Genomic DNA, 113,696 nt, shown 5'->3' with positions numbered 1-113,696 from the left:
AATAGTTGTTTAAGTGGGAAGGAATGCGTATAATAAAGCGGAACTATTAGTTGACTTCCTAACTAAAATAAATAAATCAACTATCGGTTATCAAGTCCATTCCTTAATCATTAAAAAAAATTATTTGTCGTGATCACCCCAATAATCAATGTGATGCTTCAAAGTTAGATTTATTCGTATCGATCAAATTTAGGGTGTCACAAAATTAATAGTAGATTTATCTATTTCATATAATATAATAGAGTAATTGTGTATCATTGAACTTAAAAAAATTTAATCATGGATTTTAATCATCGATACCTACTTAAACTTCGGGCTTTTAGAGATCATCATCACTTCGAATCACAAATTATTGAAACTCAAATCGATTTCAATTAACTTTTCAATCAAATCAATTTTTTACGCCCCTAAATGTAGTGAGGTTCCATATAAATTCATATGGGTCTCTCCATTCCATCTTATACAGGTAGTGTCGAGTTAGGGCATGGGTTGTCATGCTTACTTATACGAATAGAAGCAAAACGATGAATATAATAAATGTTTCGATTTTTCGATTTTTCAATTTTTCAAATACTTATATTAATTGTGTCCAATATTTATTCAGATGTTTATATTAAACATGTATTCATTTTTTTATTAATCTGATGTGAGTATAAAGTAATATTTATTCCTGATTCAATTTGATATTGAACATTTATACTCCTGGCACATGTATTAATTTTTTACCCCTACACTTAAGTTTGAGTAACATATCAACCTAATTGAAATGATATCAATAGTTTGAGAATTCAATTAAAATAAGTTATAAACCCTTCTATGTTACTCAAATTTAAGTGTAGGGGTAAAAAATGAATACATGTTTAATATAAATATCAATAGTTTAAATATTTTAAATTCGAGTCGAACGATATGAGATCAACATATTTAAAACATATATTATAAAAAGAATGTTGTTTTCTCTAGAGATTCTGAGTTTGAGCAATTACGTTTGCAGGATGTGCGTCATTGTCAATACTTTAAGAAAATTTTGATTAAATAGATACTACCTTGTAATCATCACCGACTATTAAAAAAACAACTATCAATTGCATGATAATTTGATTTTTTGTAATAAAAAATAAAATAATTTTATCAAATTTTAATGACACAATCTATTCTTTAACATGTTAGATTAAAATAAAACTTGTAATATGTAAATATTAATTGAGAATTTGATTCATGCATTTGAATAAGTTGTATGACAGATTTAAACCGACATTTACAGGTCAAACAAACAAGTAGTTAGATTGACGTACGAATTTGATTAAAACGATATTGACATTTAAAGGACTCATTTGAAATGCTTTGAAGTATGAAGACCAATATGAAGTCTACGCATAGTTTGGGGACAACTGGCGAAATTAACTCTTTTATCCCTTAAATTACTTATTATACTTTCAATCCCTCAACTAATAAACTCGAATTTTGAATCAGTTGGCAATGTAACTCTAAAACTGTCGAACCGTTATTCACACTTGTTGCGCTGCGGTTTTGCTGAAGCAATAACATACCGGAAGTGTTGGGTTTGGATTAATTTAGGGAATAAATCATATTTAATATAGATATTTCGTACGAATCAACGACTTTAACGATTAAGGGAATTATTGTTATTTCTTGAGATCTCGGATTTGAGTATTATATATGCAGGGTATGAATGTTTATTGTGAGAAAGTTGAGAGACTTTGAACAAATACTACATTGGATTCACCCCATATTTATAAAAAAAAATTATATTTCAGCACGAACCAAACAATCTTAATGATTAAGTGATTTGTTGTTATTTCTTAAGGTACCAAGTTCGAGCAGCGTATGCAAGGATATGAGCGTTCATTGTCAAATTATTGAGAGTCTTTGAACATATATTACCATGTATTCACCTCAAATTTATAAAAAAAAAACGATATTTCAATTTTCTATGTTTCGGTTTAGATTGAATTATTTAATTTTAGATATTATTTTTATGATATAAAATTATAGATTTAATATAAATTAAATAAAAACTTTTTATTTGAATGGTCTGAATAATTCATATTTGACTGGTCTGAATAATTCAAAAAATTTAATATGTAAATTAATAATCTGAATTTAATAAAAATAAATATTACAATCCAAATTCATTTCGTATATTTGTTTGAGCAGCACCTTCAACTATGCTCAAAAGTGAATAAAATATGAGATAAAATAGATTAAAAATCACTCAATTATATTAAAAATAATTTTTTGATTAATGGATTTTTTAAATATTATTAAAATTAAATTTTTTAAATAATTATAAAATAATTATTAATTTTATAAAATAATCATCAAAATAAAAGCTAATTGCATCACATGTCCTCCAAGTATTACTCTCATTTTAAATTGGTACCTAAACTTTTAAATATTTCAATTTCATCCCTAAACTATGACTATAATTCTAAATTAGTCCTCAAACTTTTTAACATTTCAATTTATTCCTCAAACTATGCCTTTATTCTAAATTGATCCCCAAAATTTTTAAACATTTCAATTTTTTCTCAAACTATACATATATACTAATCACGTCTCTCGTTAATAAAATCATTAGACCGAGTTATATTATTATATGTTTGAAAAAAATTAGGTTAAATTATGGTTGCAACTAATTACATATTAGGATGAATTTGATGATGGAATTGGAAGATTCAAAAGTCTGGGGACCAACTTAAAAGAAGGTCATAGTTTAGGGATGAAACTAGATTGTTTAAAAGTTTAAGGACTAATTTAGAATGAGAGTCACAGTGATGAAATTAAAATATTATAAAATTTAATGACTAATTTAAAATGACATTTATAGTTTAGAAACATATGATGTAATTAACTCTTAAAATTATCAAAAAAATGTTATTATTCATAATGTTGTAGACATGGATGAACTGGCGGAACTGGTCCATTAAAATTAAAATGATCATATATATATATATATATATATATATTATTTTATATTTTCTATTGAAAATCTTTTTTTTCTTTGAAAATTATACGAACGTCCCTAATCGTAGAGGAGTTATTTTGTAACAATAAAAATTAAACTATTTAGGTCGGGATTTGTTAATCTTGCACTACTTCTTGTTTAATTCACCGAAGATGAAACCTAAACCCAACTAAAACTAAACAACAGAACCAATCGAACTTAAAAACATTAAACCTTACACTTTTGCACGTCTCTTCCCAACGTGCTCCCAACAAACTAACGATTTTTCTTACGTACAAATTTGCACCCACTCCCCACCACCACCATCTACTAGCATGTCCAAACCACCCCCACCACCACCTTTGCCACCTCCGTGTTAGTGTTTTTCAGATTAACAATGGGAGGAGATCATCGTAGGAGGCCATCATTAATGCCTCTAAATAATTGTATCTCCTCCCTTTCTTTGCTCTTCATTTCCCTTTACCTTCTCACATCAAACCATGCTTATGCTGTTTCAGCCCCTTCTTCATCACCATCTGCTTCGTATGAGCCGTTTGATAATTATCTTATCGATTGTGGGTCTTCCATGGAAACAAAGCTGGATGATGGACGGGTGTTCATGTCGGATTCTGAATCCACCACTTACTTATCCACTAAACAAGATATCCTAGCGTCGGTTGATTCCATTCGCAGCAGTGTCTTCCCCGATCCCACCTTTTCTTCAATGGCGGATTTATACAAAACCGCGAGGGTTTTCAATGGTGTCTCAAAATATACGTTTTCCATCTCGAAACCAGGCAAACATTGGGTTCGTCTTTACTTTTACCCTCTTCATCACCCTCTCTACGATCTTAAAACCGCGGTTTTCACTGTCCATACCCAGAAGTTCGTCCTTTTACATGATTTCTCTGTAGGTGATGATTCTAAGGTGGCTTTCAAGGAGTATCTCGTTAACGCTACACAACATTTCTCCCTCGTTTTCGAGCCGAAAAAGGGTTCATGCGCGTTTGTTAACGCCATCGAGATCGCGGCTGTTCCCGATGAAGTTTTCTCTGATTCTGCACTGATGGTTCCGCAAGGTGGCACTGTGAATGGCTTGTGGAATTATGTTTTGGAAGTTTCGTATCGGTTGAATATGGGAGGACCAACGTTGAGTCCAAAAAACGATACATTGGCGAGGACATGGCTGCCTGATGAGCCATACAATGTGTTTCCACAAGGAGCTCAAGCTGTGAAAGTTTCTTATATCAGGCTTGATAAACGGATTACTCGGTTCATTGCTCCTGATTTAGTTTACGAAACCGCGAAAAGGATGACACCCGAGGCGTATGCTCAGACGATGGAGCCGAATTTCAATCTCACTTGGACAGTGAAAGTCGATGCAGGATACTCGTATCTCATAAGGATGCACTTTTGCGACATTGTAAGCAAGTCCCCCAATGACTTGTACTTCAATGTGTATATAAACAGCTTTATGGTGGTTTCGAGTCTCGATCTCACTGCAGCAGCTGGTGGCTTGGCCACTCCGTATTACATGGATTTCGTGCTCAATGCGTCGGTCATCACGAACAATTCTATCCTGGTTCAAGTCGGTCCATCCTCGAATGGTGGCCTACCTGATGCAATCCTCAATGGCTTGGAGATCATGAAGCTGAGCAACTTTGCTGGTAGTTTGGATGGTTTGTATGCTGTTGATGGTTCATACAAGGGGAAACCTATGAAACTCAAAGTGGTTGCAATTTCAGGGCTCTGTATGGCCTTCTTCGCCATGTTCTTCCTCGGAATTGTTTGTATCCGGTGGAGAAAACGGCCTTGCAATTGGCAAAAACAGAAGAGCTTCTCGTCGTGGCTTTTACCGGTCCATGGAGGCAGTTCGAATTTCTTGAGCATATCCCGGAAAACGAGCATGTTTGGCTCAAGGAAAAGTAAGAGTGGACACTCAAGTTTGTACTCTACTCAGGGTCTTGGCAGGTCCTTCACTTTAGCTGAGCTACGAACCGCGACACATAATTTTGATGAAAAGACGGTGGTTGGTGTCGGTGGGTTCGGGAAAGTGTTCCTTGGGACCCTAGAAGACGGAACCAAGGTCGCAATAAAACGAGGAAACCAGGGATCCGAACAAGGCATAGACGAATTCAATACCGAAATACAAATGCTTTCAAAGCTTAGGCATCGCCATCTCGTGTCACTTATAGGATTTTGTGACGAGGAATCGGAGATGATCCTGGTTTACGAGTACATGGCCAATGGTCCGTTCCGCGACCATCTCTATGGTTCGAATGACAAACCGACTCTGTCCTGGAAACAAAGGCTCGATATCTGCATTGGTGCAGCGCGAGGATTGCATTATCTCCACACCGGTGCAGCACAAGGGATCATCCACCGCGACGTAAAGACAACAAATATTCTTCTAGATGATAACTTTGTAGCCAAAGTATCTGATTTCGGGCTCTCAAAAGCTGCTGCAATGGAGCAAGGCTATGTCAGCACTGCAGTGAAGGGTAGCTTCGGGTACCTCGATCCAGAATACTTCAGAAGACAACAACTAACAGATAAATCAGACGTTTACTCGTTTGGTGTGGTGCTTTTCGAGGTTTTATCGGCAAGGCCAGTGATATGCCCCGGGCTTCCGAGGGACCAAGTTAGTTTAGCCGAATGGGCAATGCAGTGGCATAGAAAAGGGATGATTGAGAACATCGTGGACCCCAAGATTACAGGGAGTATCAATGAAGAATCATTGAAAAAGTTTGCAGAAGCTGCAGAGAAATGCTTGGCTGAATATGGAGCTGACAGGCCAAGCATGGGGGATGTGTTGTGGAACTTGGAATCTTCATTGCAACTTCAAGAAGCTTCTTCAAAGATTGATGAATCATTAGAAAGAAAACGAGGTATAGATCCCGACGCCATTGCCAACCTTCTTTCTGGAATTGATGATGATTCTGAGGTGAATGTTGCCTCTCACTTGAATTTTCCAAATGTGGGAAATATCCAAGCAAGGTAAATCATGGGGTTTCTTCTTCCTTTTTGTGCGCTCATTCACCTGTATTGCTTTGTAAAATGTTACAGCCTTGTTTCATGGTTAATGAAAAAAACACTGTACTGCTTATGTTTCTGTAATTTCATGAAAATTGTTAAATAATTAAGATAGAATTTTCGACTGTCTTACAGAGTTTACATATATTTACAAGTCTAGTCTACTATAAAGAAATTTCATGGCAACCAATGCTTTTCGTTTCATTGATAAAAGTACCATAGGGTTACATTCTTCGTTTCATTGAGTATCGTCTTCAGGAGAAGAATCCCTCGATACCTGCTTATAGTCTTCTTTCTCGTCATAGTAATCGACACAAGAAGGTTCGCCGTTAAGATCAACAGTTACACCATTTGGTTTCCTCACAAACTGTCCCCTCAAGCGCGGCCTCCTTTCGGCTAGCTTTTTTCTGTTTACGTATCGAATCTTCTTATCGAAACAGCGCTCTTTCCTTTTCTGCCGAAATTTGATTAATGCTGCCTCTCTTCTGTCAACCTTACTTGGTTTCACTTCACCGGGAGATGAATTTCCAACAGATGGCCATGAATGACCTGTCAGCATTGGACCAGGTTGCATGCACATGTTAACAGGGTAGTACGGAAACGATGCCATACCACTAACATGCGAATGGGAATGACAATGTTGAAGGTGATTATATTGAGGTACCACACCGGAACTAGCATGGTTTTGGAGTTCAAGGAGGTTGTTCTGAAACAACATGGCCGATGGCGGCATCATAACTTGATTCATAGCTCCCGACATATAGTATGAAAATGCACTTTGTGTTGGTAAACCAGATACATCATGTCGAGGTTTGTTTCTTGGCGGCACAAGTTCCTGAAGGAACTTGTCTTCCCCAAAATTCTTATGTTGTGAGAACTCCATCGACGCAGGAGCAGAAGACCTTTCTAACGAAAGTGAATCCGGTACACTACTGCTGCTTGGAAAGTCGTCGCCTTGAGAACAGTTTTCCCACGCTTCACCGTTCTCATGTACTTGGGTATCATTAACCACTTGTTGACCGTATTGCGGAAGATTCTCTTCAAGGATCTTAATTTGGGCAGCATTTTCGTCATTAGGGGTCGACGCTTGAGCGCTGCTTTTTACCGTTGGTGATTTTACGTAAGCAAAAAAGGCAGATGACTCGCCAATCTTTAGTTCACTCTTCTTTGGACCACATGCAAGTTGCCCTGCTCAAAATATCACCAACATTAGGACATGTACTGAATAAGAGAATCAGTTAATGCAAAAGTTCGGAAACCAGAAAAAGAATCACAGCCATGGTTTCTCGGTATTCCAGTGTTATCGCATGATAACTAATGCTTGCATTATAATGAATAATAGATGAAGAAAAGATAACTGATTTTGAAACATCGTCTGACTCGTTTAATAGTACAACAAAGCAATATCCCATGCAATAAAAAATGAAACATTATACTGAAGACTAATGTTTTCCAAAGAATCCGAAAATAGAAGGCAAAATTATATCACTCTATTCCTTAAAATATCCCATGCATTAATAGAAAATAATCTCAAATATGATATCCAATATTTTCTAGGCAAGGAACAGTATAAGAGCAGTCCACCTGTTCTCCGGTCACTTATTCCTGGAACACGAGGACGACATTCAACTGAATCATTCTGAGGAGGCTGCACAGTAGCAGCAGCGAACTGAAAGAAAAAAAAACACATATATGAACACAACCATAAATTTCACTCTTTACGCCATTGATTTTCCATATATTCATAAAACCAAGTAAAGATCATGAAATTACAGCATGCATCCACAGCTGCAGATTATTCTCATTCATAGACAACTTTCGTAACATGCCTAAAGTGCATATTTATAACCTATCCTATACAACATCACAATGGCTGCAAACTAACTGGATAATTGGTTCCGCAGATAACAGATTCCTGTTCAGGAGTCTATAAATACCTACTATAAAATCTCATCACAGGAAGCAACACAGATCAACTTCAACCATATAAACAGGAAGACAATAACAATAGATAAATACACTTAAATCGCATATATTATGACCAGGAGTCATTTCATAAAGTAAAAGTTAATGATCTCATTATCCACATTCGAACATGGTTTTCCCCTAATTTTAAATGTACACAAATACGTATTTGGTTATCTGAGTTCAATACTCACTTCGTCTTCCAGATGGATTGGAGCTCGCATCTCTGGATTGGTGGCCTTCCGGGACTTGTCCGCTGTGTCATCCGAGAACAAAGTAGTACTGTTTGTATTAGCATCACCAGGGTCTGATGCCACCAGATCAAAGTCATAGTTCAAGATGTTCCTTTCTGCCAGACCAAGCTGCCAGAGAAAGAAACAAACTTAATATCACAGGTAGTTCTCATTAAACATCCATTCATGCATACATATCAACTCTCAAAGGAATGTCGGTTAATGGGTTTCTCGGTTCTTTCTATCTAATTTTTTACCCTAATTATACTCTTACAAGTATAAACCGCAATGGAACTGTTTTTACAGTAGGGAGGAAATCAAAGACAGACAGAGGGGGGAAAACCCTACAAAAAGTACATCTGAAAGTAACCGATAAAAGGAAAACTGCTAAAAAAACAAACCTCACGCCGCCTTCTCCACATATGTGTCCACAAGTTCAACAATTCATTGGTTCGTAAAGGCTTGACAAGATAATCAGCAGCACCAAGCCTCAAACACTTAACAACAATAGAGACCTCATCCCGGGCCGACATCACTTATCATTGAAAGGAAAGAAAAATATAATAATCAGACCACAAACACCAAAAAGGAAAAATCGCAATAAAAAAAATCAGACAGCCAAAGAAAAGAAGGTTAAAGGAAAACTCACTAATAACAGGAATCCGACGCAGTTCCTTATTCCGCATAATATACTTCAACAACTTCATTCCTTTTGACATCGGGAGGTCAACTTCTGCGAGTATGATATCAATTTCAGCTCCCTCGGCATTCAGTGCATCAATAACTCGTCTAGCGGAGCTCACTGAAGTCACTGTGAATAAAATGTAACACAAAATCATGAAGCTGATATCTCTTCTAGAAGTATATGGAAAGAGTCATCGGTCATGAAACTATAGGACACTCTCCTAATTGGAACATATAATGATAGAAGTAATACAAAATGTTGAGTTCCTACAAAAAGTAGAAGCAGCCTAAATAAGTGGCACAATGAACATACTCTAAAATGTAATACAACTCTCAATTCAAAAGGTCAACCATCACTATGTTATACATATTGAAACACACATAAGCCCTGATGGTGGAGGTAAGGGAGGATCGCAGCATTTTAAGTCAGGGGTCAACTTATAAAATTCTAGGTGGTCGAAAATGAATTATCAATAGAAGATACAAAGAAAATATCTAAAATGTATGAAAATTTTAAATTTTCAGGGCGGCTTCGGTCCATCCCTGGCGGAGGGGAAAGTCTAAACAGCAAAGAGAATTGAAAAAGGATGATAACTAATTGAATTACATAGAATTCATAATATAACTCTCAGTAATAGAAGAATGAAAAAGAAAAATTAACAGAAAGAGAAGCATACCCTGGTAAGAACATCTCACAAGTAGTGAAAAAACTTCTTCACAACTCTTGGTATCATTATCACATAGCAAAATCCTCACTTTGCTCCTATCTGTAAACCCACCTCCTCCTACTCCTGCTTTACAATCTTTATTAAAATTCAGCTCTTTGGTCTCCATATTCCTCCCCCACACTCCAAAAAGCAAAGATAAAACCTTGCTTCTAAAAACTATCTTAAAAAATGCTCTCTTTTTTTATAAATCAAAAGGAGGATACTAAAGGAAGCCCATAAAAGTATTCATCTTTCCCAACAATCTAAACAAGATACAAAATTGGGATCAGGGTTTCTAACCATCCTGAACCTACTCTCCCCGTCCGTACACACCGCCTAATAAAGGACCGAGCTTGATTCTTCATCAAAGTTATCATGTCTTTTTCCATTTGGTTTAAAAAATGAATTAGACTTTCCATAAATGGCACAGAAATGCACAAGTGGACCCAATCGAGGATGTATGGTTGGATGAACCATGAACGGCCCAGATTTCAGCTCCACAAGGAACCCGTAAACAAAACGACCAAAGTGGAGATTACCTCATTCTGAATTCTGATAAGAGAAAATCGCCTCAGTAATCAAAAATGCCTTATAATATACGATTTTAACCAACTTTTTTTGGATTTGCCAAAATGACCAACAAAATCGCAACGCGAAATAAAAATCGCAACGCGATCCCCAGAATCGCAAATCAGTTTCCAAAATCGCAACGCGATTCTTGAAAATCGCAATGCGATAGTACAAATTCGCATTGCGATTTTACAGAATCGCAACGCGAATATGAAAATCGCAACGCGAACACATAAATCGCAACGCGTATCCGTAAATCGCAACGTGTATCCGTAAATCGCAACGCGTATCCGTAAATCGCAATGCGTATCCGTAAATCGCAACGAGAATCTGTAAATCGCAACGATAATCCGTAAATCGCAACGAGAATCTGTAAATCACAACACTGAAATTTTGGGTATATAACTACGCAACAGCAGCAAATCATAAACTAAATCCCTAAATCGCAACTCATTCCATCTCCATCTATCACTCTCTCCGGCGACATCCGTTCCTATATCCAACGACATCCTTCCCAATCCGGCAACAGGTTTTAGTTTCGCAGCTCGTCTGTTTAGTAAATTAATTTACAACCATGAAATCATCTAATGTTGATCATGTTTGGATAGATTTGTGTTTTGGAGGGTCATGGGATAATGTTCATGGTGTTTTACAATATATGCCTTTACCCATGAATCTTCAACTAAAATTGTCTTTACAAAAGTTAACTTATGAAACTCTAATGCTACGTGTTTCAAATAAATTGAATTTAGAGCCCCTAAGTGGATTTAGGCTATCTTATCAGAGAAATGGTAAAGTTTATTTGTTAACCGACAATGAAGATGTTGAACGATTCATTGCTTACATTAGTGTTTCACAAGATGATGTTACATTGTATGTTGTTGAACCTAGAAGTAGTATAGCGGGTAGTAATCAACTAAGTTTTTCTCAAAACCCACAACCTTTCTCTAATCCAAATCCCAATCAACTTTCAGCACCAAATTCCGGTTTTCGTATTGACCAGTTAGACGATGATGAGCCAACAGAAAAAATTGTGAGTACTAGTCAGTATTCGAAATTTGGTCTTGGTCAATATGTAACATCCTCAATACCGGGTTAGTGATCAAATTGTAAAGTTTCATAATTTGATGACTAAAATAGAAGAATGAAATAGCTCTATGATTATTAGATGCATATGATGAAGGTTATTTTGTAATTGTTAAAGGAAATAAAGGGTAAAATGGTCATTTGATCATTTAAGGAAATATACACGTGGGAAGAGAGCTATCTGGAAGCTTTTTCTTCTTGCTTCTCTTCTTCACGTGGGGCTAGCTTCAAAAGGTAAGTTCTTTGTTTGTAAATGAATTGTTGATTTTAAGGTTGGGTTTTGATTATTAGATGATAACTAAGCTTAAGGAAAGCTTAAATCATCTTAAAAACAAATGATGGAGAGGTTAAGAGAGATTAAAGATTTGGAGTTTTTATATGAAATTTTGGAAAGGAATTGATAAGTAGAATTTGAAGTTAAATTTGACTTGTCAATGGTTAAATTAAGAGATTTGGAGTGTTAGAATTGGAATTAGAACACATTGAAAATTGGTATGATTTTTGAATCTCATATGGAAGATAGGATTTTGAGGTTTAAGATGAAATAAATGAATATAGACTTGGTTTTAAGTATGTATACTAGAGTTAAGAATGAAAAGGGATGATATATGAAGGGTTTGAGTGGAAATGAAGTAATTTTCGGGTTGAAAATATGATTTCTGGGCAAGGGGAATCGGTACCCATTCAAGGGGAACCGATACCCCTTCAAACGACAGAATTCCAGAATGTCTCCCCCTAAAGAAAAATGTTAATATTGGTTTAATAAGTTCGTTTAAGTTGCTAGTATTCAATTACAAGGTGTAGGTATCTAATGATTACCTCGAAATGTACATTTATGTAGATTTACGCATAAAGAATTCCGGAACGTTTGGCAAGTAAGATCGATCAAGGGAAAGATAAGAGATGGAATTGACTAGTGAGGCCAGGTGAGTGCATATAATTAGTTTATGGTGCTAAATGGAAACAAGACTTGCGACAAGTCTATTTCCTCTGTTAGAATGTATGAATATATGATTACGTATATGAATGACATGAATTGTATGCATGCTATATGTGTTAACATGCTTTTGAATGTAATGTTATGAGAAGTATGTGCTTGTAATGTATATATATGAACATATGTGAAACTGAACTATGTGACTGCTGATAAAGATATGAGCCATATGACATGATATATGTGAACATGAGAAAACAAAGTTAAGATATGAACTATGTGATCCTATGAGGAATATGAAAAGAAGCTATGTGACTACAAGTATATGTTATGAGATAAGATCTATGTGATTGCATGCAAATATGATATTAGATATGTTTACACATACATGTAGTATGTGACAGAAAAGAAGGAACATGTGGTTATGAGATCAATGATTACACGTACATGTGATACGTGACTGAAAAGAAAAGATATGTGGTTATAAGAGAAAGAATATGAATAAGTAATGTGAACTGTTATAAATGAATGCCCATGTTATGTGATATGAGAGCTAGGGGTATAGTTGGCATGCCAAGGGTCGAGGGTACCTATGTTCTTCGGAACATATGGACTGTTTACCTATGTTCTTCGGAACATATGGACTGTTTACCTATGTTCTTCGGAATATATGGGACTGTTTACCTATGTCCTTCGGGACATATGGACTGATTACCTAGGTTCTTCGGAATCTATGGACTGGTCCTTCGGGACATTGATCGAGCTGTGGTGACAGCATATGTGTGCACAACTCAATGTACTCATACCTTAAGTTCTCACTAGTGTACATGGGCTAATAAAGTGATTAAACAAGCATACTGAATGTGATATGTATACGATGGGGTTATAAGTGGTTTGAAATGTGTTACGTGAACCATATGATGTTGTGTGTGTATAGTGTTTGATTGAAAAGGTTAACAATAAAAGTATGTGATTACATGATAAAATGTTAATGATGAATTATGTGTCTGTATGTATTTATGTAATTAATCTGATATGATTTATATGATACGAAGAATGCATGGAATTGCTATAACAGATAGAAAAGAACTGCATGTATCGATATATGTTTTAAAGTGCATTAAGTCGTTATGCCTCACTAAGTCTTCGACTTAGCGTGTGATTGTTTCACGCGTAGGTTTCGAGAAGAGTAAAGAGTAATGCGGAGCAAGACAGGTCAGTTTTCCTTACCAAATGTCAGAGAAATGTATGTACTGTTACAGAGTGTAGTGGCATGTAGTCTAAAGATATAAATGGTATGAACTCTGATATGTTGTAAACGCTTTGAAATAAATTAAATGTTATCAAAGTTTTAAATTACCCACTATTTTATACGAATGAATGTTTAAAAAGTCAATGTGACACTTCGGACTCGTATCCGGGTCGGATACGGGTTGGGGTGTTACATTTAATGGTATCAGAGCCAAGGTTTAGCCGATTCTCGGCATAACCGAAGTCCAAAGTGTCATAAAAGGTGTACATGCCAACATAGATTGAAAAATTTCTGATCTGATTGTGTAAGGATATGTTGTGTTGCTAATAGAATAAGAATAGTTTAATACAGTAGAAATCCGATCGTAATAATTTCAAAGTAAGTGAAAGGTGATATTCCTGATTGTGATAGCTATTCACTTGCCCTGGCCAGCAGGATGAAGAGCGTACACCTCAGGAAATGCCTAGTAAGATCAAAAGTTGATTTCAGAAAGCTGAAATCATATCTGAATAATGATAGAAAGTTTTCATCGTTTGAAATCGGAAAAACGATATAGAGTATTATGTGGATAAGATAGAATATGGTGAACGGGTGTCACCATAAGAATGTTAAAAGATCTAAGGACGTGATGAGTACGTATAGAAGAACTTAAGGATAGTGCATCAGTGACAAGGTATAAGATGTATAAGTCAGAGTATAAGTTCAAAGTGAAGGAATAACATTGTGTATAAGCAAGAGCGTTTATATGATAAGGGTTTGCAGTTAAGACGGAAAAGTTAGCGTTAGCTAACGAGAATGCGATGGGAATGTACTGGAATTATAAGATTATAAGATATTGTCAGGATATGAGAACCAAATCCGTAATGGATCTGGATACAGTTGCATATTTGGATCATAGTAATGTGGTATAGTAAAGGAAAAGGAAGTAAGAATTTGTATATTTAAGTAAAGCTGAGGATTGATAAGAAGAGTTTGAGAATATGTATATCGATGATCAGATTATAGGACACGGAGTCAGAATGTTGAGTTTGAGTAAAAGAAATTTCAGGACGTATGAGAATAGAAGTGAAATGATAAGTTGAGTAAGCGAATGTTAAGATAATTTAGATTGGAAAGAATGTATATGATTGGTATAAGAGGGCTTGTGCCCTAGACTGAACCAAAGTATTATCTAGCTGTCAGAGTAAAGGTGCTAGAGTTATAAGATTGGAGGAAAGATAAAGTGAGTTAATTGATTATGATATGAATTTGAATATAATTGATATTCTGAGCAGATAGCTATGATGTAGAACAGAGATAAGTATTTGCATGGAACCTTCAGGAAGGAAATACAAGTATAAGAAATGAAAGGGATTGATTTAAAAGAATCAGATACGATAAATGGAAGTACAGAGGACAGTTTTGATATAGAGTGATGAGATGAATGTTATTGTCAACGTGATGAGTGACATTATATGGAATTTTAGAAAGATCAAAGGAAAAATGCATAATCGAATGAGAGAAAGAAAAGACACAATGGATTGGTATTACTGGTTATTGCTTATGATAAACAACAGAAGATGAAGGTATAAACGAAAAAGATAGTCGAAAAACTAAGGGATTGAAAAGTAAGTTTCTGATGATGACAAGAAAGAATAAGTCAGGGAAGAACAAGAACATTAGAAGATATGTTCCTATTAAGATGTGCAGTGAAAATTCGAGGACGAATTTCTTATAAGGAGGGGATTTGTAACATCCTCAATACCGGGTTAGGATCAAATTGTAAGTTTCATAATTTGATGACTAAAATAGAAGAATGAAATAGCTCTATGATTATTAGATGCATATGATGAAGGTTATTTTGTAATGTTAAAGGAAATAAAGGGTAAAATGGTCATTTGATCATTTAAGGAATTATATACACGTGGGAAGAGAGCTATCTGGAAGCTTTCTTCTTCTTGCCTCTCTTCTTCACGTGGGGCTAGCTTCAAAAGGTAAGTTCTTTGTTTGTAAATGAATTGTTGATTTTAAGGTTGGGTTTTGATTATTAGATGATAACTAAGCTTAAGGAAAGCTTAAATCATCTTAAAAACAAATGATGGAGAGGTTAAGAGAGATTAAAGATTGGAGTTTTATATGAAATTTTGGAAAGGAATTGATAAGTAGAATTTGAAGTTAAATTTGACTTGTCATGGTTAAATTAAGAGATTTGGAGTGTTAGAATTGGAATTAGAACACATTGAAAATTTGGTATGATTTTGAATCTCATATGGAAGATAGGATTTTGAGGTTTAAGATGAAATAAATGAATATAGATTGATTTAAGTATGTATACTAGAGTTAAGAATGAAAAGGGGATGATATATGAAGGTTTGAGTGGAAATGAAGTAATTTCGGGTTGAATAATAATAGTTGGGTGACTAAACTGAACTTAAATGATAGTTAGATGATTATATGTAATTTACCCTAACATTAATAATAAATGATTCCAAACTTAAAAAGAATAGTTGTTTAAGTGGGAAGGAATGCGTATAATAAAGCGGAACTATTAGTTGACTTCCTAACTATAAATAAATAAATCAACTATCGGTTATCAGTCCATTCCTTAATCATTAAAAAAAATTATTTGTTCGTGATCACCCCATAATCAATGTGATGCTCAAAGTTAGATTTATTCGTATCGATCAAATTTAGGGTGTCACAAAATTAATAGTAGATTTATCTATTTCATATAAATAATAGAGTAATTGTGTATCATTGAACTTAAAAAATTTAATCATGGATTTTAATCATCGATACCTACTTAAACTTCGGGCTTTTAGAGATCATCGTCACTTCGAATCACAAATTATTGAAACTCAAATCGATTTCAATTAATTTTTCAATCAAATCAATTTTTTACGCCCCTAAATGTAGTGAGGTTCCATATAAATTCATATGGGTCTCTCCATTCCATCTTATACAGGTATTGTCGAGTTAGGGCATGGGTTGTCATGCTTACTTATACGAATAGAAGCAAACGATGAATATAATAAATGTTTCGATTTTTCGATTTTTTCAATTTTTCAAATACTTATATTAATTGTGTCAAATATATTCAGATGTTTATATTAAACATGTATTCATTTTTTATTAATCTGAGGTGAGTATAAGTAATATTTGTTCCCTGATTCAATTTGATATTGAACATTTATACTCCTGGACATGTATTATTTTTTACCCCTACACTTAAGTTTGAGTAACATATCAACCTAATTGAATGATATCAATAGTTTGAGAATTCAATTAAAATAGTATAAACCCTTCTATGTTACTCAAATTTAGTGTAGGGTAAAAAATGAATACATGTTAATAAATATCAATAGTTTAAATATTTAAATTCAAGTCGAACGATATGAGATCAACATTTAAACATATATATAAAAAGGAATGTTGTTTTCTCTAGAGATTCTGAGTTTGAGCAATTACTTTGCAGGATGTCGTCATTGTCAATACTTTAAGAAAATTTTGATTAAATAGATACTACATGTAATCATCACCGACTATTAAAAAAACAACTATCAATTGCATGATAATTTGATTTTTTTGTAATAAAAAATAAAATAATTTTATCAAATTTTAATGACACAATCTATTCTTAAAATGTTAGATTAAAATAAAACTTGTAATATGTAAATATAATGAGAATTTGATTCATGCATTTGAATAAGTTGTATGACAGATTTAAACCGACATTTACAGGTCAAACAAACAAGTAGTTAGATTGACGTACGAATTTGATTAAAACGATATTGACATTTAAAGGACTCATTTGAAATGCTTTGAAGTATGAAGACCATATGAAGTCTACGATAGTTTGGGGACACACTGGCGAATTAACTCTTTTATCCCTTAAATTACTTATTATACTTTCAATCCCTCAACTAATAAACTCGAATTTTGAATCAGTTGGCAATGTAACTCTAAAACTGTCGAACCGTTATTCACACTTATTGCGCTGCGGTTTGCTGAAGCAATAACATACCGGAAGTGTTGGTTTGGATTAATTTAGGGAATAAATCATATTAATATAGATATTTCGTACGAATCAACGACTTTAACGATTAAGGGAATTATTGTTTTCTTGAGATCGGGTTTGAGTATTATATCAGGGTATGAACGTTATGTGAGAAAGTTGAGAGACTTGAACAAATACTATTGGATTCACCCCTATTTATAAAAAAAAATTATATTTCAGCACGAACCAAACAATCTTAATGATTAAGTGATTTGTTGTTATTTCTTAAGGTACCAAGTTCGAGCAGCGTATGCAAGGATGAGCGTTCATTGTCAAATTATTGAGAGTCTTTGAACATATATTACCATGTATTCACCTCAATTTATAAAAAAAAAACGATATTTCAATTTTCTATGTTTCGGTTTAGATTGAATTATTTAATTTTAGATATTATTTATGATATAAATTATAGATTTAATATAAATTAAATAAAAACTTTTTTATTTGAATGGTCTGAATAATTCATATTTGACTGGTCTGAATAATTCAAAAATTTAATATGTAATTAATAATCTGAATTTAATAAAAATCAAATATTACAATCCAAATTCATTTCGTATATTTGTTTGAGCAGCACCTTCAACTATGCTCAAAAGTGAATAAAATATGAGATAAAATAGATTAAAAAATCACTCAATTATATTAAAAATAATTTTTGATTAATGGATTTTTTAAATATTATTAAAATTAAATTTTTTAAATAATTATAAAATAATTATTAATTTTATAAAATAATGATCAAAATAAAAGCTAATTGCATCACATGTCCTCCAAGTATTACTCTCATTTTAAATTGGTACCTAAACTTTTAATATTTCAATTTCATCCCTAAACTATGACTATAATTCTAAATTAGTCCTCAAACTTTTAACATTTCAATTTATTCCTCAAACTATGCCTTTATTCTAAATTGATCCCAAATTTTAAACATTTCAATTTTTTCTCAAACTATACTATATACTAATCACGTCTCTTGTTAATAAAATCATTAGACCGAGTTATATATATATGTTTGAAAAAAATTAGGTTAAATTATGGTTGCAACTAATTACATATTAGGATGAATTTGATGATGGAATTGGAAGATTCAAAAGTCTCGGGACTAACTTAAAAAGAAGGTCATAGTTTAGGGATGAAACTAGATTGTTTAAAGTTTAAGGACTAATTAATAGAATGAGAGTCACAGTGATGAAATTAAATATTATAAAATTTAATGACTAATTTAAAATGACATTTATAGTTTAAACATATATGATGTAATTAACTCTTAAAATTATCAAAAAAATGTTATTATTCATAATGTTGTAGACATGGATGAACTGGCGGAACTGGTCCATGAAAAATTAAAATGATCATATATATATATATATATTTAATATATTTTCTATTGAAAATCTTTTTTTTCTTTGAAAATTATACGAACGTCCCTAATCGTAGATGAGTTATTTTGTAACAAAAAAATTAAACTATTTAGGTCGGGATTTGTTAATCTTGCACTACTTCTTGTTAATTCACCGAAGATGAAACCTAAACCCAACTAAACTAAACAACAGAACCAATCGAAAAAAACATTAAACTTACACTTTTGCACGTCTCTCCCAACGTGCTCCCAACAAACTAACGATTTTTCTTACGTACAAATTTGTACCCACTCCCCACCACACCATCTACTAGCATGTCCAAACCACCCCACCACCACCTTTGCCACCTCCGTGTTAGTGTTTTTCAGATTAACAATGGGAGGAGATCATCGTAGGAGGCCATCATTAATGCCTCTAAATAATTGTATCTCCTCCCTTTCTTTGCTCTTCATTTCCCTTTACCTTCTCACATCAAACCATGCTTATGCTGTTTCAGCCCTTCTTCATCACCATCTGCTTCGTATGAGCCGTTTGATAATATCTTATCGATTGTGGGTCTTCCATGGAAACAAAGCTGGATGATGGACGGGTGTTCATGTCGGATTCTGAATCCACCACTTACTTATCCACTAAACAAGATATCCTAGCGTCGGTTGATTCCATTCGCAGCAGTGTCTTCCCGATCCCACCTTTTCTTCAATGGCGGATTTATACAAAACCGCGAGGGTTTTCAATGGTGTCTCAAAATATACGTTTCCATCTCGAAACCAGGCAAACATTGGGTTCGTCTTTACTTTTACCCTCTTCATCACCCTCTCTACGATCTTAAAACCGCGGTTTTCACTGTCCATACCCAGAAGTTCGTCCTTTTACATGATTTCTCTGTAGGTGATGATTCTAAGGTGGAAAAGGGTTCATGCGCGTTTGTTAACGCCATCGAGATCGCGGCTGTTCCCGATGAAGTTTTCTCTGATTCTGCACTGATGGTTCCGCAAGGTGGCACTGTGAATGGCTTGTGGAATTATGTTTGGAAGTTTCGTATCGGTTGAATATGGGGACCAACGTTGAGTCCAAAAACGATACATTGGCGAGGACATGGCTGCCTGATGAGCCATACAATGTGTTTCCACAAGGAGCTCAAGCTGTGAAAGTTTCTTATATCAGGCTTGATAAACGGATTACTCGGTTCATTGCTCCTGATTTAGTTTACGAAACCGCGAAAAGGATGACACCCGAGGCGTATCAGACGATGGAGCCGAATTTCAATCTCACTTGGACAGTGAAAGTCGATGCAGGATACTCGTATCTCATAAGGATGCACTTTGTGACATTGTAAGCAAGTCCCCCAATGACTTGTACTTCATGTGTATATAAACAGCTTTATGGTGGTTTCGAGTCTCGATCTCACTGCCGCAGCTGGTGGCTTGGCCACTCCGTATTACATGGATTTCGTGCTCAAGCGTCGGTCATCACGAACAATTCCATCCTGGTTCAAGTCGGTCCATCCTCGAATGGTGGCCTACCTGATGCAATCCTCAATGGCTTGGAGATCATGAAGCTGAGCAACTTTGCTGGTAGTTGGATGGTTTGTATGCTGTTGATGGCTCATACAAGGGGAAACCTATGAAACTCAAAGTGGTTGCAATTTCAGGGCTCTGTATGGCCTTCTTCGCCATGTTCTTCCTCGGAATTGTTTGTATCCGGTGGAGAAAACGGCCTTGCAATTGGCAAAAACAGAAGAGCTTCTCGTCGTGGCTTTTACCGGTCCATGGAGGGAGTTCGAATTTCTTGAGCATATCCCGGAAAACGAGCATCTTTGGCTCAAGGAAAAGTAAGAGTGGACACTCAAGTTTGTACTCTACTCAGGGTCTTGGCAGGTCCTTCACTTTAGCTGAGCTACGAACCGCGACACATAATTTGATGAAAAGACGGTGGTTGGTGTCGGTGGTTCGGGAAAGTGTCCTTGGACCCTAGAAGACGGAACCAAGGTCGCAATAAAACGAGGAAACCAGGGATCCGAACAAGGCATAGACGAATTCAATACCGAAATACAAATGCTTTCAAAGCTTAGGCATCGCCATCTCGTGTCACTTATAGGATTTTGTGACGAGGAATCGGAGATGATCCTGGTTTACGAGTACATGGCCAATGGTCCGCTCCGCGACCATCTCTATGGTTCGAATGACAAACCGACTCTGTCCTGGAAACAAAGGCTCGATATCTGCATTGGTGCAGCGCGAGGATTGCATTATCTCCACACGGTGCAGCACAAGGGATCATCCACCGCGACGTAAAGACAACAAATATTCTTCTAGATAACTTTGTAGCCAAAGTATCTGATTCGGGCTCTCAAAGCTGCTGCAATGGAGCAAGGCTATGTCAGCACTGCAGTGAAGGGTAGCTTCGGGTACCTCGATCCAGAATACTTCAGAAGACAACAACTAACAGATAAATCAGACGTTTACTCGTTGGTGTGGTGCTTTTCGAGGTTTTATCGGCAAGGCCAGTGATATGCCCCGGGCTTCCGAGGGACCAAGTTAGTTTAGCCGAATGGGCAATGCAGTGGCATAGAAAAGGGATGATTGAGAACATCGTGGACCCCAAGATTGCAGGGAGTATCAATGAAGAATCATTGAAAAAGTTGCAGAAGCTGCAGAGAAATGCTTGGCTGAATAGGAGCTGACAGGCCAAGCATGGGGGATGTGTTGTGGAACTTGGAATCTTCATTGCAACTTCAAGAAGCTTCTTCAAAGATGATGAATCATTAGAAAGAAAACGAGGTATAGATCCCGACGCCATTGCCAACCTTCTTTCTGGAATTGATGATGATTCTGAGGTGAATGTTGCCTCTCACTTGAATTTTCCAAATGTGGGAAATATCCAAGCAAGGTAAATCATGGGGTTTCTTCTTCCTTTTTGTGCGCATTCATTCACCTGTATTGCTTTGTAAAATGTTACAGCCTTGTTTCATGGTTAATGAAAAAAAACACTGTACTGCTTATGTTTCTGTAATTCATGAAAATTGTTAAATAATTAAGATAGAATTTTCGACTGTCTTACAGAGTTTACATATATTTACAAGTCTAGTCTACTATAAAGAAATTTCATGGCACCCAATGCTTTTCGTTTCATTGATAAAAGTACCATAGGGTTACATTCTTCGTTCATTGAGTATCGTCTTCAGGAGAAGAATCCCTCGATACCTGCTTATAGTCTTCTTTCTCGTCATAGTAATCGACACAAGAAGGTTCGCCGTTTAAGATCAACAGTTACACCATTTGGTTTCCTCACAAACTGTCCCCTCAAGCGCGGCCTCCTTTCGGCTAGCTTTTTCTGTTTAGTATAGAATCTTCTTATCGAAACAGCGCTCTTTCCTTTTCTGCCGAAATTTGATTAATGCTGCCTCTCTTCTGTCAACCTTACTTGGTTTCACTTCACCGGGAGATGAATTTCCAACAGATGGCCATGAATGACCTGTCAGCATTGGACCAGGTTGCATGCACATGTTAACAGGGTAGTACGGAAACGATGCCATACCACTAACATGCGAATGGGAATGACAATGTTGAAGGTGATTATATTGAGGTACCACACCGGAACTAGCATGGTTTTGGAGTTCAAGGAGGTTGTTCTGAAACAACATGGCCGATGGCGGCATCATAACTTGATTCATAGCTCCCGACATATAGTATGAAAATGCACTTTGTGTTGGTAAACCAGATACATCATGTCGAGGTTTGTTTCTTGGCGGCACAAGTTCCTGAAGGAACTTGTCTTCCCCAAAATTCTTATGTTGTGAGAACTCCATCGACGCAGGAGCAGAAGACCTTTCTAACGAAAGTGAATCCGGTACACTACTGCTGCTTGGAAAGTCGTCGCCTTGAGAACAGTTTTCCCACTTCACCGTTCTCATGTACTTGGGTATCATTAACCACTTGATGACGTATTGCGGAAGATTCTCTTCAAGGATCTTAATTTGTGCAGCATTTTCGTCATTAGGGGTCGACGCTGGAGCGCTGCTTTTACGTTGGTGATTTTACGTAAGTAAAAAAGGCAGATGACACCAATCTTTAGTTCACTCTTCTTTGGACCATGCAAGTAGCCTGCTCAAAATATCACCAACATTAGGACATGTACTGATAAGAGAATCAGTTAATGCAAAAGTTCGGAAACCAGAAAAAGAATCACAGCCATGGTTTCTCGGTATTCCAGTGTTAGCATGATAACTAATGCTTGCATTATAATGAATAATAGATGAAGAAAGATACTGATTTTGACACATCGTCTGACTCGTTTAATAGTACAACAAAGCAATATCCCATGCAATAAAAAATGAAACTTATACTGAAGACTAATGTTTTCCAAAGAATCCGAAAATAGAAGGCAAAATTATATCACTCTATTCCTTAAATATCCCATGCATTAATAGAAAATAATCTCAAATGATATCCAATATTTTCTAGGCAAGGAACAGTATAAGAGCAGTCCACCTGTTCTCCGGTCACTTATTCCTGGAACACGAGGACGACATTCAACTGAATCATTCTGAGGAGGCTGCACAGTAGCAGCAGCGAACTGAAAGAAAAAAAACACATATATGAACACAACCATAAATTTCACTCTTTACGCCATTGATTTTCCATATATTCATAAAACCAAGTAAAGATCATGAAATTACAGCATGCATCCACAGCTGCAGATTATTCTCATTCATAGACAACTTTCGTAACATGCCTAAAGTGCATATTTATAACCTATCCTATACAACATCACAATGGCTGCAAAACTAACTGGATAATTGGTTCCGCAGATAACAGATTCCTGTTCAGGAGTCTATAAATACCTACTATAAAATCTCATCACAGGAAGCAACACAAATCAACTTCAACCATATAAACAGGAAGACAATAACAATAGATAAATACACTTAAATCGCATATATTATGACCAGGAGTCATTTCATAAAGTAAAAGTTAATGATCTCATTATCCACATTCGAACATGGTTTTCCCTAATTTTAAATGTACACAAATACGTATTTGGTTATCTGAGTTCAATACTCACTTCATCTTCCAGATGGATTGGAGCTCGCATCTCTGGATTGGTGGCCTTCCGGGACTTGTCCGCTGTGTCATCCGAGAACAAAGTAGTACTGTTTGTATTAGCATCACCAGGGTCTGATGCCAGAACAAAGTAGTCCTGTTTGTATTAGCATCACCAGGGTCTGATGTTAGTCCAGGTAGCTTTCCATATATCGAACCCCACGGAAATAGATTCCATGCATTCAGGTCCTCTACCAATATTATTAGCTCCCGAGGAATAGGTTGTCTGGCCTCTCTGCCTAAAAAGCCGGCATACACAAGTAGTAGAAGGCATACTCGGACAACATCGACGTCATCCATCCGAGTGAAACCAGCTTTCTTATTAAACAATTTCTTCAGGTCGTCGACGTGTAGGTTCGGCTTCTCCATTGACTCATCCGGAAAAACCCGGGTAACCATGATGGGCGGGCGATATGACGAGTGTACGGCCTACATCATCGTGTCCGAATCGTAGACCAGTGATTAAGCAGAACTCCTTCCGCCCAAAACAAGTATACGCTGGTGGAAAATGAAACCATATCTCTTCTCACCACGTTGTATACTGTCGGGTAGATTTGATGTCATGGTCTGAAGCCACAAATGGGTCAAATTAGCATCTCCACCCGGATGTTGTACTCTCAGCCATGGCCCGAAGCAGGTTTCCTCAAACAATTGTCTTTGTGCAGGTGAAAGCTTCGAAGCAATTGTAGTGGCTAGGCTAACTTTATTCCTTAATGTCAATGAAGCCGAAAAAAATTTCTACAAAAACAATAAACATACCAAGTTAGATATACCAAAAACTACACTGTGAAGATATACCAAAAATAATAAACATAAAAAGTAGTAGTTTATTCTTGAAACTAAAATTTGCAACACTGTTTGTCTTTTGGTTGAAATGAAAATCGCAACGAGAGAATGACTGTCGCAACGAGAGAAATGAAAATCGCAACGAGAGAATCGCAACGCGAAATGAAAATCGCAACGAGAGAATCGCAACGCGAAACCAAAATCGCAATATTTTCATTTTTCTCGTTGCAGATAGTCATTTTCACGTTGCGATTTTCATTTATCTCGTTGCGACTCTTCTGCAAATTGAAACTTGAATGGATTGCATTACTTCAACCAAAAGACAGAACAAAGACAAAGACAATACTAACTTGAAAATCGCAACGAGAGAATAGCAACGCGAAATGAAAATCGCAACAAGAGAATCGTAACGCGAAATGAAATCTAAGTGAAATGGTTAATCTATTATTGAAATGACCAGTAAACTTATCATCAGTTTCAATATGAAAAACCTACAATAATGCAAAAATTTCAAAATAAAAATAATTAAAAAAACTAACCCTCGGAGGTTGATTTTCCATTTCTGAATATTGTGAGGGATTTCTGACCGTGAATGGTTGTGAGGGATTTCGCCGGAGATGGGGACGGAAATCTTCGGAGATGGGGACAGATTTCGCCGTAGAGAGTGAGAGATGGAGATGGGACTGAGTTGTGATTTTAGGTTTTAGGTTATGAGTTGCGATTACGGGATTTTGTCTTAATATTCGTTTTTGTAATTTGAAAATAAAATACGCGTAGCGATTATAATGGCGCTTTAAAAATCGCGTTGCGATTTACGGATACGCGTTGCGATTTTACGTATTGTCGTTGCGATTTACGGATACGCGTTGCGATATACGGATACGCATTGCGATTTACGGATACGCGTTGCGATTTACGGATACACGTTGCGATTTACGGATACGCGTTGCGATTTATGTGTTCGCGTTGCGATTCTGTAAAATCGCAATGCGAATTTGTACTATCGCATTGCGATTTTCAAGAATCGCGTTGTGATTTTGGAAACTGATTTGCGATTCTGGGGATCGCGTTGCGATTTTTATTTCGCGTTGCGATTTTGTTGGTCATTTTGGCAAATCCAAAAAAAGTTGGTTAAAATCGTATATTATAAGGCATTTTTGGTCACTAAGGCGATTTTCTCTTCTGATAAAAGGAAAGTGTTGTTTTCTCCTGATAAAGTAAATGTTTAATATTTAAATTATTATTTTTATTTTGTTTTCGTATTTACATTTATATTTTATAGGTTATACTTAATATTTATTTTATGTCTCATTTTAATATCGTCATTAAAAGTTAAAAAAAAATCTGTTGACATAGTATTTTTTTATTTTCTAATGAGATATAGTATTTATTTTAGGTATTTTTCTCGAAAAATCATCGGTGATCGGTATATTTATCGATCTAACACCGGTCAGATTATATTTTTTGATCTAACACTCGTAGCAATAAAGCGCACCCCCTGACCCGCGTTATATGCTGATTTTGCGCCACGTGGGGTATAGCGTGCCCCATGTACCGCGCTATACGCTGACATGGGTTACACGTGTGTATAGCGCGCCCCTGATCCGCGCTATACGCCATGTAAGAGTATAGCGCGAATCAGGGGCCGCGCTATACCGAAATTATATTTAACGCGATCTCTGGTCCGCACTATATCTTTTATGAATAATTACATATAGTGTGGTGCATGTACCGCGCCTTATATGGTTATAAATACACTCCTACGTCGATTAAGTTTCTAACATCTCCTCGCATCTCTCCTCTTAACTTATAAATTAATACAATAATTCTGTCAACAAGCAATAATTCAGGCAATCTTCTCATATTTGATTTAGAAGTTCATGCGATTTTTCGTTATAAGATAATTTTGTTATAATTTTTTAATTATACTTATTGTTTATTATCATTATTTGAAAAATTATTATACTAATTATTTTCAATTAATTTTTATGTTTGTGAAATTGAAAAGCGGGAGCATACGTTGAAATAGTTTTGCGGTGCAGGTAATAATATAATATTATATTATTTAAATTATTTACGTTGATGTGTAAAAAAATTATTGTGTTATATTTTCGTTCATATATAATTTATTTAATCAAGTTTGTTTCAGTTATTTTTTTTGCAGATATAATATTGCTGCACTTTTAAACTCAAAGAATGACGCGACTTTCAGCTATTGTTTATTATGATGGTGAAATTCGAGAAGATGAAACCGGCGTTGTTTTCGTATCAAATGAGCGAGTTAAAATATCATTCAAGAGAAAACATAACTCTTGAGGAGCTGATAACGAAGATTTCGAGGAAGATTCATGTTGGAAGTAGTAGAAGAATGTCGTCGTTGCAGTACAGATTTCCAACATCATTGTTGCCATTAACTTATACAGTGTTCGAACTTTCGAACAATGATGATGTTCAAATGATGGTTGAAACTCAAAGTAATTATTCAGACGCTGCTATTGAGATGTATGCATATTTTGTTCAAGTGCGTGCTGTTCGGGGTCAATCACTAAGCTCTCACTATGGGCTGGCTGAACAAGTTGACAGCCCGACTACAGTAATGTGTAATGATTTTAATGCCATAATGGGGATACATTCATCCGCAACTCCTTACGATATGTATCGAGGTGGGTCCATGAACAATCCGTATGGCAATACCGCGTACAGTTCAAGGGGAAGACATTCATCTGCAAATTTCTTTGACCTTAATATGGAGATGTCATCGACCAACAATCTATGTAGTTTACATTTGACACGATGGCTTCAAGCTCCAGGGGGAGACATTCGACTGCGAGCTTTTTCGATATCAATGTCGATATGCCTTCTAGTTCAAGGGGAAGACATGCAAGTAGTAGGTTTTTCGACCTAAATGTGGAGCGCATGGAGGAACCATCATCTCCACCAGAAGAACCGCTTCGTGAGCCTGGTACGGATGGTGTTGAGACTGGACTATTCATTAACCCAGAATCACCGCAATTCAACTCCGATGATGATGATGTAGATGAAGTTCCAGGAAATGTGACACAAACTGACCCTCCTGCACACATGTATGAAGCTGATTATGGTGCAATGTACGGGCCAGAATTTGCGGATATGCCTCATCTCGGTGACTATGGATATTACTCATCAATAAATAATGGTGAGTTATCTTTAGGCATGGAGTTTTCAAGCAAAGAAGAAGCGATGATGGCTATAAAAATTTACAATATCCATAATTCTGTTCAGTCCAGAGTCAACCGATTGATGACCGAAAAATATATATGCTATTGTACCCGATGCGAAAACGGATGCAATTGAATGGTTTGCATATCGAAAATGAAGAGGAAAAACAACATATGTGAACTAACAGTATACAACGGTCCTCACACATGTTGTGCTGGAGGGGTCAACCAAGATCATCCCAACTTGGACTCTGAAATGATATGCCAAGCCATCATGCCCATGGTAAAAGCAAGCTCTCATATAGATGTTGCAGTGTTGATTTCAGCTATACACTCGCAGTATGGGTACACTGTCTCATATAAAAAAGCTTTATTGGCAAAACAAAATGCTATTATCAAACTTCATGGCGAATGGGATGCATCTTACAACGAACTTCCAGGTTGGTTTAGTATGGTGCGGACGTTGAATCCTGGGACAATTGTGGACTTCGAAACCTCCTATGCATACTATAATGATCGAGTTCTTCGCGATCGAAGCCAATTCTACCAGGTTTTTTGGAGTTACCCACAGTGCGTTAATGCTGCCAAATACTGCAAGCCTATGGTCTAGATCGACGGGACTTTCTTGTATGGAAAATACAAACAAGTTTTATTATTGACAGTTGTCCAAGATGACAATCGCAACATTCTTCCAGTTGCTTTGCTCTTGTCGAATGAGAAGATACAGATTCTTATGCTTTTTTCCTCCGAAATTTACGTGCACATGTTATCACGAGGAAAAACATATGTGCCATTTCAGATCGCAGAGCTGGGATCAAAGCAACAATGGAGTCTTTAGGTCCAATGTGGCAACCACCCTTTGTCCAACATAGGTATTGTCTCCGACACATTACTGCGAACTATTATGAAAGGTACAAGAAGAATGATGAGCGTCAATTAATTGTGCGCATGGGTAAGTGAAAGCAAGTTAGTAAGTTATACATTTTTTGATCAGGTTACGAACTACTTCCTCGAACGTTTGAATCAATGCTTCAAGATTTACGGGCGAAGAACGAGGAATGATACGATTACATCAGCCTCATCGATAAAGAAATGTGGACGAACGCATATGATGGTGGATATCGATATGGACACATGACGACCAGCTTGGCTGAGGCAATCAATTCAACCTTAAATGGTGCACTTCACTTACCTGTAGCGACTTTGGTAAAAACTACATATTTTCGTTTGGGGGCGCTTTTTACGAAGCTCGGGGGACAAGCTCAAACCTGGATGCAAGGCGGTCATGTCTATCACCCTAGATTAGTTGTAGATCTACAAAAAAAAAGTTGCCGCATCAAATGGAATGTTTGTAACAAGCTTCTCTAGAAGGCATGAAATGTTTCGTGTCACAGAGTTGCCACGACCTCTTCAAGGGATTGAAGCTGTGTCGTTAAGAGTAAATCTAAGGGACAGAACGTACGACTACGGGTTTTTTCAAGCTCTGAAGTATCCATGCTCTCATGTGATAGCAGCTTGCTGGCACACACGTCAATACTATAACCAGTTTGTGGATCCCGTATACCTACTATCTGAAGTTTTTAAGGTATATGAATTTGAGTTTCCCCCATAGGTAATGACAAAGACCCTGATGAGGTTTAAGATTGGCTTCCGATTGTATCAAATCTGAATTTATTGAGGAAGCGTGGTCGTCCAAAATCCAATCAAATTCATTGCGATATGGATATTCGAGAAAGATCTAGACAAGACAGAAGATGTGGGCATTGTAGAAACCTAGGACACACGAGAAAAATATGTCCACTTCTGTTGTCATCAAGTAACAATTGATGAGGAAATGATGTATTTGTTTATCAAATAATAATTCTTGTACTTTAATTTGCATTTACTTCAAGTTAATGATAACCAAATTGGTATTTGAATATACTTTTAAATACAACAAACTTACAATAAGTATTAAATGATAACCAAATTAGAATAACTGATATTAAATGGTAATAAACAAAATTAACTGAAATACATTAAAAAAGTCCAACAAATTTAACAAAATAAAGTAAGTATTAAATGAGAAATAATAAAAAATTACAATTTTAAAAAATAAAGTAAATACAAATATAATAAAAAAAATCTATCGATGCCTACGACGCGAATGTGTTCCGCAGGGCGGTGGCTGTCGGTCTCGAGGAGGATTTCTTCGTATCACTGGTTCTGACTCCTCACTGTCATCATCATCACCGTCGTCGTCGTCGTCCTGAGCAGATACATTAGGTTGATGAGGAGTTGATGACGATGAAGCACCTCCATAGAATAAGGACCCTGGAGGTATATGACTGACTATCCCACCGGCCTGCGAAAACTGGGAAACTCCAGACATCGCTGAGTGTGAAAACTGTACAGAAGGTGTCTGTACTGCGGCCATAGGTGATGAGGTTGAACCCATCAAATATCCAGCATATGAACCCTAAGTCGAATCTGTAAACATAGACCTATAATAGCCTCCAGGAGGGGTCATCTATGACGGTGACGGCGGCGGGGTCATAAAACCATGTGAAGGCGGCGACAGTGGCATCTGGTAATGGAAAGACGATGACGGCATCATATATGGCTGCTGTGAAGGTCATGCTGGTACAACTAAGGATGAACCGGAAGCACCTGCTCTCTGTCAACGAGTCGGGGGACGATGGTGCTGTGGCGGATCACGTCTCTATTGACGTCGCGGAAAGGTATGCCCTCTTGCATCCTCGGGAAGCAAAAACGGTTTCCCGTTACTGTTGAACCACTCATAATAACCGTCAGCATACATCAAGAGGTCATCAAAAATAGGCTCTCTACGGGGAAGGCGCCGATGTCGATCCTCCCACAACACGACCCACTCATGATGCCTCACCAGCCAATCTGTATCTGTCTTGCCGCGTCTATCTAAGCTATGCAACTCGTCCATATTGCGAGGTGCTTCCAGAATTGGTTGAAAACAACCAAACTTCCGGAGCACGCGATCAGTAGAGTGTCACTCGACGGTCGCATAACAAATCAGAGGACCATCTCTATCCAAACATCTGATGGACCCCTCAACTCAGGTGGGATCACCGCCCTCACATCATCAGTACAATATGGCACCTATTCAAACTAAAACAAATATTATATAATTTTTTATCAAAATAATAATCTATTTATATAACTATAATCTAAAATCAATTTTTAAACATTAAAATTCATACTTGTGTGCCAGCATGCTGATCGATGAGCACCCTAATTTTTTCTAAATCATCAGGTAGCTCCTGATGATTTTTCCTATCAATAGACCACCTATTCAATGAAAAAAATTTATACGCTGTATAAAATTATTAATATACAAAATCAGTTTTATAATTACCTCAGAAGTAGTGGAAATACGAATGAGTTCTTCACAACGGGACATAAAAAGGGCAATCGATACCATGCCCAAGACTACAGTAGCAGGAGACATCCGTCAATAGCATTACGCCTGTAGTCAGTGGCTCCACACATCTCCCTGTACAGTAAAGCCAAAACTATCGAGCCCCAACTGAATAATCTGGCGAGACGAAAGTCGCTAAGATGTTGCAACCACATGCTGTGAACTAGGTTGCGCGATTTGTCCGGCATCAACAACCCTCCTATCAAATGCAATATACATGCTCGTGCATACATCTTAACCTCATCCTTAGAGGCGTCTGCGCTCAACTCCCAAAAATTGGCATCTAACCAATTTAACGGTATCCTACCTCCGATAAAACTTTCCGGGACACGTCCTAGATTTTCCCGGCACAAAGTAGTCCAAGAACCGGAAGCTATCCTTGATATCACATCTCCATCCACCGGAAGCCCCAGGTGCATAGAAACATCCTCAAGCGTGATCGTGCACTCTCCGCACGGAAGATGGAATGTGTGGGTCTCCGGCCTCCACCGCTTTACTAAGGCAGAAATAAGGTCTGGTTCTATTTTACAATGACCTTGATATCTACCTATGTAACCAAATCCAGCCTCTACTAAATACGTCAAGACACAACTAGGTATCACTAACTTAAGATTCCTAATAAAAGGATCTAATACATGGTTCTTCTCCTAAAAATTAATTCTTAATCTAATAATCATGCATTAAATAAATCAACTAATTATTACTAATAATTTAAATTAAATTAAAACGTTAAAATGTTATCGTATCAGTAAAGTGTCGAGATATATGATTTCATCCAAGCGAAGTAGACTGTCTTCCATTATATATCTACAAAAAAATTATATTAGTAAAATATTAAATAAAGTAAAATACTTAAATAAATTAAATACATAATATTAAAAATATTATAAAATATACCTTAAAAAAGAGAGTATTTAAGAGAAATTGAGAAAATTTGAGAGAATTTGGTGTGATGAAAGTGATTGAGGATGGAGGTATTTATAGGGAGGATTGGGGTGTGAACGAGTAGGTAATTAAAGGTATAGCGCGCCCTCTATACCGCACTATACCCCACATGTTGCCAAATCTGCATATAGCGCAGGACAGGGGGCGCGCTTTATTGGTACGGATGTTAGATCAGGAAATATAATATGATCGGTATTATATCGATAAATATACCAATCACCAGTGATTTTTCAAAAAAAACATATTTTTTTATGTGTCATTTTAATATCGTCATTAAAAGTTTAAAAAAAATCTGTTGACATAGTATTTTTTTATTTTCAGTGTAAATGAGGAGAGTGGATGTGACTAACGTGCTGGATGGAAGGAGAAAGGAGGTGTGTAAGGCGCGCACGAGAGTAGCATAGAGAGATGGATGAGGTGGCAAAAAAGGAAGGTACAAGTGGAGGAGAAAACAAAAAAGCGAAGTGTTTTGGATAGTTTGGTAGAGAGAGAGAAACAACCCCACGTCTCCCTTTCATATCTTTACTAATTTAATCATTTAATAATAATAATAAGGGTAAATTACATGTTTAGTAATTAAATTATTATTTTAATTATATTTTAATACTTAAACTTTATTTTTTAAAAATTATACTTAACATTTAGTTAAATTTTATTTTGGTACCCATCGTTCAAAACATAATGGTGATATTGATATTGAAGTGTCACCATAAGATAATATCATGTCATCATTGAAAAAAATAAAATTAAATGACATTTTAACAGTAGAGTCATCTTAGACATTTTCGGGGCTTTGAGCAAAACTAAAAAATCGGTTCTTATAGAACAAAAGTATATTCTATTATTTTGAATAATTAATTTAATATTACATTAATAAATTTTAGAAAAATGATTAAGTTAGGGGCCTAAATTATAAAAGTAAAAAAGTTGGATTATAAAAATTGGGAGCTTCAATTATAAAGCTAAAAAGTGAGATTAAAAATTAGGGGCTTGAATTATAAAGGTAGAAAATGAGATTGAAAAAATTAGGGACCTTACTTATAAAGGTAAAAAGTGAGATTAAAAAAATTTAAGGGGCCCAATTATAAATATAAAAGATGAGATTAAAAAAATTAGGGACTTCAATTATAAAGATAAAAGGTGGAATTGTAAAAAATTAAGACATCAATTATAAAAGTAAAAAGTGAGATTAAAAAAATTAGGGACTTCAATTATAAAGATAGAAAGTGAGATTGAAAAAATTATGAACCTTAATTATAAAGGTAAAAAATAAGATTAAAAAAATTAAAGGCTTCAATTATAAAGTTAGAAAGTGAGATTGAAAAAAATTAGGGGCCTCAATTATAAAAGTAAACAGTTGGATTAGAAAAACTAGTGATCTCAATTATAAAGTTAAAAAGTGAGAATAAAAAAAATTAGGGGCTTCGATTATAAAGGTAAAAACTTAGATTGAAAAAATTAAGGGTCTCAATTGTAAAGGTAAATAGTGAGATTATAAAAATTAAGGGCCTTAATTATGAAAAGAAAAATTAAAATTAAAAAATTAAAAATCTTAATTATAAAAATAAAAAGCATTGTTGAAAAAATAGGGATCTTATAAAAATATGGGGCCTAAGTAATCGCTCACCCTGTACCCCTTAATAACTAATTCTGGTCAACAGTTCTGTTAAATTTTTAATAACGGGTATCAAACAGAAATCTATTTGATAAAAATAAAATTTGAATATTAAAATAAAACAAAAATAATAATTTAAATACTTTTCGATATATTATAATATGAGTGAATCACTCTATCATTCTTAAATTTATTTTTGTCCCTTAATTATGATGTTTTTAAAATTTTCACTAATATTTTAAATTTTTCTATTTTACTCCCAATCTTTAAATTCATTGATTTGTAATTTTCAGATAAATAATTTTGTTTTTTTTAGTTTGCGAAATTTAATATAAATAAAATTAATAAACTGATAAATAACAGTGAAAGTTTAAAAAATAACCTAATTTAAAATTAAAAATGACGGAAATTTACGTGATAAAAAAGTGATTAAAAACATAACACTTTAAATTAGACGTAATCTAAAATATTAATTTTATATAATATTTTTGTTATAATCTAAAATATTACAAAAAAATAACATTTTCAATTGTTAAACAAAAAATACTATAAAAATTAACATTTTATATTCGACAAAAAATATAATATTTTAAATTACATTCAATTTAAAATATTATAATTTTTTTAATATTCTCAATAGTTCATTTCCACCGTAGATATCATTTTAAGATTTCTAATGTCGGTTCTTCTCTTTTTTCCTACCACAGTTTAAGAATTTAAACGAAAATTCACCGAAAATCTATTGCAGAAAATATCTTTCATTTATCTAATTATCTGAGACGGATTTGATGTGATAACTCTTTTTATCTGCCCTGAATTGCGATATCAGATCCACACCTTTTTGTTGGTCCCTCCAGGCGGAACATACCCGGTCATGGATGTTGTTGACACCGTTCCTCGCTTCATTGCAGGAGCCATTTCTGGAGCTCTCACAGGGTTTTTGCTTTTGGTGATGACAGCCCATTTCATTTCATTTTCTTTTCTTTTTTTTCTTTTTATTATATTTATTTTTTTAATTCAATGATTTTTGTTATATTTTTCTGGAAGTTTTGACAGTTGAATCGTTATTTTACGTCCGAAAAGAGAATATACATGTGTGTGTGTTTGTATGCGTGTATAATTCATATGGGTTTAATTCACTGTTCTTTCTTTTGAAAATGAAAACAAGATAGTAATACTAATACATCAAGCATGAGTTTTTGATGCATGTGAAACACCCGTACTAGATGTTTTATACCAATATTTGCTCAATCGAAATTAGCTTTATGTTTTGGCAAATGATTGTCGATTTCAAACTTGACGATGTAATGAGGTTTGAATATTTGCAGCTGGAGCTTTTACCGGAGCTGCTATCGGTGCTTTGGCCGGTAGGGCTTCGGATAGCGGCCTCCTTCGCGGGGCTGGATTAGGTGCTATAGCAGGGGCTGTAATGTCTATTGAGGTTTTGGAGGCTTCTCGTGCTTACTGGTGCTTGGAACAAACTGGTTCAAGGGGTTCATCATCTATGGTTAGCAGCAACTAAGCTTGATTCTTATGCTCTATGTTGCTTGGATTTGGTTTTTTTGGGTGGGTTGGGGGGGGGGAGCGTTTGATATGGATATATAAGGGTATATCTCTGACACGGATATGCTCCACTTTTTATAAGTCCGAATGTGTTATATACGGGAAAAATAAAGAGTCGGAGCAACATAGCATATGCATACTACACAATTCTTCTTGAAGTTTTGTGCTAACCATAAGAGCTATTTTTTTCTACCTTTGGCTATAGACTAATTATATATGTTTTGGGTCCAGGCAGATTTCATAGAGGAGCTTCTCCGGGAAAGATTGGTCGACGAGTTAACCCCAGCTATGTTAACTACCTACCATTGGCAGGTCTTGTATTCATTCTTTTTGTATTTTGTTTGAGAACACTGGATTGGTTGTATTATGTTGGAAATTTAGCATATATCTACATGATTGATCTCTAATAAAGAAAAGCGTCATTTCCTTTGTGAGGAATCATGGATGAGATTGGTGAAGAACATTAGTTTTCCAGTGATCCTTTAAAAGGATCCAAAAGAAGCTGCATGGTATTTTGTGCATGGTTTTTCCTGACGGTTAGGTCCAGTACTTGCTCATAAAGGTGTCGATCACCGTGATGTATTTTGTTCAGTCTTCCTTGTTTCGCACGTAACTCACAGAAAGAAGTAACCTTTTATCTCTCAAATCTCTCTCTTTGCTTTAAGTAGTGTAGATGAGGTGCAAAGAATCTGAAAGAGAATGGAAAATATTAGCACCGTCTTATTTTACCTAATCTTCCTCGCTCTTCTAGTTATTTCTTTTATTTGATTTTGCTTCATAGATCGGTTTTGTTACTTAAAACTTCTGTGTGCTTGCTTTTCGAACTTTGTTTCTCGAATGAAGTTTATAGATACTCAAGATATCTGTTTCTGCAAAATGTACACTTGTTTACTATACTGCTTGTACAAGTTAATGTAAGTGAGTAGAATATGTTGCTGTTATAGTTTATTTCAACAAGCAGCATGCATATAGTTATTATCTCCTTCAACTTAGAATTACCGGGTCAGGATCGTCTTGAAGTTTTTATTCATAACATATAGATTCAGTACTTGTTCATAAAGGCGTCGATCACAAGATGTATTTTGTTCATATCTTCCTTGTTTTGCATGTAACTCGCAGAAAGAAGTAACTTTTTATCTCGCAAACCTCCCTCTCTCTCGTGTATGGTGCAGGTAAGCCTTGCTAATATAAACTATGATGAGATCCATGGTATCTATGACAAAGTTGTATCGAGGGGATTGTCGGGAGATTCACTGCTTAGACTACCATGTCATGTTATGCTAAACGAAACCAAGGCACCTCAAAGCATTGTAAATTGCACGATATGTTTGCAGTTACTACTTTGCAACCACATTCATTTCTTTTACCCCTGTGATCGTATCAATAACAATCTCAATCCCAGTTTGCTAATAATAAGTTAATAACCATAACAAATACAATGCTATTAACAGTAATAATAACAATAGATATTGTCATTGGCAGGATATTAAACTAGGGGAAATGGCGAGGAGTTTGCCCGAATGCCAGCATTCGTTTCACCTGGTATGTGTAGATAAGTGGCTTATACGGCAGGGTTCATGCCCTGTATGTAGACGGTGTCTGTGAATGTATTAGAATCAAGTTATAGTGTACATTATGAGACCCAAACCTATACGAGTGAAAAATCAAAATAACCGAGTCGAATTGATTTGGTTTTTAATTTAAAAAATCTGATCGATGCTTGTCTCCGAAATGAATGTAAACCAAACCTTATGACTGAATCAAGATATGGAAACTGAAATGAATTGAAACTTGCATGATACAAAGTGCTCGACATAAACACGAGTCGTCTAATCCAAAAAAGCACATCTTATTTACCTCACTCTCCGTATCCCTTATGTGTCAATCATTTGAAATCCGACAAGGTAGCAATATTGTGCTTCTGGTGGTAGCGATATTTTGCTTCTTAAACGATCATATAGTGCATATTATCTGCAAAAAGAGGAAGACGTTCATACTAAATTATACAACAAAACTCATAAAAACTTGTTGCAGTGTATGATCAATCACTATGAAGTTTTAGGGTACCCTAAATGGAAATGGAGATAGATACAGATCATTAGTCACACGACTGCTCCCGGCCTTTTGCTGGTTTTGATTCCTCTAATGGCTGTTAAATTGTTCAAGCCACAAAAATTCATTAAAATCCTTTCCATTAAATACATGGAAAATATTAAATGGTTCCTCCCATCCATACCTTGGGCGTAATCTTTGGCTCCAAACACAGCTGAACCAGCAACTAAAGCGTTCGCTCCAGCCTCAATAACCTGTCAGCAATGGATGCCATTTCAATTTATATTCCATAACTTAAACAAAATCTTCGAAGCTCGCATCAGAAACAAAAGTCTGGCACACGCTAACCCTTTCCCACTATAAAGAACCTTTTGCCGTCAAGATCTGCACCTCCAACAAGTATAAAAATGATTGATCACTGCGAAAACTTGATTCGGACACCACTTGCTGTGGAATCATCAATGGTAAAGCAACCATAGGCCTATCTCTCGACAAATGATAACTCATACAAACTACATTTGGTGTGACTCTTCATTCTTCTTAAACATACCTTGCTGGACATATCGTTTCCAATGCTCACATTCAAGTTCGAGTAACATAGGAAAACCACATGATTCTAATGTGGTACCTTGTATGCATTTTGAGGACCAACTCCGCCATCCACTTCAATCCATGGTTTACTCCCTGCACCGGAAAAATATAAGATAAATTGTCACCATATTTTAAAGCATAAAAAAGGTTAGATGACACCTACAGAGATGGCACCTGTGTATATCTTCTCTGCACACATTCTTCTCAAGTCCGAGATTCTCTTCACTCGACTCTCGATAAAGCTCTGCCCACCAAACCCAGGGTTGACCGACATGATCACGACAAGATTAACCACTGTCCGAATGCAAATGAGAGATTATCATGTCAATTTCCTTCAATTTAGTCCAACGAACTCGTAAAATCTTTAGGTGATGAGTTACAAAAATGCAGTGAGGGATCCACATAGTAGATTAAACTTGGATATTCTTGGAATATTGTTTTAACCATATTTCAGGCTATGTTCCGACTCTTCGTTTTGTGAAGGCATCTATGTCTGATGTATATCCAGATATGTAGCGATATTCTAAAATAAATTCCGATTACAAAATCCACATGAAACTGTGCATAAGAAAACAATGCATACTGCTATAGTCTATACGACCTTATTGTTATGAATGCAATCGAGTTTGGGCTTTACTTGATTTGAGGCGACCCCTCATTTTTATCATGGAATGTACGGAAAGGCTCAGAGAAAGAAAAATCTCACTTGATTAACTATACGATGCAAATGGATGGTTGAAGATTGTTGCAATGAAAACTGACGATGGTTGCTCCAGCCTTGATAAAATCTGGAACTCGTTGCTCAGGTTCCACAATCATCTGCAGTGCATCTATAAGGGATTAGAAAATGTTTAATATTGGCTGATTAATTATAAGGTATGCAAAAAGAGAAGCATACCAAAAACCAAATACTGGTCGTAAAGCATCAACTACGAGAGGTCCAATTGTAATGTTAGGAACAAATCGGCCATCCATTACATCATGGATCCAATCACAGCCTGCCACTTCTACTGCTTTCACCTAGAAAATTCTGGACAACCTTCAGAAGCAAGCTCCAAACCGAGTTAAAAATATCATGGAGGTAAAACAAGCGAAGAGCCGCTAACATGTTTGCTATTGACATTGGCATAAATTAAAATACCAAACAGTAATGCAGATTATAGTCCAATTTTCTGTGTTCCGGAAACATGTTGCATATCTGAAAGTTATAATTTACAAGAACATTCATGGTAAAAGATTAACAATAACGAAACTGCTCCCCCAACTTCGCGAAATTAGCAGAGAGAATAGATGGAAAAACAATGATATCGCTTTTCGAGAATTTATCGACTCGAGCCGTTGCCTTCACTACTGTAGAAATTCTCCTCCTAACATTTTCAGAGGAAAATATAATAAAAGCATACTAAAACATTGTAAGAGACCTGGAAAGAGAAAAAATCAAATCTGTACGAAGACAAACAATCATGTTCGAAAAATGTGCTAAAACTTTCGATGTAATTTGTGAATGCAATGTCATAATGCATAACTTGTGCTGAAGATCACAGTCGAAACCAAACCCCTAGCTTCAACTTAACATCAACATGCAAGAAGAAAGCGAAAACTTGAATATAAATACACAATTCTGCTCCTAAGTAAACACCAGCCATCCAAATTGCATATTCAGATTTCTTATATCAAATATTACGAAATTAAAAATGTAATTGTAAATTAATTCAATGAACTTCAGCTACCTTATATTCTTGATTTATGTTTTTAACGGAAAACAATCCTTCACTTTCAATAGAAACCGCCTTATTTTGTGTCTAAAACATTACAAAAGAATGAAACTTCCGGTTATAGGGGGAAAATTATCAAATTTGAAACAAGTTTACAAGAACATTTCAACATTTCTGAACTGGGTTTCAACGCCAACACCCATAAAGTTGCTTCTTTTGCCATGAAAAAGAAAAATCTAGAAAAAAACAACGAAGAATAAAACCTTGTGAAAGTAAGTGTGTTGGGTTGAGAGACATGAGTTCTTAGAACCCCAAGTCCTCCTCCGAAGCCATTAATCTGAGTTGAAGAACACAATGAGGAAGCTGTCAACATCTGTTGCTTGTCTTCTTTTTTTTATTATATCTTGTGTGTTGTAATCGAGAAAGGAGGTGGGTTTTTTTTGGGAGGTTGCCGGTTAAATACGATTAAAATATGTGATTGGTTAAATAAGTGACTAATTAAAATTATTACCGAAATTATGATATGTTTTTATTTATGTTATTTGTGTTGATAATAATAATAATTGTAATAATTAAAAATTTTATCGTGGTCTGTAAAATGGGTCAAAAAATTATTTACTTTAATAATTTAGGTTAATTACTGAAAATAATATTAACTGTAATTACATAATAAGTTGCATTTAAAATATTATAAACGGTAAAAAAATAAGTTAATTATTTATTTTGTTATTAATATTATTAATATATTAGGTAATTCTTAAAATATTATTAAAATTTAAGTTGATGCAAATTTAAAAAACTCACGACAACAAAATAAGTTAATTACTTATTTTTTTATAAATATTATTAACATATTAAGTTACGCCTAAAATGTTAATGAAAGTTTAAATTGAAGGGACCTTTTAAATCCCACTTATAAATACTTGTTTTGTTATAAATAAATATTAACATGTTAGGTTGCGTCCCATAATATTATTGAGAATAAAGAAGTAGGTTGTGATATGAAATGTTAAAATTGTGTTTAATGAAATTTGTAGCGATTTAATATGTAATTGTATATTTGGATAAAAATTATTTTAAAATAAATATCGATACTACTATGATATGATGATCGATACTTTAACAAATATCGATAATGTTTCTATGATGTTCGATATTTTAGCATTTTAGAAACTTGTTAATTTGAAGAAAAAAATTGAAATGTTAAAATCGAAAGTTACTTATTTAAAATTTTTCATTAAAATATCTTTGTAAAAATATCGATACTTACAGAAAATATCAATATTTTAGTTTCTTCTACTTTCTTATAAGTAACCGTTATTGTTTTAACTAAGGTAACTAATAAAAAAAAGACAAAATTGGATTAAAAGTATCAAAACTCTTATACTTAATATCGATACTTAGTGTAGATGTATGGAAATTATTAATACCGATACTTGGTGTATATGTATCAATATGTATTCAGAAAAATTATTAATACCCGATATCAATACTTTAGAGTTTTAGATTTTTGAGACTTTAACATTTGAAAAAAATTATGAATGTTAAAATATCGATAATTGATATTTGTTGTATCGAGATTTTTGAAAAAATTGATGAACTCCCCTCATCAACCTACAAGTATCGATACTTTCGAATTTAAAAAAATATTTCAAATTATTAAGTTGTAAATATTTTACCGTTTACATTATTATTATACCTTCAAACTAACCGGTAGCTAGTTTAACGTAATATGTTGCGTTTATTTTATTTTCCTGGTTAAGTGGTAAATATTTTACCATTTAAATTATTATTATACCTTTAAACAAACCATTAGCTAATTTAATGTTATAGATTGCGTCTATTTTATTTTAACCAGTTAAGTTGTAAATATTTTGTCGTTTATATTATTATTATACCTTTAAACAAACCGGTAGTTAATTTAACGTAATAAATTGCACACATTTTATTTTATCGTTTACATTATTATTATATATTTAAACAAACCAGTGGCTAGTTTAACGTAATAAGTTGCGTTTATTTTATTTTAATAGGGTAAGTTGTAATTAGTTTATTGTTTACATTATTATTATATATTTAAACAAATCGGTAATAGGTTGCACATATTTTATTTTAACCATTTAAGTTGTAATTATTATTACACTATCAATATTTTTACAACGATGTTTTAATGAAAATTTTCAAATAAGTAACTTTCGATCTTAACTTGAACATTTTTTTTCAAATTAACAAGTATCAATATTTTAATTTCCATCAACTTTATCAAATGTTTAAGTATCGAACATAATAAAAAAAGTATTGATATTTTACCATACATTAAATGTTAAAATATTAACCATCAGATCATAGTATTGATATTTATTTAAAATCAAGTTTGCAGCATTCTCATTTTCTATATATATTTTTTATTCAAAAGTATTGATATTTGTGAAAAAATATTAAAATTTTGTAGCCTTCTCATTTTTCATGTTTCTTTAAAATTTGAAAGCAACGATATTTATAAAAATGTATTGATACTTTGCATCATTCTTATTTTTTATTTTTTTAATTCGATAATATCTATACTTTTGAAAAAAATATTAATACTTACTGATGAGATAAATTTGTCGGTTACGTCATTATAATTAATATTAGGTATAAGTCAACATTTTTAGTCGGGTTAAACTAATTTTGTTAATGTTTTTTTTTAATTTTCGATTGCATTATTTTTTAATCTTATATTAATCCATCTTTCCGTTTTTTATTGTTTGGCAGTGAGAGCTTTTATTTGTTTGTTAAAATCTCACCACCAACACCAGCATGGCAGCAGCAAAGACTTGGAGCCCGCACAAAGACAGATGATGGAAAAAAAATTAGGAACGAGTTCATGTAAGGTTGATTGGTGGGTTAAAATTTTAATTCTTGATTGATTTAATTTGATTCAACAACAACAATTACTCAAGTTAGCCATAAAGAACCCTTCCTCTTTGGGATTTTTTTTCTTTAGGTTCTCTAGATTTTCGAACTAATGCGAATTAATTTATGTTGCATATTTAGTTCTGATAGATAAGTTTTTCAGTAAGAATTTTATGCATACATAATATTCTGAATTTAATAATTACTTAAATAATATCATGTTGTTTACCACTTAAATTAACCCATTAGTTTAGGATAACAAATATGCATTATTTGTTGATTCTAACTCTTGAAGGTCTAATCCACCTTCTGGCTTAGAATAGCATATGATTTTCAGTTAACATGTGCTCCTTTAACTGTTGCATCACTATTTCCAAAAATGTAGTGGAGGATCCATAGAAGGCTAAGGATAAGTATGTGTTATCTATTTTACCGTTAGTGTCTAGTTTAAAATTTTATCTGTGTTAATTTTATTTAAAATTTTTGTGTTGTTAACGTATATGTGTCTATCTTAAAAAATATTTATGGATCTAACACTCCATAGTTGATTCATCGGTTGCAGAATAATTTTGAGTAAAGTATATAAATGATCCTCCGACTATAGGTTATTATTTTATTGAACTTCTCAACTATTTAAAGTTATAAAATAATCTCTGATTATAAGGCATTATTTTATTGAATCTTTCAACTATTAAAAGTTATAAAATAGTCATATTATTATTCATATGTTTTAAACTCGTCTTTCTTCGTTAAAAAATTAATGAAAGTCTGAGCTGGACGTTAACCTGCTCAATATGATATGATAAAAATATGATTTCAGAACTGTTTGAGATGTATTTCGTGGATTGAGTCTTTATATATATTATATCATTGAGCCAGTGCATTAAACATTTTATCATCGAGCCAATACTTAAAAGCAACGACAATACTGATAGACATCATTAAAATATAATTTTATCATATCCGAATCAACATGTTAACGTCCAGCTCTGACGATCGTCAATTTTTAATAGAAAAAGACGAGATTGAAATATATAAATAGTCGAGTGACAATTTTATAACTTTTAATAGTCGGAAACTCAACAAAATATTGCCATATAGTTGACCCAATAGTTGAGTGATGATTTTATAACTTTTAATAGTCGGAAGATTCAATAAAATAATACCCTATAACTGAGACACTACTTTATCTAAATAAATTTTTAAAGAAGTAAATGCCCACTCCAAAAAAATTTAAAGATTAAAGGTTAATGCTTGAATAAAGACTTGACTGAACTGTTCAATCTTTGCTGAATATCTATCTTCATTCTTCAAAATATCTAAGAGAGAGTGAATCTTGTTGTGCTATTAACATGTTATCTATAATATTCCTTATCTTGATGAAAGTATTTTGACAACTGATTATTCTTTTAATAATAATTTTAATTATGCACTTATAAACAACATTATGTCTGAATTATTTCATTGAGGAAGGATTGGATATTTTGAGAACAACTACTAAAGAGTAGTACTTGAACCTTTATATACTTCAACTTTTAATCTTTAACATGATGACCATGACGATTGATCCATTGCCGCAAATTAATTAAAAAACTAAGGTGTCAGTCGATCACTCACTTAGATTTAGGTGAAAAAAAGGTAAAGTACACAAATGATCCCCTAATTATAGGGTATTATTTTTGTTGAGTTATCTTACTACTAAAAATTATAAAATGATCCACCGATTATAGGGAGTTGCATTGTTAAGTTTCTCGATTATTAAAAGTTATAAAATGGTCATTCGGTTATTCATTATGTTTCAAACTCATCTTTTTTCGTTAAAAATTAACGGTCATATGGTCTAGACATTAACATGCTGACTGTGATATCATAGTTGTTTGAGATTAGATTTTATTATATCTCTGTCAGAAAGTTAACTCCAAACTTAGACTGTCGTTAATTCTTTAATAGAAAAGGACAAGTTTGAAACATAATAAATAATCATGTGATTATTTTATAACTTTTAATAGTTAAGGAACTCAACAAAGCAACTTCCTATAATTTGGGATCTTTTTGTAATTTTTAATAATCAAGGGAATTAACATAGTAATATCCCATAGTCGGGGGCCATTTGTGTACTTTACCCAAACAAAAAACACCACTCGATCATCTCATGCGACACTCCACATTAATCTATACCCCACCGCACCCTATCCCCACCCCGAGCCTCCTCCCCTCTTCAACTTAGTTGCTCTGCTCTTTCTTCTGCTGACTTACTATGACTTTGGGTTGATAACAACATGAAGCGGTTAAGGAGAAACCGGGATGGGAATGACCCGGAAACCAACCCGGATCCTGACAGAGAAGGCTCGTTTTTGAAAGATCAGCAAGAAAGGAAATGTGGATTGGGTTCAACGAGGTCGATGGGTTTCGTTGTGGTGGCGTTAATGCTCGTTTCAGTTGTATTTTCAGTTTCAGTAGTGCTTCAAGACCCACCCAGTGATGGGGTTTTGGACTCTGCTAAAGATGTTAGATTTGCTGATGTTATGGAATCAATTAAGGAGCAACGAGTTCTTGAAGTCAAACCCCAGAAAGGTAACTCCATTTTTCATTTCTCTCTCTATGATTGGAAAAAAAGGGGTTCGTTTCTGGCTTAAAGTCAGGATTTTTATTTATTCTGAATGAAACCCTTTCAGATTGTTTAAAGCTAATTGAACTGAATGATTGACTTGCTTGAAGTTGCTTAATCTCATTATAATTTATAGCTGTTGGATCTGTGTCGCTACCGTTAATGAGTCTGAAATTTTAGATCCAATTTGAACTCATGTTTAAATCATGTATTATATCGTTTTTAATATGCCTTATGGATTTACTTTTCCTGCCATTGTCACCGCGTTGTATTCACCATTGCAAAGCAATGTACCAAGCTCAAGTCCCTCCCCATGTTAGTTTGTCTCATACGAGATGGCCGATTGTTGTGCTAAATCGCCGAGATATCGTGTTTGTAGCGAGACCACTTGTAGTTTGTTTGACATTTGTTATTTTCATGCTTTGATCTATCTTTTATTCATGAATCCGTTGTTAGATGCCATCATTGTGGTTTGAAATCTTCATATTTCACCTCACTTTTCAAGGTTTCAGTTCAAACTTGAAAACACAACAGCAGTTTGTTCTTTTGCTGCTTTAATTTTGCGTGCACAGCGGGAGTTGTAGGGTCTGAACCTTGGTTCTCTCGATTTCCTTACTTTCTCAACCCAGTCGATTCTCTATCCCTCATAAAATGCCTTCAAATGTGTAGCATATTTTCCTTCATGTATTGCAGGTCTTTTAATTGCCTTGGACGGAACGGTATTGTATTGGTTGTCTAGATTATAGTTCTTGGTCCTTCAATGTAAAGTCTACTTTGTAATTTGTGTTGGATGCCGAAGTTACCCCAATGCCAACTGGTTTGTTAGCTAATTTTTGGCTTGAGAATCGATGCATTGCCATTGCTTCCATATGAACCATAGTCCTCCCCGGTTCTCATCCATTTGTTTTACGCGATAATGACATTATCTGCTCAAATTTCAATGCCTGTTTTCTCAAATGAATTTGGAATAATCTTTGTTTTCCCCCTTTTTAGTCTTAGGTCCAGTAGACGATCATGCCCCGCCTGTTGAGGAGCGTAAAGATAAACTGCAAGGTGGGCTTCTTGTAGCCGGATTTGATGAAACTTCTTGTATCAGCAGGTATCAGTCAATCTTATACCGCAAAGAATCACTACATAAAGCTTCACCTTATCTGATCTCGAGGTTACAGAGTTATGAAGCTCTCCATAAACGATGTGGGCCATATACGGAATCATATAACAAAACCTTGGAAAAGCTCAAGACTGGGGATCACCTTGAATCTACAGATTGTAATTATTTAGTATGGATTTCCTTTAGTGGATTGGGAAATAGGATACTGACCCTAGCCTCGGCATTTCTCTATGCACTTCTTACAAATCGTGTCCTACTCGTTGACCCTGGAGACGATATGGTTGATCTTTTTTGTGAACCATTTCCGGAGCTCTCCTGGTTTCTCCCTCTGGATTTCCCCCTTACAAGTCAATTCAGCAGCTTTGATCAGAAATCTCCTCATTGTTTCGGAAAAATGCTAAAGAACAACACTTTTGCTAATTCAAGCAGGTCTATATCATCATCTTTCGTATATCTCCATCTGGTTCATGATTATGATGATCAAGATAAGCTCTTTTTCTGTGATGAAGACCAAACTTCTCTTCGGGAAGTGCCGTGGTTGATCATGAAATCAGATAACTACTTTGTACCGTCTCTCTTCTTGATCCCCTCTTTTGAGCAGGAACTCGGTAATCTCTTCCCGAGAAAAGAGACGGTTTTCCACTTCTTGGGTCGCTATCTCCTCCACCCTACAAATCAGGTTTGGGGACTTATTACCCGGTATTATCAAGCTTATTTAGCTAAAGCAGATGAAAGGATAGGCATCCAGATTAGAGTATTCGACACCGCGACTGGTCCATTCAAGCATGTTTTTGATCAGATTCTTGCTTGTGCTTTGAAGGAGAATCTGCTGCCTGAGATCAGCTCAGAAAAATCTATAACCAATCAATCTCTGAAGTCTAAAGCTGTGCTGGTTACATCTTTGAGTGCAGGTTACTTTGAGAGATTAAGGGACATGTACTGGGAACATCCGACTGTGACAGGGGAGATCATTGGTTTTTACCAACCGAGCCACGAAGAGTATCAGCAAACAGAGAAGCGATTTCACAACCGGAAAGCATGGGCTGAAATGTATTTACTGAGCTTGATGGATGTGCTTGTAACGAGCTCATGGTCAACTTTTGGTTATGTTGCTCAAAGCCTGGGAGGATTGAAGCCATGGATACTGTACAAACCCGAGAACCGGACGGTCCCAGATCCACCTTGTCGCCGAGTCATGTCGATGGAGCCATGTTTCCATGCACCACCCTTTTATGATTGTAAAGCCAAGAGAGGCATTGACACAGGTGCAGTAGTTCCTCATGTAAGGCACTGTGAAGATATGAGTTGGGGTCTTAAACTTGTCGACAATAAAAGTGAGTTATAGGCATAGTTTTACTCAGACTATTGTAGAAAGTAATATTAAATCATGTGTCCGTTAAGTTTGAACATTTAACAACATTTTTGTTGGCAAATTCGTTCAATGGTTGGATTAATGTAACATTTACATTTTAGATAAGTATTTCAAAAAATTTGAGGCATTTTGTCTAGATGTTTATTGAACGAGTTGATCATGAGTTGAATAGTACTAGGCTACTAGCCTCGTACTAGTTAAAAAAATGAATTGTTCTACTCGAATCGTTTCTCGTTAAGTTTAATAAAATTTTGTTCGACTTGTGTTCGTCAAAATAACTTATTGTTCAATTTGACTCATTGTTCACTAAACTTATTAGAATTTTTATCTTGTTTTTTAACTATATATAAGATCTAGTAATTTAATAATTAATAATTTAGTATCTTTCTTATTGTTTATTAAAAATTTAATAAAGTAGTAGTAATTATTAATTATTAATTTAACAAATTTCTTATTATCTATTAGCAAATTAATAATTAATAATTAGACTTTTTTTATATAGAATAAATTTTTAAGGTAACTATTAGAAAATTATAAAAAAAAATCAACGAACTGTTCGGAAACTTATCGAATCGAGTTGTATCCCACTCATTAATGTCTCAAGTCAAACTCGAATCAACCTGAGTCAAACATTGATCAAATTTTGACCAAATCGAATTCGTACAACTCACAAACTACTCAACTCATTAAGCGCTTCTAATCTTTTTATAGTAAAAATTTAGATTCGAGTTTAATATGAATTTTTTCCATTAAAACTCGAAAAATAATATAAGTATCCCTTATATATTTAAGTTATAATTATATCATTCTCTGTATTTATTTATTTTAACTAGGTCTTTATTTACCTAACAAAAATACATCCTTTTATGTATGTTTATATCAAGTTGAATCGGGTCGAGTGCGGATTTTTATGCCGGTCGAATAACTTTCAAAACATCATAACTGAGACCATCAAAACATAATATATGAAATGGGATCAAATATTCAACAGATAACACTCGGGCAATATTTCGAGCACTATCCAGTTTTAAATCCGAAAAATCATTGGTTCAAATGACAAACTTAGCACACTTCATGTCTAGACAAATTTTTGTATGTATAACATAAAGCTTATATTCACTGCCTGAGTGTATCTCCGCTCGCTTCCTTCAATTCTTTCTTCCTTCACACAAGATGATATGGTATCCGTGACTGCAAAACAACGATAAAAATAACCGAATAATTGTCGGAGTTCGAAAATTTTGACAGTCTGAATGTGAATTGAAGGCAAAATACATACGTTGATTTGAAGGGTGCACTGGTAGCTCCAACGACTGTGTTAAAGGCAACCTCCTGAAACGGACCAGCCATCTTACCCCTTGGAAACCATCCTAAATCTCCACCTTTCTTCCCAGAGGGGCATTCGGAATATTCTTGAGCTATCTGGAAAAAGGGACGGAACGTAGAAATGAGTAGTTGGGTAAAACAATTCTCATCGGTGCATAGCAAGGATGAAAATTACTACATAAAAGTACATGACCATGAAAACATTCAAGTTACAGTACACCCCCATCGAAAATATGCATTCGTACGAGTGTGTGTGCATAAGCACTTACATATGGAATTAGGGTTTCAAGTCGCGGTCGCGGTTTCGGTTATTTCGGATTTACCGTGATTGCGGCCGTCGCGGGTAACTCGGACAGCGGCGAAACCGCTATATCGCGGCCGAAATCGCGGTCGCGGACCAGTTTTTAAAACCCTTTATGGAATTATGTAGGTTCAGCCGGTACATAACCCAACTGAAAAATCAACTATAAAGTTGCACACCTACTAACGCTTTTTCAATGATTTTCAATTAAAATTCGAGGGCTTGATCTATTAAGTAAACAGTAGGATAATGTGATTAGATGATAAAAATTCTATGCAACTAATAACCACCCCGATACGCAAATTGGTGGCATGCCAATGTTACGGGCATAAGTCACAATCAAAAGATGAAATGTGTATATGAACTCACCTTTGCAAATTCAGCCGGTGGGACTTTATCACCATTGCTAAGCCAGCCATCTTGCAGCTTCTTGTACGCTTCATTTATCTTCCCTTGCTTCTCACACAAGATGTGCCTCGCTGAACAAAAAAAGAAGACAACTGCGTAAAAGATATGTGATGAAATGCAATAAACTAATAACACTTCCATGGAAAGGATAACACTTCCATGGAAAGGGTAACAGTAAAAAGAGACCTTTAACATAAGTGCAAGTGCCAAGGCCATCTCCCTTCCCAGCTTTCCCTTTACCCTTTGAAGCACTCTCATCGCTTCCACCTCCAGCTTGTTTGCCTTTTCCCTTAGCTTCCTTCGATTTAGAGTCCTTCCCCATCTCTCAAAAACCTTATCGTAGGAGTACAAATTAGTGTAATAATTAGTGAGAACAACTTCAACTGCATCTAAAAAGGATGTCAATGGGTAAAGATTGATGAATTGACACCCAATCACAATCTAGAGAAATCCGTGGACCACAAAATTCACAATTCAAAAGAAAATAATAAATGCATTCTAAACCAGAGAAGAATGAATTTCTTTATCTCTAAGGCACCTGTGTGTGGCACATACTCAGACTTAAGTGTCGGGTTACACGGTAGTTAACTTTTTTTGGCAATGAAGTACATAAATTATATAATCAAAGCTAAAGTCACTGCCTTTGAATAAGAAGCTCAAATCTTTTGCCCAAGAAGTGGAAGTATTACTTCCCTTGAAATCAAATTATCCCCTTTAAATGATTATTTGGTCTTCAAAGATCTAATCATGCCTGGTTTCCATAGTTTTTAGCACCTAATGGAATTAATAACTTCACACATTGTATCTAAGCAGCTAAATACTTCGAGACCTAAATTGTAGTATCAAACTTCGATATGATGTTGGTAAGGAAAAAGACAATAGTATGATGCAAAATCGAGGTGGTACGTAAAACCCTCACTTGTCATATCTCACATGTCATATTTCAGCAGCTCAATACTTCGAGAACTAAATTGTAGCATCAAACTTCGATATGATGCATGGTAAGGAAAGAGATAATGGTATGACGCAAAATTGAGGTGGTACGTAAAACCCTCACTCAATAGTTTTGTTTGATTGTTTTTGGTCCTGGCCACATTTTGGATATTCACATCCATATTTACGAAGCTATGTTACCTAGACTCGGTGAGAGTTGTATGCCTATATGTGCTCAGAGGAAACAGACTTCGGATAACTCGGTCCAAAGTGGGAGATTCAGTGTAAAGGATGATTGTTTCCTATAATTCATCCTACATGATAAGTTCCTTAATCTACACTCTAATGTTATGCCAACCATGAAATTTTACACACTTGATTTCCAGTAAAACTCATCCTTAATTCACTCTTAAGATTCCTTTCAGACGCCCAATAATCCAAATTCCTTAGTCAATATATTTATTTACTTCTACTCCAATAATATTGTAAATACTATACTCACTAACCTAATTCCAGGGATTTAAATAGCGGTCTTCTATCAGAATAACAGCCACTATATAGCAGTAAAGGTGCAATCCAAAACCATTATTTCATGATCGCGATACCCGCAATCACCGCAATAGAACCCGCTATGTCCGCAGCTGTAAACGCAATTTAAATATCTGCCTAATTCATCAAAAGAGCAGTTGATTGAACAGCGATGTTAAACAGTATGCAAACATATCTGTAAAGTAAACACTAATATGAAAAACCCACAAATAAAAAAAACCTAAAGATAACGAATGGAATTAAAAACAAAAAGTGAAGTTAATGAAAACAAAAGCTCCGGGGCTAAGCAACTCGAATTAGGCGAGAGGAGAGGAACCCCCACATACTCACGAAGAAAAAGGGAGTGATCTGGGTGTTTGATGTGTTTTTACCTTGAGTACACTGTAAACACAATCGACGACCAAAACAAAAGACGATGATGTTTCAAGATCGGTGTCTGCGAGACCAGGTTTTAATGAAAACGGGAAGACACAAGTTCGGAGTTTTGAGGTTTGGGCCACTGGTTTTTCTACTTAATTGACGTTATTGCCCTCACCTAACATGGGCCTTTGCCAATTAGAACGAAATGAGGAATCGAGTTATAATGCCCATGTTAATTGTATTTATTAATAAAAATATTTTAAATGATTTAATTTTCTTATAATAAAAAAAATATTATGAATTCTTAACTTTGTAGTTGTGTTCATATACATCGAACGTGGAAACAAAAATGTTTCGGATTTTAAATAAGGATTAATACAAAATAAATTTTTAAACAATACTTTAAAAATGTTTTGGTGTTTAATTTTTTTTGTTAAAAATAGGTGTCTAACGTTTTCTCAGTTATAGTTTTAGGTGCATATCGTTATATTTTTTTTAAAATTTTTAATAATAAAAAAATTATTTTAAAAAAACTTAATTTATTTATAAAAAATCCAAACTCTTAATAAAATTATAAAAAAACTCTAAAAAGCTAAAATATTTCATTTCAACCCCTATTACCAATTGTCACTGGCCATTTTCGGCCACCATTATCGTTGAACACTTGGGTTTTGATCGAAATTGCACGGTGGGTCGAATGGTGGTGACGGTATAGCTTGTGGACGTCAGAATCGGTCGAAATCGACGAAAAATAATAACGGTGGCTTAAAATCTTACGAACATTTGAACGCTTCTCTAGACAAATTGTGGTACTTTACGATGAAAGACTGACGGTGGTTTAGTCGGAGGTCAATGCTGGAGTCGATGAAGGTAACAATCACAAATGACCGACCGACGACCATGGAAAAGGGGAAAGGGAAGGGAAAAAGTGGAAAAGGAGGGGTTGACGCACATGGGCTGTGGTTTTTTTTAATAATTTTTTTTAAAATTTTTTAAATAAATTCTCAACAAATGTAACACGTGTCAATTAATAATCAAATTTAGCGGTTGTTACGGTCCAGACACCTAAAAATATCTGATGAAAATGTTAAACACTTAATTTTAGTAAAAATTTCTCTAGACACTAAAATATTTTTCGAGACAAAATTTAGACACTTATTTTTTATCAAGTCTTTCTACTTAATATTTGTATTTTATTTATCTTTTTCTTTTAGTTTTTTATAAATCTACTCAAAATCGATGAAAAATCTTTTAAATATTTGATGTATTTGTGCTTTATATCCTTTGACGATCGTTCGATGAGATTAATTTCAAGGTTATTAATCATATTCTCAAAAGAATATTTTTTATCGTCCTTATTTTTTGAACAAATACTTCAAACTCCTCAAAATTCATGAAAGTCCTTAAACTTCCCAAAAATAATGGATTTTTTTGTTTTAATTTCACGAGTTTTATAGAAATTTTATAAAAATCTAAAACGATGAAGTGAAAAAAGACGATAAGATAAGTTTATTAGTATCTAGAATGACGCAAAAGACGTTTAAAAAGATTATTTTTCAATGACAACAGGAAAATGAATAAAAAATTCTCAACTTTGATAAAAAAAATGATATATTCTTTTGACTTCCACATCAGCATATATCAACACCATGTTAGCAGTAAACTGTGATGTCATCCAAATATTAATGATTTAGCAGTCCAATACATTAATTGAACTCAAAACTATGGACGTCTAAATTGAAGTATTTTAAAGTTCATTGATAAAATCTATAAATAATTTAGAGTTTAGTGATATTTGATATATTTCATTATATTAAAATATTATTTGATAAAAATAACGTTTTTTAATTGAAAAAAAACCCCATGGTGGTTGGATATGCTTTCATCTGAAAATAGCTTGAAAATTATACATCATTCTTCATATTCTTTAATAGTTTTGATTTACATATAATAATAATAATAATAATAATAATATAATAATAATAATAATAATAATAATAATGTCTATAATTTGAAGGGGGGGGGAAATCTCGACAACTGCTGATGTTTTCATAGTTTCAGCAACGCCAGAAACAATCTTTGTTGAATACTTGAGCGGAGATTACAGTGTTGTCAATGTCTGTGGTTAAACCTGTTTCTCGTTTGATGTTGGATCCATGGTTGTGGACCAAAGCCCTTAGCGCTGGTCGGTTCTGGATTAAAAGGGAACCAGGGAACGAGAAGAAAGGGTTTGGGGATGGGATTCGTGGGAAAATGTTTGAGATATTACAAGGAACTGGGAGAAGAACATTGTTGAAATGATCAACAATCGTGTCTTGTTTGTTTGTCTGGAAATCGATAGGATTGGAGAAGCAGGGCACGTTAGGTTTTGGTTCTGAAAATGGTCTGCTTTTGCCATTATCTGATGAAGTTTCCGCTATCGAAGAAGGACCTGAAAAATGGGGTTTTCCCCCCACAGCTCTTTTGGAAGACCCTGCAAATCACCCATTCATTCTGAAAACAAAACAAAACCATTAGAAACAAAAGGATTCGACCCTGCAATTGTGATAAATGTGACGTAATAAAAACACTACAATTGCAATTTAAATTTCTGATACATGCTCAAAATAACTGGTCTAATTATTGTTTTAATCCCTGTACTACGCTGAAACTTTAATTTATTATATAATTTGATCCTCTACTTTTTAGGTTCAAATTAATAATACCATTAATCATTGCCCTTAAATTGATATTCAACCAAATCATATTTAATCAATAATAAGTAAAAGATCAACCGATTGTTTAACACTATTTCAAATAAAAACTACATATTATCACTCTAATAGGGACTAAACTCACAAATAGACCACAAAGTTTTTTTTTGTTTTTTTGAGTTAACTGCACTGTATGTCCTCAAACTATAGCTTTTATTCTAAATTGATCCTCAAACTTTTGAATATTCTAATTTCATTCATAAACTATGACTCTCATTCTTAAATTGATCCCTAAACTTTTGAGCATTACAATTTCATCTCCAAACTATGACTCTCATTCTATATTAGTTCCTAAACTTTTGAATGTTTTAATTTTAACCCCAAACTTTTTAGTGATTTAAGAGATGTTTTTGGGATGGGAAAGAAAAAAATGATACCTTGGCAGTTTTAGGGAGATTTTGAACAGAAAATTCGCCGTCCAATCTGTATTCATGCATGATCCAATTGGTTTTTTCACCTTTTGGGGCTCTCCCTTTGTAAAAAAAACAGAGTTTTCTTCATCCCAACCAATGATTTGCCTCTGAAAATCTCTCTGTCTTTGCCGGTTGCTTTCCAGTAGCCTGACACGGTGGCCCTATTTGTTCTCATACCAGTTGGGTATTTTCTGTCTCTCATGCAGAAGAAGTACCATTCTTTCTCACCCATTTTCGCTTTCCCTGCATCCAAACAAACACAAGAAAATTAATCCAAATTCTGAATTTGGAGGCAGATAAATAACAACTTACATGGCAAATCCCAGGGCTCGGATTTGTTCAAGTCAACCTCTCCAATGGCTTTAGCAGTGAAACTGAGATCAACAACTTTCTTGTATAAGTAGTGAGAAATGAGTTCTTCATCAGTTGGATGAAATCTGAAACCTGGAGGCAATTCCATTTGATTTTGATAATCTTCTTCACCAAGATTTGACATCCTATACGACATATGATGTTGTTATAGTCCTAACCAAACATAATTAACCGAAAAGATTTCAAAATAAGTGGGTGCAGCAAAGAAACCAAGAACGAAGTTTATATAAGAAAGCCATGGAACTGAAAGGTTGGAGAAGTGTGAAGAAAGACAGCATGAAAAACAGAAGTCCCCCTAAATAATGGTTTGTGCTCGTGTCTGAAGGGGAAGAAACGTGGTATTTAAGACAGCGTTGGCCGGATGTTTTAGCCTTCTCTCCCTCTGAATAAATATTAATTCCATTTTATGTAATAAATAGTTATGATCTGTTTCCCCCTAAGTTTCTGACTAGACACAGTTAATCTCCAAATTCATGCACGTAACTTTATTCCGAAGTTCACGTCTCCCTCTCTACTCTTCCCCTCCTATCTTTATTAATTATTTGTTTGTTTTCGGTCTTGTTTTCAACCACAATATCTGATACTGATATTGATTTATTGGAGTTTGTCGTTAAACCTGTTGGCACTAGTTCCCTAGTCATATTATATATAGACATGATATTTTAATCATTATAATTTGTATGTTTTTATATATATTGAAATACCAACGATAATTATAAATCAGAAATGAATGTAGTAAGAAAACTATTTCCGAATGCAAATAGAATAACAAAATCTAGTTTGAGGGTCCAAAACAGATAATATCAATATGATAAAAGCCATATTGATTAGTCGAAATGACATAAAATCTAACCATGAAAAAATTAAAGAAAAGAACAATTAAACAACAGATAAAGGAGATCGAATACGTGCCAAAAGGCAGAAGAGAGCATATAAAAAATGCAGAGTTATTAGAAATTTAAAAAAAAAGGAAAAAACAAAGATGCAATATAAGAAAATAGAGAAAAATAAGAAATATCAACGATCAACGACAAACACTATAATTGATGTCTCCGCCCACCGACAAAGATGAAAAAAGAAAAAAGGGCAACGGCACAAACTTAGAAAAATAACGTAAGGTAAAGAAGCTTGGAAGCTTTTATGAAATGTCACCAAAGTGTATGCATACATTTATACTAGAATACAAGACAAATAAAGCCTTTCTATCATTGTGTTTAGCGTTTCGTTTTAACCTAAATCATTCATTTGCAAGTTACCAATTAAAATCTAAGAAATCTTCTTCTGTTTCTTGTCCTTCCATTCCTTGATTTCAGCTTCGATCTTAGCCTTCACGCGTGCTTGAAACCCTGGATACGGTTCATATCCGAAGACCAATTGAAGTACCTGCACCCGAATCAAACGCAAATCACTCGAAACTCTAACGATTTCGGGAAATTTCTTTTCTGATTTTGTATGAAAGGATCTAAATTACTGCCCTGTACCTCGAGCAAAACGAAGAATGGAGCCATCAGAAAAGCTTGAACAAGATTGTCTAACAGAGCCGGTGCACGTTTCTGCAAAGAATAATTCAACCGTTGGTGTTTTAAGAACGAGTGGGAATGCAATGGAGGTTAAGATGTTCGAACAAATTATAAAATTACTCACCTCGAAGACTCCATGGCCTATAAACTGTCCGGTCCAACAGAACAACTGAGCAGCCAGCACAACCTGAATAGAGAATACGGAGTTACAGACCATGTTTGACAAAGGCACACAACAGAATATATGAACTAACTCATCATGCAGAGAATTCATATATGATTGCTCCGATTTCAATATTATACCGTATCAAGTTTATACTAAACGAATTGTTATATCGATATCTATCGTTCAAAGGCATATTACACAATATTGTTTGATGTAACATTTTCTGGTAGAAGAGCTTTATTATTCTTTTCATTCTGGTGCAAACTATCATTAGACATCAACTCAACCGAGCCAACTTCATAGACACCACCGGACCTGCAACGAATATGAACCTAGAGGACCCTTAATTTTCACTATTCACAGTCGAGCCAATGACAATTAAACAGTGTAATAAAGTCTGTAAATATTGTGCTACGAACACACACCCAAGAATTAAACTCTACCTCTCTATCCATTCATCATGACCTTTTGATTTATTAACATGATTTACACAGAAATATCACATATCCGAAAAAATTGCTTAATAAAATGCAGTCAGAAATCTATTCTGATGGGATTATTTAAGAACACACTGTCTTAATTTCGACATCCATAAGCATCATTTCAAAGCTTAAATATGATAAAAGAAAGGGGCAATACTAGAACTAGGACTCTCTCCATATTGGCTCATAGATTTTTCAAAACACATGGATATTGACTTTTGAAAAGTAAAAGAGTTGAATTTGTTGCCAAAGAAGACCTAGTCCTAGATTGTTTCACATTCATACATCATGTTAGTCTGAAGAGGAACCTTAACATGCAAAATCCTCAATACCATACAAGAAAGACAAAGTTCAAGCAAAAGCATGAATTTAACAATCAAAATGAAAAAGATATAAGGCCAATAAGCTAAAAACATAAAAGAAAATGATAAGATAATCAGAAAAAGGATATTTTCTCCAATTTTCTTCAATATTACATACCTTCCAAGCCAGAGAATATCCAAGGTTTGCAGCAAGAAAACTAGCCCCAACCCAACAAGCTAAACAAAGCAAAGCAGCCAAGGAACCAGCTTTCTTATCCAAAATCACATAAAATAGTCCATAGAAGAGAGCGAAAAGAAACCCGTAATTGAAAACCAAAACATGATTAAACCCAGAGGGGAAAATCCCAGATTGAGAAAGATCAAAGATGGTAGGTGTAAAGTAGAAAAGAACAAGACCGGTGAAAAATATTGGCCAAACAAACAAAGTATGTATCAAAATGTTGATTGGGTTACTGTGATAAGCTCCATAGAATGCAAAGTGATTCTCAAGATCAAACAATCCTGCCTTCCCCATCTGAAAAAACAGTTTCTTTTTCGTTTTGTTTGTGAGGAAGAAAGTATAAATCAGTTGGGTTTGCTTAGGCTTTTCTGCCTTTGGTTTTCCAATATCAACGATGTTTCAGTTGAAATTTAATATCAACGCGCTAGCTTTTGCTTGTGGTGCACCGTTTAAATGATCTCAGTATGTTTTCATAAATTTAAGTAAAAATTCGAACGTATCTTTTATCTTTAAATAACCTAATACTATTTTTTTGAATTCATAAAAAATTATGAAATGATGTTTTAATTATAACGTATTACTTTGTTAAATCTTATAACTATAAAAAGTAATAAAATAATTATTCGATTATTCTTATATTTAAAATGCATTATTTTCGTTAAAAATTTGGCAGTAATCTGAACTGGATGGTAATATGTTGATTGAGATATGATAAAATCTGATCCTAAAAACGATTAAGTTATAATTTTTTGATCGACTATTCGTTTACATTATGTCTTCCAGTCAGTACTTAAAACATTATATCATTGAACCAGTATTTGAAAGCAACGACATGCCAGTAGACATCTTTAAAAATTTATTATATCTCGATCAAAATGTTAATGTTTAGCTAAGACGATAATTATTTATTAACAAAAAAAAGATGAGCTTGAAATATATGAATCATCAAGAGACTATTGTATAAATTTTAATAATCAGAGTACTAAACTAACAATTAATATACTTTATCCAATCATCTGTATAGCAACACTTTATAACCATGAGATAATTTGTATACTTTATTCAATAATCTATGTATCAACTCTTATTAACAATAATATTTATTAAATATTTAAATCTATAAAAAATCAAGATTAAAATTTAAATACAAAAATTTTAAATTAGCCAAAAGTCTTTACAAATTGGAGAAAGGGGAGGGGGACAACGCGTGAGGTGGATGTTGGGAATTTGTTTTCTTATTTTTAAAGAATGTTCTTAAAATATTCTTTTTAAAACTAAAATATATAAACATAACTCATGTCCTATAATAATATTTTTAATAATTTTTATAAAATAGATACTTAAAAAATAATATTGAAAACATAACTCATATCAAATAATAATTTTTTAAATAATTATTATAATACAAATATTTTAAAAAACTAATGTTGAAAACATTGAATATCTAAAAATTCAAAAAAAAATACACACTTTTTATATTAAATATAAATATATTTGTGATCATATTAAATAATAATATATAATTTTAAATAAAAAATGATTTTAAAGTTCTTAATCAACATTATTCAAACATAAAAATATTAAAACTTCAATACAAACCGACTTCATTTACAGACTTATCCATAGATAATTAATATTCAAATCTTTAATACAAATTATATTACCGATTCTTGAAAGTATCGGAACCAATGTTATCCTCATAGGCCATTCATTATAATAACTACATGATGAACTTCAGAAAAAGAGTAGATATCAATGCTGCTTAACTACACCCGTGATCCCGTGGATGAACTTTTTACGAAAGAGAATAGCTAATTTGTATGGACTCACAATACACAATTAAACCAAATTTAATTACACGAACCAAACAACTTCAGATTAAGAGATTATTGTTATCTTTTGGGATTTCAGGTTCAAACACGTCTACAAAAATATATAAATATTCATTATCAAATGATTAAAATATTTTTAAAAATAATTATATTGTGTTTAACTTATACTAATAAAAAAAATCAAATTCAATTAGAAATTTGTATGGTCTGTCTTAGTTAGTGGTAGTGACAATTATCAGATTTCATCATTGCTAGATCTGATAATACGAGCATTAGATCCATCATAGACAAACCAAATGCTTTCAAGTTAGAGAGACCATTAGCATACATCAAATAATACATTATCTCATATCTACATAATAAATTTAGTATGCTTTTGTGCATCAGAGAGATTCCCATTGATAGACAACTCATCATCCTCCCAAGGCTACTGATGTCCCTGTCTGTTTCATCGTCATTTGCACAAATTTATATGAAATATAAACCAGATTTTAACAGGAAATCAATATCAAACCAAGATTTTGAAATCCAAGGAGCTCAGTGATGCGTACTTTAATCTTTAAATAACAGTTCACCATGAGAATAATTATATACACGCATTAGACTTTTAATCGCAATAAACACAGAACAAACAAAAATACAACAGCAACCCCGATTTCAGACAGTGGCAACAATGAAAAACACAGAATCATAACAACATACAGAGAGAATATTTTCATATGCATAAACAAGCTTAAATTTGAGACGTCAGAAGGAAATTCATGTAAAATGCAGATTACTTCTTTAAAGAAGATGCAAAGTAATAAACTAATTACATATGAGCACTCAAACATATAAGCAGATTCAAAAACAAGTTCCAAGGTCGCATCAAACGCATAAAATAAATCTTTCTTTGCCTCAGATTTGAGTTTTTTTCAAAGAGAAAAACATCTCTCAAAGTATATTTAATACCATCACAGGCAGAACGACAAGGCATAAAAAAAGAAGGAAACATACAAGCTAAAAGTATCCATTAAAATTTTGCGAGAGGAACAAGAAAGATTATAACTTTACATCAGAAACAAAGGAAAAATTAAATAATGAGAACAACTCAAATCAGGGTTTTATAAGATTAAAAGAAGGGGATGGAAGTAGGGATGAGCATGGGACCCGAATCCGACAGGTTTCGATCGGGTTGGAGTTTTTTTTTATAAAAAAATTCAAGTTCGGATAGGGTCAGTCGAATTTTTTAAAAGTGATGTTCGGATCAGGTCGGGTTCGGGTTTAGGGTGAAAAATATCCGATCCGAACCGACCCGAAAATATAATTTTATCTTATATATTTAAGAATAATTACAATAATACCCCTCTATATATTATTTTTTCAATTAAATTATTATTTTTATTGAATAAAAATAATATTTTTATTATTTCTGGTCGAGTCGGATTTTATCTCAAAAAGTCGAGTCGGGTGGAAGTATATATTTTTTGGGTCGGATCGAGTCGAGCGAATGATGTAAAATTTTCAGGTCGAGTCGGGTTGGCCGAAACCCGACCCATGCCCATCCCTAGATGAAAGGCTCGGAGGCGCGAGATTATATCTAGAGTTTATCTCATGGGATGGATTTAAAAAGAGCTAGGGTTTGTGGGTTATTTATATACAACGAGAAGGTACTGAAACGTCTAGGGCATGCTTAAGGAGCAGTGGGCTGTATAATTGGCATTGTAACACCCCAATCCGTACTCAACCCGGATACGAGTTCGAGATGTCAAATTGAATTTTTAAAACAGTATTCTTATAAAATATCAAAACATTTGAACTCATATTAAGAAAATACTATCATATATTATTGAATTATGTTCGTTAAAACCAATTTGAAAAAAATATGTTTTTATGAACAATAAAATATGATATGAACAGTACCCTGAACAGTTAAAATTTTCGAATATTAATTGTGTATCGGTGCACTGCTACAGTAACTTTCGTAAAAATACGTATACACTCGTAAAAATCTAAGCTTTCATCCGTATAAAATTTATCAATTACATATACGCATTTAAAACATTACAAAACTCAATCGTATGACTTTTCAAAACCGATTAGAATATATATCGGATTTAATCCTTTATTTACATGCCAACTACTTTCCTTATTACAACAAACATACTATACATTTCTTTTCTGATCTGATCTTTGGAAAGGAGGAACTGATATGTCTTGCATAACTTTTATCAATCTTTCTCTTCTCGAAACCTACGCGTGAAACAATCACACGCTAAGTCTATGACCTAGTGAGACATATAAAACATATAATAAAAATAAGAGAAAATAACTTCAATGACCGAAAATGTCTTATAATATATGATTTTAACCAACTTTTTTTGGATTTGCGAAAATGACCAACAAATTCGCAACGCGAATTACAATTTCGCAACACAGAAGTTAAATTCGCAACGCGATTTCCAAATTCGCAACACTGAATTTCAAATTCACAACTCGATTTCTGAATTCGAAACTCGATTTTCGAATTCGCATCACGAAATTTAATTTTGCAACAGGTTTTATTTTCGCAACACAAATGTTTTGGGTATATAACTACACAGCAGCAACACTCATAACCTAAATCCCTAAATCGCAACTCATTCCATCTCCATCTATCATTCTCTCCGGCGACATCCGTTCCTATATCCAACGACATCCTTCCCAATCTCTAATTTTTTTTACATAATTTTATTTCTATATAATTTTCAATGATTTCTCTCCCAAATTATCAACTATCAACTTAATAAAGGTCTGATTTTCTCTAAGGTAGTGATGATATGTAGTTTATAGCTCGTTTGTTTAGTAAATTAATTTACAATTGTAGAATGAAATTATCTAATGTTGATCATGTTTGGATAGATTTGTGTTTTGGAGGAACATGAGAGAATGTTCATGGTGTTTTACAATATATGCCTTTACCCAAGAATCTTCAACTAAAACTGTCATTAAAAAGTTAACTTATGAAACTCTAATGTTACGTGTTGCAAAGAAATTAAATTTAGAGCCTCTAAGTAGATTTAGGCTATCTTATCAGAGAAAAAATAAAGTTTATTTGTTAACCGACAATGAAGATGTTGAATGATTCATTGCTTACATTAGTGTTTCGCAAGAAGATGATGTTACATTGTATGTTGTTGAACCTATAAGTAGTGAAGTTGGGTCAGTAGCAGGTCGTAATCAACTAAGTTCTTCAACCCCAGTTTATGATGCTCATAATGTACAACGTTGTTATCAACCTCAAAATTTAATGGTTCCACCACAATTTCATCACCAAGAAAATTTTGTTTCACCACATTTCCAATAACAAACACAATATCAAAACCCACAACATTTTCCTAATCCAAATCCTAATCAACTTTCAGCACACAATTCCAGTTTTCGTATTGACCAGTTAGACGATTATGAGCCAACAGAAAAAATTGTGAGTACTAGTCAGTATTCGAAATTTGATCTTGGTCAATACCCGGACTTTGATCTTGGTCAATACTCAGATTTTGATGATGTTTCAGAAGAAGAAACAAACCCTGCGTGTAATGATTTTGATATTGGTCAATACCCGAATTTTGATGATGAAACAGCCGCTGCCGAGGAAGATGTTGTTGATAATAATGAGGAGGAAGTTACGACTGTGAATGAACATGTTGAACATCCATTCTGTAATTCATATAAACCTGAAGAAGAAGAAGAAGAAGTCCCTGAAGAAAAGAAAAAAAAGAAAATGCCACGGGAGTATAACTGGAATATGCCAGAATTACTTCAGATACTGGAAGAAGAGTTGGTAAAGATAGCAGTTGATTGTTACACAAAAGTTATTCGTATCAAGAAAGATGATTGTTTTGATACAAAGGAACACTTGAAGATAGCATTGTATACGAAATGTGTGGAAGATTGCTATAAACTAAAAGTTAACAAATCAAGCAAAGATCTTTTCGAAACAAAGTTATGATTGACAAAAACTGTACGTAGCGTATGATTGCAAAGAGGATAAAAGATTGCGAAATATTTCAAGTTAGGACTTTTATTGATAAACATACATGTTCAAGAACCCAAGTTTTTCCTCACCATAGACAGGCAAACAAAAAGGTGTTGGGTGGTTTTCTGGCTGAGTTAATGTTTTTGAATGGCAGGGTATATCGGGGACATGAAATTAGGACTGACATGAATGCTCGGTTCAAGATTAGTATCTCATATTCTCAAGCTTGGAGAGCCAAATGTTATGCCTTGGAATTGTTGAGGCGATCTCCAGAAGCATCGTTTGCCCAACTGCAGGCTTATTGTCACAATTTAAAGTTAAAAAATCCTGGGTTGGTAACTCATATCAAAACAGATAGAGATGGATGCTTTGAGTTGCTGTTTATCACCATTGGTGCTGCGGTTAGTAAATCAATATAATTTTGTTGACTCATTTTTGTTAGTTACATGCATTTCACATTTAAATGATTATATTTCTTGTGTATATTATTTTGTAGATTCGTTAGTTTATTACTTGCATGTGCCCAATTATTATAGTTGACGGAGCACATTTGAAAGGTCGATACCTTAGAGTAAACTTATTAGCAGTAACCATGTATGCTAACAATGGGATACTGCCAATAGCTTACGGGTTTGGCAAATCTGAAACCTCTGATTCATGGACATGGTTTATAGGGCATCTTAGGGATTGCATAGGTCCTATTAGCAATCTGACAATCATATCCGATAGGGCAAACTCAATTGATAACGCTGTTAGAATGTGTTTCCAAAATATTTTTCATGGACTTTGTGGTGTTCATTTGTACATAAATCTAAAATCAAGGTCTGTTGGTATAAAAACTCACAAATGGACATATTGAAATACTGTAAAAGCTTATCGGGAAGTGGATTTTAATAAGCATATAAATTGTTTAAGACATGTTTTGCCTCATTGTGCTCAAACACTAGAAGATGTCGGGTTTGAAAGATGGTCAAGAGTACATCAACTTGGAGGAAGATATGGTTTCATGACGTCTAATAGTGCATAATCAATCAATGCTCTAAGTCATCATTTCCGAAAATTACTCATTACTATGTTAATGGAGTTTTTTGAGCCTCTATTCAACAGTGATACTACAAGAAAAGAAATCATGCATGTATTATTTCTTTAAATTCGTAACTTATCATATTTATATATTTTACTAAGTATTATTTATTTAAATTTACAGGAACATTGGAACGTCATGTTACACCATGGACTGAAAAAAGATAATGAAACGTGTTGTGAAGTCAACATCATGGAGAGTTGAACCACGTTCAAAAACTTTGTTTGAAGTATTGGATAATAACTTAAATGGGCTTGTCGATATAAATGCAAAGACGTGTAGTTGTATGAAATGATAAACATCTAGTTATTTGTGTGGCCATGTTATAAAAGTTGCTCTTCATCTAAACCAATATGATTCAAGCGCATACGCTATGGATTGCTACACTACAGAAGCATATCGACAGACTTATGCCGATATTGTCTACCATATTCCACATCCTTCTGAGTGGGACATACCAGATGACTTACAAACAGTTTTGCCACCAGTCATGGACAGCATGCTACCTGGCCGACCAAAAAATCACGATCGTATACCGTCTAAGGGTGAAGAGAAGAGGATATCGACATATAGTCGGTGTAAGGAAAGTGGTCATACAAGGTTGACCTGTGGATCACCAATGCCATCACAATCATATTTTCCTCTACCAAAATATGGATCCTCATCAAAATCCAAAGCTCATATGATGCCAAGCAAAAGGAAATCAAAATCAAAATCAAAATCAAAATCCCAATCAAAACCAGCTTCACCTTTTGGGACATATTAACTTAGGTGATTTTTAAATGCAAATGTTGTATTATGTGTATTTTATGTGTGAATGCATACATTTTCAGTTAGACATGCATTAGTAACTTGAGTTTGAACATTGCTATGATCTGTTCAGTTGTTATCACTTACCATATTGTTGTCTGTTATATTTTTGAAGGTGTTTTCATTGAATTCGCAACGCAAAAGTCAAATTCACGTTGCGATTGTTGCGAAAGTCAAATTCGCGTTGCGAAAGTGTACCTTCAACAGGTCTTTTTTGCCTTCAACATAATGCAGATTAAAATTTTCTTAAACAATAAATCAACTTTTACAAATCAATTAAACAAGCAAAAAATAATTCTTATTTATGCATCTAAAAAAACAAATCAATAGCACATTGATACAATTAGCCCCAGATAGCAAATTTCACGCAGCTCACTTCAGGATTAACCTGCATAAACTAAACATTTGCTCAAACAACACTTTCTACACATCTAAAACCAACAAACAACAAATTATTGAATTCTAGGTACTTAACGAAACATTTTCAAACCAACAAATAGTATATATGTTAACAACACTTGCTCAAACTTAGCAATAACAAATGGTTGTTTATGCACACTTTCAGCACGCGGATGCAGGTAGGAAACGTCTCAAATATATCGATCTAGCCATAAAATGTCGAAACCATAACCCTACTGCACCTCTATCTCTATATGTGGGAGGTAGAAATTGTTTACATTCTGTCGTCAAACGTTCCAAACACATGCATACAAGAGGACCACAATCCTCTCTGGCTCCCGCCGTTTGTTGTGTCGATGTCTCGTCTCTCATCATTGTAACTTTGAACTTTTTTGGCTTCTTGTTTCCAAAATTAGTTCAATAATCAATCGCATCCAAGTATTTAGCCAAATGAGCGCTACATCCCTTACAAATAATATCTTTCAAATCAGACAATGGTATGTAATTCAACATGCTGTCATATACTATCGTCTTCAAGGATGGGAGCTGAAGCTCGACGAGAAGCCAATGACGATGTTCCATAATAGGGATAAACACCTGCAATCATAAATATTAATTCAATTGCGCACATCAAATAAAATTTATGAACACCTTTAAAATATTCAAAAATAAATACTAACCTTATCGACCTCCCACCACGCAGGATAAAACTTAGCTTTTCCATTACCCAACGCATATGAAGCGTTTCTCTGATCCTTCAAGTGAGCTACGTGAAAAAAAGAAGGCATAATAGTCTATCACTTTTTTTTTTATTTTCTTCAATTTCCTTATAATCTGAAGACGTGACACCCATGCATCAATATGTTGTGTATAAAAAATACATATATTAGTGAATTTAATAAATTTTAAAAAATAATCAAAAATGCAATATAAGAAGAATATGAGATCCCCCATTCAAAATAGTCATTCTCTTCAACCCCTAATAAAACACCCCACCAAGACCGATTAAGAAAGAAATGCATACTATCGTCAATTTTGCATATGTCAGCGTAACACCCCTGACTCTACTCATATAGATAAAAATCAACTGCGGTCTTAGCCCAAAGGATATTATCCATAATTGTGGTCGGTAGTGTTCTCCTCTCCTACCGAGGAATGGTACTGGCCGGTAACTCATACGAAAGCCAACTCTCATCCATCATATCGAGCACGTGAGGGGGTTTATCCATATGTCGACATAGTATGCCATGTGAATCGGGCTCTTGAATGGTGGGAGGGACTTCTTGAACGATGACAGGGGCCTCTTGAATGGTGGGAGGGGCCTCTTGAACGATGATAGGTGAACCAGGCTTCTTCTTACGGAGTCTTGGCACTATTGAGGTGAAATGAGACGTAATGGCACGTGCACGACGTCTGATGCGTGAACCCCATCATGCAAGAAAAACCTAACGTAAAACATCTACCTTATCGGGCTACTAAAAATAAATTAATACATAAATCATTAAATAAATAAAAAATAATGCCGAAAAAATTTAATTGCATTTTTAGTATAGTATTAAACAAACTTACCTCATTGCGTAGAGTATGAACATCATTCTGCAACGATAAAACAATCTCACGTAGAGCGGCTACCTCATCACGTAAAGTAGATACCTCACCACGTAAAGCACCATTGTCATCGCGAAAAACATTTACCTCACCACGTAAAGACCGTACCTCATCACGCCATGCACATTGTCGTCACGTAAAGTACCGACCTCATCACGCAAAGCACTTACCTCATCACGTAACTCCCTTAACTCATCCCATTGAGGTAGAGAACGGGGAGATAAATGTCGTGGTATCTTTTCCGGTCGCCTATCATGAGGTGATGGTGGAGAAGAGGCTCGATGATGTGATGGAATAGGTGATGGCTCTCGGTGTGGAGGTGTATAATCAGCTCGATCAGGTGATGGCTCTCGAAGTGGGGGGTGCTCATCATCCGTCCCATCAAAAAAACGCTTACTAACTTGCCACCAATCATTGGCAAGCTCAGCCTCTGTGGGTGTCAGCCTCTGTAATGGATAGTTTGCCTCATAACAATATAAAAGATCAAACAAAGTCAAACGTCTACTAGTAATAACTTATTTATATATGGTAGTATTTGTGTTAACTTACTTCATTCATCGTCGTATATGGTAGTAAATCTTCCCAATCCAGCAGCCGGATCCTCTTCCAGGTAATAGCCCTAGGAATATCATTTGAATTTTTTCTTGCACATGTCCGCATGCTGGGAAAAGCCTCAAATATCCAAATCTATAAACAATATAATACACAAACATTATTAATTATTAAATAATTAATTATAATTTTGGAAACATTATATAGAAATTCTTACCTTAAAGGCCCAAATAAAGCCTACCAAAGTGTATTTGGAACCATCGCCACGCAAACTACGACGGTCCTCAAAGGTAGACGACAACTTTTTCCAGGTAGCTTTCCATAGATATGAACCCCAGGGAAACACGTTCCATTCATTTAGGTCCTCTACCAATAATATTAGGTCCTCAGAAATAAGTTGTCTGACCTCTTTGCCTAAAAAGTCGGCATTCAAAAGTAATAAAAGGCATACTCGGACAACATCAAGGTAATCAATCCGAGTAAAACCATCTTTAAGAAGTAATATTTTCAAGTCGTCGACGTGTAAACTGGACTTCGCCTTTGCCATCTCAGGAAAAACCCGAGATAACCATGATGGGAGGGTGATATGACTAGTGTACCGACCTACTTCATCGTGTCCGAAACGTAGACCAGTGATTAAGCAAAACTCCTCCCGCCCAAAACAAGTATATGTCGGTGAAAAATGAAACCATATCTCTTCATCACCACGTTGTATCCTCTCGGGTAGATCGTTAGTCATGGTCTGAAGAAACAAATGGGTCAACATAGCATCTCCACCTGGATGTTGTACTTTCAGCCACGGCCTGAAGCAAGTATCCTCAAACAATTTTCTTTGTACAGGTGTAAGTGTCGACGCTATTGTAGTGGCTAGGCTTAATTTATTCCTTAGAGTCAATGAAGTCGAAAAAAATTTCTAACAAAAACTATAAACATACCAAGTTAGATATACCAAAACTACAAATTATACACTATAAACAGACATGATATTAAATAGTAAAAACAAAGCCAAATATGCTTCAAACTAGCACGATATTCACCCAAGTCATTATTCTATCATAGTTTTTTGGTTGAAGTAATGCAATTCATTCAAGTTTCAATTTGCAGAAGAAGAGTAGTTTCTGAAACTTAAATTCGCAACGTGAAAATGAAAATCGCAACGCGAAACTAAAATCGCGTTGCGATTTTCGTGTTCGAATTTAAGTTTCAAAATTCTTCTGCAAATTGAAACTTGAATGAATTGCATTACTTCAACCAAAAGACAAAACAAAGACAAATACTAACTTCACAGGGTTAAAGACTAAACAATTTAGCAGTATTGGCAGCAACCGAATGAATTTACTAAGCAATCTAAGTGAAATGGTTAATCTATATATTAAAATTACCAGTAAATTTATCATCAATTTAAATATGAAAAATCTAATAATAATACAAAAAATTCAAAATAAAAATAATTAAAAAAACTAACCATTGGTGGTTGATTTTCCATTTGTGGTCGTGAATGGTTGTGAGGGTGGCTCTAAGAGATGGAGATATACGGATTTCGCTGGAGATGGGGACGGATTTCACCGGAGATGGGGACGGATGTCGTCGTAGAGAGTGAGAGATGGATATGAGACTAAGTTGTGATTTTGGGTTTTAGGTTATGAGTTGCGATTATACTGTTTACATTTGTGTTACAAAATTAATATTGTGTTTCGAATTCGAAAATAAAATCCGCGTTGCGAAAATAAACGTGCTTTGCGAATTTGACTTATGTGTTGCGAATTACAAATTCGCGTTGCGAATTTGGAAACTGTGTTGCTAAATTGGAGTTCACGTTGCGAATTTGTTGGTCATTTTTGCAAATCCAAAAAAAGTTGGTTAAAATCGTATATTATAAGACATTTTCGGTCACTAAAGTTATTTTCTCTAAAAATAATGCATTTCATATCTATATGGACATATCATCTACTCATTCAATCATGTCATATATGATTCCATGTAAATAATAATAGCATGATAACATGTAATAATGCAAACACTTTTATACCTTTTTGTAAGCCCATTTACATTACTGAGAACTCAAGATATTCGAGTACATTAAGGTTGTGCACTATGCTGTCACTACAGCTCGTATGGGGTCCCACTAGGGGCTATGAAATTTTGTCCCGAAGGACCTATGTACTGTATTTGTCCCGAAGAACCACTCCTTAAGAACCATATACATATTCCAATGGATCAAATATATCTCAAAAGACTCTATAAATGTTCCAAATGATACATATACGTCCCGAAGGACCACGTAGAACCCTCGACTCTTGGCATGCCAACTATACCTATAGCTCTCGTATTATATACCATGGGCATTATTCCTCTGTTTCATATGTTCATATACTCATGTCATTTATCTTGATATCACATATACCTTTTTTTCTGTCACATACCACATGTATGTGTAAACATTTATGTCATTTCATATAACATGTAATACATATTGCATATTTATGTAATCATGTAGATCATGTAACATTTTCATATAGTCACATATCTTATCTCATTTCACATTGGTCATGTCTCATAGCATATATCACATATGCATATAATCATGTAACATATATAATAACCTATGTCCATTTCATGTATTCATGCACATATGAGAATCACAAATCAAATAACATTCTAGGAGTCACTTCTTACCATAGTAACTCCATCACTGGCTCATCGCAAGCCAATGTTCGTTCAATACCATAAGTACAATTAAAATTTGCACTCACCTTAGCCTTGCTTTGATTCGATCCTAACTCTTTGATTGTTCCAGAATTTGTTTAGGCTCAATTTCTACATAAACATAATTTTCGAGACAATTATCAAAAGCCTAAATCTTATAACTTGGTATTGATAACATAGGCTAATCTAATGAACCAAAATTCCATTTTTCCTTTAGGGGTGTATCGATGCACTATGGGTGCATCGGTATACAAAATAGCTTCGAAATTCTCATGCATCGATGCACATTAAAAAATTATCTTAGTGCACCAATACATACTCATAGTGCATCGATGCACTTGCCCATAATAGGCTACTTCATCCGAAAATCATCAACACTTCACCCAAATTTTCATGTATAAAATCCTTATCATACTACTAAACTCATCTATAACAACTTTAACTAATTTCTATTATTTCAACACTTTATAATCTCCCATATTTCATCCAAATTCTTAAGGCTAAGAATCATACCCAATTTTCCATATTATCCAAACTTAATTCTAACACTTCTAACTTCTTATTCTCATAGATGACAAGTCAAATTCATCCTCCAAATTCATTTAAACCTTCTTATTCAAAATTTCACTTAAAACCCCATTTTCTTTAATCTTTCCTAACTCCTTTATCTTTTGATTTTAAGACAAATTAAGCTTTTCTTAAGCTTAATTATCATCTAAGGATCAAAACCCAACCTTTAAATCAACAAATAATCAAAAACAAAGAAACTCTTACCTTTGTCTAGCTTCCACGGTTGGAGAAGAAGAAAGGAAGAAGAAGATGATGATGAAATGTTTTCATCTTACCCTCCCCACGTATATATCTCTTATTAAAGGGGAGAAAAATATATTTCCTTATCAATTGACCATTTTGCCCTTTAATTCATTGAATAATTACTAACAACTTTGTGAAATATTCCCAAATAAATCATTGAACTATTGAACTATTCTACTTTAATCACTAAATTCTAAAATTTTACAATTTAGCCACTAACCCAATATTGAGGATGTTACAGGCATAATACCAAAATTAAACACCATTTTTTTTATTAAAATGTTCATTTTTGTTATTGTTTTCTTTTTTTAAGTATTTTGACCCAATATTTAAAAAAAGTCTCTTCATAAATGAAATCATTAATTAACAAACGATTAACATTCTAAAATAAGAGATTTTATCCTAAAATAAAATGTTAGGAGCCAAAGTACTTTAGAATAAAAGAATAATAATCAAAGTGATTATTTAATTATACATTAGACGTTGAGAGTCAAAATATTAAAAAAAAACAAACCAAAATATATACGTTAAAGGCTAATTTTGACATTCTGCATATAAAATTATATACTCAAATAAACAAGTCCATATAGATCAATTGCACTAAAATTATTATGGATGTATTGATTATATTTATATATTTTATAATTAAAAGTATTATATAAAAATATGAATGATTATTTTATATATTAGTAATAAAAATAGTATTTCACAAACAATATTGTATAGTTATTATATACCTTTTTTAGCCATTTTTATTTAAGAGAAAGAAAATGAAATTTTACTTTTAATGGATATTGGACCTTCAATTTAAAGGAAAGATGATATATCAATAGAAGGTTTAACTATCTATCTATTTTAAATATTGTTGATATTAATTAAAAATTATTAATATTATATGTCTTTTAAATATATAAAAATTAAAAATTAAAACATTAATACTAATATAATTTCAGTTAAGTAATCATTCACATAAAAATAATAATTCATGACATTAAATTAAATATTAATCGACAAAGAATTTTATATTAAGGCAATAAATTTTTAAAATTTTAAGATGAGATGAGTTTATGAAATTTTAATAAAATATAAATAATGTTTTAATAAAAATATCTAATTTTTTTAAATATATATAATAATTTTAAATTTTTAAGTCACTTTTGGCGCCACATACATCTCTGTCTATCCCTGTTAATCGGGAAATGGCCATTAAATCTGTTAGAAAAAAAAAGATTTATGGTTGTATATGACGTAAACCCCTCGAACAAAAGAGACACGACATTAAAGACAATCATTTGTTTGTTTGTTTTAAATGTGTATTGAACATTTCACCGCTGATTTGCTTGGGCACCGTCTACCTCTCCCCGAAGAAACGAAATTGTTTTCTGGCTGGTCCCCTTCTTTTTATCCACCGAAATCACAGCTTGCCTTCTCCTTCTTTGTAAGCTTTTTCTATTTCTATTTCCTTTTTAATTTTATTTTCTTCCTTTTATTCTCTTTGCCCTTTAACTTCACTGTAAGGATTTGTTCCTTTTATCTCTCTTATTCAAATCATTACTATTTTTATTCATTTCTTTTCATCAATGCTTTTCTTATCTGTGTTTACTTCGTTTCTGTAACTGGGTTTTCTTTTTAATTAATAAATTATGTCTTTTCTTTTTGGCCAGTTAAAGGCTTCTCCTTTTCTTTTCTTTATTTGTAATGCTGTTGTTATTTCCTTTCTGGGTTTTTCAAGTTTGATCATAGTGACAAAAAAAGCATTTTTGTTTGATAAGATGTGGTGTTTATGTGGTAAAGGGAACGTGATCATGGGTTCAAACCAATGCTATTTCTTTTTTATGTTTCGTCCTTTTTTTATATTTAAGTTTTTTTTTCGAATATCTGTATTTAAAATTCTATTGAAGATCATATTGTTATTTAATGGTGGTGCCTGGAATGGGAGCTTCAGTTACATAACTTTATTTTCTGTTCTTGATTAAACTGAGTAAATGTTGAGATTTCTGAACTTAGAATGAAACACTGGGTTAAGAAATGACCTCGGATTTCTTGAGAATTTGCAGGATGGGAAGGGTTAAACTAAAGATAAAAAGGTTAGAGAGCTATAGCAACAGGCAAGTTACATATTCGAAACGCAGGACCGGAATCTTGAAGAAAGCGAAGGAATTATCGATATTATGTGACATTCATATCATCCTTCTCATGTTTCTCCAACCGGAAAGCCTACGTTATTCCATGGAGAGCGCAGGTATTGTAAGAATGGAAACGTTCTTTCATTTTCTTGGATGGCCTAATTTATGCTTCACAAGATGTTTATTCTTCATTTTGCCGTAGAAGCTATAGTGGTAATTTGGGTATGCTTTATACTAACCGCAGATAAAAGATACACAAATTTGCAGGTGTTCCCTCACATTTTTATCATTAGGCAACTTTCATATAAATCCGGCTAGTTAGTAAGCTTGGTGGACTAGGATTTTAATGACATACCTGTTGCCGTTGTGATCTCTGGACTCGTACCATATTTGTTTTTTCTTTCTAGTTAGAAGTATACAACTATGTATCAGAATCAGTTATGGTGATTCTTTATTTACCTAGTAACACATAGTTTCAGGTGCATATCAAGTACTTTAAAATAGTCCTGGGTATATGACTGTCCAAATAATCATATTTCTGTGTTTAATTATCAATGTTTGAAGAAGTAGAGTAAGGTAACAAACGAGGCTCACTTTGCTTGTTTGCCTTTTCCAGCAATATTGAAGAGGTTATTGCAAAGTTCGCACTGTTAACTCCACAAGAAAGGGCAAAAAGGTGAGCAATCTGACATTTGAACGTCTTTAATTAATTAGTCTGTTCATATTGAAATGACATTATAGCTATCTGATTTTTGTTGGTCTGCAACAGGAAGTTGGAGAGCCTCGAAGTAAGCCTCCTTTCAACTCTCTTCAATATGTTATGCTTCCTTACCACAAAGTGATGATTAAAGTTTTATTACCCTTTCATCATGTTAATTTTTGGGTTTTGTGATTGTGAATATAGGCTCTAAAGAAAACCTTCATGAAGTTGGATCATGATCTAAACATACAGGACTTTCTAGGTGCAACGTATGTCGCCTTTAGTTTTCAATTTCTTCCAGATAAGTGTTTCTGTTTGAGTAAGATATAAGGAAGAAACTAAACTTTTTTCTTTCTTTCTTTATTTTTTTGCCCCTTGCAGCAGTCGGTCTGTTGAGGTATAAAGTTTTCTGAAATTACATGTATCCATTTAGATCATCGATTTTGAAGTTATTGTTAATTTTGTTATGTCTGGAACATGCTATTTTTCAGGAAATGACAAATGAAGTTTCAAGGTTTCGAGCTCAGCTTGCTGAAGTACATAAGAGACTGAGGTGCACCTTTGGAACTTTTGGTTGTTAAAGCTTTGATTTTTCCTTTCTGGTATTGTTTGTAAAAGGCTAGCATGAGATGAGAATCACATCTTACTATTTTTTTTGTTACCCAGTTATTGGTTATTTCACTTCTTAAGTAGCTTCTCCTCATCTTTTAACTCTCCATCCTTTGGACCTCAAGTATAATGATTAGATCAGGAAATACAAAATCCATAGTTGAACCATTGTGAAGTTTCAACACTAATGCTACACTAGGGCAATAAGTGGCAAGGTTCTTGTTAATTTGAGTGGAGTTAAGATATAGCCGGAATGAACTAGATTCATATGTTAAATTTTATGATATATATTATCTTTGGGAATTATAATGGGGAAATTATAGTCTTAAGAAATTTCCTTGGTTAAGGCTAGGTCATCCTGAAATAGAATAGACCATTTTTTTTGTATGTGCCTCTTTTCTTGTGGATTTTCGTAATTAATGTTTATTTGCTTGTAAATTATCTGCTTTCTAAAAATGTCCTTTGTTTTTGCCTGTTTCCTTCATAACTGTTTGTATTGACCTACATAATCTGGGTATTTGCATGTGTGCATTAACAAAAATGCATATTATAAATAGAAATAATATGCTTTTTTTGCTTCTATGGAGCAACTCTGCTGATATCATGCAATGATTTCAGTTACTGGAGTAATCCAGATAAAATTGACAGCGTAGAACATCTTAGGCAGATGGAAGATTCACTAAGAGAATCCATTGAACGTGTTAGGATACACAAGGTATGCTTTTGTATACCATCTTTCAAAGTCAAAGAGAACAATAAATATACATGATTAACCCACCTGATTTGATATATTGTATATGATCAAGGTATTGCATGTTTGTACTTGGTTTGAAACATACTGTTGTTTAACTGCATCAAATGTTAATTCACTCTGACTGCTTGATTCATCAGACGCTTGATAGAAGAAACCTGTAGTGTCAATTGATTTATTGTACCAATAAATTGCTTATGCATGCTACTTTCTTTGCAGGAAAATTTTGGAAAGCACCATCTTGTGTCACTTGAATGTACTGACCAGGTAGCAAGAATAAGTACTCTCATCCATCCATCCATCCATCCATCCATCCATTCATTGCAGTATCTTATAATTTATTATGGCTCACAGTTTCAGATTAGGATACCTTCGCCTGTAATGATCAGCGAGGTGCAAGAAGCTCAACCTGTGATGTGGCTTCCCAGCAATGAAAATCAACATATGTTAATGCATAATGTACCAAACTTTCTATCTCATCGGTAAGATATATATTTCAAATACGATTCCCATTATCTTTTTGAGATATTCAGTTTTACCAAAACAAGTTTGTACTTGAAAATAACCTAGACTCTCGTGCCTATCTGTGGCAACATGGTTGTTTTTAGCTTCAATTATTTATTTAAAAGTAGCATATAAATGCCTTGTGATTTTTGTGTTTTCCTTGATACCATTGGCTGACTAGTTTGTTTTGCTCTAGAGACGCAGAGTGCTCTACAGATTGCTCCCTTGCTGGTTATTCCGGTTTCTTTGGCTCTGGTAAGCAAACAGAGATTAGCAGTTCGGGACAAGTTGATAATGTCATACATGAATGTAATGGCCTGAATGAGTTGGGGAACAATGCTTTCTTAAATTTAGAAGCTGGTGAGCAATATTTCTACCAGCAGTTTAGCGCTTCAAATTTCCAAGATGATGAGAAGTTGAAGAATGATATTGAGGTGAACCTACAAGGAAATCCCACGGTTAACCAAGTTATTAGCAACTTTGAAATCTCTAGACCTATGTGTAACGATGGTCATCAAGCTTGGGTATCTTCTTCTGGCCCTTGTGGCATTGCAATGTTTGATGGGGATTCTTACCATCAGGTGAGGAGTTTCTTTTGTTCTGTTCTATCCTTCATTGTAGGATATATGTTCATGGAAAAGTTTACATTTTATGCATGTAGTAGTGTGTCTGTTACTCGGATTTGGGTGAGTGTTGGATGCGGGTATGTGTCTGACACGGGTGTGTTTGATTTAATTCCCTATGTTTATCCATGCCAAATCCATTTAGGTTCTCCTGTCGTATGTGTTGAATCTTGCTGTATGATATTCACATTTTGATTCTCTTTCAATAAAATTATCACTCATATCATGACAGCAAAAATAAATAAATGGCTCGAGCAAATTTTGTTTATATTATGCTTCTATGGCATCAAATAGCATATGCTCGACTTGTTTTCTCAAATGTCACTTTTAGTTAAATGCGTCTAAGAAATTGAATCTTCCAGCAAAGTTGTTGATTGCGATCACCATTAAATCTCAGCAAACTAAATCGACTTTCATGAATCAGACACCTTCATCCGGCCAATGCCATGATTTATAGCTGAAGGACTCACAGATATGCATTGGAATCCCACGAAACATGCAGCAGACAAAAGGTGGACTATCATCGCCCGGTCAGTTTTTGCTGCCGGACATGTTTCTTGTATATTTAGTGTATCTTTTTATAACACACACATGGTTAAATCTTTTGTATACCAACTCTTTTTCTTTTCTTTTATCTTTTTAGTAGTCTAAACACAGTTTTCGTTTTCGTGGGGGGGGGGGTTTAAGAATACTTCCCAGTTCCTCAAGATGTATAGTACAAGAAAACATGACCTTTTACTGTAATTAGTTTTCTGAGATGCCTAATTTGTCATTTGTATTAAATGTGCAGTGTAAATTAATATAAGCAATAATAAAAATATAGCTACATATAGATGCAATCTGAAGTTCCACTGTACATTGAAAGTTTCTTGTTTTACATTTAATATGCCTTAAATTTCACTTAAGTTATGCAAAAACCAAGGGACATTGATCTACAACTCCAACCTCAAATCCATTTCTTAGTAACCCCTGATTGTGTTGATGATGGTGTTGTGCCATGGATCTGAGAGATGCTGCAACAGGTTCTCAAATGGTCCTTTCCCAGTCGCATTGTGTTGAATTATAAACCCCAAGAATGCCAACATTGCCAATCTCCCTGCACATTCAATCAACACAAAATAAATCAGATCCTTGGCAGGTATATATATGTATGTATGTATGATGCATGCGTGTATGTGTCTATATATACCATTGGCAAGCTCCTTTTCTTTGGCTTCAAGTGTAGGGGCAAAGTTGAGGGGGTTGAAGATGCCACCAGGGTAGCCACATTCGTTGGGGGGCAAGCTGTATTGCTTAAAGATAGGGTCCTGGTTCACACAACCAGGGTTCTTGATGTCCTGCCACCTTCTGATCTCCACATAGTGGAACAAAATGAACTCGATAACGAAGAGGGTCGATGACGATGCAAAGTATTCGGCTTTCCCGGCATCATACCACTGAGGAGCATTGATTATCCCAAACTTGGTGAAAACTTCAGGCAAAAGCATCCCTGCAACACCCAACATAGCCCAACGCCCGTTTACAAGCTCAGCTTGCACATACCATTTCAAGTTCTCAGGGTCCTCAGCCAATCCAAGAGGATCAAACCCATTATCACCTGCAAGACTGCACAATTCTTTACAGCTTTAGTTCATAGATCATATATGAGAATTCTGGTTGCCTTTAAAAGGCGATACCTAAGGAGTTTCCGGTTTGAAATCTGTACCTGCCATTGAGGTAAGCTGGTGAAGGAAGTCCAGGCAACCACTCCCCTTTCTTGGCTTCAACTTTAAATGAGCTAGTTGATGGATAAGCCATTGGTTTAAATGACACTTCTCGGATTAACTTACCGGAAGAACCGGTTAGGAAGCGTGTTTTCGATCCACATGGCTGGAAAACAGCGGCGGCAGCTTGCGTTATGATGGTGGCCATGATTTTTTCCGGCAGTGTATGGGGTTAAGTGAATGTGGATGTTTTTAGTGCATGGTTTAAGCTTTGTATTTCAACTTCATGAGGATTCATGTGGTTGTCATTAGACGGTGGATGCTGATGGTTGGTTTGCTTGATATTGTTGACCCAGCGGTGGAAGTGAACTTAAGGCTTATCACGTTATCTAGATGCCATATCCACAATTCTCTTTCTTTCTTCTTGTTGGTTAGAAATGATCATATGGGACCCTTTCTGGGTTTAGATAGCATGATTTTTTCCGCCACATCGGATCTCTTTCACTCAATAATTGTTTGACGTGTGGCTTTCAGATTACATCTTAGCGACTGATACTCAGCTGGGATACTTGAGCTCTCTTTCATGTTTATACTCGTAAACTCGGGATCTTGATCTATTGTGCTTAAGTATGCTTCAAAATAGCATATTTCCATGCTCATATCCGAATACGGATTGAAAAGAATGTATATCATGCCATTGTTCCCTCATAATCCATAGATTATAAATCTTTTCGGATCAACAACTATATATAGATCAAACAGAGGCAGAAATGGAAACAATGAATGTGAAAGATTCCCTTGAATGATGTTATTGTCCAATTGTTCATTTTCAACAGAAAACATTTCTTACAATGCAATTCCAGTTTACAGGCAATTGATTTTTTTATTAAACTGGTGCCAAGATTGGATTGTCAACTTCATGAATCATAATGAGATACAACAAAGATCGAGCAAGCCGGCGAAATGCTTCCCTCTGTCAAGCCACAATTGCGGAACGATAAAACTGATTCCTCAAAGAAGCCCAAGTTACTGCCCTGCAACAGCTGCTGCTACTTCCAGTTCTTCACTTGTCAGGAACCTGGTTGAGGGACGGAATTCTGTTTCCAAGCAAGTTTCAATCGCTTCCAACTCGAGGGATCTCAACGAAAACTGGGTTCCAGCTGCCTCCACAGTTTTATCAATGAAAGTTGATCTCGGCATGTAATCGTTCAGTCTGCATATGAAGTCCAAATGGCCCCTTGCCTGGGGACAAAACAGATGACATGATCATATTAGTAAACCATAATGGCACACTCAATGTAGTAAATATAGAACATACTTGTCAATTGCTTGCTTTCAAATGTAATAAAAAAGATCCAAATCCAATAGAGGTTGAGAGCTTGTAGGAGAAAAGGTAGGAAATAAGATGGGTTTTAACAACTAATTATGAATCAAAAGTGAAAGAGAAATAGTAGGAGAAAACCCACTGAGTTGGATACGAATTTAACCCATTTAAACGTCTTTAGAAAGGAGACTGAATTCCGATACGACATTTAATCAGCCAATGCTCATGTTTATCCGTAATGATAACAAATGCAATATTCATATTGAAACATACAGCAAATCAACAAGCATATGGGGAATTAATACAAGCAACATAAAAAAAAAGAAATATTAATATATAAATCTTAGGTAAGCTATCATCATGAGTTTTTAAGCTACTCAGACTTGGGTGTCAGTGTTGATACAGGAATGTGTCCACAAGGGTATTTCTATGTTCTTACGATTATTTTTAGGGTCTTTAGAGGATCATATTGTTAAGGAGAAGGAAGATGAGCTACTGGAAGAGGTCAGTGATATGCCACAGCAGATAGCAGCCAAGTGGAATGTCGCACACCTGAAACCAGCAGCAGGGGACACCCAGGAAAGGTGCAGAGGGCCGCGAGAGAGAAAGACGCCTAGAGCTCTAACCGATTTTGTCCGTTTCTAAAGCAGTCAAATATAACTAAGACAAACTTGTAAAGCGAGAGGGTTGCTGAATTCACTTGGATTTCTCCATCTTCTTAATCTAAGTTTCTATTTCTTCTTCCTCCCTTCTTTAAATTCTATCTATATTTTCCGACTTATAACACATATTCTCAAACTCGTGTTTGGAAATATGTTGGGCATTTCTGTCAAATACGAGTACTTAAAGAAAAATGAAGAGTCAGAGTAACCAAGAAAATCTTGTGTTGTTTGGAAAAAGAAAGAAAATCTTGTAATAGAGAAAGAAAAGTGAATAAAGAGCCCTTTATTCCCATTAGGATAGAGGCATATACACCTGCAATCTAAGAAGAATAAACACTTCTGTTAGACGAGTGTCCAAAGGGCTCAGCATTGACAAAAATACATGTCAAACAAGCAAGGACACATCAAAAGAATAAAAACAAAATCGGACACTGCCGAAAGAAGGTCAAGACACGGCTGGACATGTGACCAAAGTTTTTAATGCTTTTAAATTTAAAAAACTAAATTTTAAAATTCAGAAGTATATAAAAATATTTTTTTATCGTGATGTCCTGCTGTATCTGTGTCCATTTTTTTCTGTTGAGAATTTCCATAACACCAAGTCCATGTTCCTAGACTGGAAGAAGCCTAGGTAGCAAGGAAAATCTTGTGAACCATTTTTTCAGGCAAAGCTTGTATAGATAAAGTACATGAACAACCAAGAAAAAAAAGAAGTTGAAGAACTGACAGCTTACCGATCGATATGCAGGAGCTCGTTTAGGAAGCTTTAGGTAAGCCATGTTCCGGACATTGAAGTCCCATAAAAATGATGTGTGGTGGATCCACTTATTCTTGGTAATGGACTGAGCATTTCCACCAAACTTGTGGTTACCGAATACATAATCTAAAACAAGATATCCCAATGTTTACCATTACAGATTACAATCTTCCTAAAAAATGTGTTTCAGAGATACAAGTCCATGAGCAGTCATGAAACAAGAGTGAGATACATATGCAGAAATGATTCCATAATTCGGGGTGATTAGTTCGTATTCCACAATGGAACGATGCCATACTGTGCACTGTGGTAGTAGAACTAGACGCCATCATTCTACCTTTTTAAGTGGTTGAGAATTTAGCTCAGCTTTTTGAAGGCCCTTCTCTTTCAAAGATGAAATGCAGCAGTTTATAGGATGTTCGACAAAAAAGCACTTCTCTCAAAATCTAATATATTTCAAAGGAAGAAATTGAAGATGGTACCGGACGTATGCATGCAAAGAAAATGCTACCAACTACCAAGCATGCCATTCAAGAACATACCAAATGCAAGGGTATCCAACTCATACTGATTTTAACAACAGGAGACTTATGCATCCTTAAGTGGGAGTGCCAAGGTTAATGTAGGAATTATAGAAATGAGTTGTCAATCCCTTAAGTTAAGAGATTCTGTAATTATTTTCTGTTTTTCAATCCCTTATTTCAAGGGATTACATCTCCTAGGATTAGTTTCCTTTCTTAGAGTTTCCTAGTTTAGAGGCATAATTTGTATATAAATATGTAATATGTTCTACTGAATGTACACAAGAATAAAAATAACAGACTTGTCTGTTTTCTACACAGTCTGTTTTCTACATGGTATCAGGTTAGAGCGATCAATCCGATTTCCGCTTCTCTTTAAATCAATTCCTATTCAACTCTATTTTTTTTCATGGCTAATCCGGATCCCTCAGCATCCGAAATCACTTCCCAGACCAGCCCCTCTCAATCTGATTTTCAGATTTCAAATTTCAAATTTTCAAAGCAACAGAGGAAAAATCGCCTTTGGTGTGAACATTGTAAGAAGTCAGGCCATATGATAGATCAATGTTGGAAGCAGCACGGAAAACCCGCCGATTGGCAGCCCACACGGTCCAGGTTTCAAAAGGAGCCTCATATTGCCTCTCAAGATGATTCCTCAAGCAGTTTTAGCAAGAAACAAATAGAGGAACTACGGCAGATTTTGAGCAGTATGACAGCCAAGCCTACAAATGTGACTTATACTACTACTGATGGAAATAATCCATATGTTTCCTCGGTACAATGGATAATAGACTCGGGTGCATCAGATCATATGACAGGAAATATTGATCTCTTGGAGGAATATAGTGAAAGCAGCTTACCAGCTTCTATCAAAATAGCAGATGGCTCTCTCACTACAGTCAAAGGGAGCGGTTCTGTTACATTAAACAAAAATCTACTACTTCATAATGTCCTCTATGTTCCTAGACTTGCATGCAACCTGTTGTCAGTCAGCAAATTAATTAAAGATTTTGGTTGTAATGTTGTGTTTGGTACTGGTGGTTGCAATTTTCAGGAGAGGGTGGTTGGCAGTGCTAGGCTGGGCAAAGGATTGTACACCCTTGGAGGTAAAGCATCTCATAATCATGCCTTATCCAGTGCTCTTAGGAAACCAATTTTATCTTCTGATCTCAATACCAATAAAATTATGTTATGGCACTCTAGATTAGGTCATCATAATTTTTTCTATCTTTCCAAAATGTTACCGAACTTATTCATTAATAAAGATCCATCTTTGTTTTCCTGTGAAATTTGTCAAATGGCCAAACACACCAGAAAACCATATATTCCAGCCAAATTTGAACCAACACCACCTTTTTCCATCATCCATAGTGACATTTGGGGTCCTTCTTCTGTCAAAAGTATTTATGGGTATAAGTGGTTTGTGTCTTTTATAGATGATTACTCTAGGACAACATGGGTTTTCTTAATGAGAGAAAAATATGAGGTTGAGTCTCTCTTTAAAAGTTTTTATCAAAAAGTTGAAACCCAATTTGACACAAAAATCAAAATTCTAAGGAGTGACAATGGGAGTGAGTATTTGAATAAAACCCTTGGGTATTTCTTTAAGGAAAAAGGCATTGTTCACCTTACTTCTTGTGTCAACACACCTCAACAAAACGGGGTAGCAGAAAGGAAAAATAGACATCTTCTAGAGGTTACTAGGTCTCTTATGTTTGCTGCTAATGCTCCTAAGTATCTTTGGGGGGAAACTATTCTTACAGCCACTTACCTCATCAATAGAATGCCAAGTAAGACCTTAGATTTCAAAATTCCTACTAAGGTTCTGTTTCAGCTGTATCCCCATTTTAAACATTTAAACTCAAGTTTTTCTCCTCGGGTGTTTGGGTGTACAACCTTTGTTCATATCCACAACAGAGGGAAATTAGATCCTAGGTCCATAAAGTGTGTGTTCTTGGGCTATTCTTCGAGTCAGAAGGTTACAAGTGTTACTCACCTTCCATAAAAAAAGACCTATGTCTCATTTGATGTTACATTTTTTGAAAACCAACCTTATTTTTCAGGAACAGAAATTCAGGGGGAGAGTTACAAGGAATTTCAGCCTGTTCAAACCGATATTTCTTTACAGCCTATTAGTTACAAGGAATTTCAACCTGTTCAAACCGATATTTCTTTACAGCCTATCATTTCCTTACCTATTACTGTCTCTCCAAAGCCGGCTAGCACTGTCCCAGTTCCTAGGGAGGGTGATGGGAATAACCTAAATAACTCTGATGTATTACCTTCCTCCTTATCTCAGCACTCTAGTCCGTGCAAAACACCTTCCACCACTACCAAAAATGCACCTAACAATGACCCTGAAACCATAACTCCCCAACCGAAACAACTCAGTGTTTACTCAAGAAGAAGGAAAGATGTTGCTGAAGAAATCAGTTAGCCTAGCATTTGACAAGAATCAAATTCGGATCCTGTTACAGCTGAAACAGAAGGTAATGATGGTTACCAAGAGGCTACTACTGTTGATCTTGATGACTTTCCTATTGCTATTAGGAAGGGGGGTAAGAAAATGCACTGCTCATCCCATAAATAAGTATGTTGCATATGAAAAATTACAGTCTAATTTCAGGGCCTTCACTGCCAGCATTAACACTGTGAAAATCCCAAGAAATGTGACAGAAGCATTTCAATCTCCTGAGTGGAAAAAAGCTGTGGAAGAAGAGATAAAAGCGTTGCAAAAGAATAAGACATGGAGTTTGACAGATTTGCCAAAAGGGAAGAGAGCTGTTGGATGCAGGTGGATATTCACAGTCAAATATCATTCGGATGGGAGTGTGGAAAGATACAAGGCAAGGCTGGTTGCTAAAGGTTTTTCTCAGTCCTATGGCATCGACTACCAGGAAACTTTTGAACCGGTTGCAAAATTGAATACCATCAGAATATTGTTATCAGTAGCTGTTAACATGGACTGAAAATTGCATCAGCTGGACATAAAGAATGTTTTTCTGAATGGGAACCTTGAAGAAGAGGTATACATGGAGGTCCCCCCCGGAATAGAAGGAAAGGTCACTAAGAAAACTGTGTGCAAGCTCAATAAATCCTTATATGGCTTAAATCAGTCTCCCAGGGCTTGGTTTGATCGATTTGCTAAGGCTATGACATAGAATGGTTTCAAACAAAGCCAAGCGGATCACACATTATTCAGAAAAATTACACCGAGTGGTAAGATAACCCTCCTAATTGTCTATGTAGATGATATGATTATAACTGGTAGTGATATAGAAGAAATAGAAAAGAAAAAGATGAATCTTGCAAAGGAGTTTGAAACCAAGGATTTAGGGAGTATGAGGTATTTCCTGGGTATGGAAGTTGCAAGGTCCGAAGAAGGGCTGGTCATAAACCAGCGTAAGTATGTTTTGGATCTTCTTGCAGAAACTGGGATGCTCGACTGCAAACCAGTTGAAAATCCAATGGAGCCAGGCTTGAAATTTTGCAAGGAAAGGACTGGAAATCCAGTAAACAAGGAAACCTACCAAAGGTTAGTTGGGAAGTTAATCTACCTTTCACTGACCAGGCCTGATATTGCATACTCAGTGAGCATTGTCAGCCAACATATGAGTGATCCTCGAGAAGAACATTTGAAAGCTGTTAACAGAATTTTAAGGTTCTTGAAATTTACCCCAAGAGCTAGACTTATATTTAGAAAAATCAAGACAGAATAGTGAAGGTTTATACGGATGCAAGCTGGGGAGGTGAATTAACTGATAGAAGGTTAGTTAGTGGCTACTGTACCTACGTTTGGGGTAATTTGGTGACTTGGAGAAGTAAGAAACAAGCTGTTGTCTCTCGAAGTAGTGTTGAGTCAGAGTTTAGAGCAATGACTCTCGGAATATGTGAAGGAATGTGGATTAAAAGACTGCTCACAGAACTGGACTTAGATGACAAGAAGAATTTTGAGATTTTTAGTCAGTCAATCAGCTATGAGTATAGCAAAAAACCCAGTGCAACATGATAGAACGAAACACATTGAGATAGACAAACATTTTATTTACGAGAAGGTCAACAATGGAGTTGCAAAACTGCAGTACATTCCGACGAAGAAACAGCTGGCCATCTTCACCAAAGCCCTTCCACGAGTGACTTTTGATGAGATGTCATTCAAACTGGGTATATACAACATATATACACCAGTTTGAGGGGGAGTGTAGGAATTATAGAAATGAGTTGTCAATCCCTTAAGTTAAGAGATTCTGTAATTATTTTCTGTTTTTCAATCCCTTATTTCAAGGGATTACATCTCCTAGAATTAGTTTCCTTTCTTAGAGTTTCCTAGTTTAGAGGCATGATTTGTATATAAATATGTAATATGTTCTACTGAATGTACACAAGAATAAAAATAACAGACTTGTCTGTTTTCTACAGTCTGTTTTCTACACAGTCTGTTTTCTACAGTTAATACATGACAAGAGACATTTCTGATCTTTGGTTTAAGTAGGAGGGATATACTGTCCACTGAAAGGCTACAAGGTATAAATTCTAAAGTGACCGTTGGTTATCATCATTGGATGATATATAGACAAATTGAGAAGCACGTAGAGGAGCTAGAATTTTGCTTCCAGCTTACATCTTCTACGTCATCTTAAACTATTGAATCTAGCAAAGAACATTTTATCAGAGGCTTTAAGCATATATATCCATGGAAGTTGAATATAGAGCAATTTATGTAATTAAGCGACCATGTAAATTACCATTTTCACGAAGACGGAAATCACCAATTCCTTGAAAGACTTTGCTGTACAAAGAGCCACTCCAAGACATGATTGATCGAGGATATGGCTGTAAGTCAGGAACCGCTTCTTTGTTGCATATGAAAGTGACAAATATTGTCTCATGGTCAACAATAACAGTACCTCCCCCCGTAAACCTTCTTATGACAGGAACCTGATCGTGCAACACGGATTCAATTTCAAGAAGTTCAGCAGGTTTCCTATGCAGAATATTTACTTAGCCTTATGAATCACATATGTCCAATATAAGCAGAAGACATCATAGCCCGAGTAAGGTCAGAAAACTTTGAGAAGCCATATATATATTAACCAATATATACTCTTCTAGAACCTATCAAATTAAAAGAGAAGGGATGATTGGGTAACAACTAATGTTAATGGCCATCCAAGTGCCATTAACTCAATTAAACTTTGAGAATAGCTTGGTCCGAATCTTCCTACTTCGAGTCCTACTCCGTTTTATTACTGCGTGTTCAAAGCTGGAAAGCTCCTTTACCGGTTAACATCTATCAAAAGTTTAGCTAATGAGTAATGGCTGTTCAAAAAACTACAGCACTAAACTGAATCAACTTTTAACATATTAAAGAGCCCAAATTCAATAAGAAAAGAAGGCAAACGAAGCTTAACAAAAAGAAAAACACGAAACAATAAAATATCTTACCCTGAAACACCCATTACAATGGTGGGATCATTAGTTCCATCATTGATGATGCACCAATTCTCTGATGAAGTTCGAAGCAATTGTTCCTCTATATGTAGTTGCTGCAAAATGGGCAATCCTTTGAATCTCATAAGATTCATCATGGGAAGGCCAATGTTTCTGGTCTGAGGGAGAAGCATTTTAGAACCGGAACTAGAATTCCAGGTCGGGGTTTTTTTTTCTCCTGCAAGAAACAGACACAACAAAGGATTCCCATAATTCCATGTTTCCCCCCAACATGATAAACAATGTGCTCTAGTTCTATGTTGCAGTATTATTTTTTCGTTCTTTCTCCCTTCAAATATTAAAGAACGAAAGTGGGAAATTTGACATGAATGAGAAAATGGGATTCATTGTTTCTGATAAAATAAAATAAAAAAACTTCACAAAAAAATTGGGTCAGAATTATCATCTTTGAAAACCCAAATTTGTTAATCAGTTAATGACAAAAACAATAAATAACATTTGCAGAATAAAATCGAAAGAAGTTTGTTTTTTTTAAGAAAAAAAGAAGTAGATTTGAACTTTGAAGAATTTACCTTTCAAAATTTCAAGAAGGGGCTTTTCGTTGATACGGCAGCTTCCGGCTTGAAGCAAAAGGACAAACCAGTTAAATGGGTAAACTACATATATGGTCACTAATGTTTGAGAAAATATTTGTTTTCCAACTGAAGTTTCAAAAATAACAAATTGATTATTAACATTATCGATTTATAACAAATCAGTCCCTCGATGTTTCACATAAAGCTGACGTGGCACATTTAGAGGGTCGAGTTGGCACGGTTTGAATATGCTGGCACCACTTGACCAGTCACCGTGACACTCCTTAAAAAATATAAATCTTTTGTCGACACTTCTGTCCAACACATTCGGGCATGAGGTGATCCTCCAAATATTTGAAAAAACTTAGAACCATGAGGTGATCCTCCAAAATATTTGAAAAAACTTAGAACCTTAGAGTTTCTCGTGTTTAGCCTCTTCTCATACTCCATATTCATTCTCAAGTCAAGTTACATAGCATGATATATTATTACTGCTTTCATGCATAATTCGGATGCGAGTTGAATCAAATTGAAATTACTAGTTCAAGTAAAAAATTGTTTTAGAAACATACTTCAAATCTGATCTTGGCTGACATTTTTAGAAATAATATGCATGTGTGTGTTCTTCTGAACAAAATATTGAAGCACATAACTGTTCTTCATGGATTCTAGGCGAGGCATTAATGCCACTTTTGGCACCTATAAGATGACATTCTCAGCAGCAATAGTACCATAGACATGCTATGAAGTATCTGAAAAGTATTGAAATATCCCTTCATTTTTGCCATTTCTTATGGTGGCGATTGGCCTTTAAAGGTGATTACCATAGTTATCATAGTTATGATGCATTTTTCAACAAAGAGAAAGCCAATGATAATTCTGAAATCTTTTTAAAGGTTGCTATATGAAATAGGAAATTTTCTTTTGAGAGCAAAGATCATGGGAGTTTAAAACTACCGAACTGCGTCTCAGAGTTGTCTGTGCACTTCTAACAAAACTTATTTGAAAGATGATTTGGGTCTGTTTCTGCAGCAGCATAAGAAAAACACAGCTATGCTAATAATCAAAGTGAAAAACAAGCTTGCACAGTTTTAGTGTGGATTTCCTAAAAGAATTAAACAACGAATCTAATCGGTTAATTCATAGCATGTACGGGAAAACACATTACCAACTAATTGTGATGGTTACCATCTCAGAGTTGTCTTGTTCTTGGAAGTCGCATTTATTTATTAGGCTAAAGTATTTGGTCTTTATTGCAACTCAACTTTTATCATCATATTATGGTTGCAATCCAGTAGGTTGAATTATGTTTGGATTGAGCCACAAAAATAAGATGAATGGCAAGTGTTCAGTAGGTTTTGGATGGTAGTGTTTATGCCATTCTCTGCAGCATGGATTTTCTGTGATTAAACTTTAGATGTCAATCATTACCCTTTATTTGAAGATTCTTACTCGTGTTGAAATCCTTACTCGCGTTTTCAGTCAATTTTAACACCTCTGCAATTTTCTTCTTCTTCAATCTCTTCTCCTTTTAAATTAGGGTTTTCAAACTTGGGACTTACGTTTTTCTTTAAGTAGGAGTCAAAGGGTTGGTCAACCGTAGTCTGGCGTGGCCAAACGATGTCAAGTAAGTCGACCAAACGTGCCATGTCAATTTTTCATGACTGAGATGGTTATAAATTGATAACATTAGTGATCAATTTGTTATTTTTAAAACTTTAATGGGAAAAACAAAAATTTACTCAAACACTAGTTACTATTTGTGTAGTTTATCCGTTAAAAATCGATTGAAACCAAAAATGTTATCTAGAAAATAACTTTTTAAATTGGATAGAGTAACTTTTTAGGTCGAATCAAAATGTTATATTTTTATAATATTTTCTATTATACATGTAATTATTATAAATTGTATAATTTTTTTGTCGTAAATTTAAAATCACCACAACGTAACAATTTAAGTTACAACCGAAAATTTTTACAAACTTATATAACTTTTTAGATTAAACAAAATAATATTTTATAAACTTATATAACATTTTAGATTAAACAAAATAATATTTTAAATTAAAAATCATCTTAAATTAATCCTGCATAACAAAAACCACCCTAATCTTTGATCCTGTTTGGTTGCTAGGAAATATGAATAAAGGGATCAATAGCAGTTGACATCCCCAATTATGAGTTAGATTATAAACTGATCCCTCGATTTAAAAGAATGTTCTAAGTAAATCTTAAATCATCAATATCATTCCATTTAAATCCTTTTGTCAGCTATTTTGTTAATTTTTTATATCGACCGGTTTCATGTGTTATCATCTAACTATTACACATGTTTACGTTTTCTTATATATTTTGTTGATAAAAAATTGAGTATGTGAAAATAGACATTTCACCTTCTTTATATTTTGTTTTAATGATTTAATTTCGTATCTTTTAAAATTTTATAATTTTACACTCTTAATTTTGATATACCTTTTTAAGACGGGTACATTCTAATATAAAATACTGTTTTTCAAGGTAGGTTCCTTAGTTATCTCTTTGCATGGTCGACTCGATTCAAACCAAATCCGACTCGAATTAAATTAAACCCAAGATGACCCAACTCAAACTCAACCCGGATAACCCGTTTGTCACCTCCAGAAATAACAGAGACATAAAGGAAACAATATTGCCTGTGTGAATGTCTAGAACAGGAGTGAGATTCTATCATAGGCTACGTGTAAAAAGTACCAACGACCATAAAAAAACAGTTAGAGTGATCAATGGGCCAACAAAAGTTAACAGAATACAAAGACTTAGATGCAAGTCAAGCCTGAAGTGAAAAATGAGCCATAGACTTAGACCAGTGACTTCATTTTGTGAATATCTAAATTAAAAGTGGCAGTGTATCATACGTTTCGTCTAAAAGGGACAAAGACCCTGAAACAGTTGATGACTTTGGATGGAATACCATCAATCCCTGTAATTCAATGACTTGGATGCAGCTCAACTCCAGAGTGAAAAATGGTTAAGATTTGAGCGTATAGTACACTGCAATTAACCTATAAGTAAACATCGTATCAAGGCTGTTATTTGCATGCAAAAGCATTTGTTAATCATGAAGTGTTTAACCTTGCTTGCTCCCCTACTCTTCTGTGCTACTTTCCTATGTTCTTCGCTTAATGTTGCTTCTGATTCTGCAGCAGAAGCAGTGGCAATCCTCAAATGGAAAGACAGCCTTCAAAACCAAAACCAAAACCATTCTGTTTGGCTTTCCTGGAATACTTCCAGCCGCCCCGATGCGAAAACGAGTCCTTGTGCTTGGTTTGGAATCCACTGCAACCGTGGTGATCGTGTTATGAGGATTAATCTCACTGGCTATGGTGTAAAAGGTACGCTTCATTCATTTCCATTCTCCTCTTTGCCTAATCTTGCAGAGTTGGACCTTAGCACCAATGAGCTTTATGGCATAATCCCACCACAAATCAGTCAACTTTCCATACTTACCTACCTTGATTTATCATATAACCAGTTCTCTGGACAAATCCCACCTCAAATTGGCCACCTCATACATCTTAAGACCCTCCACATTGCTGGAAATCAGTTGAATGGCTCGATTCCTCGAGAAATCGGTCAGCTCAAATCCGTCACCGAGCTTGCCTTGTGTAGCAACCATAAAAAATGGTTCCATCCCTTCTTGTCTTGGTAGATTAAGCCAACTTGTTTCCTTGCTTCTCTATAATAATTCCCTTTCTGGTCCCATTCCTTCAGAATTGGGTAACCTTAGGAATTTGTCTGAACTTTACATGGACACCAACCGTCTAACCGGTCCCATCCCTCCGTCGCTTTCAAACTTGAAAAAGTTGAGCGTACTTTACATGTTTAAAAATAGTCTTTCAGGGCATATCCCCTCTGAACTAGGGAATTTGGAATCTCTTACTGAAATAAGCCTTTACCACAATAACCTGTCTGGTTCAATCCCATCCTCATTTGGTGATTTGAGAAGTCTTAGTCTTGTCCATCTTTATCAAAACCGACTCTCTGGTCCCATTCCTGTGGAGTTGGGGAACTTGAAATCTCTTGTTGATCTAGAGTTGAGTGAAAACAAACTCAGTGGCTCTATTCCTGCTTCACTTGGCAATTTGAGCAACTTGGAAATCCTGTTCCTTCGAGACAACCAACTTTCTGGTTCCATTCCTAATGAAATAGGAAACTTGATGAAGCTGACCGTGTTAGAACTAGACCACAACCATCTGACAGGAAATTTGCCGCATAACATTTGCCATGGTGGATCACTCAAAGGCCTCACAGCGAGTGAAAACCATCTTGTCGGGCCAATCCCTCGAGGGCTGAAAAATTGCACTACATTGAAGAGAGTTTTCCTTGAAGGGAACCGGCTGAGAGGGAACATATCTGAAGGTTTTGGCGTTTACCCGTATCTCGAATTCATTGACATAAGTGACAATGAATTTTATGGTGAAGTGTCTTCCGAATGGGGTTTGTGCAAAAGTTTACAGAGCCTATCTATTGCAAGGAACAATCTCACTGGTAGAATACCAGCTGAGATTGGAAACTCACATTAGAAAAGCTCAATCTTTCTTCAAACCATTTAATTGGGGAGATTCCAAAGGAAATTGCCAAGTTGACTTCTTTGCTTTATCTTGATTTGAATGGGAATCAACTTTCTGGTAGCGTACCCTTGGAACTAGGACTTGTGTCCAAACTTTTGTATCTTGACTTGTCTGAAAACCAATTGAGCAAGTCCATCCCTGAAACTATAGGGAATATACCCATGCTATTCTACTTGAATTTGAGCTTTAATCAGTTTAGCCAAAGAATTCCAGCTCAAGTAGGCAAGTTAATCGGGCTGGTTCTTCTAGATTTGAGTCACAACATGCTTTCAGAGGAGATTCCGACTCTATTTCAAAGTTTGCAGAGCTTGATGACACTAAACCTTTCTTACAACAATCTCTCTGGTGAAATTCCAGCCACTTTTGAGCAGCTCCGAGGCTTGTACTCTGTTGACATTTCACACAATCAGCTTCATGGTCCCATTCCCAACATCCAAGCATTTCAAAATGCTTCGATAGAGGCATTGCAAGGGAACAAAGGTTTATGTGGCAATGCTAGCGGATTACCACCTTGCACGCCGTTATCTAACAAGGGTCACAACAAAAAGCTTTTTGTAGTTATGTTCCCTTTTTTATTGGTTGCTAGTCTCTCGATTTCATCGATTGCTTTGTTGTTCACCTTCAAGAAGAGGAAGAAAGATGCAGATGAAGAAAGACAAAGCAGTGCAGGTGGCGAAATATTTTTCTCAATAGCATCCTTCAATGGAAAAATACTATATGAAGAGATCATTAGAGCTACCAAAGACTTTGATGCTCAATATTGCGTTGGGAAGGGAGGATATGGAAATGTATACAAAGCAGAGCTGTCATCTGGAGATGTTGTAGCTGTGAAGAAATTCCATCCGTTGCATACTGGTAAAATGGCAGATCAAAGACAGTTCCTAAACGAGGCAAGGGCATTAGTGGACACAAGACAGAGAAATATTGTGAAGTTCTACGGTTTCTGTTCCTCCGCAGATCGTTCCTTCTTAGTATACAAGTACCTTGAAAGGGGTTGCTTGGCTTCAGTTCTCAGCAACGATGAAGAATCCAAGAAACTGGACTGGAATAAGAGGGTGAATATTGTCAAAGGTGTTGTTCATGCCCTCTCGTATTTGCACCATGACTGTTCACCTCCGATTGTTCATCGAGATATAACGAGCAGCAACATTTTGCTTGATCTGGAGTGTGAAGCTCATCTCTCAGACTTTGGCGCTGCTAAGCTTCTCCATCCAGACTCATCCAATTGGACTAATATTGCTGGAACATATGGATACATTGCACCGGGTGATTTCATTATAGCTCCATACATGACATAGCATATGGAATAATATTTTGTTATTAACTATTTATCTTTTCCTTTGCAGAGCTTTCCTACACAATGAAAGTTACTGAAAAATGTGATGGGTTTAGTTTTGGTGTTCTGGCATTGGAATTGATAGTTGGGAGATATCCAGATGATTTTCTCTCCGATCTATCGATTCTAACTGCAGAACACATTCCACTAAACTGTGTGTTGGATCAAAGGCTTTCATCCCCCACAGCTAGAAGTTGAGAACAAACTCGAATTCATCCTGAAGGTGGTAGTCTTATGTTTAAATAACAATCCAAAAATCTAGGCCAACCATGCACGCTGTTTCTCAGCTGTTGTTCGACCGAATCTAGTCCAATATAGGATTTGTTGATCTTCATACAAGTGGCCAACTTAGATACGCTTGGTATTGCTCTAATGCTGTTGCTTTAGTTTTTGTGTAGTTATCATAGGTGAAATGGATTAAGCATTTTCTTGAGAACAGTTATGAACCTTTTGGTAGTTCAAAAAGAATCGTTTCGAATGTTCTTCGGTTAAAGCCCCTTTTCCCTATCTGAAGAACTTGACATGATCAAGTTCCCATAAAGTTCCAAATGAGAAAAGAACAAAATGAAGGCTAAAGGGGAAATTGGGGCATAACATAATATTTTAAACATTCCTAAGCAGAAACTGAAGTCTTTGAACTTGATAACAATATCATACGCTCATCTGAGGTTGCAAGCCTTCTCATCAAAGAAAGCAGCGCCAAAGTTTCATGTTACATTCTCTATCAAGTAATCCCACGACATTTCCTTATTTTGTACTCGAGAAAATTCTCTGGTACAAAGGATCGTGTGTGGTTGGACCGCTTCGATTACAGAAGCATGAAGAGGATCCTGCTTGGGACAAATGTGTTTTATGTGATGAAGATAATATGTTTAGTTCGAAGAGCCGGAAAGAATTACTATGAAAGGTTTCGTCCGGGATTGAACATGTTAAAATTAAAGCACTGAAGAAGAAAGAGGAAATGACAGGTTCCCTTACCTTGATTACGGCTAAGGCAGATTGTGATATAAACTTTATTAAATGGATCTTTAACTCTTAGGAATCTGATCCACTAATGAACGATGCCAGTCATCTCCATGTAAAGTATCAAAACATTTCTAATTATATCTCCGCCTTGAGAGTTAATATTACTTTCGCTATTAACATAAAGCAAATAAATTTTCACTCTACATTTGGCATAATAAGGATAGCTCCACAATAAGTACCAACATAACATTAAAATATCTGCAGATGATATTTCATGAAGCATAAAAAATCTCCTAGGAAAATAACAAAAATATTTATGTATGACATATTCCAGAGTATCAATAGTACCTCCCTACTTTTAGTAAGCATTGAGATAACATCAATCTTTTCACCATACCGTTTAAGCATTGAGAATCTTCTACCTAGATCTAAATTTTAATACAAGTCTATAAAGACGTAAAGATCCTCTACAACATAAGCGTTGACCTACCTTTGTTCACTTAATAGAATTAAAATTCTCACGAATAAAGGTAAGATTTAAAGATTCACTCAACGAAGCATAAAAACGACAACCATACGATTTGACTTGACAAAATCGAAAAAGGCAAAGACTAAAAACGGCCCCATAAATGCGATGGAAATCTTCGGATGCACATATCAGTTCAAGCCGCTTTATGGTCTTTCCTCGACTAGGGGACAACTTGTTATACATCCGGAAATTGACAACTCTCCGGTAATTGAGACCTCAAGATAGACTCATTTGCTCAGCAAAGCTTCCAAGGAATCCATTTCCTTTGAGAACGGGAGTATCATAGCCTCCGAGCCAGCTACAATACATAGACAATACCTCTTATAGGCTCACATGGTCTACCAACGCAAAATCCAAGATCTGACAATCAAATCTATTTAGTCTATTAACATAAAAGTAGTCACAAATATTATCCTATGCTTGACACCATTAGTTAAAGTAACTATAAATATCTCTCAACCACGATTAATTATTCTCCTTCAATCCCTTCTTTCCTCTAATACCTTCATCTCTATCCTATAAAAACACCGGCCAATGATCATTACACCGGTTACGACTCTTCATCCAATTTAAAAAAAAGATGAACCGTCATTAGTCGAAGAGTCAAACTTGTTCCCTTCAAGAAACCGTGGTACCAATCAATTTCTGATTAATGGATTGACCTAGCCAGTCATAGTTGATTTTAAAATCCATGGTTAATAAAGTAGTGGTGACTGGTGAGAACTTTGCTGAAATTGAAAACGAGTTGAGTTTCCACCATCTTTCTGGAACTTTTTGACATTTGAATATGGTTTAATAATCACCCTTGATATCCACCACTATCATCATAACATCTAGAAAAGTCTATGATGTATATGTATATATTAAGAAGGATGATTTTCATACGTAAACAATATTGAAGTTCATCGACGAGAAAAGACTGTTATTAGTAAAAGCAAGTCAGCCAATGGAAAGAGCTCTCTTTCTTCTATTCGATATTCTATTAGAGTTTTCTCATGTTATAAGCTTGAATGCAGTCCCACTCACAAGTAAATCATACCCTTTCCCTCCTACCTTAATTGATCTTCTTCATGCATGCCCTAATCTTTTCATTCCTCTTGCTTAATTTGAAGGAATCGAAAGCTTGGTGCATGGACCTCAAGTTCCACAGATTCCTCACCTGGTATACTTCATTAACAAAGCTGTTTAACAAGCTTGAATCTTATGGATCAAACTTTTAATGGGTTATCTTTGTTCTTTATTACAGGTGATTGCAGAGAAAAGTTCAAAGGAAGAAATTAGTAATGGGAAGAAGATCTTAATGGAGTTGAAGATTATCCAGGTTCCGGAGCTAATAATCGACACACTCCAAGGCCACAATTTGGCAGATGTGTTGATTGCTAAGTCCTGTAAACGGACTGAAAGCACACGAACGGAAGTATGTTCATGTTCATTCATTTAATAAATAAACGAACACGAATAAATTTTTTTGTTCATGTTCGTTCATTAAGGAATATAGTTTGTTCATGTTCGTTCATTTAAATGATAAACGAATATAAATGAACGTAAACTAACATAAACGAACATAATAAATAAACATAAACGAACAACACAAAAAAAACTTATTCGAACACAACAAATGAATGTAAAAAAAAATAAACAACAAGAATAACAACTTAAAATTCATTAATATAACCTGCAACTTTAGAGTTAATTTGTTCGAATAAGACAAAAACATACATAAATCATAAATAAGTTATATGAACATAATAAAGTCTTAAAGTTAATTTGTTCAACAAAACAATCTTCTTGAAATCCAAACAACTTCAATAATCTTCGTAACATATTTAACTTTTCCTCTGTTCGAACATAAATGAACGAACATAAACGAACATATAATCGAACGTTCACGAACGTAAATGAACGAACGAGCCATTTGTTTGTGTTCATTTATTTAATTAAACGAACGTAAAATCTTGTTCATGTTCATTCATTTAATAAATAAACGAACATAAACGAACTTCCTGCCACACGGTTCATGAACGGTTCACTGAACGTTCAGTTTATTTACAAGCCTAAGTGGGAAATTAATTTGTATTATGAGATATTCACGGATGCATGTTTTTCTTTGGTAATAATATGAACATAGTATTAAATTGCGGGTTGTGGTGGTTGATGTTACGGACTTTACAATGTGATTTATTTTTTAAAATTGATTATGTTTTTATTGTTGGATTAAAATTCATAATTATAAGTATATATTTTTAATGTATATTGTTATCATAAAAAATGACATAAAATTATAAATCATAGAATACTAGAAGTATTATGAAATAAAATTGTAGACACTATTAAAATTATAGTTATAATTTGATAAGAAATAGAGTTATAAATGTATACAATAATTAATTCTTAAATTAATTATACAAAGAGGATTATTAAATATAGAGTTACCAATTGATGATCATCATGTCTACTGTTCTGAGATGGATTATTAACTGCACATCACCAACTAATCTGACTTGAAATGGTGATTGATCGTTTGCTTTTGGTGCTGCAAGATCTCTTCTTTCTTTGCAGCTTTGTATTTTCAACGGGTGTCTTTCCTTGGGTTTAATATTTGATATACTCCACAATTCTATGCACTGTCGGTAGGATTAATTTAAACATAGAAACTTTAAAAGAATAAGAGATATGAATAATATAATTATAAGTGTGGACAAGATGACAATTAGGTTAAAGAAGAAAATAGCAAATCCGACTAAAATAATATATAGTATATTAAAATATTAATTGGATGGTGAAGCACTCATAATTTGGGATGGGTAAAGGGATATTAGGTTCAATCGTTGAAAATTTTAAATTTTTATATAGTTTAAATATTTTTTATAGATAATTTAATTTTATGTTCTTTAAATTTTATAATTTCATATCTTTTAAATTATTAATATAATTTTATAAAATTTTATATTCACGATATAAAATTTTACATCCGTCTTTGCTCGTGATAAATATTTAAAGGAGATTTAGCATGTGCTTTGATTTTTTAGAGGAGCTAAGTGGAGTGTGATGTGTTGAGCATCCATTTTCTTATTCCTTATTTTAAAAAAAACTTGTGAAAAACGACTCAGTTTATGAACTAGTTAAAGTCAAATGGTGAATTAATCTAATAAGAAATATAATAAAACATTTAAATACACTTGTTGCATGGCATGAACCATGTGCTACCACTTTTATGTTATTAAATATTGCTGCATTGAGATGCTTTTTTCAATCCTAAAGTGCATGTCTGGTTACAAAAGTATTACAAAAAACAAGCATGCCACGGAAGAACACCACCACCCATAAAGACAACTCATTGTACGAATAACACCACCACCCAAGTGTAACAATAAGCATCCAACAAACACGAAAGCCGACGGTACATTTGTTTCCAGTGCAACCAAGGCAACTTACAACACAAACAGAGGGTACTACGCATTGAAACTGGTTCTGTTGTTTAACAAAAGCTCCAAACACAGAAGTGGAAGCACCACATTCGCAGTCACCAATACCTTAATCAACTTCGATGCGTTGCTCAAAAATTTCAATCGAGACTGAAATGCTTTTGCATTGATCTTCAGGTTCAGTTTTTCACTCAAATCTCTTCGAACGCTATAGAAACTAAACAAAATCCCGCTATGAAAACTTCTTAGAAGAAAGATAACCAGTTGCGTTAACGCCCACAAAACAATAATCCCAACATGTTCACCTCGGGTAGATGAAGTCAAGGATTGCACCAAACACACGCTATACAATCCACCACAGGACTTTAACACATTACATTACCAACTTTGTAAAATCTAAACCCAAACAATAATGATTGTGGATTTTGAAGTTGGAACTCAAACTTATATGCTAAATATCTTTTAAAGACGGCTGCATGTAAATTGTAATTCACGTTTGAACCTCAATCCATACAGTTGTTCGTCCAATAAAATCTCTTTAATTGCATGGTACTTCTGGAATAAGAAAAAGGCTTCTTAATGTCATAAATTCATTTCCTCCACCTTCCTCTATGTTCTACACCCTAATCATTGTTCATAATCTGAAAGCTGTTCACTTTTATGGGAAAATATTGACTCTGAATGCCTTTCTGATCAATATCTTTCCTCATTCATCACATTTCATACGCAAAAATAAACAGTACATACAAGTAATTAAGAGAAATATATTATTGCTAATTTTATGGTTGATTAGTATCACTAGTAATTTTTTAATAGTATATGGTGATTGTAAGGTAATATCTATTCAGAAATTTTTTAATCAATTGACAACACACACATGTCCTGCAGACACAACTGCTCAAACACAGGACCTCTAAGGAGAACAACATTCTCTTTTATCATTGAGGCAACTTCATGGGTTTCATTGAGAATTTTATATGTTGGATTAAAATCTATAATTATAGACACATATATATAATGTATAATTTTATCATAATATATGACAAAATTAAGTGACCAATTCTTTTACATGTATCATAGGTATCAAAGTGTCATTGAATTAAAGTGTAAATATCATAAGTTGTATTTGTAATTTAACGAGAGACATAATTATAAATACTTAAAAGAGTGACATAATATTTAATCTATATAAAGAGATAATGATCCAAAAAATAGGTTATGTATTACTTTTATCTTGTTAGAGAATTTTTACGACAATAGAATATCTATCTTATTGAAAGATCATAATCAAATAAAGACTCAAAGATATTAATCTATCAATTATTCATGTATCATTCCATGAATCTAGTATTGTATTTTGTCAGAAAATTCTAGCACGATAGTCCTTTACAAAAACATTTTACATGGAGAATATGATATGATTTGATACCCTTGACAGCATAGAAACAACAAAGGAAACAAAAAGGGAGCTAGGCAAGCTTGCGACATGATGATATAGGCACAAAATTCCAGTAAAGATTGACATCCAATAAGGGAAATGGGAAATGCTTTTTTTTATTGGGTTCTCCATGCTGGATTGTCCTACAATACCTCAACAGGATCAGGAAGAAGATATGGTATATTAATTATTCACTAATTCAATAATGCAATTGGAAAGGATTACACACAATCTAAAATTCAAAGTTTTTGAGATTGTTTGACTCGTAACAAAATTCGAAGAATTTATATAAGGAAAGGCTGTGGCTGTCCCTTTTTCCCATATATATGGGGTAGGGGGAGGTAAGATAGTAGGCTACCCCCAACACCAGGTTGAGAGCAGCTTCCGTAAGAGACCTCCGAATTATGAAATGCCCTCCGTGGGACTCGATCCCACAACCTCAAGGTTAAGAACCTTGTGCTCTACCAACTGAGTTGGATGGTCATTTCAATTTATATAAGAAAAGATTATCCTAAAACTAGCATAACACATAAACAGTTTATATTGTCTGCATTATATCTTTATGTCACACCTTCTTTTATGTGTTATATCTCAATCAGGGACATACGTGAAATTTTATGTTAGAAGAACGGGTTTATAAAATTTTAGGAGGGGTTAAACTTATAACATTTTAGGGGACGATAATATATTATCAGTAGAAAATATAAAAATATATCTAAAATATATAAGAATTTGAAATTTTCAAGAGACGACTACATCTACATGCTTTCTACTCTATCCATGATATGAATTACTTGGATGTGTTGGATATGATATGAGTTTGTATTTAAAGGAGTATGTTGAATTTAAAAGAAAAAAAATCAGAAAACTGAAAGATATTATTAGACTTTGTCGAGAACCATTTTATTTTATAAATCGATATATATTAGAAACGATATTATTCTTTATGTTATTGGCACATGAATGAATTTCTATCTTTCTCAACAACAAAAAATGTGCAACTTAGTTATATCTTTTCTTATATATATGAAATATTTAAAAAATACCTTGGAGAAAATGGATGGAGAGAAGCCATTCCACATGTTTAAATTATATTGGTTTTTCTTTGTAATCTCCACTCTTATATGTTGTACGTTGATTTTTTTAAGTTAACTATTGATATTTAATCTATTGATTAATTAATTCAGATCAAATTTTATATAGACTCAATTTGCACTATTCGCAATCGGCGGGATTCAAACGAACCTTAACCTTGCTTAAGGAATTTTGTGCCTCTTCCCACTAGATCAATTGATTGATGGTACATACGTTAATTTTTCTTTGATGCAAGTCCCACGGACGCCCAAAATAGAGGAGGCCAATTTACAGGCTCTCAAAATTAGAGATAATATGATTGGATATATGTGGGCATTATGAAACATAAAATATTCCAAATCCTAAATGATTGTCACATGGATAAACTATCCTATACCCAATAGGAACTCTATGTATCCACACTACACAACTATAGAATCTTAATCTGTTTCATTGTCAAAAGAAGATTGAAGAACAAAGTAGAAGAATCACTTGAAATCCAATAAACAATGCATCAAGAATCTATCTATCCATATACATTGAAAACAAAGGAGTCTGATCGTTTAACAATAAAAGAAGCATTGATTCACACCTAGACTTGGGCATCCACTCAATCAAACTAGATGAAACAGGTTTTACAGCTTATATATAAGTATCATTTGCAAGTTAATTACCTTCTTTTCTTTTCCTCTTTTGAGGCAGACATTTCATGTTTATATACTTTCAAGTTGAATAATATGGCAATTATACATCAACAAAAAAATGTACTTAAAGCATTGAGAATCAAGGAAAGAGTTAATATATATGTAATGTGTCCAAGTATTGTAATTATGAATTGGGGGCCATGAAAGCAAAACCAGCTTTTCCACATATATTTAACACAAGATTATTGCTTAACTTTTATTCAACATTATATTGCAGCCTTATAGGGATGAGTAATATATATATGCCCATGTGTTGCCATTTTCCTTCCATGTGCTTCTTTACACTTTCAAGTATCAAATTAATAAGACAAAATAGTTTGAACCTTTTTATATTATCCTCCTCTCCTTTCATCATCAAATAGATCCAGTAAATCTCTACTGTGGAAATTATAAAAAAAATTAACCTTAATCCCTAACTCTTTATGGAAGAACATAAATATATATATATAGAGAGAGAGAGAGAGGGGGTTAGCGGTTTGCTATTGGAATAGTAGTCATAGTATAGCAATAAAGGTGTTGTCCGAAACCGTAATTTCACAACAATACCCAAAATGATCACAAAAACACTCGTTATTACTACTATCTCGATAAACATAACATAACCAAAATTTTGACTGCAATCGTAATTTAAACCCATGATCAATATTCAAAATAATAGTACTTGAAGGTTTAGATTATTTGACGATAAGAATCCAGTACAACAATACTAATATACAAACAGCAATAATCAGCTTTCATATATAAAATCTCTATTATAGTATTGTTTGGCCATTGATCTTATTAAGAACTTCGTGGAGTATACTCAGAGACTACCTCAATTTCTACTTCTTTTTTGTGAAAGTTTCGGTGGCAACCACAAGCCGCACATGTTAAAGCCCCATTAGTCCCTTCCATGCCACTGGCCATGAACTCCCGGCAGCCATCCACCGCATACCCTCCGATATTCGCTGCATGGTTCTTCTGGCACTCCCCGTATCGAACCACCAAAGACGAAGTGCTCGAATTTCTTCCGCTTCTCAACACCACTTGACGTTTCTTCATCCCTTTGGAAACCCTAATTCCTCCTTGGGAATGGTTTTCCCGAAGAGGATCTAAAAAGCGAGCTCTCTCCTTATGAACTAAGCCACCAAAGGAAAAACGGAATGAACAAAAAGAAAATGAAAGCAAAAGCAAAAGCAACCTAGCTAGCTTTAATGCGGTTTGCTGACTAACCCTAACCCCAGCATGTATATTATTTATAAGGAGTTGGTGACATTGCTCTAATCCATAGAAAGTGCCATCCTCGTTTGACCCTTACTTCACGCGCTTTGTAACAATGGGAAGCCTCATGTACACCAATCATCAATTATCACGTCTCATCATAAATAAGGTATGCATGGGTTGATTATAAGGTGCATGGGTTGATTATAAGGTATTACATTTAAAATTTTCTTAATTTATTAATAACGTACATACTTACAATAAAACTATTCGAATTTAAGACCTATAACAATAATAACATTTCGTTCTACGAATTGATTCTAGATTTTTCTTAGTTTCATTTATATATAGAAATTTGAAAGCATAGAACTAAACCCATAAATGTCCTTTGATTACTTTGTGGCTGTTTGATGAGGAAGAAAAAGACAAAATTAATACGATAGGAGGCTGAGGTGAAGTGAGTGGAAGAAACCCGTGTCCTTACATAACATAGGAAGTGTCATTGGAAATGATATTTCAACTGCCTTTGAAAGTAATGGTATGACCAAAAAGACCGGTTAATTATTAGCCAAAAATGGAGGAATTGAAGCTGGTTTAATTAATTAGAGTGGGTCAGACATGATCCTGAAAAGGCCGGTTTGATATGGCCCTCGGAACTGTGGCAACAACTCCTGTCTACTTTCCCTTTGCGTCATATCAATTAGGAGAATCATACTTTTGTAAAATTTCTTTGTTTATTGGGTTGAACGGTAAATTTAATGCTTTCTTAAGATGTTACGATTTTAAATTAATTTATGAAAATAATATTTAAAACAACATATTTTTTAGGTGAAAGTATATAAATAGTCTCAAACTTTTGAAGTTTGTAGTACAATCATCTAACTTTTAAGGGCGCTTATATTTTGGCCACCCAATTTTTAATCATTTGTAGTAAGGTCCCTATCATAACTATTTGTTGATGTGACACTTAACTGCCGTTAACTCCTCCCCTTATTCTTTTCTAGTTCACCCCACCTTCGGTTAGCGATGGGTCACACCATCACCATCGTCACCGACGTCGCCCTCGACCACATCTCGACCCTTGATTCATACTCACCATCCACAGTTTGTCCCAAATCGCGAGAAAATTGTTCGAACACCCATCATCGATCTTTGTCGTCATTCACCGATGATCATCACCGTCGGTACCAGTAGGAGCGTCGCTGTAACACCCCAACCCGTATCCGACCCGAATACGAGTCTGAGATGTCACATTGACTTTTCAAAACCTTTTTCTTACAAAATATCAAAACATTTGAACTTATTTTAAGAAAATACGATCATATATTGTTGAACCATATTTGTTAAAACCAATTTAAGAAAAATATACGTTTTATGAACAGTAAAATACGGTATGAACAGTGAATAGTACCATATGAACAATATCATGAACAACAATTGCTACAGTACCCGAACAATGCCATGAACAGTGAAAAATTTCGAATATAAATCATGCATCGATGCACTGCTACAGTAACTTCGTAAAAATACGTATAAATTCATAAAATCCAAGGTTTCATCTGTATAAAATTTTCATTTTACATATACACATTTAAATCATTACAAAATTCAATCATATGATTTTACAAAACCTATTAAAACATATCGAATTCAAATCTTTTATATTATTACATGCCAACTAAATTATTTCTAACAAAATACATGTAATTCGATTTACGTTTCTGATATGATCTTAGATAAGGAGAACTGACCTGTCTTGTTCCTCTTTACTTCTCTTTTCGCTTTCCAAACCTACGTGTGAAACAATCACACGCTAAGTCGATGACTTAGTGAGGCATATAAAATATTTAATAAAAATCATAAAACATCTCACATAACAGAATACATACATGTACATATGTCATCATTATTATGATCTCTATCATATTCATACAATATTATCATTCATATTTCTTATCTCTTGTTCATATAATCTCTTATGCTCTTATCATATATATTATGTCTCATTCATATAACAGATACAATGACTTATAACACATATATGTCATTCCATACAATTCATATCATATAGAAACATATGCATCATATATATATATATATATATATATATATTATATTTAATCTCTTTATTAGCCCATGTACACTGTTGAGAACTGAAGGTATGTGAGTACACTGGGGTTGTGCACAAATGTTGTCACCACAGCTCGTATAAATTGCACCGAAGTGCCACGTAGAATTTGCACCGAAGTGCCGCGTAGAAATGCACCGTAGTGCCATATAATATTGTCCATAAGGACCACATATAAATTCCTTAAGAATCATATATATACCAAGGATCAAGTAAGTGTCTCAAAAGACCTCATACATGCTCAAAAGAATACATATACGTCCCGAAGGACCACGTAGAATTTGTCCCAAAGGACCGCGTAGACCCTCTACTCTTGGCATGCCAACTATACCTCTAGATCTCTTGACACTAACATGGGCATTATCTTTTATAATTATCACATATCATATCATCACATAGCTCACTTACACGTAGAACATTTTCATATGATTCATATTCATATGTCACATAGCTTATACTTTGTTCTTATGCCTTCTCATAGACATATATTCTTTCTCACGTAGTCATATAGGTCCATATCATACAACATATATCACATGTGTTCATGTAAACATGCATGCCATATTTTGTTCACATATGTTCATATATACATCATATAATCATTTCCTATAATTCATATTTTATTTCCACATATGGCATATCACATATCACATATTAGTTCATATAATCAAGTATACATACCTTTCATGTCATGTACATCCTTATAATCAATACTCCATACACTATAACTATTGGAAATAAACTTATCACAAGTTCAATTCCTTATAATCCTATAAACTAAAATACACTCATAATAATCATATCAATCATATAATATTTTAGGAGTCACTTCTTACCATAGTAACTCCGTTACTGGCTTATTGCAAGCCAATGTTTTTCGATAACATAAGTACAATTAAATTGCACTCACCTTAGCCTTGCTTTGATTCGATCTAATTCTTTGATTGTTCCAGAATTTGTTTAGGCTCAATATCTACATAAACATCATTTCCGAGATAATTTCAGAAGCCTAAACCTTATAATTCAATACTAATAACTTAGGCTAATTTAATAAACCAAATTTCATCTTTTTCTTTAAGAGTGCATCGATGCACTATGGGTGCATCGGTGCACAAAATAGCTTCGAAATATCCATGCATCGATGCACCCCTTAATGCATCGATACACCTACCCAGAAATCACTGTTCATTGCACGAAAATTCACTCTTTCAATTTTAATTCTTCAAGTTTCATTCCCTTTCATATTCTTAACTCAAATATACATACTTAAACTAATTTATATCCATTTATCTCATCTTTAATCTCAAAAATCCATCTTTCATATGGAAATCAATAATCATACCAAATTTTCCATGTTATCCAAACTTAATTCTAACACTTCTAACTTCTTATTCTCATAGATGACAAGTCAAATTCATCCTCCAAATTCATTTAAATCTTCATATTCAAAATTTCACTTCAAAACCCATTTTCTTTAATCTGTCATAACTCCTTTATCTTTTGATTTTAAGATAACTTAAGCTTTCCTTAAGCTTAGTTATCATCTAATGATCAAAACCCAACCATAAAATCAACAAATAATTAACTAACAAAGAAACTCACCTTTGCCTTTTGGGTTTCACGTGAAGAAAAAAGAAAGAAGATGAAGAGAAGTTTTGGAGAAAATATCTCCTCCATCTTATCCTTATGCCCTTATCAATCACATTTTTTATTAATTTCTAAGTCAAATGGTCATTTTGCCCTTCACTTCAATTAATAATTACTAATAACTTTTAGGAAATATCTCCACATAAATCATTGAACTATTCAACTATTCTACTTTAATCACCAAATTTTGAAATTTTACAATTTAGTCACTAACCCATAGTTTGGGATGTTACAGTCGCCCCATTCCGACCAAAACCTATCTAACCACTCACCGAGACTCACATTCGTTCGTCGTGGAGAGGTCCCCAAATCTCATTGAAAAACCTTAAATCCTCTTTTCTATTTTGATCAATTTTTGGTCGATAGGGTTGTCCGTTCACCACACCGCAATCACTGTTGAAGTCCTCAGATTGTTTTGAGCAAAACCTAGTCGGTCGTGGCTCCTCGTTGTTGTCCCTCCTCCGTAGAGTTAAAAAAGGCGGATGAGGAGGAGAAGGATAAGGAAAATGGGGGTTAACGACAGTTAAGTGCCACATCAGCAAAACCTAATAGGAGAGTACGACACAGACCTTACTGAAAATGATTAAAAGTTCAATGGTTGTATTGCAATTTTTAAAAGTTGGGTAACCAAAATACAAGTGCCCTAAAAGTTTGGGGACTATATATATTTTACCCTTTTATCATAATGATACTAAAACAACATTATTTATTAAAGTGGCACTCGTTTGATAAAGATGTACCTAGGGATGCGAAATTAGATAATCGTTCAGGTTTTAGGTCGAATTATGTTAGGTCCAGGCAAATTGAATACATATTATATCAGTTCAATTCAATGGTTCGACTCAAATCATGTCGGGTCCAGATTAATTCGGGTTCAAGTCATTTTCAGGTTGATTTTAAATCAGATTCAGTTCAAGTTGAGTTAATTTTAGGTTAGATCAATATCAGTTTATGTCAAAATGGTTAGGGTCTGAATCAGTTAAATATCGGGTTAATTCAGATTTGGATGGATTTCGGGTCTGTTCTCGTTCAGATTAGGTTACATCATTGATAAATAAAATTCATGTCGTATAATATTGGTTTCGAGTGAATTTCAAGTTGAGTTGTTTTCAGGTGAATTATTTTCCGTCTTTCACGAATGTCTAATTGTAATTTGTAATTGTATATTGTTTGGAGTAAATTACAAAAAAAATAATTATAGGTTAATTTTAAATAAAAATATAAATTTAAAAACTAAATTGAACAACATAAATTACAAATTAAAACTTAAATAAGTTAAATAACACGTATGAATCAAATCAAAATAATTATAAAATATATAATTAAAATTAATATAAAAAAAATTAAAATATATTCATTTACAAAGACACTGAAGACCTTTTTTTTAATGGAGGGTGTCACAAAGAAATGATTTCAGTAGATGCAGAGGAGGTGACAACTAGCAGGATAGAATCATGTCGTTGAAGGTATGAGACGATGTGTTGTTGTCATATGGAAATTGAGTCACTAGAAGAGCAACTGTCCAAACTTGGTGCAGATGACAACTGTCCAAACTTCTTTTTCAAAAACAATAAATTATTAAAAAATATTAATATAAATTTATGTTACAATTGATAGATTAAAAGTGATAGTCTGGGTCAGACTATTCGGTGAGATTTGAAGATGAACAGGACTATGTGTGAGTTATGACGGAAGGACCATGGAATATATACGAAAGTTACCTCACGGTATAGCCACGGAGCAGGTCCTTCTCAACAACGGAAAGCCATCCCTCAAGGGGTTACCTTATAGGTATTACTCGAAGGCCCTATTCAGGCATATCGCGGGAATAATAGGAACAGTGATAAAAATCGACTATAATACCCACGCGGGGGAACGAGGGCGTTTTGCAAGATTAGCAGTTATGGTGGACTTGAGTAAATCGTTGATTCCATGCATTAAGATAGACGACTTCGTACAGCAATTGGAATACGAAGGACTCCAACAAATATGTTTCAGATGTGGTGTCTATGGCCACGCAAAGGAAGCTTGTGGAAAAGACCCTGAAGAGAAAAAAGAAAAGGACGAGGTAACAACAAAAGAGAGCTGATATTTATAATGCTTCTAGCTAGTGGAAAAGACGCTCCAATTATGTTGCAGCACTTCAAACAGAAAACGGGAGCTGGAATTCGGACCTAAAGGAGCTAGAAAAAATGGCGGTTGAATTTTACAAAAACCTCTTTACAAGCAGTGGGAATAATGGATACGGGTACTCGTTTCGAGGGATGTTTCCAACTATGGAATCAACTTCAATCCAAGAACTGGTTAGACCTATCACTGAAGCAGAAATAAAAAATGCAATCTTTGAAATGAATCCCCTTAAGGCACTGGGAGTGGATGGCATGCATGCAACCTTTTATCAACGAAATTGGGTCTTGGTGGAGAAAAGTGTTCGTGAACTCATAAAAGGAATATTCAATGGGAACGAATTTGAGGAAAGTATTGTGGAATTCAGGTTAATTTCCACTAATAATAACAAATTCACCTTGAAAATTATTATCTAGGTGATTAGTGTGAAAACAATTGTACTAAAAATCACCCCAAGATAGATTTCCAGGAAAGAGTGGAGGGGTCACAATGGTCCCTCTTAAAACCCACTCTCTTTAGACAGAACTACCAAGACAAGTAATTTTAATAGGACAATAATTAACAACAACTATATCCGACAATAGCTATTAAATAGACATAAAGAGAACACCAAAATTTAACGAGGTTAGGCCAAAATTATGCCTACGTCCTCGAACACTACTAAAATAATATTTCACTAATAGAGGAAATATTATAAAGAGAGAGAAAGAATACAAATAGCATTTAATATAGAAGAAAGCTTATATTTATGGGATGTTAAACTAAGGAGGATGAGGGTTCTATTTATAACAAAAGAATTTCCCATCCTCCTTATACAAAACCAATGTGGGATTCAAAATTTGCCAAAAAAACCAACAAATCTCCACCTTGGCAAATTCCACACACATCTCTCAAAAATCCAATCTTCAGTAGTGTCTGCAAATTCATCTTTCAATTTGTAACAATATTGACCAAGTCTAAACAATGTTTAAACTTGACCACAGTTACCACTTTTGTCAATATATCAGCAGGATTCTCAGTGGTCTGAATCTTCTGGATTATGACTCCACCTTCTTCTAGAATCTCTCGTACAAAGTGATATCGAACATCGATGTGCTTCGTCCTTGCATGGTAAACCTGGTTCTTTGCTAAATGAATAGCATTCTGACTGTCACAGTGCACTTTGATGTGCTTCTGTTCCATTCTCAATTCACCAAGCAACCCTTGAAGCCAAATTACCTCATTCACAGCCTCTGTAACTGCCATATACTCTGCCTCTGTAGTATACAAAGCCATTGTTGACTGTAAGGTGGGCTTCCAACTGACTGGTGCTTTTGCAAATGTAAACACATAACCAGTAGTTGATCGACGCTTGTCCAAATCACCTGCATAGTCTGAATCACAATACCCAACTACACACTGACCATCTTGTTTGTCCGTTGAAAGACCAAACCAACATCTACGGTGTCCAGGATCATGCATATACTTGCTCACAACCCCAACTGCCTGTGAAATATCAGGTCTTGTACACACCATTGCATACATTAATCTACCAACACTTGCATACGGAACCTTTGACATGTATTCCCGTTCTGCATCATCTTTAGGTGACATAGATGCACCGAGCTTGAAATGAGGAGCAAGAGGTGTACTAACTGGTTTTGACTTCTCATTCATGCCAAAACATTTTAGTACCTTCCTCAGATAATCTTTATAAAACAAACAAAGCCTCCCCAATTTCTTATCCCTTGATATCTCCATGCCTAGAATCTTCTTCGCTTCACCAAGATCCTTCATCTCAAACTCCCTGTTCAATTGAGTCTTTAGTTTCGCAATTTCTGTCTGACTCATGGAAGCTATCAGCATATCATCAACATAAAGAAGAAGATATATATAGGATCCATCTTGTATCTTGCGTAAATACACACAATGATCATATTTGCTTCTTGTGTACTTCTGCCCTATCATAAACTTGTCAAATCGCTTGTACCACTACCTTGGAGATTGCTTCAATCCGTACAACGATTTTTCTAATTTGCACATCATCTCTTCTTTTTCAGCAACTTTGAATCCATATGGCTGATTCATATAGATTTCCTCATTCAAGTTTCCATGTAAAAATGCAGTTTTTACATCCATTTGAACTAGTTCCAAATCCAATTGCGCTACCAAAGCCAACAAAATGCTGATGGAGATGTTTTACAACTGGAGAAAATACTTCATTATAATCAACTTCATCCATTTGAGCGTAGCCTTTAGCCACCAATCTTGCTTTGTAGCGGATGTTATTCTTGTCAGGAAATCCATCTTTCTTTGCATATACCCACTTACACCCAATTTTCTTCTTTCCCTTCGGAAGACTAGTTAGTTTCCACATCTGATTCTTTTGAAGGGATTGCATTTCTTCATTCATGACGATCCTCCACTTTTTATGTTCTGAACTTTGGACTGCTTCATTAAAAGTGGCAGGAACTTCATCAATTGTAATTGGTGATGCAAAAGAGACCATATCAGCATAACGAGCAGGTTGTCTAATGGTCCTCTTTCCCTTTCTGAGTGCAATTGATTCATGTTGCTGTGGAGGTTCTTGGTTCTGAACCTCTTATTCATCTGACTCTTCTTCTACCATAAGAGAGTCAACATCAGTTTCTTTATTGGTTGGGACAATTCTGCTTCCTTCAAACTCCACTTGTTTGGGAGTTCCATTTGTCTGCTCCAATTTTTCTGAAGTAACCTTTCTCAACATAGTAGATTCATCAAAGGTAACATCCCTGCTGAATATTATTTTCTTTGTTTCTGGACACCAAAGACGATAGCCTTTCACACCAGAGGTGATCCCCATAAAGATCGCCTTCTTTGCTCTTGGATCCAGCTTTGACTCCTTAACATGGTAGTATGCAGTGGAAACAAACACATGTAAGGAATCATAATCTGTAGCAGGTTCTCCAAACCATTTCTCTAATGGTGTTTTACCACCAATAGCAGTTGATGGTAACCGGTTGACAATGTGACAAGCATAGACCAAAGCCTCAACCCAAAATTCTTTGCCTAACCCAGTATTAGACAACATATACCGAACCTTCTCCACTAATGTCTGGTTCATACGCTCTGTCACCTCATTCTGTTGTGGTGTATATCTGACAGTGAAGTGTCTGACAATACTTTCTTCTTCACAGACTTTCAGAAATGAATCATTTTTGTACTCTCCACCATTATATGTACGGAGACTTTTGATTTTTTTGTCTGTTTGAGTCTCCACCATCTTTTTCCATTTAATGAAAAATCCTAGCACCTCATCCTTGGTCTTCATTGTATACACCCAAACTCTCTGGGAAAAATCATCAACAAAGGTGACATAATAGTGTGTTCCTCCCAATGAAGTTATCTTGGAAGGCCTCATACATCTGAATGAACATAATCTAAAATACCTTTAGTATCATGGATTGTTGTTCCAAATTTTACCCTCGTCTTCTTTCCTTTGATGCAATGCTCATAAAAAGCTAATTTGCAAGCCTGAGCACCCTTCAATAATCCTTGATCTATCAGCAATTTCAAGGATTTTTCACCAACATGCCCCAAGCACATATGCCATAACCTGGTTGCTTCTGATTCATATTCATCAGTAGAAGCTGCCACTGCTGTTGTCCCAACAATTGTACTACCTAGAAAGTAATACATATTGTTTCTTTTCCGGATTCCCTTCATTATAACCAGTGCACCAGAGATAATCCTCATAATCCCATCTTTTTCCCTCACTTATAAACCTTTTGACTCTAAGGTTCCCACAGAGATGAGTTTTCTCATTAAATCTGGTACATAATGGACACCTGTTAAGGTTCTGACTGATCCATCCTGATTCCTCAAGCGAATTGAATCAATCCCAAGTGTGTCAATAGGGGAATTATTTGATGTGTAGACAATTCCACCTTTTAGTTCTTTAAAATCAAAGAACCATTCTCTATTGGGGGTCATATGGTGGCTACAAGCTGAATCTAACAACCATGAACTGGAACAGCTGGTTGATGGCGTAGCAGCGAATGCGAAAACTGAATATGCATCATCATACTCGACCATATTTGATTCTGAGACTGCCTTTCCCCTTTCAGGTTTGCCTTTATTCTTTAGCCTGGGACACTATTTCTTCCAATGCTCTTTTTCTCGACAAAAGGCACATTCATCTTTGCTCAATCTGGACTTTGACTTCGGTCTCCCTCTCCTTTCTTTATTCTGACCCTTCGAACGACCTCTAACAACAAGAGTTTCTGCTTCGACACTTGTGTTTTCTTGTTTATCTTTCTTTCTCAATTCATAACTATACAAGGAAAATATTACTTCACTGAGAGACGCATCAACCTTCTCATGAAGTAGAGTAGTTTCAAGATACTCAAACTCATTAGAAAGTGATCCCATCAATATCAGAGCCAGATCTTCGTCTTCAAAAGTCACGTCTATATTCATCATATAAGTCATCAGCTGATTAAAGCTAATA

The 113,696-nt window shown here is 34.7% G+C and overlaps 15 protein-coding genes, 2 non-coding genes and 3 pseudogenes across 21 annotated transcripts; 8 read left to right on the top strand and 12 right to left on the bottom strand.

Annotated features, from left to right (window-relative positions):
• Positions 1-3,365: 3,365 nt before the first annotated feature.
• Positions 3,366-5,970, top strand: LOC120162763 (probable receptor-like protein kinase At5g61350). Its single transcript, XM_039172846.1, has one exon. It carries the CDS (start codon positions 3,366-3,368, stop codon positions 5,967-5,969), a length of 2,604 nt encoding a protein of 867 aa, XP_039028777.1. The 3' UTR covers position 5,970.
• A 249-nt stretch (positions 5,971-6,219) lies between these two features.
• Positions 6,220-9,819, bottom strand: LOC120162791 (two-component response regulator-like APRR1). The gene is made up of 6 exons (XM_039172868.1): positions 9,561-9,819; positions 8,849-9,010; positions 8,601-8,734; positions 8,161-8,328; positions 7,586-7,670; positions 6,220-7,189 (listed from the first exon to the last, which is right to left on the bottom strand). The coding sequence occupies exons 1-6, from the start codon at positions 9,715-9,717 to the stop codon at positions 6,240-6,242; spliced, it is 1,656 nt and encodes a 551-aa protein (XP_039028799.1). The 5' UTR covers positions 9,718-9,819; the 3' UTR covers positions 6,220-6,239.
• Positions 9,820-19,880: 10,061 nt separating this feature from the next.
• Positions 19,881-21,123, top strand: LOC120162762 (probable receptor-like protein kinase At5g61350). Its single transcript, XM_039172845.1, has 4 exons — positions 19,881-20,161; positions 20,246-20,414; positions 20,481-20,606; positions 20,758-21,123. Exons 1-4 carry the CDS (start codon positions 19,881-19,883, stop codon positions 21,121-21,123), a joined length of 942 nt encoding a protein of 313 aa, XP_039028776.1.
• An 870-nt stretch (positions 21,124-21,993) lies between these two features.
• On the bottom strand, positions 21,994-34,783 carry LOC120162761 (annotated as a pseudogene).
• On the top strand, positions 34,669-37,123 carry LOC120162799 (NEP1-interacting protein-like 2). The gene is given in 6 exon segments (XM_039172875.1): positions 34,669-34,842; positions 34,845-34,856; positions 35,236-35,414; positions 35,702-35,782; positions 36,643-36,803; positions 36,937-37,123. Coding segments are annotated over 6 exon segments (633 nt in total). The 5' UTR covers positions 34,669-34,781; the 3' UTR covers positions 37,076-37,123.
• A 414-nt stretch (positions 37,124-37,537) lies between these two features.
• On the bottom strand, positions 37,538-38,402 carry LOC120162798 (ribulose-phosphate 3-epimerase, chloroplastic-like). Its single transcript, XM_039172874.1, has 4 exons — positions 38,288-38,402; positions 38,151-38,206; positions 37,707-37,776; positions 37,538-37,619 (listed from the first exon to the last, which is right to left on the bottom strand). Exons 1-4 carry the CDS (start codon positions 38,385-38,387, stop codon positions 37,573-37,575), a joined length of 273 nt encoding a protein of 90 aa, XP_039028805.1. The 5' UTR covers positions 38,388-38,402; the 3' UTR covers positions 37,538-37,572.
• Positions 38,403-38,916: 514 nt separating this feature from the next.
• LOC120162797 (ribulose-phosphate 3-epimerase, chloroplastic-like) lies at positions 38,917-40,236 on the bottom strand. The gene is made up of 4 exons (XM_039172873.1): positions 40,092-40,236; positions 39,366-39,480; positions 39,012-39,133; positions 38,917-38,932 (listed from the first exon to the last, which is right to left on the bottom strand). Coding segments are annotated over exons 1-4 (348 nt in total). The 5' UTR covers positions 40,202-40,236; the 3' UTR covers positions 38,917-38,931.
• A 4,701-nt stretch (positions 40,237-44,937) lies between these two features.
• Positions 44,938-47,914, top strand: LOC120162790 (galactoside 2-alpha-L-fucosyltransferase-like). 2 transcript variants are annotated; one of them, XM_039172866.1, is made up of 2 exons: positions 44,938-45,297; positions 46,325-47,914. In XM_039172866.1, the coding sequence occupies exons 1-2, from the start codon at positions 45,003-45,005 to the stop codon at positions 47,785-47,787; spliced, it is 1,758 nt and encodes a 585-aa protein (XP_039028797.1). In that variant the 5' UTR covers positions 44,938-45,002; the 3' UTR covers positions 47,788-47,914. The 2 variants fall into 2 exon arrangements, with proteins under 2 accessions (XP_039028797.1, XP_039028798.1); XM_039172867.1 differs by having other exon boundaries at positions 44,938-45,300; positions 46,328-47,914.
• Positions 47,915-48,760: 846 nt separating this feature from the next.
• LOC120162796 (peptidyl-prolyl cis-trans isomerase NIMA-interacting 4-like) lies at positions 48,761-60,646 on the bottom strand. Its single transcript, XM_039172872.1, has 7 exons — positions 60,634-60,646; positions 57,484-57,488; positions 51,700-51,728; positions 50,036-50,183; positions 49,811-49,920; positions 49,094-49,236; positions 48,761-49,005 (listed from the first exon to the last, which is right to left on the bottom strand). Exons 4-7 carry the CDS (start codon positions 50,169-50,171, stop codon positions 48,963-48,965), a joined length of 432 nt encoding a protein of 143 aa, XP_039028803.1. The 5' UTR covers positions 50,172-50,183; positions 51,700-51,728; positions 57,484-57,488; positions 60,634-60,646; the 3' UTR covers positions 48,761-48,962.
• On the bottom strand, positions 53,749-55,372 carry LOC120162760 (annotated as a pseudogene).
• LOC120162795 (2-hydroxy-palmitic acid dioxygenase mpo1-like) lies at positions 56,347-58,267 on the bottom strand. Of its 2 annotated transcripts, XM_039172871.1 has the most exons (5): positions 57,878-58,267; positions 56,874-56,936; positions 56,711-56,782; positions 56,509-56,612; positions 56,347-56,471 (listed from the first exon to the last, which is right to left on the bottom strand). In XM_039172871.1, the coding sequence occupies exons 1-5, from the start codon at positions 58,232-58,234 to the stop codon at positions 56,462-56,464; spliced, it is 606 nt and encodes a 201-aa protein (XP_039028802.1). In that variant the 5' UTR covers positions 58,235-58,267; the 3' UTR covers positions 56,347-56,461. The 2 variants fall into 2 exon arrangements, with proteins under 2 accessions (XP_039028802.1, XP_039028801.1); XM_039172870.1 differs by having other exon boundaries at positions 56,347-56,612.
• Positions 60,150-60,237, bottom strand: LOC120162817. Its single transcript, XR_005519575.1, has one exon. It is a non-coding gene; the product is annotated as a small nucleolar RNA R44/J54/Z268 family (small nucleolar RNA).
• A 15-nt stretch (positions 60,647-60,661) lies between the features above and the next one.
• On the bottom strand, positions 60,662-60,738 carry LOC120162816. The gene has a single exon (XR_005519574.1). It is a non-coding gene; the product is annotated as a small nucleolar RNA Z267 (small nucleolar RNA).
• A 12,351-nt stretch (positions 60,739-73,089) lies between these two features.
• On the top strand, positions 73,090-77,953 carry LOC120162792 (annotated as a pseudogene).
• LOC120162793 (chlorophyll a-b binding protein 4, chloroplastic-like) lies at positions 77,882-79,031 on the bottom strand. Its single transcript, XM_039172869.1, has 3 exons — positions 78,757-79,031; positions 78,241-78,656; positions 77,882-78,147 (listed from the first exon to the last, which is right to left on the bottom strand). Exons 1-3 carry the CDS (start codon positions 78,960-78,962, stop codon positions 78,011-78,013), a joined length of 759 nt encoding a protein of 252 aa, XP_039028800.1. The 5' UTR covers positions 78,963-79,031; the 3' UTR covers positions 77,882-78,010.
• A 418-nt stretch (positions 79,032-79,449) lies between these two features.
• Positions 79,450-90,187, bottom strand: LOC120162741 (putative lipoate-protein ligase A). 3 transcript variants are annotated; one of them, XM_039172822.1, is made up of 6 exons: positions 90,152-90,187; positions 88,045-88,105; positions 87,464-87,688; positions 86,764-87,002; positions 81,475-81,623; positions 79,450-79,996 (listed from the first exon to the last, which is right to left on the bottom strand). In XM_039172822.1, exons 3-6 carry the CDS (start codon positions 87,640-87,642, stop codon positions 79,781-79,783), a joined length of 783 nt encoding a protein of 260 aa, XP_039028753.1. In that variant the 5' UTR covers positions 87,643-87,688; positions 88,045-88,105; positions 90,152-90,187; the 3' UTR covers positions 79,450-79,780. The 3 variants fall into 3 exon arrangements, with proteins under 3 accessions (XP_039028753.1, XP_039028754.1, XP_039028755.1); XM_039172823.1 differs by lacking the exon at positions 90,152-90,187 and having other exon boundaries at positions 87,464-87,686; positions 88,042-88,105; XM_039172824.1 differs by lacking the exon at positions 90,152-90,187 and having other exon boundaries at positions 87,464-87,686; positions 88,028-88,047.
• A 1,411-nt stretch (positions 90,188-91,598) lies between these two features.
• On the top strand, positions 91,599-92,638 carry LOC120162811 (MDIS1-interacting receptor like kinase 2-like). Its single transcript, XM_039172886.1, has one exon. The coding sequence runs from the start codon at positions 91,632-91,634 to the stop codon at positions 92,604-92,606; it is 975 nt and encodes a 324-aa protein (XP_039028817.1). The 5' UTR covers positions 91,599-91,631; the 3' UTR covers positions 92,607-92,638.
• On the top strand, positions 92,610-94,465 carry LOC120162810 (MDIS1-interacting receptor like kinase 2-like). Its single transcript, XM_039172885.1, has 2 exons — positions 92,610-93,920; positions 94,001-94,465. The coding sequence occupies exons 1-2, from the start codon at positions 92,816-92,818 to the stop codon at positions 94,186-94,188; spliced, it is 1,293 nt and encodes a 430-aa protein (XP_039028816.1). The 5' UTR covers positions 92,610-92,815; the 3' UTR covers positions 94,189-94,465.
• Positions 94,466-96,422: 1,957 nt separating this feature from the next.
• LOC120162759 lies at positions 96,423-96,926 on the top strand. The gene is made up of 3 exons (XM_039172844.1): positions 96,423-96,513; positions 96,598-96,647; positions 96,732-96,926. Exons 1-3 carry the CDS (start codon positions 96,432-96,434, stop codon positions 96,924-96,926), a joined length of 327 nt encoding a protein of 108 aa, XP_039028775.1. The 5' UTR covers positions 96,423-96,431.
• Positions 96,927-102,785: 5,859 nt separating this feature from the next.
• LOC120162777 (mini zinc finger protein 1-like) lies at positions 102,786-103,325 on the bottom strand. Its single transcript, XM_039172853.1, has one exon. It carries the CDS (start codon positions 103,165-103,167, stop codon positions 102,907-102,909), a length of 261 nt encoding a protein of 86 aa, XP_039028784.1. The 5' UTR covers positions 103,168-103,325; the 3' UTR covers positions 102,786-102,906.
• Between the last annotated feature and the right edge of the window lie 10,371 nt (positions 103,326-113,696).

Source organism: Hibiscus syriacus, unplaced genomic scaffold, assembly GCF_006381635.1.
Source record: "Hibiscus syriacus cultivar Baekdansim isolate YM2019G1 unplaced genomic scaffold, ASM638163v2 tig00111408_pilon, whole genome shotgun sequence".
Lineage (NCBI taxonomy): Eukaryota > Viridiplantae > Streptophyta > Magnoliopsida > Malvales > Malvaceae > Hibiscus > Hibiscus syriacus.
This window is presented reverse-complemented; position numbering and strand designations above follow the sequence as displayed.

What these genes read in the sequence shown, in the direction of transcription:
- LOC120162763 (XM_039172846.1), top strand. Translation starts at nt 3,366, where the DNA reads ATGGGAGGAGATCATCGTAGGAGGCCATCATTAATGCCTCTAAATAAT.
- LOC120162791 (XM_039172868.1), bottom strand. Translation starts at nt 9,717, where the DNA reads ATGGAGACCAAAGAGCTGAATTTTAATAAAGATTGTAAAGCAGGAGTA. An exon ending in GCGTCGGATTCCTGTTATTA is followed by an intron (nt 8,735 to 8,848) that starts GTGAGTTTTCCT and finishes TTCAATGATAAG; the next exon opens with TGATGTCGGCCCGGGATGAG. An exon ending in TGTGGAGAAGGCGGCGTGAG is followed by an intron (nt 8,329 to 8,600) that starts GTTTGTTTTTTT and finishes TTTCTCTGGCAG; the next exon opens with CTTGGTCTGGCAGAAAGGAA.
- LOC120162762 (XM_039172845.1), top strand. Translation starts at nt 19,881, where the DNA reads ATGGGGACCAACGTTGAGTCCAAAAACGATACATTGGCGAGGACATGG. An exon ending in ACTTTGCTGGTAGTTGGATG is followed by an intron (nt 20,415 to 20,480) that starts GTTTGTATGCTG and finishes TTGCAATTTCAG; the next exon opens with GGCTCTGTATGGCCTTCTTC. An exon ending in TTTACCGGTCCATGGAGGGA is followed by an intron (nt 20,607 to 20,757) that starts GTTCGAATTTCT and finishes TTTGATGAAAAG; the next exon opens with ACGGTGGTTGGTGTCGGTGG.
- LOC120162798 (XM_039172874.1), bottom strand. Translation starts at nt 38,387, where the DNA reads ATGTCGGTCAACCCTGGGTTTGGTGGGCAGAGCTTTATCGAGAGTCGA. An exon ending in TGCAGAGAAGATATACACAG is followed by an intron (nt 38,207 to 38,287) that starts GTGCCATCTCTG and finishes TTTCCGGTGCAG; the next exon opens with GGAGTAAACCATGGATTGAA. An exon ending in GTCCTCAAAATGCATACAAG is followed by an intron (nt 37,777 to 38,150) that starts GTACCACATTAG and finishes CATTGCTGACAG; the next exon opens with GTTATTGAGGCTGGAGCGAA.
- LOC120162797 (XM_039172873.1), bottom strand. Translation starts at nt 40,201, where the DNA reads ATGTTGACAGCTTCCTCATTGTGTTCTTCAACTCAGATTAATGGCTTC. An exon ending in AACACACTTACTTTCACAAG is followed by an intron (nt 39,481 to 40,091) that starts GTTTTATTCTTC and finishes TGAAAATGTTAG; the next exon opens with GAGGAGAATTTCTACAGTAG. An exon ending in TCGCGAAGTTGGGGGAGCAG is followed by an intron (nt 39,134 to 39,365) that starts TTTCGTTATTGT and finishes AGAATTTTCTAG; the next exon opens with GTGAAAGCAGTAGAAGTGGC.
- LOC120162790 (XM_039172866.1), top strand. Translation starts at nt 45,003, where the DNA reads ATGAAGCGGTTAAGGAGAAACCGGGATGGGAATGACCCGGAAACCAAC. An exon ending in TGAAGTCAAACCCCAGAAAG is followed by an intron (nt 45,298 to 46,324) that starts GTAACTCCATTT and finishes CCCCCTTTTTAG; the next exon opens with TCTTAGGTCCAGTAGACGAT.
- LOC120162796 (XM_039172872.1), bottom strand. Translation starts at nt 50,171, where the DNA reads ATGGGGAAGGACTCTAAATCGAAGGAAGCTAAGGGAAAAGGCAAACAA. An exon ending in CACCGGCTGAATTTGCAAAG is followed by an intron (nt 49,237 to 49,810) that starts GTGAGTTCATAT and finishes CCCTTTTTCCAG; the next exon opens with ATAGCTCAAGAATATTCCGA. An exon ending in AGTGCACCCTTCAAATCAAC is followed by an intron (nt 49,006 to 49,093) that starts GTATGTATTTTG and finishes GTTGTTTTGCAG; the next exon opens with TCACGGATACCATATCATCT.
- LOC120162795 (XM_039172870.1), bottom strand. Translation starts at nt 58,234, where the DNA reads ATGGGGAAGGCAGGATTGTTTGATCTTGAGAATCACTTTGCATTCTAT. An exon ending in TAGGCCATGGAGTCTTCGAG is followed by an intron (nt 56,783 to 56,873) that starts GTGAGTAATTTT and finishes TATTCTTTGCAG; the next exon opens with AAACGTGCACCGGCTCTGTT. An exon ending in CATTCTTCGTTTTGCTCGAG is followed by an intron (nt 56,613 to 56,710) that starts GTACAGGGCAGT and finishes ATTCGGGTGCAG; the next exon opens with GTACTTCAATTGGTCTTCGG.
- LOC120162793 (XM_039172869.1), bottom strand. Translation starts at nt 78,962, where the DNA reads ATGGCCACCATCATAACGCAAGCTGCCGCCGCTGTTTTCCAGCCATGT. An exon ending in CCAGCTTACCTCAATGGCAG is followed by an intron (nt 78,657 to 78,756) that starts GTACAGATTTCA and finishes AGAATTGTGCAG; the next exon opens with TCTTGCAGGTGATAATGGGT. An exon ending in AGAAAAGGAGCTTGCCAATG is followed by an intron (nt 78,148 to 78,240) that starts GTATATATAGAC and finishes TTGAATGTGCAG; the next exon opens with GGAGATTGGCAATGTTGGCA.
- LOC120162741 (XM_039172822.1), bottom strand. Translation starts at nt 87,642, where the DNA reads ATGCTTCTCCCTCAGACCAGAAACATTGGCCTTCCCATGATGAATCTT. An exon ending in ATTGTAATGGGTGTTTCAGG is followed by an intron (nt 87,003 to 87,463) that starts GTAAGATATTTT and finishes TATTCTGCATAG; the next exon opens with GAAACCTGCTGAACTTCTTG. An exon ending in TTTCCGTCTTCGTGAAAATG is followed by an intron (nt 81,624 to 86,763) that starts GTAATTTACATG and finishes ATCTTGTTTTAG; the next exon opens with ATTATGTATTCGGTAACCAC.
- LOC120162811 (XM_039172886.1), top strand. Translation starts at nt 91,632, where the DNA reads ATGGCTCGATTCCTCGAGAAATCGGTCAGCTCAAATCCGTCACCGAGC.
- LOC120162810 (XM_039172885.1), top strand. Translation starts at nt 92,816, where the DNA reads ATGCTATTCTACTTGAATTTGAGCTTTAATCAGTTTAGCCAAAGAATT. An exon ending in ATATGGATACATTGCACCGG is followed by an intron (nt 93,921 to 94,000) that starts GTGATTTCATTA and finishes TTTCCTTTGCAG; the next exon opens with AGCTTTCCTACACAATGAAA.
- LOC120162759 (XM_039172844.1), top strand. Translation starts at nt 96,432, where the DNA reads ATGGAAAGAGCTCTCTTTCTTCTATTCGATATTCTATTAGAGTTTTCT. An exon ending in GAATGCAGTCCCACTCACAA is followed by an intron (nt 96,514 to 96,597) that starts GTAAATCATACC and finishes CTTAATTTGAAG; the next exon opens with GAATCGAAAGCTTGGTGCAT. An exon ending in TTCCACAGATTCCTCACCTG is followed by an intron (nt 96,648 to 96,731) that starts GTATACTTCATT and finishes TCTTTATTACAG; the next exon opens with GTGATTGCAGAGAAAAGTTC.
- LOC120162777 (XM_039172853.1), bottom strand. Translation starts at nt 103,167, where the DNA reads ATGAAGAAACGTCAAGTGGTGTTGAGAAGCGGAAGAAATTCGAGCACT.